At 37.3% G+C, this 121896-nt stretch overlaps 2 protein-coding genes and 1 long non-coding RNA gene across 14 annotated transcripts; 2 read left to right on the top strand and 1 right to left on the bottom strand.

The window, feature by feature from the left end:
• Positions 1 to 5224: 5224 nt before the first annotated feature.
• Positions 5225 to 12139, bottom strand: LOC104140905 (uncharacterized). The gene is made up of 2 exons (XR_011141574.1): positions 11852 to 12139; positions 5225 to 7579 (listed from the first exon to the last, which is right to left on the bottom strand). It is a non-coding gene; the product is annotated as an uncharacterized lncRNA (long non-coding RNA).
• Positions 12140 to 12180: 41 nt separating this feature from the next.
• Positions 12181 to 20622, top strand: DTD2 (D-aminoacyl-tRNA deacylase 2). 2 transcript variants are annotated; one of them, XM_068946417.1, is made up of 3 exons: positions 12181 to 12337; positions 18211 to 18280; positions 20269 to 20622. In XM_068946417.1, the coding sequence occupies exons 1-3, from the start codon at positions 12224 to 12226 to the stop codon at positions 20592 to 20594; spliced, it is 510 nt and encodes a 169-aa protein (XP_068802518.1). In that variant the 5' UTR covers positions 12181 to 12223; the 3' UTR covers positions 20595 to 20622. The 2 variants fall into 2 exon arrangements, with proteins under 2 accessions (XP_068802518.1, XP_068802520.1); XM_068946419.1 differs by lacking the exon at positions 12181 to 12337 and adding an exon at positions 14876 to 14920.
• A 10183-nt stretch (positions 20623 to 30805) lies between these two features.
• Positions 30806 to 103805, top strand: HEATR5A (HEAT repeat containing 5A). Of its 11 annotated transcripts, XM_068946409.1 has the most exons (40): positions 30931 to 31098; positions 41234 to 41302; positions 41506 to 41588; positions 42569 to 42660; positions 43117 to 43361; positions 44469 to 44680; positions 47914 to 48022; positions 48580 to 48729; positions 49013 to 49184; positions 49850 to 50010; positions 53507 to 53762; positions 54798 to 54953; positions 55504 to 55754; positions 60313 to 60424; positions 61238 to 61390; positions 62759 to 62858; positions 63673 to 63782; positions 68011 to 68174; positions 68292 to 68467; positions 69987 to 70092; positions 72446 to 72636; positions 73106 to 73265; positions 74362 to 74551; positions 75110 to 75279; positions 78223 to 78249; positions 80101 to 80239; positions 81426 to 81605; positions 82409 to 82648; positions 83413 to 83594; positions 86023 to 86091; positions 86518 to 86697; positions 89065 to 89299; positions 89733 to 89981; positions 91449 to 91576; positions 94602 to 94749; positions 95461 to 95733; positions 98090 to 98314; positions 100065 to 100219; positions 101668 to 101881; positions 102167 to 103805. In XM_068946409.1, exons 5-40 carry the CDS (start codon positions 43236 to 43238, stop codon positions 102466 to 102468), a joined length of 6171 nt encoding a protein of 2056 aa, XP_068802510.1. In that variant the 5' UTR covers positions 30931 to 31098; positions 41234 to 41302; positions 41506 to 41588; positions 42569 to 42660; positions 43117 to 43235; the 3' UTR covers positions 102469 to 103805. The 11 variants fall into 11 exon arrangements, with proteins under 11 accessions (XP_068802511.1, XP_068802507.1, XP_068802514.1 ...); XM_068946410.1 differs by lacking the exon at positions 42569 to 42660 and having other exon boundaries at positions 30806 to 31098; positions 100068 to 100219; XM_068946406.1 differs by lacking the exon at positions 42569 to 42660 and having other exon boundaries at positions 30806 to 31098.
• The last annotated feature ends 18091 nt before the right edge of the window (positions 103806 to 121896 follow it).

Here is a 121896-nt window from a genome sequence, read left to right as displayed (position 1 = left end):
CCAGATCAGTTTGGCTCTGTGGCCATTAATACTTACCTTGTAATTCCTAATACACTAGGAATAGCAGTGTGAGCTATTTCAAAAGGGCACTGATGTACTCTGGGGGTATATGGACCACTTACGTAATTATGCCAGCAACAACCTGTTCCAGATTGTTTCCAGTGTGCATCAATTCGGTACCAATCTCAGCTGAAAATAAATGTGGTCCAAGAATACTTTTTGTGTGCATGCACCCTATTTGAAGCACTATTATGTAAAAATATGAGGCACTGTGCGATTGCGGAGGCAGAGCAGCTGGTTCCTGGAATGCTATCTTGCTCTAATTAATCCACAACTGTGAAGGAAAGTAACTCTTTTGCAAGGTTTTGAATTAGGCCAGAGGCAGATCAAGGAATATAATCTAGAATTCCTGATTACCAATCTCCTGCGCTAAGGTGCTATTATACTTATTTACAAAACATAAAGGCACACTGCTGAGGACACTTCTGATTTTTAATTATGCTAACATCTTTTAATGTAAAATGTCAGGTTTCTTTAGGCAGTATAGAGCCAGCCAACATTCCTAGCATAGAGAGTAAAGACAGGCATGTTTATCACTTGCCTATTTTCTCCTTTATAGGAACCTTAGACCACGGAAAGTACAGCATAAACTAGAGCACCTTTGGAGTTCCTTTAACTTATATAAGAAGTTGAGCAAGTTCCTGTTGGTTCACAAAATACATCTTTGCGCTCTTTTCCATTCCAGTTCCCTGTATATAAAGAGAAGAGAGACATAGACTTCATGCCTTCCTATAACAAAGAGAAGTTAGGTTTCTCATTGTGATTGACTCAGTCATAGCTACTTTTCTAGTGAATTCTTCATGAAAGGAACTATGGATCTTGAAACTAAGGTCTAAAAAAACATTCCATCACAGAAATAAATGCAATTTACGTTCTTCTGCCACTAAAGGGTTGCACTGTACCTTTTAAAATAGCAATTCAATCAAACTTTGAAACAAGGAAATATAACAGTGTTACAGGAAATAGAGGGACTATTGACAGAAAATACAAAATTGTTCTGACCCTAAGTGATTGCTGAATTCAGAACTTGGCCTATTAGCTCACACTTAGGACTTATGAAAGCCATCAGAGAAAGGAGGTTTTCACTGGCTTCAGTCTTTCTAGCTAGTCTCCGTCGTGCTCTATCACTTACTCAATTTAAATAAAATATAATCACGGATAACTAGTATTTAAAAGATAGCAGTGTCAGTTATATAACTGTATTTCCTTCATTTAGGCATATTAATTAGACACATATTCATATTCACTCTACCGGATAGTTTCCTAGTGCTAATCATCAGAAACTGTACTAGATATTAAATCAAGTTTTTTACTTTGTAATGTCCTCCTTCTAGTACCTACATATAGATTCAATGCTAAAACATGCAGACTACTAAAATAGCCATCTATTATTACAGAAGATATCACTGTCCCTTTTACACACTTAACATTCTGTTTATTACAGTAATTAGACCTCATTTCTCTGAGTTGCCTTCCAGATGTAGCAAGCAATATCCTCTGATACCATCTTTTGAATTATGTAACGCAAGCTGACCTTTTAGAAGGGAGCATCTTTCCTCCTTTCTTTTCTAATAGTGTTGCAGAAATAGTGTTTCCCCTAGAGACTGGATGCCGTTAATTCAGTTGAACTGTACATAGTGAGACCCTATCTGAAGTACTACATACATACTTCAGATCTCCCACAATCAAGATAGGTGAATTTAAACTAATACTGGACTAGTGAAAAGAAAGACTACTATGACAATCAGGGGAATTAAAAACCTGTCACATAAAGGTTAAAGAGGAACATTTTTTTAGTCCGGCAAACAAAGTCTGAAGGTGAATGTAGATGCTAACAATACACATACACATATATATGTATGTAAATATATGTATATAAGAGGGCTCAGAGTATACTCTGGAGAGAGAGAATGAAGGAGGGAGTTAGAGAACTGCGTATTAAAACACGTAGTCTGGACATTAGATGACATTTTTTAACCACTCAGAGCAATGATATCTGGAACATCCTCTTAATGGTAGTGAGGAAAGCAATCTAACTAATTTCATTTCTGATGAACAGAACTAAACGAACTGATTGCCGGTAACAGCAGGGAACAGATGGTTTTGAAATAGCTACTACGCCTCTCAGCTCACCTTGCAGTAAACTGACTTGAGACATTTTCATCATGAGGATGGCTCCACCCGTCCCTATGCAGTCCCGTACCGTGCTTGAACTTCCGGCCGCTTTAAAAACTTTTTTATCCCATACAAAACTTTCCGGACTTCTTCCCACTTTTAAAGCCTTTAAGACTTTTCATTGTGCTCCCCCTAGTGGAAGAGAAGATCACCCTCGTCCCAAACGGTGAGGAACTGAGAGAAAAGGCAAGAGGGAGATGAAGCAAAGCAACATCTTTCAACTGCGCTCCAGGAGCAGCCCTTTTTACTTGTAAAATGATGAAAGAAAATTATGATAGCTCAGTGTTGTCTAATTTCCACAATGCTTTGCATCACATAGTTTCATGTTGCACCTGAGAGAGAAATTGAAGGTCTTGACCATTTGTGATAACTAAGATCCTACAGTACATTTCGCATAAGCAAGAGTATTTATCCTGGAGCCCTAACCAAATACAATCGTTTTGGCTAGAGTAACAAATTCTGTCTGCCTCATTTCTACCTGTGGTCTCTTTTTCATTTTTTTTATTTTACTTTTCAACTCAAATAATGTTGCTATGTGCTGGTAAGCAATTGTATTACACTCCTCAGGCAGCTGAAGGGAGCAATGCATTTTCTAACAGTCTGCTCTATGTTACCCAAACTTTGCTGTTACTGCCAAAATGCACAACATTTTCTTACGACAACAGTGGTGTAAGGCCTTTCCAGAAAAAGAGAAGACTTGGTTGTAATATATATAATGTGGATTATATGGATATCTTCATGTCATTGTAAAAAATAATGTCAAATATCCCTCACAGTCTTTTTTGACATTCAGTCACTGCTTCCTCCCAACATGACAAACATCAGTGCCTCAAAATTGCCTCCTTTGCACCAGCAACACTGCATAGAAAAGGAAAATTGTGTGGGCACGTATTGCCCAGTGTGGGCGTGTATTGCCCAGTGTTCCAGGGTGACACAACTGTTTAAAAGCCGATATGGACAGTTCCCGGCTCAGCAACTTCTACCAGCTCTGTGCCCTTTCACATTCCCGCTTAGGAGTAAGAATGGTTCCAGCTCTGGGCTCCTATAATTAGCCTGTGCTGCCTAGTCTCACCAAACTACTGCAGCCACAGAGGGTTAGATTTAGTTTAAGACCTGTAAACACAGGTGTTTACATTTGAGCTAAGCATGGAGATCTACTTACCTAGTTGTTGGAGTTTAGAGAACTCGTCAGCTGATCAATGACTAGAAAGCTGCATCTTATGTTACATTACATCTAGCATTACATTAAATGTGCCTGCGATTGCTTCCTGGCACTGGCACCAGCTGGCACAGGAGCGCCCATGTGTATATTTTTAAAACTATCACATTGTCCAAAGCAGGGTGGCATCACGCAACCTGCCTCTTGAGAACAGACTCTGGCCCATTAACTGGTTAACTCCTGAACCAGGACCAGAAATTTTTGGTAGAGTGAGAGTTAGCCCTGGCCAAAAGTATGCCAGCAACTGTTAAAAGCAAAGATGAGTGAGTTACAGTGCCCAAAAATATTTCCTGCCATTGTTTAGCTTCCTGGTACAGATGCAACCTAGAGGTCAACTTGAAGGTGAGCTGAGTCATTCTCCAGGCACCAGCATATATCAGTTACTTCTCTGTTTTCTATAATGGGAGCTTAGACATCTCTCAGATGTGTTGGAGTTTACTTGTGGACAGCAAAATATAATTGTACTAGTCTGGATATGAATCCCACTCAGACTGTCACAGTGGAGACACAACTGTATTTTGCCATATGTGCAACAGGGTAGCAGGGAAAGATCAAGTATCTTTACTTGATATTAAAATATCCCAAGCTGCAGCGTAATTGCTTTACACAGCTGTTCTCAAATATGTAAGCCTCCAGCAGTTCCAAAAAATTATCTGTGAAATAAAAAGTCTTTTTAAGAAAGTGTGATACCAAATAACCTCTTTCCATTTGTAAGAACATAAAATATTGAAGATAAAGTATTTTCCTTCTACTGTGTAGCAGCTACTTAGCATCTATTATAAAAGAAAGAAAGTGCGACCCTTTGGCACCTTTAAACATCAAAGATTATGTGAAAATTGTCCTTTTCATCATTGCAGTGCTTCTAAGGTATCAAATGGTAAAGAAATCATCTCATTCCAAGTGAACTCAGAAACATGCACTGAAAAACCTATGCTTTAAGAAAGTGTGAAAATTAAATATTAAAAAACAATTATTGACACTGAAGGCTCTTTGAAATATGTTCAGCCACACTGGAAGTCTTAGCAGGAAGCGACATTATCTGTTGACATGTGGTCTATTATCTCATTTGACTCAATGAATATTCATTAGAATATTAGTTTTCTATTATTTAGTTCACTGCATTAAATATCTGCTTTTTTCACGAGTCCTAAGGGGAAACAAGATCACTGCTGCTTTTGTTGGTTAAAATCATGAAAGGATTATACGTAGTAGTGTATTAACCGAGACAAACTATCAAAAACTAAAGGCTGACTGTCAATAAAATGCCTACAGTTCCTACAGCAACTGATTTGCTCTTTTTAAATGAGTTCCCAAAATATAATTGTAAGACAAGACTACAGACCAACATTATTGTACCTTTATATGATGCTGTGTTATGGCAAAATGAGATATTTGTTTGTATGGTAATGCAATGATTTTACATCAAAATGTCGTGAGGGAATTAAATTCCAAAAGTTGTCAACCCTGTTTGGCTCACTGAAATTTGGCAAGCTTGTTGAACTATGCAGCAAAAGAGGTTGCTGTATTCTGGGAGTAACATCTCCAGCAGCTGATAAACGACAGACTAAGCACATAATTAGTGTCTCTTCAGACTTTACCTTCAGTCTCTTCAGTTTTATCACGATGCATGGTAAAGAGCACTTGGGATGACTTCAGAGGTTTGCTGTTCAGAGAATTTCCTAATGATCTATCATTTGTGTGCATCCTTTCCTGACCACCTAAATATGAGTATGCCTAAGGGGAAAAAATGATAGGAACTACGGCTCAAGGTGAAAGTTTTGGCTTTAAGCTGTGGTAACAGTTTTATTTTGAAAGTCATCCATATAGAAGCAAAAAAGTGACATGCAGCCTGATTATGCCTGCACACTCAACAGTGACTGGAGGCAGAGAGTCCTTCAGATACATAGAGAATAATAAATGACCCTTCACAGTGTTCATCAAACCAGTAGGAAGAGCCACATCTCAATTCATGTACATTTTTTAATAATAATGTGAGGCTTTATGCCAATACTCTGAAAATTTTAAATACGTCATCTATTGAAAATATGGAGAACTCAGCTTCTACAAGATATTCACACATTCTTGTCTAAAGGACTGTCCTCACATTATCACCAAAATTTCCCATCAGAAATGAAAGAAATTGGATTAATTTATAAAAGCACACCTGTCTAGTACCAATCACTATTGCAAGGATGTTTATGAGGTGAAGAGAGATGGGATGTAGCAGCCCCCAAGCAGAGAATAGATTTTAATTCCTTTACATGGCAGGGAGAGAGGACAGTGCCTTTGATTATCCATCATAACAAGCTCCAAAGATAGAGAGGCTGTGGAGCACAACATAGACACGTGGTGGAATTACTTTGGGTCTGCACTGAAACAGCTTTGAACCAGCTTACGTAAAAAAAGTAGGATCTGTATTCCCACAGTGCCTGCTGCACGGCTTCTCTAAAAACCTCCCCAGCTGGGAGAAATCCAGTTTGCAACATTCGTCTAGGTCAGTCAAGCATGGTTTTAGCTCAGTGGCTTGCAGCAAAGCAGAACCACTCACTATCTACCGCACTGCCACGACAGTGCCAAGTTCTGTGCAGATGCGTGGTCAGCAGCTCCACAGGGGGACACAGGAAGCTGAGGCTGAGCTTTCCTGATCAAAATCGGCCTGAGTGGGTACACCGAGCTTGGTCAGTCATAACACACTGGCCCACGCAGCTGCAAACTCCAGCACTCTTATTCCTCCCCATTTGCTCATTTGTGTTCGGCAAAGCTAGCCTTTTGTGTCTAGGTAGATGCTTATTCCTTCAGCGCTACTGGGGAGTCTTTGCCATCACACTCTTCACTACCGCAAGTTATGGAAAGGCTCACTGCTTTGGTGCTGTCCTACATCCAAGTTGTTTCCATGCCCTGTAAAACCCAATCCCAGGCTCTATGAAATGGGAAACCAACTGCAAAGATGCTTGGATGTGCCTGCAGGGATCAGCCTGGATCTGGCAGTACCATTCCTAAAACCAGAGCAGAAAACTCTGTTGACCTTTGAGTGACTCCATTAGGAGTCACGCGGGTGGCTCTGTACAACATACATATTCCAGAATTCCAGAACTGAGTGTTTTGTTGAAACTGTGCTGGCTCTGCACAGGACAGGTTCAGGTCTGTAACTTATTTGATCAGCTCAGTTGTGTGGAAAAAAAATATTGTACTGCTTCTGACTAGAGCCAGTGTTATGATTAGACCCCATGGTACATACTTTAAGTAGGCTACTCCCACTGGTCTATATCCTGCTCCAATGAAATCAACAGAAGTCCTTTTAAAATGAATGTCAATCATGCACACAAATGTTTAGTACAGTAGACACCCAAGCAGGGAAAAGCACAGTAGTTTTATGTCACAGTCAAATGAACATGCTTGACCCCTGTAGAGAAAGAAACTGTGATTAATGGTGTTCTTATTTCCTTTCAGCAATTGCGGTAAACAAGCAGATCAGGTGTCTTTATCCAGCTACCTTTTTTCCAATAGAGGCAAATTTCTGCTTCTCACTTATAAAAGCTGTAATTGTACTTGACACAGCCTTCACACTGAATATGTTATTTTGCTCAGAAATTTAATTAAATTTTGATTACTCTAATTTAACCCCTATCAGTATCTATTTTGTAATTGTATGAAAGACTAAACAACGCACTCATCTATTTTTAATGGAGTAATGTATTTAGTTTTTGCTACGTATTATAAGCATACATAAAAATCAACTGCTCAAATCATAGGATTGCTCTTCTACAACAGGTGTACCAGCCTTCACTGGAAACACAGTTCTGACATTTATGGAGACAGTAAGTTGGTACTGCTGGGAGAGCTGAAGAGGTGTATCAACTCTGGGACTACAAAAGCAGGCCTAAAGAAGTCATGACCTTCCTTAGAGATATGCAGCCAACAAGAAAGATAACATCATGTACCATCTATTCCTCCCAACCACCTTCCCCCAGTTTGCAGTGCATGCTTCTTTGGTAGCTTTACACTGGCATAGTGCAAAACTTGGGGTCTTCAGGTGAAAGGACTGCTATTCCATCTGGCTTCTGCTGAATGACTTGTGGTAGGGAAACTCTTCATGCCTTCTCCCCACTCTCCTTTTCTAAACACCTGTGGAGGAAGAAAGACGATGGTTGGGAGGCAGACACATTCCCGACTATAATGTTTGGATAGTCCTTTGAATAAGAGAGAAATCAGTACTAAATACAGTCATTAGAATATGTCTATTATTTAGACAATACAACTATTCTAATAACAACACCTCATCCCTTCTACACACACATCTCTGGTCAGCAATTTCTTTTCTCATTCACCTAATCGGCATTAATTCCGTATCAAGCTAGTGATTCTGAGGCTGTAAAAAGAAGAAAAAAGTTTAATCATGTCTTGAGCTAAACTGACAAACAGGCTGCAATAAATCATGAAATGTAAGGAGCTAGATACCTCATCACAGATATCTGAGAGGGGCAAAAACAGAAGCAAAATAAGTAAGCTGTGAGCAAAGGGAGAATGAAAAACATTCAACAGAAAGCAAAGGGCTTAACTCAACTCAGCATATAAGATTTTAAACATCACTTTAAAAACAAAAAATCTTTTCATTCTGAGCTGTCTGATGGCAGCTTTACCATCTCAGACGAAAGATAGTCAATATCTTTTCTTTTTCAGGGGACTGACTTGTTGCTTCACCATGGTCAAGTAAATATTTACTTTAAAACAATAATCCCAGTTTACAAAGTGATTTTTTCTTTAACTCTTGTGATGGTGACTTGCAATTTCATTGCTGCACCTTCCATTTTCCAGGTCATGTGTGACGATGAAAGAGTCTCATAACAGCAACCTCTACTGACTAGCACAGCAGAGCCCCTCATTTCTGTCTCACCATTCACAGCAGTACTGGTGTCCACCTGTGATTCTTTACGACACGTTTCCAAGTGATTCCCTATGTGTGCCCTGCTACCTGTCTTCTTTCCTTATTTTCTCTGTATTAAAAGTATGGGAAGACAGAGTTCCATACAATGGAGTATGGACAATGGAGAAAATAAAACATTTAAATCTAATTCTTGCCTTGACACTCTGTACCCTTTCAGCTTCATCTGTACCACAAGAGGTAATTCTACTAAGATATAACCTTACCCGCTACCTGTTTTGTATCTTTGTTATCTAAGTGCTAGGCTGAAAGCTTTGTACATTGCTCCTTTTCAGCATCCATGACGCTACCTAGAGGCACTCCCTTGATGCGATCGCTGCTTGAAAATCCTTTGATCAGGGTTTCAGACACCAAAGACAAAGGAATAACTTCTAAGATGAACCTTGTCTCTTCAGAGTTCCAGTCAACTCCTGTCCCTGCCAAATGGCATGCAACACCAAACTTCAGTACTGACAAAAAATACACCCTGGGGAAAGATTCAAGACCATTTGAGATTATTTTGGTACTGAAAGACCCCTAGCATTTCATCCTTTGATAAGCAGGAGAAACCTGAGTACCAGCAGAGGCAGAGCTCCCAGCACCCACCCCCCTCTTTCCTTAAGGAGACATTCCATTAAATGTACATGAAATATGCATGACCGTTCACACAAAGGATCAGCAAAAACATGTCCACTGAAATTTGTAAGAAATGGTTCATACTGCCATCTGCCCCTTTTCAAGAGAACTGATTTGCAAATAACCAGAACTATCTTCTGGACATCAGTAACAAAATACCCTGTCTCTGCCATAGCGACAAGTAGAGAGGATACAAGAAATATTCTGGGACTGCTGTTAAATCCAAAATAAGCATTAAAAGACCTTTAATATAATAACTAGGAAAAAATATATATATTTTACACGTGGATATATTATTCAGCTGTCAGAAAGTTCTTTTCTATATAAAGACCCAAAACCAAACCAAAACACTAAGCTAAGATTTAAACGACAAATTTACCGCTATTCTTCGCTTACCAAAGAGATCCTTCTCCTAACTATGTCCCAATAAGGTTCAAGAAATGTAAGATGTAGAACTAGTTACCACCCAAATACCTAGTACATTCAAGAACAAAGATACTTTCACAGGATTATATTCTCTGCAACTTATGAAAGGAATAAATTGTTACAAACCTTTACAACTAAGCTAAATTATGACAACAAAATAAATTTGGCTTTCCAAGGATAGTACGACATAATTACACCAAGAATCCATAAATGAACAATGATGTCATACTAAATTCACTGCACGCTGGTTCACAGGCCTATCTATTGACACTTGCTTATGACTGAACATACTGCATCAAATCCTAGAAGAAATACTGGCAGCGACCCAAAAGAATTAATAAACTCATATTTTATATTCGGCTTATACAGGCTGCTCATAGACACTAGAATAACCCATTTTCATTAACAATAAATTTATAATTACAAATATATATGGAAATAAGTAATTTTAAATGGATTTCTGCCTCATTAAGCTCTTCTTAATGAGTCTAGGGATACAGCTTCAGAGTAAATGAACAGAAGGTATTTTATTTAAACGCAGCTAATTGTATTTAAAAACAGCTCATACTTAACAATACCCTACCCTAGCAAAAATGAGCACTTTGCACTCTCAGCTTACACACTAACCACCCAGTATGATTTCCTCTTCTTTCATAAAGGTTTGCTTTGGAGAGAGCAACATCAGAAAAGACTCATGCAAAAGAGAATGATGTTTTAAAACAACAGACTGCAGCTGGATGTACACCTTTCTGTAACAATGGCTAGTAATGAATGCATATTGTCCCTTGTTCTTCCACAGATAACTTCTACAACCTTATTCTACAACTGAAGACAGGTAATAACATTTGGCTTTTTTCTAGTGCTGTATAATTAATTAAGTGAGGCTGAACTCTGCATCCATCTATCCTTACTTTGCTGAAGCCAATGTTATTTAAAACTTGTATCCGTCAAAAATTCACAGACAGGAAGAAGACACAACTCTTCTAATTTAGGAACTGTTCAGTCAATATCAGCATATGTAGCCAGAAACCTGAAAATGACAGAAGAAGCAGTTGCAATGTTTTTACTTTTCTCATTGCTATGGAAGGTCATTTCAGAACTATGAACACTTTTTCCAGATCATAATTATGATCCCTGGCTATACAGATCTCTTATGTCTAACTGCATTCTTTGTTGTTCACTCTGCCTGCTCAGAAGCAGTAGCATCGTTAAAATAAAACGTTCCAGTTTGATTCAACTGAGATGAACTGACCAAACACAAACATTAGACATATTTTTTAAAAAGCGTATGTGTAACAAGTAATATTTAGATCAATAACTGCTTGTCTTTTGTTTTCATGCAGAAACTAAACAGCATGCTGTAATTATCTCAAGCATGTAACATTTTCCTACTAGAAGACACGCAGATTTTTAATCTCATCAAAAACCCAACTTCCTGCTAGCTGTGGGGCATTGTTAACCTTTGAAATAAATTAGCTGAGCTTAAAAAAATACCTTCTGTTTGTTTACTCTAAAGCTTTAATCCCTTATATCCTTGCCTACCTGCCCCTCCTTAGAGGGCATCAGTGACAGATCGCAAGCCCCATTTTTCTTCTGCAAAGGGTATAGTATTTGCTGATCTCCTCTTAAGGACCCTGCTGCTTTCTTTATCCCTTATGCATCATACAAGCTGCTTTAAGGATTTGCAAGGCCAACTCCTCATCTTCCTGTAGATCCCATCTTCAAATTCTTCTCTGAAGTAAAAAAAGCAATGGTTAAAAATCTGGTTTGTTGTGATCATATTTTTCATGCTGACTTGTAAATCAGGTGTTCCAGTCCTCTACCAGTGTCCCTCCATTTTAGTCACCTGTATTCTGTAGCCTGTGAACCGCAAGCTCCTTGGGATAGATGCTGTGTCTGTGCCATGGGTCTACCAGGTATCTAGCATCTTATAAACCCCATTGGGCACTGTTGTTATTTAAATGCATAATAAACAACAATAATATGGACTCATGAGATCATTTACGAAATAAGCAGATGGTATTCATGCTTGTGGGCTTTGATGATGTATTTACTGAAGTGAAAACAGATCCACACTGAAATCCATTCAGCTCAGTGGAAACACTACCTTACCCTGCTCCGCTCTGACTGCTTATGAACAGGTCACCGTATACTACGCTTTGCAATGCCATCAAATGAAACCCACTGTAAACAGCCTATAGTTACAGAAACAAGTGATCTGAAGTCATGCCGGCACTGACCTAAAGCGCAGCTGCCACAACTCCGGAGCACCCAGCCCTTCACCGCCCGCCCGCCCGCCCGGCTACCAAGGCAGCAGCGCCGCTGCCGGCCCCGGGAGGCCCAGCCCGGCCGGCCCGGGGAGCGCCGCCTGCGAGAGGGTGACACACGTTTTGCTCCCTGAAGGGAAACCTCACCCGCAGCAGGTTCAGAGCCAGAGGATATGACTTGTTACGCCACAGGTGAGATTTTGCGGGGGAAACGAAGCGGCTCTCCCCAGCGTTACACAGAAGGAAACTGGCCTCGGTAACCCGGAAAGGATACGGAGCCGCTCGCGAAACGCCCCCAGTCGAGGCAGCGCGCGGGCGGGTGACCGCCCCGAGGCTGAGGCTGGGGCTGGCTCTGGCTCTGCCCCTGCCCCAAGGACCTGCCTCCCCCACCGCGGTGCAGGCGCCGGCAGCATCGCCGCGGCCCCGCCGGAGCCCAGCCGCAACACCGCGGCCGCCCGCGCTGCGCCGGCGCCGCCGAGGCGGGCCCCGCGCCAGGCCGGCGGGGAGCCTCTGCGGGCCATGGCGGCGCCGCCGCCGCGGCCCGTGCTGGCTCGAGCTCTGCTGCAGCAGTGCGTGTCCGCTCGGCTGCAGGTGAAGCCGCCCGAGCCCGGCTCCGAGGCCGAGTGGGTGGAGGTAACGTACGGAGAAGGCGGCGCCGCTTCGCTTCCGGCGGCGGGGGCAGCTCGTCTGCCCGGGGCTCGCCCCTTCCCCCGGCGGCGGGGCGGGCGCGGCGGCGGAGGCCGTTACGGGGCGGGGGGCGGGCGCGGAGCCCGGAGCTGCCCGGGGCGGGGGGCTGGCAGGCAGGCTGCTGTCCCGGTTTTTCTCTGTACTTGCTCCCCTGCTTTCTCGTGTGCACGGACACCCAAATGCGCGCCTGCACAGGCTTGAAGCAGCGAAGGGGACGGTGAATGAACCCCAGGAAAGTACAGGAAAAACACGGGCATCCCTTGCGCGCCAGCGTTAGGGCACCGCGAGGAGCTGCACTCGCTGAAGGCGCCCTCCATTTCCCTGCACAACGGGTGCTCCAGATAAATAAGAACAGGAGCAACTTCTTTCCTTTTCATACAATATACTGGCAGTCAAAGCAGTAATCCTTGCCCTAACTGCTGTGGAACATCACAGGATGCGACTTGGCTTTTTGTCTGTAGTTGTCTTTAAAAACGCTCCTCTGTTTCTGCTTAAATTCGTTTTCAGAGAGTTTTCTGGGTTGTAATCAACACCCTCAAACCTGGTTTGCAATGCTAAATACTCCATCAGTCACCTTAGCAGTGTATGGGAGGTGCCCAGGGTATCTGCAGTAGCACTATCCTGTCTCTTAACAGTAGTCTTTTTTCAGAAGAAAAATAAAATGTTTTAGGCAAAGAAAAAGTCGTAATTTTAACAGGAGCATAGTGGAAGATTTCTTGAGGTGTGTAGGTATTTTCTGACACTTGGTTTTATTTTGATCTGATTTATGTTGGGCAAAAACACAGTGTTTTTTAATTTCATAATATGAATAGTTTTATGGAATAACTGTTAATTGTATGTCAGCATAATGTTGATAGCAAAGAGCTGCTTTTGAAACAAAAATTCTAAAACTGCCTCTAGGTTTGTGCTTCATTAATTGTGTGATACTGCACGCTTAAAGAAGAAAGGCTGGGTAGAGCAATGCAACTGCAGTAGCAGTAGATCTGAATTTTTTTTTCAGACCACCTGTGGTCTGAAAAATGGAATTTGGGACCTTCACAGAGCTTAAGGGGAAGATCATAATTTCTCCTTTTTTCTCCCATAGCCATATGGCGGGGGAGGTAGTTAAGTCTCCAGACTGCTAGAACGACACACCATACATACTGCCCAGGGCTATTTACCAAAGCATGAAGGCTGTCCTTTGGGATCCACTATCCTGCTATGAATTGGTACTGCTCATGAATTACCTGCCGGAGAATAATTCATCTATGTAGGCCTAAAATATTTAGCCTTTGTGGTTTTTCTTTTTGTCTTCTGTCTTTCTTAAAGACTTTTACATCAGACAGGGCTACATCTAGTAATTTACATAACTATTTAAAGGTAAAAATTCTGGTAAGTTTCAAGGACTTGCGAGTTTGTTCAACAAATACGAAGAAAGTTTAAACAAAAATATGTACTTGTCCATGTCTTTCCATTGTTTGACTTTCACACTGTTCTTAAAATGTTTCCTCCTTGATCAGAAGAGGCAGATGGATGCACCAGATCTAGTTTCTACAGTGTGGTCTGGGAAACCAGAACTTTTGCTCACAGAAAGTGTGCGCCATATCGCTGATACTGTGTTTGGTTGCAGTGCATCTGTGTGTATTGCATTACAATAATGGCTTCTCAATGTAAGGAACATGGTGAAAGTTGCTCAACACAGCATAAATTACTTTTCAGAAAAATATCCTCTTTCTAGCTTGTTAATCTTGGAAGAAACTATAGCTCTAGTAGGTAAAAGCAGAAATGTCATTGGGCCAGCTCTCCTTTAAACTATCAGAAAAGAGGCATAGGTTTTTGTTCATACATATGATCACTTAACCTGTTACAAGGAGGTTATGCTGTTCACATCTCTTATTTGAAGTTTTAAATGTCTTAACCAAAATCATTGAAAAGTAATAGCAGTAAAGGAATCTGTAGGAGATTTGGGCAATATAAGCAGCAGATATTTCCCAGACACAAAACTTACAAACAGTTGTCTTTGTCTTATGAATCTTTTCAGGACACCTTGACCTTCTAAGAGAAGCCTAGTGTAGCAAGAGCTAGTCACCCTGCAGCAAAAAACTGGGGAAAGTTCATAGTCTCTTCAGCATGACTACTTTAGAGGCAACTGAAACGCATCTTTGCTTCTGACGTTTTCTGCTAGGATAATGTTACTCTCTATATATGCTTACAAATATAAAAATAAAAAATATAGATCTCATAAACCACTATTAACATGAGCCATTGTGTGCCTGGTATTTTAGAACAACTTAAAAGTAGGTCCTCACCTTCAGGATTTCTAATGTACTATACATAGCACATAATGTAGGTGGCCTGGAATAGCTTCTGGGCTTTAAAAGACTTCTGTAGGTACTTCAGGAACTTTGGAGTGGATGTCCTTTATCTGGAAAAAAAGTGTACATTATAGCTATATATGAATAACTCTTCTTCATTATGCTTTTATGAGAGCATTTCTCTGACCTGTAGAGGATTCCAATGATGGGATGTCTCGTTTTTGGAGAAACACAGGTTAGATGGCATCCATCCAATATTTACATATACAACAAAATACTGGGTGGGGGGGGGGGGGAAGGAATTGTCCTTTGAAATATTAGGGGTGAAGTAAGAGATTTGGTGTATTTCACAGCTATGGAAGAAAAGAAATGTAAGATGAATATTCAGCTAAAAATATAGGTACCTAGACTAAATGCAATGAAAACTCTCTCTACCTTACCTTATTTCCTTGGGTTCCTCTTCTGCTTAAGATACCAAAAAGAGATGCAAAATATCAGGTTCAGACCTGTTCTGTGACCTGTGGTAGATTATGTCATCTCTTTGCTGCAACTGCCCCGATGAAATATGAATAAAACTTCTCACAGGGGTAGTGAATCTGAACTTGAAATGGAAGTGTCAAAGAACAGTTTATGTAAGTTAGTGTCACAAACTGGCTTTGTAAGCCTGTGGTGCAGTGTCTCCATTTTCATTATCAATTGCATTACCGGTTTCTGAAAAAATGTAGGGTTCATTTTGCAGAATATCTTTTGTGTTTTGCCAATTAAATCCTGCAAAACTCAGAGGAATGCTGTTGGGGGGGGTGGTTTTGTTTTTTCTTGTTAAAGAGCTAAAATGAGTATTTGGAAGCAGCATTGCTAAGGCTGACTGTATGGCCTTAGGGGCTGGGTACTTGGATGGCTGATGTTGCAGGTTGCCTAATCTCATGATTACTTAGGACAGTTGTGTAGTAAAATGTCTGTGGTGCAAAGCAACATGCTTCGCTGGTTTATTTATGCAGGCTTTTTACTGAAAACAGAACAATTTCCTAGCTCAACTACCTGCCTGTCGTTATCTAAGTTCTTTGCAGTGGTTGTCGATATGTCATCTTGTTGAATTTGAAACCTTATTTTGTGTTATCTTGTAGACTTTGGTTGGTTGCAGAAGACCTTCACAAATGGCAATGTTTTTGGTTTGGTTTGAAGGGTTTAAACATTCCAGTTCTTTACACTGGAAACAAGCATATGTCTTACGATGCCTGAAACTATTGAAACTACCTGAGGACTGAGATGCATTATTATTAGCTTAGCTCTTGAAGTTGTTTCCAGTTTTGCATTGTCTATTCAATTAAGAAATTACAGAACAAAAAATGTAATATATAACAGGAGGAGTGTATCGTTGAAAATAAATAGTGTTTCACAAGATCATAAACCTGCAATATTGAGGCATCATCTAGCAGCTTTTACTTGTGATTCTGAATTCAGTTTTTTTTTCCTTTAATCTAATTCTCTCTAATTGCTTTGAGACCCTGAACCCAATGTATATGTCTCATTTTGGGATAAAAATGTATTGGAAAAACAGGCATCAAATAACGAGAGGGGCTGAAAAATAATACATCTTTTTATTTGGTCTCTACCTGCCTGTCTTTAGAACTTTTAGATGACATTTCGTTTACTTTTTTTTTTTTCCTGAGCTTCTGGCAGAGTATTGTTTCTTCTTTATATCACAAGTCTCAGAATTAGAATGAGCATCTATGTCGTGTGCTATATAGTGTAGTCACTTCTAATGCAGTGGTCAGATGTTTACGTCATAGATTTGTTTGGCCTATTTTGTCACAAACTATTTTATAAATAGGTATATATGCTTTTGATATTCTTTACTAATATCCTAATGCTGGCCTGTTTCTGGGACTAATATTTAGTCCAACATGTATGGGTAACTAGCTTTTGGCAGCTTATATCTCTCTCCCTCATTTGAACAGACAGTTTGAAATGTGATTTGAGCTTCAGGCCATGTAATTTCTTGAATTGTTTATAAAATCCGGGAACTAGTCATTTGGGAACCTGTACAATATTCTGTAGCGGTCAAAATAAGCTTTTGAAAGGAGCCATTTACAGCCGTCAGAAGAATCTCAACATGTGATGTTTTGCTACATCTCTCATTCATTTTGAATGCTCAGAAAAGCATTCTCCTTTCAGAAGTTAGTAACTAGAAAAATAGTTGAGAAGGCATGGTTGCTTTCAGTCTTTGCCTTGAGCTTTCTGTTGAATCTCTACAATAAAGGGAGACTCATGTGTACAGTTAAGCACACTGCATCAGAAACCTTTATCTTTTTAAGAAAAGGGGGAGAGTAAGAAAAAAAACATGAAAAGGGTATTTTAAAGAAACCATTCACATTTCTTATCCTTTTGCTTTGACAACATCAATATTAATGAATCCTTCCTGCCCCAATATAGGTAGCATTTCCTAAGTATTTTATAGTTACTGTAAGCTGACATTTATTTTTCTTCTCATGAAAATATAAACGTGCTTCCTCCTGACAAAGCAGTTAGGTTTTTGTGTATGTTGTATGCCTGTGGGCACACAAATATCTTTAGTGGCTGTTGTTTGCTTCAATCATGCTTTTAAATTCTGGCAAATCTCTTATTTTGACAATTGAAGAAGTCAAACCATTCAGTTATACTGTGGATGACACATCATCACTGTTGGCTGCAGATCCTATCAGTTTCTCTTAATAAATTACTGATTGTTGCATGTGTATTCTTTGTGAACCAAACGAGAGTAGAAGAGCTACAAGAATTGCCTTATGCTCTCTTCTCTATACAGACCTAATTCCTTACTCAAACAGACAGTTCGTACAAATAGTTTCTTTGAATGAAGGCTAAAGAAGTAGCATATCCTTTAGTCCATAGAAGTCAGGGGAAAGGTCCTATTTTACCGTAAACATTTCACCCAAACTGATAATATTCTTAACACATTTATAATATTGTGAACACTTTCATAGTGTTATTGATCATCGTATTTAAATCTGTAATTAACAAACTGTTTTTTCAAATGGTCCTGTACGAGTATATTTTATACCTCAAAATATAATGCAGTTCACTGACAAGTCCTATGCTATTTTTCGTATTTCATAATTGTAAGTAAATTTGTAATTAACACTGAAAATTATTTTACCTATAAGTTTGATAGGAAAAAGCTTAAATTATTTGCTGTTCTGGATTTAAGTAATCTAACTCATCTTGTTTCTGCTTTTAATTGTCTATGTTAATACTGTGCATTGTCAATTCCAACTAAATTTGCCTTCACATATAGCTAATGAATTGGTTTAATTGTATGTAGAAGCACTGTGCAGATAAATCAGTATATACCTCATTAGTGTCCACTGTGGGTTCTGTAGACTTGATGTCTGAAGCTATAGTAAATAACTACAAGTGCTCTGGGGAACTTTATTCTCTTGTTGTTTTGTCATTTTTGATACAAGTTTAATGCTAAGAGTGTGTGGTGGACTTAGAAATGTTGATATACTTCTGTGAAATCTTTTGTAGATCCAGAGAGGGCTTGTTATCTACGTATGCTTCTTCAAAGGTGCTGATGAGGATCTTGTTCCAAAAATTGGTATGATATACTCCTCCTTACAACTTCTTGCATTGTTTAAAGAATTAGAATAGTGGTTGAAGCAGAGAAGGCAGCAACCACTTAGAATAAAAGAAGTCAAAACCCTTCAGACAGCATCATTCCAAATCAAACAGCTGACTGAAAGAAAAGTTTGGTTGCTCGTTTCATTTGGTGGTTTTCCATCTCTCTCCCTCTGTCCATTTGCTAATGACTGACTTGCTACAAAATCAGTTCACACTGAATGTTCATGGTAACGTTGCAGGAAAGAGAGAAAATATTGCACCTACTCTTGGCATATTACATATATTAGGCAATAGCTTCAGTCCAGGACTAAGCTCAACTTTAGGAAAACTATTTTCCAGTAATTTATGTCTTGATTTAAGGAATACTTTAATTCTGATCTCGCTATATGTGTAGCATATTGAAAACTATAGCCGGCAGAGAGAGTTGGGTGGATAATTAGCGTCCTTCCCATTTCTTTCAGAAGTACTATATACAGTGCTAGTCGTTCAAGTGCAGTTTTCCAGATCAAAAGTAGTAACAGCAGCATCTGCAGTTCTTTCCTTCTTTCCAGCACCCTTTTTAACATTTACATCAAAGTGGAGAAGATGCTGTGAAAAAGGCCAAATGGTAGTGATTTCTCTCAACCTTCATCCAGTGTGGTTTCGTTTTTGTTTTTTATTTTTATTTTATTTCTTCCCCCTCCTTACCTCCATCAGCAGTGCTGGATCACCTGGGAAATTCAGTGATCTCATGTATTTTGCATAACAGTGCTCCTTTTCTTTTTTTGTGGCTTGTTGATAGTTTTGCAAAAGATCATGCAGCAGTAGTCTTATTTCAAGCTACTTGCTGGGACCAGCAGGAAAAGACCTGGCAACGCACAAGCACAGGTGCTACTGTAAACGCTGAGAGCAGCTCCTGTGGGATTCCGTCTCAGTCTTGGAGGGCACAGTCGTTGTGACACTAAACTAAGTTGAAATCTTTGGGTATATTTAAAACAGCATGACAGGAAAGATACAGTTGTGCTTGTGAGAGTTTCATGAGACTGTTACTTGAGAATAATGACCTTTCAGCTGTGTGGCAGCTGAAATAGGGCAGAAAATGGAAGCTCTGTTTCCTATTAGGAGATCCACCACCATCATCGTTCACCGTCTGTCCTTCTTAAGGGATATTTTTCCTAAATATATTTTGAAACTGATTAAATGAGTTTTTTCTGTTGTTGTTTCTGAATCATAATGCAACTCTTTTTGCTTCAAACAATATTCCTCCATGAAACTTCCATGGATTTAGAGAGATCTCTGACCTTCATCGCTCTCTCTTCTCTCAAAAGAAAAGCTGAGATCTGCACATTGCTAAGTGGAATCCCGAAGGGCACTCTAGTTCAGACTGAGCTGCTGAGCCTGTGACACTCTCCATACCATCCACTTTGCTTCAGCAGAATCATTTGGGTTTTTGATTCCCAACAATCTATTATAACTAGAATTAAAGGAAATTCAGGACAGAAACTTCCCCGAAGTGTATTAAAGATTTTATCTCCTACAATGTGTAGCGTGGTCCAAATGTCACTTGTTTGAGCCTCGGACTCGAGTTAGAGTCACTGCTTGGCTCTTAGGTTTTCTGTGGGAAGCTTCTGGCTTCAGATAGCCAACCACTTCCCCCAAAATCAACTCTTTAGACATAATACATTAATACAGTCTTTCACATTCTTCACAATATTCAGAAATCTTAGTCTGTTAATAATATTGACCACCCATGTTTTGTCTCATTAATAATCAGCTTCTTTCCTCTTTTTAAATATTTCTATACAGCTGTACTAAGTAATTTGATTATCGGAGTTCAGATACAGAACTGACAAAGTACTTTAAATGTTTTACTGAAATGGTTTGTAACACATCTCAGTATTTGTTAAATCTTGTTTTATGACGTTATATTAGGCCTCGTTTAATTTACTTTAGTTACACTAATTCTTGTTTTATTTTTATTTGCAGTCAATATGCTGTTGAATGTTCAATTAAGTGAAAGTGAAAGTGGCAAGTACGTTTCTGTTCTTGATTTACCAGGAAACGTGCTAATCATACCTCAAGCTACACTAGGTGGTAAACTGAAGGGAAAAAAGATGCAGTACCATGCCAACATTGAAAAAGAAAAAGGGCTGGAACTTTATTCTCAATTTGTGACTCTGTGTGAAAAGGAACTGGCTGCCAATGCCAAATGCACAGAAGCAGGTGTTTTTGTTAAGCATGGCACATATGGAAACAGACAGGTGTTAAAACTGGATACAGATGGACCTTTCACTCATCTGATTGAATTTTGAAAAAATAAATGATATCCTGGATACAGTATTGGCTCGCAATTGTATTTTTTTTTCATTTCTAAGTATTGATGCAGTTAAGTGAATTGGTCGGTACAGTATAAGGAAGACTGTTTCACTCATTTATACTGGTGTGGCAAATCACATTAAATACAAGGATATCTGAGACTGCTGAGCCTGTGACACTCTCCACACCATCCACTTTGCTTCAGCAGAATCATTTGGGTTTTTGATTCCCAACAATCTATTATAACTGGAATTAAAGGAAATTCTTTATGTGTTTTAATTCTAATATGTGTTTTACATCCCTCTTCATGTGAAGTATTCTCAAGATAATTGTTAAGATTTATCCAATGAAAACATCTAACAGAAGGGTTTTTTACATAAATTCTAGTAGTGGAGGTAATACCTATGTTTGCTACTTTAACATAATGACTGAGGTATTGCATGTAAAGTACATTAGGGAAGTGAAGTTTATAGGTTAAAAAAGTGTGCTGTAGGTATGATTCTTTGTTCCCTGAATTCATGATTCAGCCACTTTTTTTTTTTTTAAATCCTTCTGTTTCTCATCTATAAAATAGAAATACCTTCTACCTCACAAAGATACTAGAAGCATAAATTCACTGAATCGTTAGCCTCTCAGATAGTAGGTACCATGTAATACAGGCTGCCCCCCTCATCCATTGTGTGTGGAGGTGGGATGCTTTTAGGCAGTACTAGGATTGAACACAGCGTGTACCTCCAGTCATAGGGCCTTGAGGAAGAAATAGTGAGGCACGCTAGAGGCCGAAGTCAAAGAAGTACCATTGAATTGCTTTCTCAGAGTTTGCACTGAGTCTCCTGTGATGCGTGCTGCTGGCTGTTTGCTGTAACTTACTCCATGTCCTGGTTTCTTTGGTCTTGTTATGTATTCACATATTCCCATTCACGTATTTCTTTCATAACATAGCTTCAGGAAAAAGGACTAAAATATTAAAGTGAAAACAAAGATAAAAATGATAGGATATATGCTGCCATCTCATTGTTCTCTCTGCCTGAATTCTTTCCTTCCACCTTTCTATTGAGTCTGTGAAACAGAGACTGGCTTATATTCCTTATATATACAGTGCCTGGCACGTTGAGGCCCTAATCCCTGCTGGTCCCCTATGCAGTACTGTAATAAACATTATTAACAAAAAGGCATACTGGGACATTCTGTGCTGCAAGGCAGTAAGAACAAAACAGTTGCATTAAAATGTACCAAATTCAAAGTAGATTCAACCTGAGTCCTGTTTCCCCTTTATTGCCACATAGTTTCTGAAGTCAGTAACTTAGAAGGGTTCAAAATGAATTTAGAACAGTTATATCATTTGCCATAAATATCCAGAATTCTAACTTAGAAATAAGTTCTTCTGGAAAAGGTGTAAAACCTCATGCTTAGCGTGTATACCAGCTTCTGTATGTTGGAGACTATCATGACAAGACCAGAGCAGCGACAAATTCTTTCACATATGTTTATATCTTCCTCTGATAGAAGATGCTGCTGGAAACAAAACAGCTGGATCGTAGGTCCTGCAGATTCTGGTAAGTCCTAAGTTTTTAAGTTAGGTAATGGACCGTTTTCTGTTCCCTTGTGTAGTCTTAAACTGTGAATCAGTATTTACAAATTTTCTGTCCCTATCTTTAAAACATAATTGAATGTGTAATCTTGCAGGCTCAAAGTACATCATGAGAATCACATTTTTGAACACGTAAAAAGCTCTTAGTTTTGATACAAGAGAGTAATAGGATTTTTCATATTACTGTAATGTACAGTTAGTAATTATAAAATACTTTAGGATGCTGAATTCCTGGCAATTGGTATTCTTACAGCTGAAAAAAAAACTAATCACATAAATGGTGATGGAAATGGAAATATTAGCTAGGTTCCAAATTACATATTTATTCATTAATAATTAACAGTTATGATGGATACAATATGAATCATGTGCCAAGTTCTTACTAGAGACATTTAAATAAGATTGTCCTGGTGTTAATAACTGATACAAGTTCATCCTGATTTTTGTCTGCTTGGAAACAAAATTTATTCTTCTTTCTGTTGTAGGCCAAATCCTGAAATATCCTGAGTAATACCACTTTTCACTGACCTTACAGGAGTTGCAGGTATTCAGTAGATCTCAATAACTGATCCTTTGAGGCCTAACAGAAAGTCTGTAGGTTTGTTTTTTTTTCCCTCTGGCTCTAGAAAAATCTTTGAAAGCCTGACAAATCATTCTCTTTATTTCAAGTACTCTGCAAATTCAAAGAGGAGATGAGATTGAAAATATTTAGTATAAAACAGACTTCAGACTGACCTCTACCTTGAACTGATATCACTGGTATAAAAGATATATGAAGTTATCTTATATAAAAGATATATTTCAGTAGTTCTTAGGACAAGACAAAACTCTTGAGTTTCTGTAAACATAGGGTGGCATCTTTGTGTATTTACTTATCCGCCAGCTTTAGATTTATTTGTTTATCTGTCTTGGGATACCAATTTCTGCAATCTTGCTGCAGCAAAGATTGACACCTTGTTGAATGATAAGCCATTTGTACTGCTTTATTTACATTTATTATTGATTTGTGTTCCATTTACTGAAAATAGCCATTTCTGAATAACGTGGTGGACTATACTGATGAAAAAATTGATTAAATTTATTTTTCAAAGCCGAATGCTCATATCTTTCTGACATGAATATATGCCTTAAACAGATGACTTGACACTGCTTTAAATAGCTTTTATTCTATGACTAGACAAAAGCTCAAATGATTTTCCTGTTCTATATTTAGAGAATATCTGTTGGATGATATTTATTATTCTGACTTCCTTGAAATAAACTAAAAGATCAGAAGGAGTCTTTATGCTAACTTAGTCTGGCCTCCTCTACAGAGGAGGGCTCAACTATCGCACAGAAATCCTTAGATCAGGTTTTTACAAACTCATTTGCAGTGTACACACCCAGTGAGTATGCATGGACTATGGACTGTGCTCATAAAACTAATGAGTTCAGGTGCAGTAGCTTATCATCTAGTTAGCAGTACTGCTGCTTCCTTCCCATGCCCTTTGTGGGCATCTTTACCTCTGCTGTAACATATGTTATGCAAAATCAAGCAAACTTTTATTTTTCTTTGTGTAATCTGGGATTTGGTTTGCTGTTTGCAGTAAAGCTCTCAAAATACAGAGCATTTTACCTGAATGCCCTACATAGGTGCCAACAAAATTGTTCTGCTTGTATAATTGACTTGCTTTGCTCTTTAAAATGGAATGGGTATGCAGATGTCCATCCAAATTTGAAAACTTTTAGTTTTTGAAATCTCTGAATTTGGCACATTGGCCATCTTGATTTCATATTTTCGCAACTTGTACTGGGGCCTCTATGACACCATGTAGCCCTGTAGTAATACAGTATTGCTAGTAACAAGCTACAGATTTATCCTGAGTTTGCAAGGCCTCAGAACTGAGGCTCATATCAGACTTGCTTTGTCTGAACTTTTCTTGACCTTCCTGGATCCTTGGTTTTTCTAATGACAGGTAGCTATGGTTTGTTTCAGCTTTGCTTTCTATGGTATAACCACAGTTTTTATAATAGTAACGAGCAGTTGTGTAAAATGAGATACTAATACTATAGTATTAGAACTAGATACCTAATACTATAGTGTAGAGAAATAACAGGCCTGTTACGATAGCAGAAGCCTTGAGAAGAGAAGACATAAGATGCAGTGTAGAGGAGGACGCAAGCTGTCACTGGAGACCCAGTTATACACAGCTCACCAATGGTCAGTTAAAGAAATGCAGACCTGGACAAAAACAGTTTTGGGGTAAAAAAGGGAAGAATGAACAACTAATAGGCATATAATGCACCATATATAGTAAATGTGGATGTCATGCGGAGTTGCAGACAAATGAAGAAAAAGTGAGATGTAAAAAGCATGTTAGAAAACATATAAAATAGCCCCAGATCAATCCAAATAAATAAAAAAGAGAGGAAGAAGAAGAACCATAAACAGCAGTATCATATTCCTCCCAGCAGAGAACTCAGCATGCTGATGATCCACCATACCTCCTTCCGCTACGTGGAAGCCATCTGTCTTAGGAGCCAGAGGGACAGTGGAAGGGCAAGCACAACAGCAGAAGAAGTAGATACTAGAAGTGCATGCATAACAATTTTAACTGTATTATTATTGAGACTTTCTGTACAGTGGTATTCATTTCTTTATTTTCCTTTCCTTTTTTTCCTCCAATAATTAGATCTGGATTACTAATAATTCTTTGATTAAACTGCTAAGATTGCAATTATAAGAAGTTCTTGGCTTTGCACATGGAGTATGTTTCTTTTTGCCTGTGACAAGGTTTTGCACGTAACAGCCATTGCAGACTGTTACTTCCTCATCTTGAAATGGCATCTACTTGATAGACTATTGGATATTTGCCAGCTTCTGTGCTGGTTTTCACAGGGCCTTTCAGTGTAACTGTGATGCCTGATCTTGTTTACCACAAAAGCTACATGAGAGTTTCTTTCTTTGCTCTGACTGTGCAAGCTGTTCAGTCACTTCTTGAGAACAAGTGAGTTCCATCCAGTCTGAGGCGCTTACTTGGTTTTAAAAGTGGTGCATGATCAGGTGAACCTCACCCATCACGTAAAAATAGCGTCTATCTAGAGATAGGGCTACAAATCTTTTAAAGTTAATCTGCCTTTATTTTCTGGTTTTAGTCTCTAACATTCTCTACTTTTCTATGTGGTCTTCTGTAAACGCATTATGTATCTACTCCAAAGCTACAGTGGAAGTATGTTACTGAGTGCTAGAGCAGTCTCAGGAAATCCACCGCTTGGTTACCTGAGGTCTGCCACCAACCCTTTGTGCAACTGGCTTAATTTCTTCATTTCTTCGTGTCTCAGTTGTCTTCTAATAAATGGGTCCTCAGCAGGTTGCTACTTAAGACTGCATATTCAGGAAAACAAAGGCTCACTGTGTTAGTGCATTGCATAGCACAATGAGACCTGACTCTAGATCCACAAGCTGCTTTGTCTTAGAAGCAAGGATCACAGTAGCTGGACAAGAACAGAAAACTCTGTCTTGGGAAAAGATCAGCCAAAATCTGAGAATCTCTCTTATGAATTCAGTGAATTTGATATGTCTTATTCCTTCATACTCTACTGAAGTTCCTAGAAGGCAACTCAGAATTTGGAAATCACTACAATGAGATATGTGCCAAGAACTGTGCTACCAGAAGTGCTGTGCAACTGCAGCTGAGGAGTATATGGCTAAAATGGTGTAAGTGGGGAACGGGAAGAAACAGCAGTTAGAATAGCCTGAATACTATGAAAGTATTGCAAATTTTCTATTTTAACCAGCACTCTCCACTAGTCCAATTATTGCCAGTGTGTGGCTTTAGGCAAAGCAATTTTCTGCTCCACTTTTTCCAACTATAAGATGAAACTAGAATGAAAAGGGAGAAAAAGGGGTTTAAAATCACTACTTTTTTTCTTTTTTTCTTTTTTTTTTCTAACGGCAGAAAATCACCTCTATTCCTCTTTTTGCTTTGGAATGCAGGTGCTGGAGCTTTATGAGTTTGCCTTTCAACTCCCTTCTACCTTAGCTTCTGCTTCACAAATATATTTTGAGCTAATGTCCATAGACGACTTTGAGTACCTCAAATGAACAATGTTATATCACTGCAAACAACACTATATTATTTCTAAAATAGGAATGACATACACAGTATGGAAAAACAAATAAATAGTATTCCTGTCACGCTCTTTTAGTTCATATATATTTGTGCATCTTGTTACCGTAAATTTAAGATTGCGTTCTATTCACTTTAATTGTATTTGCCTGTGTAAGTGTCACAATATGCACCCTGTTAGGTTAGTATGTACTAAAAATGTGCACGTACAGAGCTTAGGCTATTTAGATGTGCTGCATTACAAAAGAGATTGCAACATCGTTTTTGGATTACCAGTGAAAGTAAAAGGTTCTTGGGGGGCCTCAACAGTCAGTTGGATATCCATATCTGGATCTCACTCATGTGCAGTTTATTCTTGTCAGAATACTTTATCCAGGATTCTTCAGATATTAAAAACTGCCAGAAATATATTATTTATTTTTAACAGTAAATAATGATTTTTTTAATTCATACATTGAACTGTTTGAGGCTTGTGTCATGTTTTTGATAGCACTTACTTCCCTTACTGATTTCACACTTCCATTTTGATAACTGCATCTAACATTTTTCTAGGCCTGCATAATACTTTTGTTTATCTTTTAGGATTAAAAATAATAATAGGACTGTGCACACTTGCAAAAACAGCAACTGCTTAGCAGGACTTCAGGCCTTGTATTTTGAAAAAGAACCGGGGTTCGGGATAAACAGAAATCTAGCAGTATTTAAGCATAAAATTACATGGTATACAATTTTATATACTAAATCCATAAAAACAAACAAAAAAAAACCCATAGCTAAGGCTTTGCAAAAGCTAGGACAGACCAAACTACACTGGATTCTACATACCTTCAGAAGGCCTCTACTACAGAAAAGCAAATTTCACTTTTGGGATTAGAAACCCTCACATAGTTAGTGTCTCAAATGAGAGAGCAGTAATAAACAGCCATGTGTAGTAACGAGCTACACTGCCTCAGCAGTTCTAGAAATGAACATTTTACACTCTTCTAGACAAATTAATAACTTGATTCATACTAAAACCAAATGTGGCTTGCCTGTTGCTAATGGTGTAGCTGTTTGCAGGATCAGACCTTAATGGTCTGATTCTGTACTTAAATGGCTACATTGACTGGATAATTTTAATATAATTGCAGAAAGTAAAAATAAATGTTTAATATAATAATTAATCTAAGACATTACTTTTTACAGGTTTTAAAATACAATGGAATTTAATTTTATTTGCTATATTATTTGGGGATTTTTCACCTGCTTTAAATCAAGCCCCTGGTCCTGAGATTCTTTCTTATGCGTACACAGTTAGTCCTGCTGAATTCAGAGGAATATATTCTTTCTGTTGCAGTAGTCACCGAGGATCATACAGCTATAAATAAGAAAATATTTAGCTCGGAGGCACAGAAGACTGTTTAGATATTCTACTACGCCTGAAATTTGCATGGCAGAACTGCTTCATGCTCTAAATCAGTCAACCCACTTTTATCAAAACAGGCTAACTAATGAGAAGACTAATCAGTAGTTCTGTGCATTGCAATTATTTGCCAGTTGCTTATTTTATTAACTAATTTGCTATTGAAGCTCAGTTAGGACTAATGGGGAATAGGGGAAGTGAATTAATGGTGAATATGTTTAATTATCCTATTTTTGTGTTAGAACTGAACAGCATAACTTGCATACAAGAATATTTTTTATTTCAGAGTAATGAGGATAAGGATAAAAAATGACGTGTTACTGCTGAAATAGATGCTAATTTGAATCAGTGCATGGTTAACACTCTGTTGAGCAATTTAGGGAAAAAAATCATATTAAATAATCCTGGTTAAATAAATCCAATAACTCCATGGATTCTTGCCCTCATCAAGTACTGCTAGCACAAAGCAAACCTAAAGCTGATGTACCCAGAGATGGAAGAAGCACTCAGCATTAGTATTCCTCATTATTCCAAGCCGATTAGTATTAGTTTGGCATTAAAACAGCATTACTTAGAGCTGATTTCATTTATACTGGAGGCTGGGAAAGATCATTATTGGAAAGAAATGGGCAAGACTATCTTTGTTACTGAGTGATGTTCTGTCTTCCCTTATGCTTATGTAACATTTAGCAGTATGTGGTATTAATCCTGAGTGGGGTCTGTTACCATAATAGACTGAATAATAGTAATAGCAACAATAACAACAATAACAACAACAACCTTAAAAAAAACTTCTAGATCTAGTTTTGTTTGTTTGTTTTTTTCTGAGCTAACTACTATCAACCCCTCACACATATAAATATTACTGAGTATTTCTGTTACCTCAGGAATGTCAGAAAGAGTCCTTCTTGTTTTTCTGGCGTTTATTATTGAAAACGTCATAGCATTGCATATAAATTGTTTACTTGACCTTTCTCACAAGATGAATGGCAGACCACTTCGCTTTAAGCAGTAGCAACTCATCTTCTGATCAAAATGAGGTTAACTGAGCAAATAACACTTTTCCAGAAGATGTACATTATTTTCAATATCGAGAGTTAATACTTTTATACTAGTAGGGGTTTGCAGAGCTGATTTTTGTGAAATATGGTATGAAAATAATTTTTTAGTTCATATACAAGGCATTTATGTATTCTTCATTAGCACATACATTTCCAGAATCTTTTTGTAAAGGATCATTGCAGCAATGTTCATGTTCCCTTATCACAGGCAATTTAGTAAAATTGAAGCAAATGCCCATATACGGTAATGCAGACTGGTGCTGTTACATCTGTAGCAAAAGATAATCAAGAGGTTCTGCGTGAACAATTTTTGAAATATATCTTAGTAGTATGAACTACATGACTGAATACAGATGTTCTTTTAGGACTACACTGTATGTAAACTTTACATGGTGAGTTTATTTGAAGTTGAATTTACAAGCTTATATAAGGGCTAGACACAATTTCAGCTTCTACCCTTATGTATCCCAGGCACTATTCCTGCCTTACAAAGGCTTGCACCTCTTCAGAGAAGATGGCCCCCAGAGAACCTAGTTTGTGGAGAGAAATGCTAGTTTTCCGGTCTACGGTTTAACCACTGTTGCACTCTCTGAATGATAAGAAAAAAGATCATCTTTAAGATTTGTTATCTAGTCAAACCTAGTCTGTGTTCCAGAAGGCATTATTTCTTCATCAGCTTTGTAGCAGCAGCTGAGATAGCAGAAATAAGTAATAAAATTTCAGTACCCCCCAACTGAATGTTGCCAGTAGAAATCAGACCTGATGTCTGTCTTCAGTTTGCCTTACTAGGTAGTCTGGCAGAAGGAAAAAAAAAAATCTAGATATGACTGGACATCAGCTACAACACTACAAGATTAGTGTTTGCTTGTTTATTTTTAGACAAAAGCTGGTTAGAGATTTTTTTTTCCTGTATTAAGATGGAACTTCAACTTTGAAGATAGAATTCAGAAAAGAAAATCCCCTCAACAGAATATTTTTCATAACCAATGAATTCACTAATGATAATTTCCAAGGATGAAAGTCATTCCCTGTGATGTAGCAAAATCCTTCAATTGGAATACCTATTCGGAACAACAAAATACATGAGAAATGTAGAAGAGTCTATGTCTTACCTCGAGGGTAAGAGAAAGAATGATTCAGTGACTTGGGATACGATCTTGATTTGGGATCAAAATTTACATTGGTGAAACCAAAGTGTAACTGTAACTTCTGCTAAGGTGGGATTTGACAAACTATTAAGACTATAAACTACTGGATGTGACTGTGTGACCTGAACAAGCCATCTAGAGGGGTGTAGTGCTTTGGAGCCCCAATCCTCTCCAAAAAGTAGTATGAGTATCTGCAGAAGGGAGTAAAAATCAGGAGTCGTGACAGATTCTGATGAGAGCCAGTTAGGAATCTCAGTGATATCAACTAAGCTCCTCAGCTTTTTGAAATAGCTACCTTAAAAAAAAAAAAAACTTTCTTTTTTCCAGTGAGACCAGTTCCTAGTTGCTCCTCTGTGATGCTGCATGCCAGTTTTCCACCTCAGGACCTGGTGGTCCTGCGAGGCAAGTCTGCCACACCAGGGGAGCACACACCACCCCCATCCCAGCGCCCACCCGCACCAGCCACCTCTCTTAATTCCAGCTTGGCACCCTGGTGGTTTACCGCTTTTGGTGCAACGTTACGATGCTAAATGAACAGGGTGATCATTTCCCCCCAAGAAAGCAGTAAGGTCAGCCTCTCTGAAGCCATACAGCTACCACCGCCCCCCGCGGCACCCTGGCGCTGCAGGGCCAGGAAGCCCCCCCCCCCCCCTCCGGGGGAAGGCGGGAGACCGCTCTACCTCAGGGGCTCCGTCTCCTGCAGCACGGCTGGGAGCCCTCCGGCCACCTCGACACCTTTCCGCGAGGCTGCGGCTCCGGCCGGCCGCAGCCCGGGGGCTCAGCGCGGACCGTCGGCCGTTGGCGCTGCGGAGGGGCGCGGACCGTCGGCCGTTGGCGCCGAGGAGCGGCGCGAGCTCCCGCCGCTCTCGGCTGCCCCCGGCTGCCCCCGCCCCTTCGCGGCGCCGGGCTCTGGAGGAGCGAGGCGCGCGCCTGCCGCCGCGGGCGCTCGATGGCTCCGGAGCCGATTGCACAGCCCTGAGCCGCGGCACCTCCCTCCCCCTCGCTGCCTCCCGCCCTCCCTGAGTCGGCGGGCGGGAGCGGCGGCAGCTCGGCCGCAGGCCCCCGTCGCCTCGCCCTGCCCTGCCCTGCCCCCGTCCCGTCCCGGAGGAAGGCGAACGGAGCCGTGCCCCGGCGCCGCAGCCTCGCCGCGCCCTGCCGAGCGGCTCGCGGCGGGCGCCGTGCCGGCCAGGTACCGCGGGCCGGCGGGAGGGGGCGGAGAGCGCCGGTCCTGCCCCGCCAGCAGCCGGGGCAGGCGGGCGCGGGGCGGGTGTCGGAGCTCTCCCCGCTGGGGCGAGAGGAGGGGCAGCGGCCTTTCTTCTCTCTCTTCCACCACCAACCATGTCCGTCGCTGGGGGAGCGTCGCCCGGGGGGAAATGGGAAGCTCCCTGCCGACACCCCCAGGCCGGGGACGAGGCGTGAGGGCTCCGCACTGGCGCCTTCCTGCTGCCGGGCGAACGGGAGCCCTCGGCACCCCCCTGCCGGCCGGGGCGTGAGGGCCCCGAGCGGGGCACGGAGCTGCCGAGGGGCGGCGGTGACCCTACGAAAGCGGGGTGCCGGGCTGCCGCCGCGGGGCGGGAGAGCACGCCCGGGTTTGGCGAGGGGTTGTCGCCAAGGCTGAGGGAGGCGACGGAGGGACGAGGGGCCTCCCCGGTGCACCGGCCGCCCCGTCACGGCCTCCGGCGGGAGGGCGGGGGACGGGCGAGCCGGGGACCTGGCGGAGGGGCTGGGGCTGTCCGAGGCCTGCGTATGAAAAGTGCTCTATCACGGCTAGCGGAGTAGGTGTGTGTAAAAGTGAAGGGGGGGGGGGGCTTCCCCGCCGCTCGGCTGGCCGAGCCGCCCGAGGGGAGGCTGCCGGGGGGCCGGGCCGGGCCGCGTCCCCGCCGCTCCTCTCCTGGTTCTTCGGGGGCAGTTTTTATTCAGTGAAGGAGAAAGAGAAAGGTCCTTGCACTGAAAGGACGCGGAAAGCACATTATACGCGTTAACCTCGTAGTTCTGTCTGAATGTCGTCGCCCGGGGGGGGGAGGGGGACGGGAGCAGCCGTTTCATTTGAATTTCGGGCGAAATTGAAATGGGATGCGGAGTAGGTGAGGCGGGCTGTTTGCTTGGGATAGGTTGATAGAGATACTGAGACTGCAGGGAGGAGTTTGGCATTCGTTTGCAGTGAGTATGCAAAGTTACAGGGGCTGCTTTTATCTTATTTATAAATCTTTTTATTTCAGAATATTGGGGGGGGAGTTATCAGTATTCTGAATTCTGGTGTATAAAATGTTTTTTTGAAGGCATTACATTTTGATTTTCTAGCCATCCAGATAGGACAGCTAGCAAATCTAAACAGTACAACTGGTAGGAGCTTTGCACAAGGATTGAAAACCTGACTCTGTGAAGCTGCATTAGTGCCAGCTTTTTGGAATGAGGGGAAGAGAAACAAACACTTTAAGTTTATTCAGAACAAGAGTAAAACGTGTAGAGATATGGAGGAGGAAGGCAGGTACAGTTATAAAGTAAGTGCAGCTTTGTGCTGCTATACGTGAACTCTAATATTTTTGGAAGTTTGGATTAGTTATTATTTCTTTAAGTCTGGATTTTGTTTTAATAGAGCTAAATGTTTATAGCTGTGACTATGAATTGTACTAAGCTTTTATTTTATGCCAGAAATATTTTTCCTGTCTTCACAACCAGTCATGCTGTATTGTCTGTTTTGATATTTTCCTGAATGGTATATTTCCTCATGATATGTAATATTCTCAACTCATTTACGAAATAACAATCAAGACACTAAAGAGAGATTACTTCTGGTTATATATTGAAAGAAATTTGTTTCTTTCCATTTCCTGACAGTTTGACATGATGAAAAGGGCGGGGGAGGGGGGGTGGATATGGAAGCCAGTTTAGTGTGCTACACTACTTTCAATATGTTGAAAACTTGTATTTGATTCCTAAACAGAAGATTGTTTTTCTTGTCAGTTAACTGAGTTATCGACTGGTTCATTAAGTTGTACCCCAACGTGTGAAGAGCTTTGTTAGTCAATGCAGGATGATCTCGTATGCAAAAATTCAGAACCTCTTAACTGAGCGGAGGTTAGAAATACCTTCTAACAAAAGTATTTTCAGACTTTGTCCTATTCAGTTTTTACTATTATAGTTTTAATATTGTTAAGTAACTGGAAGTTTAAGAAAAGAAAACATGAAGTATGTGTATATTTACATCACAAACCAAAAAAGCATGGAATCTCTATGTACTTATATTTGCTTTGAGCTGTTTGGGAGTTTTCTGTGGGGAACAGACATCTAAAATATCCAGGGAAATGATCATCATGGCAATGTACTTCAGTGGTTTATGCCCTGATAGTGCTCTGTGATCTGCCAGACAGGACTCCTGCAGAGTCTGCACCTGTGAGGGGTTCTGCTGCTAATTTTCTGTGTTGGTGTATTTCAGTGCAGTTGAAGTTTGTGACACTGTGAGGTTAACCTTCTACTACAGTAGTTTTAATGATTTTCAGGAAAAATAAGTGTACTATTCCAGAATTTTAGGATGTGCTCTGCAAAAATGTACATGTGGTTTAATCTAATGATAAGCTAGACTGGATTCAGAATTTATTTTAACAGAAAGTTGATAACTAAAATCAACTTACACTTTGGATTATTCATACATGTATACATTACCTATTACAAGTCAATTTAATGTTTTGTTAAGAGTTGAATTTCACAAAACTTATATCATTGTGATTAAAAAAGTCAGTATATTCTGTATGATATATTGTCTATGTTAGACAAACTATATTGTCTACATCATCATCAAGAATGAAGCTATGTTCAGACATCATATTGAAATTATTTTTACGATTTGGGTGGATTTTTTTGCTTTCATGTCATGATTTTAATGTGATTGCCTTGTTGTAGCACCATTTTCAAACCAACAAAGAAATGCAAACAAAACTTTCTGTGCGTTTTTGTGCTGACTGAAATTAGATGTTGAGGTTTAGTTAACTACATTTTTGCAAAAAAGTCTTTAACTCACTTTGTCAGCATCAGGCTTGCCAGATATGCTACTATTTTTCTAACTACTAGAAGCATTTGTTAATTTTCAGTTTGCCAAGTTGCCTGTAAATAAATAATGATCCAAGATCGCTTTAACGGAACCAGATACATTATTTCACTTAAAATTTCAGAAAGGAATCGAACTAATATTCAAGAGCTGTGGGTGCTAAGGGCACAGAGAGTGCCAGTACCGCCTGCTGTGGAGTTCAGGAAATGGCTGTTTTTCATTTCTCAATAACTGAACGTTGCTACTTTTTTGTTTTCTGGAATAGTTCTTGTCAGGTAGAGATAAAGATTGAAGGGATGGTAAGAAACTTTTAAAAAGTGAATCAACACTGTGAATGGCTGTCTTTCAATATCTGAGTTTTCAAAAAAAGTTTTCAAATACTTTGCATGGCTAAAACAGAGATTGTATTTCCAGGCACGTTTTTCAGGACTTTTTTTCTCTAGCTGTGTCAAGCTCTCTTCTCAGAACTTTACAGAAATTGTTCAGTATTCCTAGAGGACGTTGTCTTTTCATTTCTTTCATACTTCAGCAAATGTATATTGTGTTGTAATTCCTATCAGTGTCATCTGCTTTATATTTGAGGGTTGTGGGTGGTAAAATTCTTTGTATCACTGTTTTTTAAAAACGGCAAGCACAAAACAAGGATTCCTATAGATTTCATTTTGATTTTTATTGTCATTAAGCTTTGTTGCTTTTTCAGATACTAGGTGGTTCTTCTGAAATTCGGAACTCAATAACATTTGATATGCATTTTTCTGAGTCTGGCTAGGAAAACCAGTAGATTGGAACTGTTCCTAGGAGAACAAGCAAGTATTTTGTATGAGCGTTATTGTTCAAAAAACATCAAAATACAGCCTTTTTGTTTTGCAACAGAGATGAAAGTAGCTGAAAAATTAACAAGAATTCTGTCTGGGTGACCTGATCTTTTTCTTCAGCACGGTGTCAAGCGCTGTGAACACAACCAGAGCTACGTGGAACGTGCTCTGTACATGGATGTGAGGATCCAGTTGAATTACATCTTTTAACACATACCTGCATATATACTGCCAAATATTCTTTGATAGATGCATAATTTTGCTGGAGCAACTTGCATTCTTCCGGAACACTGTTAAGTAATCAGCCTGAAATAGAGACATACTGTTTCAATGCCTCTGGTTTCAGAAGCGTGTTTCTGTGCTGGTATAACGTATAAAGTAAGTGCAGGCTCTCCTGGTCTGAAACCCTCATCAATAATGAGGGAAAATAAATGGTGTTGTAATGATCTGTTATTTTTTGTTGCTATTAGGCAAACACATTGCTAAGATTCTTGATTGGTTTTAGCTGTTTGGGATAAGCATGTGATTCAAGTGCATATGTATCTTTATTTAAACTGGAAGAGAGCTTAAGTTTTAGTGGAATTGGATCCCTTCTTAATACAGAATATGCATTAAAATGTATGAGTACTCAACTGCGAGATTTACTTTCTCCTGCGTGTTTTTCACATGTTAGTGCACTTAAAATCTGCTATTAAGATTTAAAGTTCTTTTTTGATTGAAGTCTTATAATCTCAGGCCTTTCCAACTCCCAGACATTATTTTTTCTGTATGTTCTGTTTAGTGTTCTTGTAGGGGCTTTCTCTTGTAGCCTGCTTTCGCAGATGGCTGTTGAACATCACAGTTGCATCCTTTCTGTACTTGACTTCAGGTTCCCCACTGCTGACTGTAACGTAACACTGTAAATTATCCAACATTCTCATGACAGGATATTAATTTCAGATGAACAGCTATCAAGTCAACTTAATGCTAGGGAGTAACTTCATTCATATTGTTGAGATTGATTATTCATAAATTGAAACGTGTGTATGCATTTAAAGACTGGGCTCTTCATAACCACTTTGTAGTCGTCCTTATTAAAGAGTTAACCAATGAAGTATACTAGTCCTTCTGTTAAAGAAATGGTCAGTGTTCACAGGATTTAATCCCCCCTCCCCCACCTTGAGGCCGAAACGCTCATATATTTTCTTTGAAATAACATTCAAGAAAGCAGTGAAAGGGCACATGAAATTCTCAGCTCTTTTCTGTTTAATGAGAGGACAAGAATGATTAACTCTGTTGAACATATACTGATCCCTTTTTACACAGTATATTGGGATGCAGCAGTTATCTTACATTTCTCTGCTCCATAGAGTCATGTGAAGCAGTTATGGCTTCAGTATGTAGAGAAAAGGCGCAGGCTGGCCTACTGCTGAAGATCCTGCCGCACAAAGGATATTGGAATGCTGAAATATTCATGTTTTACACTTTGATTTAGCTTCGTTTTCTCCTACTGAAGATTTTATTACAGACTTTTTACGTATGTGTTAATTGAAAATAAGAAGTCAATATGGAAACAAAGACTGCTAGGTCTCTTGAACAACAATAAATAGCTTTATATAGCACTTGGATATGCCCACTTCAGTAGTGTTGCCAGTGTTCAAACTTCAAGCTGATCTGAACTGGAATTTTAGTTCTTGGCATTGAAATAATCAGAGTTTATTTCTTATCAAGTTAGTAAGATTCTTTCACTGGAATTTATTTAAGTTAGCTACTTTCTACGTATATTATAAGTCCTGGCTGAGATACAGCTAAAGAGAACTTAATCCTCCATTCTGTGGGCAATCAGGTCTCCCTTCTGAAGTTACTGGGAGTTTGTTCCTACGCTTTTTGTCTTCTCCACACCTCGTTACCTCCTTATGTTTGCCTACAGGCATAAAAAATATACTGTAATTATTGGGCTTTGACTTTGGGATATGTTCCATTCATTAATAACTGAATTTGGCTGGTGTTTTAAGTTGGTTTTTGGCCCAGATGGCAATATGAAACATCATACTTGGTTTTCCTTGTCAGAATTAAGCCCGAGGGAGTTGGATAGAAATACCGTTTGTTTTGAAGACGTTCTCAATAGGTGTGTGTAAGTACTTAAAATAGGCTTGAAAGTACTTAAAATAGGCTTGAGCATTGATTATCTTGTCATATAGTTAGCTCAGATGCATGGGTAACGATCACCCCATTAAACTTTTAAAGCAGTGCCGCAAGAGTAAAATTGATTAGAACTGTTAATGATCATAACTAAACATGTCAGACTGGAAGCCCCTTGTCTTAAATATATTGGTTCATTTCTAGATAAGTGATAATGAAACTCACTTTTTAAAGAAAAAAAACTTGAAGTATTTTAAAATGTTGCTGCTTTGTAGCAAAGGACAACTTGAAGCTATTGAATGGGTGGTGGTCTGTTCTTTAGAAATGTGAGGAATGTGATGCTGATGGTACTGTCAGTACAGAGAAAGCTGTTGTGACAATACTGGTAATGAGTAGCAGTGATCATTTGCTAGAAGGATAGCGTCCTTTTTACTTCTCTGCTAGATTAGTCTTTGGGACAAAAAAAGATCCACGGGTTTGTTATCTTTACACATTAAATCAAGTTTAGTAAAGAATGATTTTAATATATGTGAAATTAGAAAAATATAAATAAATATTATTAAGATAAGTTATTACAGCACTTTCTTTCCTTCATCATGTAGTAGACATGCAGGACCACTGTATACTAGATCTCCAGGGCAGAGTTGTGCTCAAATAGGTCAGGTTAGTCAGATTTCTGTTGAGACAGCGCTTGTTCTTGTCAGAAAGAAACAAACTGCTGGAAGAGAAAGATCCAACCTGGGGGAAAAAAGAAGTTTGTAAATACCTACTTGATCTGTGTGGTAGGCTCTAGAGACAATCTTCCTTGAAATGATGAGTCATAATTAAAAACTTTTTTTTTGTAGTGAAAGATTGGTTAGGAGTCGGCCTTAGCGCAGATAATCTTGTTTTAACACAGAAGCAAAATATGCTGTAGAGTGGGAGGAAGAGGAGAAAAGTAAAGCTTTAAAAAAGTAAAGCATTATGTTGCCACTGCTGCTATAATATTTAATTATATATATTATGTTACATATTACACATATTATTATATATGATATGTATTGTATATTGTATTTTACATATACATAAATATATTTTTATATTATATATAAGATTATAATAAGCTATAATTTTTAGTTTATTACTTTCAGACTTGTCTTTCACTTTCATGTGAAAGACAGACAGGGGTCAATGGAGTACTTCCCTCAGCTTTTAAAGCACTAGGAGGTTAGAGCCCTCAGAACAAGCCTGATGCGCCTAATGGATCTGTTTCGAATTTCAGCTTGTTTTTTGGCTCTGTTATAACCTTGGAATGGGTGATCTGTTGATTCTTGTGTTTTAAAGCCAGTTGCTACAGGCAGCTATTCAAAAAAGAAAAAGAAAAGGACTATAAGAAAGTCCCTTTCTTTCTTTTTGGTGTGGTTTAGCAGATTTTTGAAACCAAATTGCTGCTGCCTTTTTAGTGTTTGATTCACCCCACGTCCTTTTCAATGTCTAGAGTTCACAGCATTCCTTCTAGCACTTGTTCTAAGAGCTTTTCTGAGCTCTTTCCTAAATCAGTCTTAAAATTCTGTTTGCCAAATTGGCATTCAGGAAATGAAAGATATTTCATCAGTAGTGAGTAGGAACAGCTTCTGCCTTGGCCAATAAATCTTTGTGACAGTTTTGCAGCATAATATAAATGTAAAATAAACTTATGGGAAAAAGAGATTTTTCATTGAAGTGCTCGTGTAGCACTGATGGGAAAATAAATCCTGTAATTACTTAGGTTATCTAAAGACAAAACCAAAAGGATGTCACATCAAGCTAGCTAGAAAATTCATACCTTACATTACTGAATTTTTATAAATATATACATATATATTTGTATCAGCCAAGTATACCATGCCATCAATAAAAAGGCATGTGTTTCATTCAATAAAACTTCACGTTTATTCTCCAGATTTCTCTTCTAGATTGAGAGGGATCAAAATAACAACACAAAGGGGAAAGAAGAATGTCAGGGGACTAGCAGATAATTCTACAAGTTTAAACCTAGGTTTCACAGGAATATGAATGCATCTTTCCTTTTTAGATTGCATTTGCATCAGTTTACTTGTGGATGAGCGTGGGCAAGAAACTGCTATACCAGCAATGGCTGGGGGTAAGACATTGTCTTGCATCATGCTTGCCTAGCCGGGCGTGTGGCTGTGTCGTGCCTCTAATTAGAGCAGAGTTGCATCCATAGCTGGACTGCACATGATTAGGTTTGCTATTTCCTTCTGCACTTAGAAATTGCCTAGAACATTTTATATGCATAACAGGGATATAGTTAATATTAATGAAACCCAGCTCCTCGCCACATTCTGTTCTTATGTTCTGTTACGTGTGTCGTTTAAGTACCGTGCACTGGTCTCCAATCTGAGTGCAAAACCAGCTTGCTGTAGGAGAAATTTGTTTCCCTACATTCTCCCCTTTCTTCTTAGAAGGTTGCACACCTGTGCCCCTTTTTAAAATTATTTTTAAAGTACTCATAAGTACTCATGGTATACAGGCTTACAACTCAGTAAAATGAAGGTCAGTAGGTGTTTGGGACAAGTTTTGAATAGCGGGGAGTGTATTCTGTTTTGTACATAGCTTCATAGAACCAGTGTTGGCCTTGTTGGCTGACATTGGAAAGATCATGTTTGTGATTGTTTGCCACGTTGGCGTTTCCAGTTTCTCAGAACTAAATCTTGAATTATGAGCGATCAGCCTGTGTAATTCAGAACTGATACAGCCTTTCCTTTGAGAAATGTTAGCATTCTAGTTATGTTAGCAAGTATTCATTCTGAAGATCACAAATGTTTTTTGCAAATGCGCACTTGCACGGTAGCAGTATCACACTCAAAACATGTTGCAATAATAACTTCAGTGGAACAATGTAAACTTACATCTTTGCGGATTAACAGGAAGCTTCCTGTTCAGTGTTAACAGTGTGATTAATAAGTGGGATAGTTCATAAAACGTAGAATCATCCAGGTTGGAAGGGCCCTTAGGAGGTCATCTGGGTCAACCTTTTGCTCAAAAAAGGGTCAACTCTGAGTTTGGACCAGGTTGCTTAGGGCTTTGTCCAGTCCGGTCTTGGAAAAACCCCAGGGATGAAGGTTCCACACCCTCTCTGAGCACCTGTCCAAGTGGTTAATAATACTCATAGTGAAAAACATTTTTCTGCTAATCAGTTGGAACCTTCCCCAATTTATGATACTTATTTCTTGTTCTCCTGCCGTGCACCTCAGTGAAGAACCTGGTTGCATCTTCCTGGCAACCTCCTTTAATGAAGGCTGCTATTAAGGCCCCCCTAAGCCTTCTTTTCACCAGGCTAAACAAGTCCAGCTCATGGACTCTTCTCACGTGCTGGTGCACAGGCTGTGTGCTGCAGCCCACTGACTATCTCTTGTTTTGGGAAGCCCAAAGCTGGACACAATATTCCAGAAGTTCTCTAATGAGTGCTGAGTAAAGGGGAATAATTGCTTCCTTTGATCTATTGGCTGTCCTCTTGTTGGTACTGCCTAGGGTGCTGTTGCCTGGACACACTGAGCAGTCACTTAGGACAGCTCTGAACAATCCTGTATACTTGCCACTATTTTCTTTAATGTTCTTGTTCAATTGCACTATGCAAGATTTAATGAGATTAAGTTGTTGTATAGCAAAAAGATTAAAAAGAAATTGAAAATGTTAGCAATCATTTCAGTTTCTGCTTTGTAACAGACCACAGAGAAATAAGTGCAGCACCAGCTATTTCCTAACTACTGCTGTCAATGGGAATAATGGATGGGAAATAGTTGAGGCTTATAAATACTGCATATAAAGATTTTAGGAAAGAAGTGTAGATTACTTTGAAATCTACATGCACTTTTCATCTGTTTTCAACTTTGTTCTTTTAAAGCGTGACTGAAATGTGGTTATTTGAAAAATAGAATATGTCCTGCGTTTGGTGTCCTGCTAGACTAAATTCAAGTTGAATGAGGTTTAAAAGGAAATATTTTTACCCATTCATTCTAGTATTAAAATTATTTCTGGAAGCTAGGAGAATAGATTGATAATCCTGATGTCCTGTTGTATCCTTAGTATTCTACGTGGATTTTTTCAGAACGGTCAAGTCCGCTTTGCCAGCTCTGCTGGATGTTGATTCAGATATGAATGCTATGACGTTTAAAATAGTTTATGAATTAATGATAAGGACATGGTCATTCATGATAGCATTCCGCATTCATGTACTAAATATTTTGCATCTATCCTTTTGTAGATACGTTGAAGTAACATAGGTCTTATTAAGGCATTGGCGATATCTGCTAAGAAAACAACTAGGGTATACTATCTGAGCTTTTACTTTTTCATTTCAGAATTAACCTGAGTTAAAAGAATAGAAACAAGAAGGGTGGTTTCAGTAGTGCAATGAATGAAATTGTATGGTGAGTATACTGGGTCTGCCTGATTGAAATGCAGCATATATAAAGATCTAATAATATTTATGGAGCTCCAGTTCCATACCTTTTGGGAAGTTATTACCTGATAAAATGTCATTATACAAGATTTTGATATTCTTATTTTCTGTAGAACAGATACTTGTATCTCTCTTTTATTTTTTAATTATTTTTTGTGTTAACTCTTCCAGGAAATTGTGTTCTTGACATCCTTTATCCGAGAGGACCTGACGGGCAGAGAGTATTTTTACAATGGGGAGAAATTATCCATTAAGTAAGTCAAACGTCAATGTCTGACATCCATCTGGATTCTTTTCAGTTTCGAAGAAGACTATGAGATGTAATCTCAACCCTGTGCAAGTTGAATCAGTTGCTGTTGGCAGTTGATTTAAAGATCCTTGAACGTGGAGATTGGGACATGCCTTGGATGAGAGGAAAGAACATTGTGTGACCTGTACATGTGACTTCTATGCTCTGTAGTGATGAAACTCTGTTCAAATATGCAATGAAATACATAATCCTACAGTTTCTGTAATATGCAGAAAAATGCGAGCAGGATGAAGTTAACTACGGTGTGTGTGTTCTTGCAGTGAGATAGCTAGTAAATTGTGAACAACTATGTACCTAGGCAAATTAAATATATCTAGGTATAATAACCTATGTATATTTATCTCTACTTGTCATTTTATAGAGTGGTGCATTTCAGGTAGATTTAAAATGACAGTTCATTATAGTAAATCAGATGTGACTAATTTGCTTTGTGAGTAAATTTTATGTAAAAACATTAAAAATGCGTAGAGAGCAATGAAGGTAACCTTCTGCTGTGCATTTGATGACAACCAGAGCACTGAATTATTTAGCATTGCTTTGTATTGCCCATTTACTGTTTGATAGATCATTTTACACTATAATATTGGTACTGCATAGGAAAAACGTGTGTTCAGCAGTCTCGATGACCTTTGGAGAGGATAATTTGTTTGGGAGTTTAAAATATGATTGGCATTTTACCAGAATCTCCTTGACTATTGCCGTTTGAGAAACCTACTGAATATCTGTCAAAAGCATATTTTGTAGCTTGAAGCACTGTGACATTTAAGCAGGGGGAAAAAAAAAGTAATCTTTAGAAATATTTTTCATCTTGATTTCCTTTTAATTATGTCCGTCTCCAATATGGGAATCCCTGAAATAATTCAAGATAAAATATAAGAACTTTTACTGAATTTTTAGTTTTTGAAGCTTTTTTTTTCCTTTTAGAGACATCGTTAGAGGTTTGTTCATCCATGAAGTTATCCTGTTTTATGATATACCTTGCTTACTATTGAGAATAGATAAAGCAATTGAATAAGGTATTAGAATTTATACTTGTGGAAGGAGATTGATCTACATTTAGAATATAATTAACGGGGGTTCTCAGGTTTAAGTGACTGCCATTGTTGCACTTAGTTCAAGATCATGAAATTCATTATGTTTGGGGCTGGTTGCTCATTACTTTTGGACAGATGTTTAAGCAGGTACTAGAACACCTCCTCTTACGAAAACGAGATGCAGAAAAAATGATAGTTCACTGAAAACTTTGTCTGATGCGTTTTGAACTCTATCTGACTTTAACTGGTATATTAAATCAATACCATTGTTATCTCATTTCGAAGACCCTTAAGTATTGCTAAAGCCACCTGAATAAAACTTCTGTATTTTGGGGAAAACTTTTTAAATTTTCTTTTGAAAATTTAATTTAAAAAGCCAAGCATGAATATGGTATGATTGCTGACTTTCTAGCCTCTTTTTTTTCTTTTTCTGTCTAGGTGTTCAAACTTGCGATCCAGTCACCATATATTAATGAGGAAGAAAACCTGACTGATTAACACAGTTCTGTGTTTTTTATCCTCTGGTGCTTGAGGAGTGATAGGGAAATTCCCAAGGAATGGAGTTAGCTCACAGTTTACTACTTAATGAAGAAGCATATAACCAGCTTGGTGAATTTCAAAAAGCAGAGTTCATTTTTGAATGGTTACAGTTTTTGGAAAAACTTTTACCAGTGACTAACAGAGTAAGTGTAATGCAACTTGAGACGAAAAAGCATATTATAGAGATATTTTTCTCTGTCTTATTTGTTAATTTGTTTAAAAACGAGGAACAGTATAGCTTTTCTTTTGCTTTGTCTTCTACAGACACGTGGTGAAAGTATGTTCAGTGTTAGCAGTAATTGTCTAAATGTTGCAAGTTTTTGGTCGCTCGATTTCAAGCGAGAGAGCCACTTGTCTGATAAAAGGAATTTGAGAAAGTGATTCTTTCTTTCTTTGAGAAAGAAAATCACTTACCATTAAGTGATTTTTCTGAAACTCTGATCATTACTGCGAGACTTTGCAACCCTATGATGAAGAAAGGTGGTCGTGCTATCATGGCATAATTATTTGATAGCTTTCTAGCCAAAAAGAGGATGCAACATCTTTATCTCTGGGTTTTTTTTTTTTTTAGTTTTCCTATTCAACTCTCCAGTTCTTTGGTTCACTGTTGTTTTGTGTCTATTAAGTAGGTTATATAGTTATTTAATGCTAAACCGATCTAGATGGTATTATTTAAGATATATTTATGTTAGTTGTGTTAAACTAAATAAAATGCAGTGCCAAGCTCTTTCTTTTTTCTTTGTCTTTTTTCTTTTTTTTTTTTTGAGACCAAAAAAAAAGAGATAATACGGAAATAGAAAATTATTTTACTAAGGGAAATATTTTCCTCTTTAAATCTCAAGCTTCTTGAAACTCTGCAAAAGTTCTGCTTTGCATTTCCATGAATATTTACTCTCTGTATTTTCCCTTAAAAAGAAAGACGTAAAACAAGAAAGAAATGGCAATTTTATTTTAGCAAGGTATAACTATTCCAATGCCATAGGGAAAATATTTTTGAAATAATTCTGGAAAGAATTGTGCTCTGAAAAATGATTTTCGTATGTGTGTGTAATAATAAAATAGTCACTTTTTCAGATTACCTTTCTTTCAGTAGAAAGGTAGAACGCAACTTTTATTTTTAGTAAGACTGTCACAGTATCAGAATAGTAATAATTAAATTAGGTGAAGAGGTTAAAGAGAATTGTCATAATTATCTTTACCTAACTTTGAAATTTAACTGAAAGCTAACTGTTTACTGATTTTATTTCCAGGCTGATATAAGGGAAAATCAAAAGAAACTGGTGGAACAATTGACTTCTTTATTAAACAATGCGCCAGGGCCTCCTACCAGACGACTTGTTGCCAAGAATTTAGCGGTACTTTATAGCACTGGAGACGCTTTTTCTGTTTACCAAACAATCGACAAATGCAATGAGCTCATTCGGAGTAAAGATGATTCACCAAGTTATCTGCCTACAAAACTGTAAGTTTTTTTTGTTTTGTTTTGTTTTTTGTAATCCTAGACTTCAAATCCAGTCATAACAGCAGAGATAGATATACCTGAAAACAGGTGAAGGTAGGGGAGGGTATGCTCCCCTTCTTTCTGCTGGTTGTGCAGTGCATGTTTTGTATCATGTGACACAGGATTTGGAAGGCTCCCTGATTAGCGTTATTATTGTGACTGCATCCAATTGTAAAGAGTAATTTTTTCTTCATTATTGCATCTCTAAAATTTTCAAAGACTGAGTAGTGCAAAGAGAAACTAAGCTAATCTGAAAACTGAAAGCAAATTCAAACGGCCTCTTTCCCCCTAGGCAGCGTAACAATTTTATCTTAGCTATATAATGTATGCTGCCTTTGGGGCAGAATTAGGAGTGGTTTAGTACTTGTGTAGCGTGTCATATGTCACCTTGAGTGTCTCTACTGGCAGTTTTTGGTTAAGAAGTTCTGCTGAATGTTGTGAATAAAGTAACACTTCACTATATAAATGGGCCTTGAAAACTTAAGAAGTTTAAATGTATTTTTTACCCTTATTTAGAAGTTTCTTGTTGTGATTTACATAAACATAACTGAAGAATCAATCAAAATAGAAGGTGACTGATGACTTTTGAAGTTGTTAACACAGTTAAATTGGTCAACTTGGTGGCTGACGGGATTCAGCCTAGATTGCGTATGTTAGACCAAATTTGACTTAGCAAGATGTTTAGCATTTGCTGTGTCCACTGGAAAGAAATGGCCTGGGAGTGGTCTGAAAGCTAAGCTAAATTAACTTGGTTAGGAGCGTGAGTATGTTAAACTTGTACTTATACACTGTAGTTCAGAACTATGAATGACCATAGTATGCTTTAAGGTAATAAGGTGAACTGAGGCCAATTTACTCCTTATGTTTTTTGTTCGGGAAGGGGACAAAAAGAGCTGACAATACGTGTTGTCATATAGAAGAACCCATGCCACAGAGCCAGTTAAACAAGCACTGCTATTTCTTGTTACAAAAAAGATATGGAACACAACTTGTTAACGCTAGTAAGGGGAGAAATTTCTACCTGCATGATAAATCCGAGTTCATAGGGTAGATGTTGAAACAAAGAATGTGGCAATTCTATGTGCAGCAGGAACCAAAATGATAGGAGACAGTTGGTGAGCTCCACTCAGACGATTGAAAATCAGGCCAGAGAGAATACCAGCAATGAGTAACAGAGTAGCATGGGCAGCTGTTTGAAAAACAAGAAGGAAGTGGTAAAATTGCTGCTGAGAAGAGCAGTAAAACAGACTAGTGCAACTCCAACTACAGTTACTGAGTATACTTCATAATCCAGCTGAGGAACTAGATACAGTTGGTTAGAAACATCTGAAATGTCTGTAAACAAATGCCAGAAGCTTAGCCAACAAAGTGAAGCAACTTGAACGGCTATTGCAGGATGTGAAACCAATTCTTAACAGGATACAACAGTATTAGAATAACGTTCATGCCTATGACAGTGTATACCTTTCACCATATTCAAGAAAATAAAATATAAGGGTGTAGATAGTAAAGCATGACTGCATATTAATGATGCAGTACACAGAGGGAGTAAGAAATAAGGGGTAAAAATATAAGCAAAACATTGTTTGGCTTGGAGAAGAATGATAAAGTGAGATATTGCTATATATCTGCAATTGACTTCAAAGTCAGATTTGGATGTGTGGTAATATCTGTATAATGTAGAATAAGAGACATGCTAGGCAAATAGCTTTGAGTAATGTATCTTACTAGCAGAGTTAGGATCCAGGCACTCCTGGATGTGATATTGCTGATTTTTTGGTAGAAACTTCTGTTCGATACTGATGGAAACTTTCGTACAACACTCAAGCAAACAGCAGTACAGTCAACCATGTGGGAGAGTTTGCAAGTTACACCATAATAAAATAAAGTAGTTCTAGGAATTTTTTTTGTTAAATATTCCTTCCTCGGGTTAGAATCTGAAAGGGGTGTGTGTGTATATAAATACACACACATATACATATATGTATATGTGTATATAGGCTTAAATCTAATTAGGGAGAGTACCTGTAGCTATCAAAGTAGTTGGACATTGCAATTGTGATTTTATGCCCAGCCACACACAGCAAAGCAAAATTTAAATCCAAACTGTTAGTGTGCGCTAAGTTGGACAAAAGCAATAATGAATAATATGTCTTTGAGGAAAACACGATTGTGGTATGATAAGAAATGAGATTATGGGATGACTATTAATATTAAATGAGTTTTTCTAGTTGAGAATATCTTCAATGTGGGATTTTAAAACTACTTATGTAACATTTGAGTTAAACTGGAGAATAAGTTAAATGTTTTCTTGAAGAGGTGCTGAACAGTGTCGCTGCATATTTGGCAGGTCTGACCGAAGAGCAGAAAGCTGATTAAAGATGGTTGTTTTTTTTTTTTCCCTTATATTCATCAAAGAAATATGATTAGTTTAGATCTGTCTATAAAAAACCAAAATATTTGCCTTAAGTAGTTATTCAAAGGAAAAACATTCTTTAATTAAACAATTATTTTTCTGTTTCTTTATTTTCTTTTCTCAGTGCTCAATACTTAACAATTTTTGTTTTTTGCTGAAGGAAATGCTTGTGGGCATACAGGGCACACAGACTCCAGTTATCAGTTGTTCTACCCAGAAACTAACTTCAGAATCTGTTTGCAGCAAGAAGGCATGGATTTATACATTTATTTTCTTAAAGGTTTTTTTTTTTTGGTCATTATTTATTATTATACTTAGATGCCAGAGCCTTAAGTCCTGGAGCATTTACAGTGAACAACTGTAACAAAAAACCAAACTGTGAACAAACCTGTCCCTGGCCGCTTCTAGCAGCGTTTGCCCCAGCATAGTGTCATAGACTGCGTGATGCACAGCGTGCTTATTTAGAAATTTATTTATAAGGTTTAAAAGTGGATATGAAAAAAGCATTCCTATAGTAAAATTTACTGGCGGGTTGTATTATCTGAATTTTTGTATTATCCAAGTTACTTTCTCAACTCCAATATCTTTCGTTCTCCTACAGTGTGAGTGTGCACCACAGACGAACCATTTTTTTTTCCTTTTAATATTCCACTTACATTTCTGGGACATTCTGTTTACTTATTTCATTGTTTGCCCATTGCTTATGTCAGTCTTTTTGATCCTTTTCATCTGTTGTTGCATTCGTTTTCACACATTTTTGGATTTGCTTTTGTTTTAGTGCTGCAGTGGTATGCTTGGGCTATTTATACAAAAAATTGGGAAGAATTTTGGGAAACAGTTTTACTGACACCGTTGGGAATGTGCTTAAAGCAATGAAGAATGCAGAGGTATTGAAACAGCATGTTTAAAAAGATTGGAAAGATAATATGACGTTTACTGTTAGTAGCTGGACCATGGGTAGGAAAAATTGCATGACAACAATATATGGAAAAATTGTGGGAAGTCATAGGATACAAATCATCAATGTAATCAGTAAATAAAATAAAATCATCAAATAAGTTCCAAAAAGGACTAGAGAATGTAATGAATTATGACTATAAAAGGATGGATCATAGCTCTTCTCAAGCTGCTTTCGTGAAAGAACTTGATAAACTGGAATATTTAATTGCTTTTATTAATGAGAACATTTGTGCTCTGGGTTTTACTTAATATTTTCGACATTAAACTGCCAGTGAGTACCTTCGGGTGGAATGCAGAATTATTGTTTTCACTTCATTATAGTGCTATAGAACAAGTTACCTGCTGTAACTCACTTCAGCATGAATAGATCTCTAAACAGTAAAAAAACAAAAACAAAAAAAGAACCTGTTTCAGTAGTCAGCATTTTATATTTCTGAGGAGCTTAGGGTTATAACTTTAACATTTCTCCTTTTTCATTTTTTAGTCTCAAGGGCGTTACGAAATCATGCTTAGTTTACAAAATATATTAAATGGTTTAGGAGCTGCTGCTATCCCATGTCACCGAGATATTTACAAAGCTGCCCGGTCATGTTTGACAGATCGATCCATGGCAGTCCGCTGTGCTGCTGCAAAGGTGAAGTGCTCTATTAATTGTTTTTATTAAGTAAGCTCCCTAAATAAAATTCTATTTTAATGGATGATAAACACAGCAGTAAGTATATTATTTGCTTATCTATATTACTTTCTTAAACGTTGCCTTGGCAGCAAAAATTCAAGTCATTTTGGTGTGAAGCAGTGTAATTGTTTATTAGGGAGAACTCTGTGTATTATGTTGCAAGCTAAAATCTGTATTGAGTGCTTTTTCATATTGCATCAAAACATTTACCTTAAACATTTTTCTTTCCCTTTTTGTCTAGTGTCTTCTTGAACTTCAGAATGAAGCAGTTTTTATGTGGAGCACAGACCTAGATAGTGTTGTCACCCTGTGTTTTAAATCCTTTGAAGGTTCCAATTACGATGTACGGTTAGCAGTTTCAAAACTTTTAGGCACAGTATTGGCTAGAGCTGTAACATCTAAACAGACAACAGGTAAAGTATATATTTTGGTTGCTGACTCCTCATAGTCAGTCCAATAGTTTGTAAACAAACAAACAAAAAACCTGTCACATAACCAAAACTCTCAAGTTCCTTTCAAGCTGTGAGTAAACATTAGATCAGAATGTAAACTTCATCTGGCTGTTCATGTCTCTCGTCTGCGCTTTTTTTATAACGATTTTCTTGTATACTGCTGTGCCAGCACTCTCTAGAGCTGGCTAAGTGTAAAGGAAAGGTAATCATCCCTGGATGCGATTTGGAATTGATTTTCTTTGGTGATAAGATGGAATGGGGTTTCATAAACTTAGGGTGCAAGCAAAGCTTTATTAGAGTGGGGAAGAATAGGCCTTACAGACTGTCTTGCGGAGGCAAAGATGGTGGTAAATGCTGAGGGAGGATGCCTATGCACACGTATTGGGTGATGGTTAGGTGATTGTTTATAGGTGAAGCAGAAAAACTTGAATATGTTGTTCTGGTTCACAGGAGCACTGGATCCTAAAATCTCTTCATTTCACTTAGGAAATTATGCTTTAACAATATTTTGATTTGGTTATGCTACTGAATTTGTGCAATTTTTTTTTATTAGATTTGAAACTTTACTTTTAAAATGTAAAAAATTTTTCAGACATAGTCTTCTAAACATATATACCTATTCTTAGCCTCCACTAGGCAAAACTTTCGCAGAATCTCTCTAGAAGAAGCCATGGAGCTATTAGGAACTGGATTTTTACGTGGAAGTTGTGGATTTCTAAGAGCCAGTGGTGATATGCTGAAAGGGACTAGTTCAGTCACCAGAGATGTTAGAGTTGGAGTCGCTCAGGTTTGGATTGCATTATTTGTGACTTTCTAAGAATGCCAAACGTTCCTGTAACATCTGTTTTGCTTTCCATATTTCTCTTATTTCATCCTTTTTCTTATCTGTGATAACATGATTGATAATAAGGATTTTCATCTCAAGGAATGCTAAAAAGAAAAAAAAACTTCCGATGTTGCTTGTTGTTTTTCTAATTGTTTGAAATTGTTCAGATGAAATATGTATTGCTTGTGAAAGCTTCTAGTAATATAAATTGCAAATAACTCGTATAAATTAGTTCCTCAAAATATTTTTTAATTTAAACTTAACTAACACCTTATGTCTAAAAACTGGGGGAAATTAAGAAGAAGAATTCTTTGAACTTGGAATCTGTTTCCTTATATTATGTATATAGGGACTGAAAGAATGGTTCTATTTTGAATAGCTGCTTGAAAAATAAGGGAAAGAGAATTTAGTAAAAAAAATCAAATGTCTGCTAACTGTTTTTGCTGTGTTCCAGGATGATCAGTAAAGACAGAATCTTGTTAAGTGAGAAATTGAAGTCAGACCACATAGTGCATGCTGGTAAAAGCAATAAAAATTTTTCAGATAAAGTCAAATTGACTTCTTGCTGTAAATGTCATCTTAACATGTTAAAGTCTAGTTATTAAAATATTAAAAACATGAATCAATACTAAAGGTGATGGTGAACATTTATGTATCAAACAGTTGTGATAACTTTAATATGTTACCATCCCCACAGCTATTTGATACCTCCCCTTTGCCAATAAGGGAATATTTGAGTGTGTTTCAACCTCTGCAGCGCAAAAATTCTGTAAATTAGCTTGAATTGCTGATATAAGTTGCTATACCTTGCACTGAAACAGCTAAAAGGTGCTTACACATTGTCTTCTGTCTTCAGCTGATGTGGCAGTTAACTTCTGGCAGAGAGGCAGAACAGCTGGGGGGACAATAATATCTTGGCAGCTCTTTGCCAAGAAATGCATACCAGTCTTGTATGTACACAGAGCAGTTATATTGTTTTTTCAAGAACAGGTATTTCAGTTAAACCTTTTGATTATTTGTTACTGGTTTGGGGTTGTCGTCTTTTTGATGTATGGAATAAAAATGATGGTATAGTTGGTATAATAGCCCCTGTGCTAGAGGATTTGTACACTCTAACTGTACCATCGTATTTAAAGCAGTTTGATGTGTTTATAAGCAAAGACTTGAGGAATTCTGCATATTTCAGTGATTGTAAGTAAAAAAGCACCTGCATTTATAAAATGTATTCATTATTATGTGAATTACAGATTGTTATAAATTAAAAAATCAGAAGAGTATTGAAGATGGCTTCTTAAATATGGAAAAAGAATTTATATTTGATCAACATTCAGCCATGTTCAAGATGTAGTTCAAGATGCAGCCAGAATGTCGAGGGAAAGTGATTATTCCTCTTTATTCAGCTCTTGTGAAACCATCTGGAGCTCTGTGTCCAAGTTTAGGCTTCTCAAGGACATTCATATATTGGAATAAGCACAGTGGAGGGCCTCCAAGATAGCTAGGGGAGCAGAGTACCTGATGCACAGGGAGAGGGTGAAAGAACCCCTAAAAGCTTGTTCAGCCTTAAGCAGCAAAGGTTAGAGTTATTAACTGCTGACTTCAACTACCTAATGGGAGTGTGTAGAGAAGATGGAGGTACGCTTCTCTTTCATATCTCAAAAAATATGTTTCAGTGGCATCAAATAAGCTTAAATTTAAATCTTGAAATTGAGTCAGCAACCGCAAGAGTGCAGCTTTTTACAGCTCTCAGACTTCTCTCTTTGTACATATCGGTATTTAGAATCTCTTCCCAGGTGCACGTTTTTAGTCGTGGCCCCTACTTCCTTTTATTTGTATCTATTTATTTAATTTTAACCCGTAAGATTTGTCTATGTAAATGGGGATTTTAACAGTTGAGTCTTGAGCCTTAGGTAGAAAATACGTTCTTGTTTAGTTTCCTGGAGAGCTGTAAGCACGCAGATTCCACACCTTGAACCTGCAGAAAAATTTTCCTGACTCTGTTGCTGAAGGATACGTTCAGAAATTAGAAAGTATTATGTTTTAATGATGGGATTATGGGATTAGAAATTGAAAGGTCCTAGCTAAACTTGACTGTATTGTTAAAGAACTAAACTGTTGATGGCATTGTACTTTAAACACAAGAAATATCTGACAAATTCAGGAGGAAATGCAGCAGAACTGAGATAGACTTATCTTATAAAATCATTTTTACATATGCCCTCTAATTATGGTCAAAAACAGGCAATTCTTTGTGCTATTTCTCTTTATTCTGATTGTCTACATTTCTAAATTAGTTTAAAAAAATTAGAGTAATTAAATTACCTTAACTAACCATAAGAGTATGACTCTTTGTAAGTCTGTCCTGTTAAATTCCTCCATTTTCAAATCTGTAAAATGTACTGGTACATTATGAAGCCTAAATAATATTTATCAAGAGCTATTAAGTTATTGAAGAAAAAATTGTTTTATTCAACTGCTAGCTTTTTTGTATATCCAGAAGTTGAGTTCTTTTTTTCTCCATCCAGAAGTATTTTGCTGGGTCCTCTGAGAGGAAAAAAAGGAACTACAGTGCCTTACCTCTTTTTACATGAATAATTTAGTTGTTGATATTAGACGTGGAAAAAGTATGCATTAGGTAAATCTTGACGTTTGATGGTGGTAATAAATGTGAACTTTCTTATGAGGAATTTTGTTCGTTTGCATAGTCTCACTTTATTGCATTCGCTTTTCTTCGTGATAGCAATCTATTCGTTAAAAGCAGAATCCAACACATGCACATGGAAGACATTTGTAAGGGAGTGGAAAAATAAATGGTCTTGTGGTGATTAGGTTTGTAGAATGGTTCTGCGTTCTTTCTCTTTGTTGTGACATCCGTAATCTTTTTATGGTACCTTTATTGCGAGGCAAACAATTAAAATTCACTGAAATGAAGAGCAGTGCATGGGGCCTGCAAATATTCTCTAATTCAAAGCCTATAATAACAGAATTCTCTCAGGGTTATGTGTTATACTTTTGTAACATAATAGTTCTTAAAATGCATTCATACATTACATTTGGGTTACATGTGCAGAATGTTAAATAGCTGGAAGCTGTTGTTCAGTGAGACCAAACATAATGTTTTACATAACAAGTGCCTGTGCAGGGTGAACTGCCGTTTCTCACACTCTGAAATGAAGTAAAACAGGCAAGCAGCTTGAATTAACCTGCAGTCAAACCAAGCTGCAATATTGCTAGTACAAGTTTCATTTGTAGTAACTTAAATGATTTAAATAGGCAAAAAAATTTCAGCTACCAGAAACTGAGAATGTACCTGATTTATGGGTGTATAAATGATCTCAGTTCAGTGACGTTCTGGTAGTGCCAAAGCGCAGGGATCAAAAAATATGTACGTAGGACAGCTAGCAGTGGTTTTCCAGATGGTACTGCTCTAAAATATGGCTTCTTTTCAAATCTCTTTCAGGCATATGTGGTATTTGTCTCCACGTTAGGAGGACAATGGCTTGAAAGGAACTTCTCTGCCTTCCTTTCCCATATTCTAGATCTCGTGTCTCAGTTTCACCCTAAGGCTATTCAGACTCAGATGGATGCTATCTGCTGTCGCCGCTGTATTTCGTTTATCCTTCGAGCTACAGTAGGAGGCCTTCTTGGGGAAAAAGCTCAAATTGCAGCTGCCAAGGAGATTTGTCAGGCCATCTGGAAATTGAAGAAAGTTGTGGGTATGGGTCTAACAAGATTATCCATTCAGGCCTCTGTTTTTCTTTATTTAAGTGATTGTTTGTCCAACTTCCTAATCCAGAGACTGCAGGGATAGAAAATCTAGTGCTGGTTTATTAGCATAATAATGTAGACTGCTTCTGCTGGGTGCTTTTGTTTTTAACGCAGGCTGGTTATTGGCTTGTGTGTGTCTGTGCATGCCCATACAGACATGTATGTAAAATTAAAAAAAACCCCACTTCTTCCCCAGCAACATCATTTTCATAAATGATAAATATAATGAAATAGTACAATAAAACAAATACAGGCAATAGTAAAACATACACAGTGTTATAAAGTAAGTTAAATTGGTAGTTGATATATGACTAGCCAGATTCTGCCTTCCTGTTTGGTGCAGCTGACACTACTGATTGTTCAGAAAAGGATTTGTTTCTAATTGACAAAGCAAGCATTTCTCCTGGAGACAAAAACATCCTTTATAGCATAAAAGATCCGTACACGGCTTCTACGCAGATGCTGCTGTCCTAGCATCAGCCATGTGGGGGAAAAGAGAATGCTAGGCATGGCCAGTTCCTGCCTGGTATAAACTGCATGTTGCATCTTAGTTAAATACCTAGGGATCTAAGCTGACATAATGTCTATTTCAAAAGGTAAACTGGCACAGAAATGGATTTTGTCTTCCCCTCTCTCCCCCTCTCTCCTCTCTAACACGAAGTAGTAAATTCTGTTAAAATACAACCTCTTGCAAGTCATGGTGGAGCTTGAAAATAACTTCATTCTTTTTAGCCACCATATCTTGTCATCTGTCAGATGAGCAGTATGGCAGTTTGTATTTTTCTACCCACCTGGCCTCACAGAAGTTGTTACAATGTCCATTTCAGTGATAGAAATGTACTTGTCTCAGTGAAAGTAAACCTTTATCGAAACTGTTTAATCAGTGATAAAAAAGCCAATGATAAAAGCTCGGAGCTTTATCCAATCTGTTTGTTTTATTTTGGCAACGATTTCATAGGAATTCTCCTATATTGCATTATCAGATGCTGCAATGAGTGACAGTAACTTGGAAACACGAATTAATACAACAGATGTAACAGCAAGTCAGCATGTACTTGTGTGTACGCTGCAAGAACTTGGAAGTCTTGTCCATGGCTTAGGAACCACAGCAGCACCGTTACTACAAGATTCCAGTACAGGTACATACCCTATTTGTGTGTGTGTGTGTGTGATGAATATCAAATTTACCTGATTAAGGGCCATATTTAAACTGAGTCCAACACTCTCTGTATTGTTTACAATAAATCAGTTTGGTCAAGCTGAGTGTCTTCGTTGGCCTTTACTGTTTTCATTTAAGTGCAGGGAGAATTTTTTTTCTTTTTTTCTTTAATCCGAATGCATGCATATGTACCATGCCTCCAGCCTTGAAAGCTGATTGGTTCAAGTGGACATCTGCGTGGATTTCTGCGTCCTTGGATATACTTACAGATGTTTCCCGTGCATGTTATTTTATGTTTGCTTCATACTATTACTTTTCACTTGCAGTAACTTTTTTCAAAAGTGCTGAAATATTTAAAATTGAGAAATCTTTTACAATAAAAAATAGTAGCACTTTTTAAAGAGAAGTACAGGAACTAGATAGTGGTATGTTTACCATTCCTCCATGTACACTTTTGCTTGTTTTGTCTTCTTTGTAAGAATCACCTACTTTGCCTCTTTCTTAAGTGTGTTTATGCCTTTATTTTTCAGGAATTCTGGAAGCAGTAATTTCTGTCATTCTTCATCCCAGCATTTCAGTTAGACTAACAGCAGCTTGGTGTTTGCGCTGCATTGCAGTAGCACTGCCATCCTATGTGTCCCTACTTTTGGATCGCTGCATTGAACGTCTTAGTGTATTGAAATCCTCCCCAGAAGCAGTGACTGGTTATAGTTTTGCTGTTGCTGCTTTGCTGGGTGCAGTAAAACACTGTCCTTTAGGAATTCCACATGGAAAAGGGAAGGTATGGTTCTAATACTTTACTTAGAGACAGTTCTTTGACTTTTGCAGTAGTATTTGTAGGTATTCTTTATCACATGATTATAAAACTAGTATTCCTCATTATACCCATGTGTTATTTTCTTTTCTTGAGAAGGGGGTTTCCAAGCATACCGTAACTCAAGTAAGCAAATGTTTTTCTCAGATGTGTCATAATGTAACTGGACAGGAATTTCTTAAAATAAGTTGTGCACCATTAATGGCTCTGTTAACCACTCAGTCTGCTACCTTTTTCTAATGGAGAAGTTTGTTAGGTATTACTACCCTGTTTTGGGATAGAAGTCAATTCTAAGGAACTATGAGGCCTTAAATTGAACCATCTGAGAAAAGATTTATTTGCAGAATAAATTTCTTGATGAGTTACATGTTTCAGAATTACAAATTCTTTCCAGCAGGAGTAAAGCTTCTGTAATTCTGACCTTGTTTGCCATTGGCTTAAATTGGCAACCTGACATTTCTTTCTCTTTCCTGTGAGTTTCACAGCAGTGTTAATGGTAAGAAAAGGCTAGACTGTAATACACTGGAAATGTATCAGGCTTGGCAAAGAATATCTTTCTTTTATAAAAACTAATTGGAGGTATATATACAGATCTGTTGCATGCTGGGACATTAGAAATGTTAAGTTTCCTGGCAGGAAGCTGGTTTAACCGCAGTTTCTCTGAATGAACACTCCCCGTTCCCATCAATGACTCTCCAGTGTACATTTTTGTCAATACTTAAACCAAGAGCAATAATATCTTGAAAATCTTCAAGCAAGTAAGATCCAACAAATAAACATTTTCATATTGTTTAATAGAATTTAATGGAAATCAATTGCTTGCATCAATATAGTATAAGACAGTCATGCCAGTCTTTCCACTAGCACAGATAGGATATACCATACCCTGAAGTTTTAGAGTTAGGGATATCCAAATATAAAGGCTAGGAGTAAAAGCCTTTTCCATCTGAACAAGAACTTTATCCATTTCATACTTGGAAAACCATGGTGCCACACAAATATCAGCAGTGCATGCTAATTTGCTGCATGCTATAGAGACTTCTCCTTTCTGAAAATGTCTGTTTCAGAGCGAAGGGATATTAGGGAAGTGAAGTGGTGTGTCTTTTGTTGACAGAAGAATTCAGTTTTTCTTCTTATTACACTACTGTAAGATGAAAGGAATGCTTTAACATATTAGCAAATATCGTCCTTGTAGTAATTGCAGCCCACCCTTTCAATATTATTGAGTATTAACGGTTACACAGCACTTGTGAACATACTTTGCTATTTACAGTTCTCAACGTTCAAAATCCCAACTACTGATTGAACAATTTTTAGCAAAAAGGAAGAAGCAATTTTTGTTAGGTTTTAAAAACTTTATCTAGTATTTACTCACCAGACCATGGGAAGAGAAAGAAATGTATAGTTGTATAGATAAAAAGTGCCATACGAATATTTTATATCTAAGCATCAAGTAGGCTGTTTAACAAGAAAACATAATTCTCAACAAAGAATTCTTTTAGAGGAACAGAACAGGATGACACAGGGCCTGGGGAAGATATGGGAGGGCAGAGACAAGTGTGTGAGAAACGTTACGTTCTGCACTAAGTTGTCGTGGGGGAGAACAGAAGAGTTTACCAAAGCTCTTCTCCGTTCTCTCCTAGGAACAATGCCAGATGCCAAACTATCTCCTCTTCTGAGGAACTGAAAGAGACTAGTGTCAAATAAAGCAGTTTTGAAAAAGAAGTATCAAATCCGGACAGTGGCGATCTGGGCAGAAGTCATATTATATTAATACATTTTCCTTTATGAGAGAGCAGTTAGAGTTGCAGGTTCAAGTGGAACCTATTCAAAGAAACAAAATAGTGTTTTTATATATATTCATCATTCCGTGCTAGTGCTTATATTTCAGGTTGAAAAAAAATCCTTCAAAAACAAGTCATAAGTACTAGTGTATAGAAGAACTACCAGAAATCATTCAATGAAACCCTTTCTAGGATGCTTGTTTATCAAGTAATTTGAAAATACCAAGCTGTTAGTAACTTTTAATAGTATAATTGAACAAGGATGCTGTTTTAATTTTAGAATCAAATATTTTATCATCATAATTTTCGTTTTATCTATCAAAAATCCATCAAAATAAATTTCTTAATTTGTAGGCACCTGATAGCGTTATGGAATTGGGGAAAACAGTATTTTCAGTCTATTAACAATTTATGCAGTTTTATAAGTGTGCAAATGAGTTATAGAAAGATATCATCTATAGTGAGGCTTTTTAATAAGTTAATGACACTTCTCATTTGTAATATTCATGTATAAGCAGTTTGTTTTATCAGTCAGACATAATGCAAGATACAAGGAAATATATTTTGGCATATGTGAAGTATAACTGAAGCAAACCGTTTGCAGAATATTTGTACAAGTTGTAGACATCCTGTGGTTAATTTCCGTGGACACATGGTTCTTCCGTGTAAATACTAGATAGTCTGTGCTTTGATAACAAGCACAAGTTGTTACCTTGCTTTTAGTAGGCACATATGCAATTATTGTGGAGAAGCTAAGCTAGTGTTAATCCGTGCCTTAGCATATCCTTCTGACTTGTTTGTTTAATCATACCATTTGTTGCATAAAAACTGTCAGGAAGGATGACAGAACTGACCTTAAAATGAGGACAAAAAAGATCTTTTAACTCTCTCACCCTTTTTGCTTAACTCTCGTAGGTCTCAAGGTATCTTTTTTTTTCCTAGAGGCATAAATATGAAATCAGAACACTTTTAACCTTGCCACATATGTTCCTGAGAAAATTATCGGCTCTCATTTTATGTTGACAAAACAGGAGCCAAAGAAGCTAAGTTACTTTACCTAGTATCCCACAGGAATTATCGGGCCACCCTAGACTAGTGCTGAAATTAGTCATTCCTACCTCATGAGTCTGAGTTTCTTGCTATAGTGTGAGTGGAAGATAGTGTTCGACTTGACAGTGCAATAGGAGCAAATATTTTGGCAATGCTGTTGAAAAACTATTTTGTAATGGTAGTATCTCTTCCCCAGTACTTTCCCTATGTAAACTGGAGCCACGGTTAGGAGTTAAGATTACTATAACCAGTAACAAGATACTGCGGTGCAGGGTCCTGGCAATGGATGAACATGCTATTGTGCATTGAGATTGTTCTCCCGTGAGCTGAAGCTGGGAAGGCAGTTGCAGCAGGCTTGTTATCTAGAGAAGTAGAAAATCTTGCCTGCTTCGGAAAGAGAGGAAAAATTTCAGGGGAAGTAAATAGGGTAGGTAAAACTCTGCTCTCTGCTTAAGGCAGAATGTTTATAAGTAGCCTTTTACTGGCCTGTAGTAGCTACGGTGGCACTTTTAGAAACATTTTTGTTTCTTGCTTTGACTGAAAAACATTTTAAGTTCCTACCTGTGATGCCACAGTCCGGGAAACAGCTGCTTTTATCTCTTTGCACTCAGCAGCAACCAAATTTCTACCTGCCTACTCTTCCAAAATGCAGGGATTTTTTTCTTTTCCAGTTTTACCAATGCTGTCTAATTGTCAGTAGCTTTCAGGGAAAACAAGTTTCATTTGCTGACCTTGTTAGGTTTCTGGTGGGTGTTCTCTGTGCTACACCTGACTTTGTCTTTACTGAGAGTGAGAGTCATTCTGTCCTAGTGATAAGAAGGTGTAGTGTTGGAAGAAGTTAAAACACATCCTTTGTGCCTTATCAAATTCTTGATCACGTCTTTCTGTTTGTCAGAATTTTGTACTTTTTTTCTTGTGCATGGTATGATTTCACGAAGTTCATTTTGCAGGACTATATAATTTTAACACCTTCTGAAGGCCTTGGTCTGTGTTTGCTGACTTCTGTATAGTAGGGTTTTTTTTATTTCTGTTCACTTGCTCACTGTCCATTTGATTGTCTTTGAATTGTGAGCTCCTCAGAGGAACAGCTGACCTCTAGGTTTTGGAAACTGCTCAGCATGCAAGAGGGAAGACGTTAAAGAACACAACTGTCTTTACCAGAGAATTAAAGGGATTATTAGCCTTTACACAAAACTTATCGTGTGGGCTAGCAGTCTTTATGCTTTGTTATTATTTTTTCCACGGTGTTGCTTAAGTGTAGTTGTATTATTTTGGAAAAAAAAAAAAATTCAAGGACCTTTGCATCCTCAACTGCAGTCCCTTATTCTATATTAACATCACAACTTCTGACTGAGAAGTGATTTGCTGAAAATAAGGCATGGTTTAGAGATGGTATTTAGGTTTCTTCCTTCTAAATCAAGCCAAGCTGCTTCAGAACGGGTGTTCAGCCTGCCCAAGAAGGCATTTGTGTCTTATCAGAAGATTTGTTAGTTGTGTGGTGGTTAAGGTGCTGAAGGAATGACATTTTTCATTGAAACAAGGGAATTGGGGACATTTGTAAATAACTGAGTCTGGAAACTGCCAAGGATTGTATCATTTTGCTTTTAAGCTGTATTTGATTTCCATATGTAGTTACTAAGATGCTGATGCTCTTTGGGGTTTTTTTTGTTTGTTTGTTTTTACCTTTGAAGGTAGTCATGACAGTAGCAGAGGATTTGCTGTGTTCTGCTTCTCAGAACAGTCGAATTTCACTGCAGCGAACACAGGCTGGATGGCTGTTGATAGCTGCCCTCATGACATTAGGTAATAGGTTCCTACAATTTTTACTTAAACTAAATTAAGCTGTTTTTTGTTCTGTCTCTGACTTTAGTACTTACGATGTTTTATTTAACGTAATACTGCAAAATAATTCTAAAATAATAATGTAAATTGGAATCTTTAAAATAAACTTTCTGAAATAAAGACGTCATTGCTTTCAAATTTGCTATTAATTCACTGGGAGTAATGTCGGAAAAAGCAGTATTTGGGTGGGACTAAAGTTAATTCAATATGAAATAAGAGTGAGAGTGTATTTCCCTCTCTTGCCAGACACTTGAAATGTTACTGAACTTTCTGATAGTTATTAGTGGTCACATTACTGACTCTGATCTCTAAATTACTGATGACGAATGAATTTTATCTATTTTGATCATATTTTAAGCCATCTTTCACATTTTCAACAATCACTTCTGCCCATCAGTTTTTCCTGGATTAGGGAGAATATGCCCTGTATGTGAACCTATATCAAATGTTTGCTTTTCTGAACACCACTGCTGCTTACTAGATGGCTTTTATGCTGGTGATCTAGTAAGACAGAGATTATAGTTGGCTGGGTGACCTACTATTAAAAAACATATCGGTGGGCATGTAGTTATGTATGAAAATGTAATACCAAAGCAGCAAAAAACTGAGAAATTATATATGAGCAGACTGTGAAAGCAGCATAAAGATTTGTTGAGATGCTTATCTGTAGTTTTGATGGTCACAGCGATAATGGTTTTGTGAACATAGGAATTAAAGAGAACGTTTTAATTTTGTGAATTCTCACATTGGCATAACAACTGTCAATAATTAAAGGTCCTGCAGTTGTCCAACACCATCTGCCAAGAATGTTGCTACTGTGGAAGTGCATCTTTCCATCATCTCCTAAAGACCTAGAAACAGAGAAGACTCGAGGAGATTCATTTACATGGCAAGTAACACTGGAAGGCCGTGCTGGTGCTCTCTGTGGTAAGAGGGATTTAACGTGTCTTTCTCTGAATGCTTACAATTTTGGGGGTTTTTATTCCCCTTCTGAAAGAACAAAGATATTTCATATTGATGTATATCGTGGCGGGTGGTGATAGAAGAGGTACTACCTCCCCAACATGCATGCTTGAGCATATATATATTTACCTATGTATGTGTGTGTATATATGTATAAGTATATATGTGTGTGTGTGTGTATATATATGGATATATGGAAGCACATTTTTGCAAAAATAAAGAAATAATCTATCATTTGAGAGGGTTTTTCTCTTATTCTTTTAATCAGTTGATTTCCAAGCCATAAGTGATATCAGGAAGGATGCTTCCCTTTTTCTTCTCTAACATACATGTCACAGTAACATCTGAGGGTCTAAGCTAGGGTATGTTCTGTTGTTTATACAGAGTGTACTCTATTTGGTAAATAACGGTCTATTTCCTAATAGTTTTATAAGCATAATAGAATTAATGGATGGATCAAGCACTTTTGCCAGGCTGAGAACAGACAGACAGAAAATACAACAAGGAAGCTGCAATTCTCAGCCAGTAAACAGTGCCGTCGTCTTGGCTACTGTCTAGTAGGTCTATCTTGCAGTTTTTATTGTGAAATATAAGGAATTTGGGTTTCCAGGAGACTATTCCAGGGATCTTCAAATACTTAATGTGTTCCACTCAAGTACTCTGGAGTACTAAAACTGTCCTTTGCATAGCAGAAATATGAGCCCTAGGGTAGTAATCGTCCTTCTCTCAGAGTTAAAATCTGTTTGAAAGTATGGAAATCAAAGAGTAGTTTCTTCTTAAAATTAGCCTAAATAGTTAACCTTTAAATATTATTCATTTTTGAAAATAGGACTATGTATTCTCTATGTACGTTTTGAAATACTAAGTCGAGTTTAATTTTCTGTAAATAATGAAAAATACTTGCGTACAAATGAGTTGTTTCTTGCAGTACAGTAATTAAGCTAAACTTAAAGGGAAAACTAGCAAGTTAAGTGGCAGGTGGTCTAGTCATCACAAGTCGTCTGGTCATCATCGCTCTTCCTCCCTCCCCGCCCTTAATACCGTGAAGTTATCTACCATAACTCAGTTGGTAACACAGCAAGAAATGTTTGCGTTGGTGTATGCATTTTGAAGTCAAGATACTAACATTCAAGCTGAGACACAAAACAATGCATTTGAGAATAAGATTTTTCATTCAAGATTTTATCAGCTTCTTAAATTATTGATCAAAATACTTTTTATTTTTTTTTTTGGTATTCTTTCTTATGCTTAAATGAGTGAGGTAATGGTGTAATTTTCTGTCCCTTCCAGTCATCTAATTCTAACTGAGTTAAAATCCAATTCCTTTTTTAGCTATCAAAAGCTTTGTTTCCCACTGTGCTGGTCTTCTTACGGATGAGGTTGTTCAGAGACTTCTTCCTCCTCTCCCAAGTGCTGTTGATTTATTGACACAGTAAGTATATCAAAAAAGTTAAATGAGGTTCTGGTTCTGAAAAGCTACAGAACAGTCTTCTTGTATTTTTGATTTAGGGAATTGTCTAAAGAACTATCTTTCCAAAGTACTGTAATTATAGAATTCAACTGTGTAACTGAACTCTCTGTAGGCTTTAGCTAGTATAATACTATGTCTTGCAGATTTTAGTGTCGTGTAAAGACACTAGAGAAGAAATAATGTTATGCTTTTGATATGTTAATGTCTTTATTTTGCTTCTTTAATCAAATATTCTGTTGATATTATGTATAATATTAATCAAAATAATGTGTGTGTGGTTAGTTTCTATAAAATTTAAAAAAACACTATTCAAGAATGTGCTGCAGCAAAAACTTGTATAGATTATCTTTTTTGCATTTAGACTGACAGCTAACCTGGAAAGGAAAGCGGGGGGGTGTTATACTCCAAAGTGAGGAAAAGTTTAACTAGTATGTAATGCTTTACTGTATTGGGGCTATAAACTCTTAACTCAGAGATATATCCACAAAAAAGTTACTTTTAATAAACATTGGTATGGTCAAATGCAATAGAAAAGCTTATTTATTTCTCTAGTATCAAAGAAAAATAAGAACTGGGAAGAGACAGTGGAGAAGTTCTGTCAGAGGATATGAATATAAATTTTGTTTCTGCTGTTGGTAATGCAAATCAGAACTGTAGTTATAATAGGCATAGATTTAAAATATTCAGCAGAGTTTGGTACTAGTGAAACCAGAGTGTTCCATAATGCTTGATCTCTTTGAACCTCTGTGATGTGGGGTTTTTTTTATATTTTAAGGCTTTCTTCAATATATAAATTATATGGAAATTCTTTAAAAACACCATCAACAGTTTACAGACATAAACTTTATGAATTACTGGCAGTATTACCTCCAAAGACTTATGAAGGTATGTATTTTCTTACAAAGAAATATCTATTAAAAATACCATGAGCTCGTTTGTAAGTTTTCGTTCAACATGTTTTAAGCCAGCAGGATTTAGTTTTGCCTTTTATAATACACAAGTTTTATTCCCTCTGTTTAGATTTGATGAAATTTTAGTGAAGTTAGTGTGATTTTGAAAAGCCTGGTGCTTTTGGTCACCCCCCTCCCTTCTTTTTTTCCTCTCCTCTGTTAGAAATCCAGACTTTTGTCCTGTTTTTAGTTGAAACTCAAAAGCAGACAACCTTGCAATTATAAGTTATTTGAAGAATTGACTGACTTTGATACCAGTTTTACTTCCAACTGAATCCTGAATTTGAAAGGTATAATCTCAGCAGCTTTTCAGTAAAATCTTAAGACACAAGACACGCTCACTTTTTTGTAGCAGAACATATTTGGCAGTATTTGAAATCCATCTAATGCAGTCAACTATGCACTGTAGTTAGACTAACATATGAACTGAAATATCAAATACTTCTGTCTTCTTTAAGTTGTCATGTGAATTTAGTTTGCCGTAGAACATTATATGGACTGAAAGAAGGAACCGGTGTTTTATAATTGTAAAGAGAAGTACAGGGTATTTCATCAGGATAGAGAGAATATGGGCTATCCAGCCAGTGAATTGGCTGTCCTCCTTATCTTGGAGGAAATCCTTACTCAGTCTGCTCCATCTAGTGGTAACAGCTAAATGAATCTTCATAGGAACAGATCCCTAAGTTCTCTGACTTAAAGCTATTGTCATATTGGAAGTCTGAATGTAACACTTGAAGCACGGTGTATAATATTCAATTGTGAGATGAATTCAAAAGACAGAAAATGACGCCTCCATCCCTCAGAGCAAGTTATTACTTCTTTTATTCTTTTATTACAGAGACAAAGTTTTATAGAATATAAATACCTGGGTCTGGGTGTGTGTTTGGGATTTTTGCATCTACTATAACTATAATGAAAAATAGACAGTATTTTACAGTACTGTTTTGTCTTGAGTCTTGCGAGAGCAGTGTCCTAACCGAGGGTATTGCAATCTAAAACCAATAAATAGAGAAAAAGCATTCAAAGACTTGTTGTAAATAGGCAGTCACATTGCTGAAAGCTTTGTAAATGTGCTTGAAAGCTCATATCTTGAGTACGTGTAGAATGAAAACTTAGAAGTCGTTCTCTTTGACCAGCGTAGTCTCAGAGTTGTTCACTCATTTACAATACAGTGATATGAAACAAGAAAGAATACAGAGAATATATATGTATACAAAGTTTATTTTTAAGGTCCTTTATATATTTAATAATGTAACTATGCATTAGTCATAAATGCTAAGCAAGTATTTAAGGTAAAGCTGAGAAGGCATACTTTCTTTCCCTTGTATTTCCAATATGACAATTTCACGGAGAAATTGAATTTATTTGTAAACATTAGAAATTTTTAAAATAAGTTATTTGAGAAAACAATATGATTCTGGAACCCATGATGCTTTTTTCTTTGTCTAGTTTTAGTCATTATCACTAGAAGAATAGTAGGTGTATTCTTGTGTCGCACAGCTGAGCACATTTTTCACCATTCCGAAGAACACAGTGCATGAGAAGCTTTCATGAATTCATGGATTCTTTTTTCCCTTTTCTTCAATCCAGGTAGTTAGCCAGAGGCTAGCAACCTGCAAGTTGTTCCTTTTTGAGAATGTTGACGGCAAGGTCAAATACTAGGACGGCGTTAAGTATTTGCAAAGAATGTGCAAAGGCAGCACAAGGTGAACAAAACAAAATACCCAACAAAGCAAAGAGTAGGAAGCAGATTCTTTATTCGTAGCTCCAAGCCTCTTTATTAACCTTTATATTTCTAAGGTCCGCGATCCTAGGACTTGCTTATATTCTGCTTGGTCCTTTCCTGCTCTTTCTACCTCTGTGATGTTTCTCTAGCTGTCTATCATCAACGAAATCAAGATCTGCTCAAACAGCAGAATTATGATGAGTGTGCATCAGTGAGCAGTAGCTAATTCTCCACATGACTTTAGCAATGTCAAATATGAGAAAAATTTACTACTTTAACTTGAGTATCAGTGAAAAACATTTAACATGTTTTAGCTGCTATTTTCTGTCGTATGCAAATGGTCAGCCTTTGAAACTTAGCAGATGAAAAGTATGAACTTCTTAAGTTGGAATAAGCTGGTACTGTTTCTAAGATGATGGTTCATACGCTTGATCATTTTTTTTCATGTGTCATTAGTTTTGAATGGTGATGTGCTCGTCTGTGAGGCCAAAACATTTATTTCCTGAGTTAATATAAAAATATTAATTATTATAATAACCCATTAGAGAAGTTTCACACAAAGCATTTCAGTAGTTTGAATTTTATTCATTAGATTTGTTGCCATTTTCTGTGATCTGAAATTAATGTTTTTTGTCAGACAACTCATTAGGGTACTTTTCATTCTTTTAGCCTTTTGTGCTTGCTATGTTGCACTGTTTAAACCATAAAATTGAAGCATTGAGTTCTCTTTCTTAGCAGGACAAAGATGAGTAGTTAGAATGCTGGAGCAGCATTCTGGCTCAGAATTTTGAACTACTTTGCACTGGGATAATACTATTTGAAGTATTGAGGATGGCCAAGTGACTGGGGAACTAAAATAAACCTTTATTTGCTTAAAATAAATCTGGTTAAAATTGCTGAGTATCTCTCTTGGATTTGATTTGAAAAGCTCTTTTCATAGAAGAGGGATTTTTCAAATTTTGTTTTTGCTTTGTGATCTATAACAAGTCATCAAAAAGCAGAGTTTAGTTGTTGTTTAATTATTGTGTTTTTTAAAATGCTGAATATCCATCCACTTGCTGCAGTGTCTGTGCATCTTGGAATATATTTGATAGCGTTAATCTTTAAATTTGAGTTAAGCCTTTTTGTAAAAAGTGGCATACTTGCTAATTAGTCATGGAGGTTAAAAAGAAGAGGAGATAGAGACTTAGGAACAGAGGCAGGAAATGCAACAGAAGCCTGCAGGGGGGAGAGGCTGAAGAGGGCAGAAATGGGAAAAGGAAAAAAGAAAAAGAAAAAAAAAAGTCAACTTTCTCATGACGGATTCAATAATACAAGCAGGGTAAAATAGTTTACTGCTGCTACCACTTAACTCACTCACACCTATACAAATGGCTGTACTTGTGCTCGTGACCTGCAGTGGCAACTGTGTCGTCCCACTTTTTGGAACCTCTGAGAGTTGAAAGTGTATAGGAAACTTTAGTGCTAATGGATAATGGTGTGATGATGTAACAAGAAACTGAATGCAAAGAACCAGATACATGGATCTAAGACCCACTTAATATTGGCATTTCCTAAGTCTTCAGGATTTGACTTTGCAATTTTAATGCCCTAGAGGAAAATGTATATGTAATTTTTGTGTAAAGGGTATGTATGTTATGATATCTTTAAGGTCAGTTCTGCAGTGTTTTTCCGCAGAATGACTTACTGAATAAAGCCAGGTCTTTCTCAGCACTTACAGTTCAGCACTAGAAAATGGTCTCCACTTTAAAGATCACTGCCAGGATTGTTTTAATAACCTAAAACAAAACAGTCTGACTCTGAATGCCTAGTGGTATTGTTTATGCATAATGATGTTTAACTTTGTCTGAAATTTTATGTAGAAAAATACATGAAAGTTGGAAGAACCAGTGCTAATTATTATCGTGTAACCTACAGTAAATTCCTCATATTTATTTGCTGAGTGCAAACTTCTGAGACTGGAGAGTATATTGTACAGCTTTTGGATAGTTATCAAACCTGGGAATGTTTTAGATTACATCTACTTGCCAAAAGCAAGTATTCCTGTGTGGTAATGTCATACATTCTGCAGCATTAATTTTCAGAAAATTTGTAGTTGAAATATGTTTCGTCTTGTACTTGTCCTTCTTCCTCCGTTTAAATTTTAACTATCACTAAGTAACTGCATTAACAGTTGTATGGCATTATGCCTTCTGTAAAGGTAAAGGCCACGGATTTTAAGCTTCTTGATTGCTGTATATCCTTAGTTTGCTTTTCTTACGTGGTGTTTCATTGTCTCCCTGCAAGAAGAGAGTATTCTCCAGTTAACTGTTTGAGGACCTTAGAAAAATGTTAGACGGATGTTGCAATTTTAGTATAAATGTCTTGTTCAAGCAATGAAGCTGCACATGGCAAGTAATTAACTGAAAATTGAATATTTTTTCCCTTTAATTTAAAGGAAGCTTCTCTGCTGTTCTAAAAGAGCTAGTAGCTGACTTAACTGTTCCAGATAGCCAGATCGATGCCTCTACGTTCTTGCTTCCACCTCTTTGTCATGAGAATGACCTCCTTTTACTTGGTCCCTTACTGCAGGAGACTGACCACCGATTTATTGAAGAGCAGGTACTTCCTGATCTAGTAGGATGGTGATACTATATTTTCATATAATTCTTGTTATTTGGGTCAGTGTTGGTTTAGACTTGGTCAAAAATGTGACTATCGTTTTTATCCCTCTTACAGCTCCTCTTAGGTAATGGTATAGCTGGAGGCAGCCTGGAGTATGACCCTTACTCACTTTATGAGAAAGTTGCAAAAGGTGATTCGGTGCCTAAACCTCTACCTCCCATGTTGTCTGTTATCAGTGCAGCAACACGTCTCTTTGGAGTTATGTTTTCCCATGTAGCAGAATCTCAAAGGTAAAGTAGTAACTTTAACTGTTGGGGAATTTGGAGATGTTAAAAGACAATCAATATATTTGAAATTGCTGAAAGAGGATCGGTGTGTTTGAAACTGAGCAAAGAATAAAACAATTCTGGAAAAAAAATCTTGACTTGCAAAGGTCGATTCTATAAACAATATGAATAATATAATTCAGACGACCAAATTATCAAGCTTTCTATTTAAAGCCAGTGACAGTGAAAAGGCACATTCCGTAAAAAGTTACAGTCATTATAGTACGTTTTATTGACCAAGAAAAATGTTTGTTTTTTTCCCCCTATCTAGATCAATCTAAACGTTACTTTAAGAGATATTACATAATTATTAAAGCACTTAATACCTAATTACTAAATGCCTTAGAACCAAAGGTGACAAAAGGTAGGAAGTTGCAGTAAAATTACACCTTTGTCTTGCCTCATTCTGCCAAAAAAATTGATGGAAAGAAACAAGATTGTGGGTCTTAACACAATTTTATCAATGTACAGAGTGCTTAAAGGCATCACAGAATTCTGTTGCTTTTTTTCGTGTGTCTGTCTTTCCTGCCATACATGTAGCATTTTGATTTGTGTCATGTTTATAAGCATACTGTTGAGGCAAGAAATCCATCAAGATTTTTTGCATACTATTAGTAATTCTGCATTTTCTCAAATGTAGAATTATGGCAAATCAATTATTTTGAAATTATATACAGCTTTATATTTTCAAAGCCGCTTACAGTTAATCCTCAGATCGTCACCATTATAGGTGGTGATGCTTTTGTAATTTCCTGCGGTGGATGGCTGCTGAGTGTGTGAGTCCTGAATCTTGGTATCTTGAGTACTTAGAATGTTACAGTGTCATTGTATTGAGTTTTGTTTAGTGTAATGGCAAGGCAGCTGCTTGTATGCATGTATTACAGGCATGCCTGCCGATATAATTGCTGCATGCTTTATGTTTTCTTCTGGCTTCCATTTCCTTTCTTATTCTCTCGTCACTGACTATTCATTTTTGCTTTTTTTCTGTCTGGTCTTTCTGCCTCTACTGTCATCAAGTTGCTGGATTTTTTTTTTCTTCACTGCTTTCTCAAGACCTCAACCAATTGCTGCAGATAACTGCTTATCCTTTTTTTTTTCCCCTCCCTCCGTTTCCCTCCTCCTTTCTCGCCCATAAGCCAAAATGCATCATTCCCGTTATTCCTAGATACAATTCCTTTAATAACATGTTTGATGTTACTTAAAAAGGAGCAAATATCTGTGAATGCATATGTTCTAAGGAAATAAAGGCAAAAAATCCAAGTTCATATAGTAATTACCTATTTTAATGTGGAATACATAAAAGACACAGGGTTAGACAGAGAGACCAAATGAAGGAAGATGCTTGAAAAACTTAGGGTAATATATTGATTCCACCTCTGTTTCTGTAATATACAGACTTTGTTATGTGTTTTAAAATACGATAAAGAAGCTTGATTAGTTTTCCTCCCTTTTTCATTTTGTTTTGTTCTGTTTTTTATTTAAGGCTTCAGGTATTAGAACAGTTGTTGGATTCCATAAAACAAACAAAAGGATCACGGCAACAAATAGTACAACTAAATGTTGTGTCAGCCTTTTCTACTTCCTTAAAGGTAAGTCTCCTGCCCCTCTCTCTGCCCCTCTCTCTGCCCCTCTCTCTGCCCCTCTCTCTGCCCCTCTCTCTGCCCCAAAATGTTGATTCTGTTATTAAAACATGGCATTTGTTCATTCAATTATACGTCTACGTGCAGAAGTTCTTCTTATGGTTGACCAGTCAAGGTGAGGATCAGTCCTATTGTCCTCTGTGCTAATATTTATTTGTGATGTTACACTTTTCTTAAGTGCTCAAGAGTTAAATTTTTCGATTGTTTTAAATGGTAAAGAGTGAGGAAAACACTTTCTAGTACACTATAATATACTAGAATCCACACTATTGTAATCCAAAGAGCAGAGATGGAAAATTTCTGTTTGTGTAATTTCTGTCTGTATTACTATCTTTCATATTTCTTACTGCAGAAATAAAAGCAATGAGTGATTTTAAAAAAAAGTAGTCTCATAATTATGTGCCATTTTATGCTTTTTCCTGAAGCTCTATTCCCTTTTTTCCTCTGTTCATGTGTAGTTTTCATTCTTCCCTTCTTTGACTTTCTTCAAACTAAGATAAAATGTTTTCATATTAGCAAAGACCTTTTTCCTTTTCTTTTTTTTTTTTTTTCCTCCTCCCCTAATCCAGTTTTGGCTTTATTTTGCAGGAGGAAAATATTCTTTTCAGTGCCTCACTATGATTGATCTTCAAGAGGCTCTTGGAGACACTTGAAAATTGAGATTCTAGTTACTATTTTGTTCTTGATGCATACACTTGATTTGTCAATGGCACTCAAGGCCAGATGATCTGCATTTCACTTAAGTCTCTATACATAGCGTTTCCTATTGTCTGGCTCTGAAATGGGGGGCCCTTGTGATCAAACAAAGGTTGAAATGCAATTAAGCAGAACAAAATATTCCATATAGTTGCCTTAATGCCCAGGCTTTGATGGAACCGGTAATGCCCAGCTGCTAGAGTATAACACATTTTCCATTACCAAAAAAAAATTTAAAGGAGAGAGAGGGGAGAACCAAGTGAAATTTAATTGCTCTTTATCACGTTATAATATTTTGTAGTTAATGCACTGCATTGGAGTGACTTTTTTATGTTGTAAGGCACTGCTTTTAGGTTCTACATACTGAGGTGTTTTTTACTTTTCATCTTCCTTTATCTGTCTGTAAGTATCATTTAGTATTTTCTGCTGGAAGATTGCTGATAAAATTGACTATTGTAGCCCTGAAGTGGCTATCATTAGCATAGTGGTAATAAGCTTATGAGTGGCAAATAAAATTATGGGATTTGGACAAACTGTAGAGTACAGAGATGTACGCTCAGCTCTCCGTGATCTGGAAAAGCAAAAGCCTGTGATATTTAGGAGAGTGGAAGATCTCAGATCTTAGTAAATACTACTAAGTATATTGGGAAGTATGTGCAATATCTTACTGGCTTCATTTAGAGTCAGGCTGTATCAGTAGGCTCATGCCCGGTGACTAGCTTGGATGCTTAGGCTGGTTTTGCCCATGGAACTCCTCACACGCCACCCCGCACTGCTCCCCCAAGTGCACTGGGTTCCATAAAGAGTCACTAGCTTGATAGCAGTGCTGAATCCAGATGTAAGCAATGTATGCATGCAGTGTGCCTGAACTGATAGAGCAGTGAGAACTGCAGTGCCAGACATGCCTGACTACCTCTGCAGGGACCTAGAGACATTCCAGACCTGAGGCTAATAAACCCTACTGTTCCAGCACTACTGTGTCTGAGTATAGTTTTAGGATGCCTGAACAGGGATGGCTTTATCTCTGAAGCTAATTAGCTCTGTTCCTTGTAATAATGCCTACAGTGTGCCTAGACTTGAGATAGGCTTGAAGGGATTGCAGGCATATTTGCATGGCATCACACCTGAGTAATAATCATAAGAGGCCCTAGGTGCTTCTATACAGAACCAGCTGTATGTATATCTGTGGCATATTTAATCTGCAATCCGGATAACTGCTATAGGTTTTGCTCATGCTCTTTTTTTTGACTAGAATTTTTGTTTGTGGTGGTGTTCTGTTTTCATTTGTTGTCTCCTTGGTATTATTTCCTGAATGTCCTGCTAGCATGTTGGTTTATTGTGTACTACTGCAATCTATCTTTTTTTTTTTTTTTTTTTTTTTTAAACCATAATGCTGGTATTACAATGTTGTGATATAATGTATACTCATCTGGAGTTATACTTCCAAATCTCAATACAGTGAATAAAAACAGAGGAATCCCTCAGGTAAGAGGGGAAGAAAATCAAATTCTTTCTGTAGGTCTCATAAATTTGTATGGCTGAAAGAAAAAAATGTTCTGACTACTGTACTGTCTTGCTGTTTAATATATTTAATATCTGTTTTTAGCACTTGGCTAGCTGCAAGGGAACTTTAGGTCCAGAAGAAGTTAGGAGGTCTGCTCTGACATTAGTAATGGGTGCCCTGGAAAGCAATAATCCGCTCCTAAGATGTGCTGCTGCAGAGTGTTTGGCCAGGTTGGCACAGGTGGTTTCTGACAGTGCCTTCACTGCTGGATTAGCACAAGTTAGTTTTGACAAGTAAGTTCAAAAAAGGTATAGTAAGTTACTGGTTGAGTTTATAAAAATGCTTGGGTTATCTACCTGGTCACCAGGATGATAACAGTTTAAAGAGAAGTCATAAAAGATGATTTCCTTGATGAATTTGATGTCACTTAAAAATGAGTATGAAAAGCACTGCCAGACTTCTGCATGTAGTTCTTGGTTTTGCTTCTCTTTTTAAGAAGACTATTTAAGTAAGCACGTAGACATTTGAGTAAATTACATTGGCTGCTGTTCTAGCTATTTCATTTAAAGATACATAAAATATTTTTGGTGCTTCTTTCAGATAAGAGGTGATGAATGAACGTAGGTTTTTGGCAATTTAACAATGTCTAATAAAATATTTTGCTGATTATATATCAGAAATTCCATTAGTAAATATGCTTATTACATAGTGTCAGCACTGTTGATTACACTAACAGCTTTTTTTTCCCCTTATAATTAATAGGCTAAAATCTGCTAGGGATGTGGTATCAAGAACAGGTCATTCTTTGGCTCTGGGATGTCTGTACAGGTACCTAGGAGGAATAGGTTCTACTCAGCACCTGAATGCATGTATTGGAATCCTATATACCTTATCTCAGGACAGTACTTCTCCTGATGTGCAGGTACTTGTTACTTATCTCAAAGTGTCATATTGCAAATTAACTGTAAACTCTATATTCTGGAGTAAAAGTTTGTCTTTCCTCTAAAAATTACGCTTCACAGCCTGTTAGCCATACCTCCCAGCTGATGGCTGGAACAGCAAGAGAGATGGAAACTGTAGCATCAGCTCAAGATCTGCCTTCCAAGCATGAGCTATGATGAGCTATGAAAGACTGTTAATTAATGATAAATGAGGCTGAAGAGGCTGAGATATGCTGGCTTGAAAAATGAAGTTTCTGATGTTTTAGGAATTGTTTAATTTCACGTTCACCTATCTTTTGAGCTTGACTAGATGTTCATTTCTCTTTTCTTGTTAGTATTTGTCTCTGCTAGGATGTCTGCTTCACAGCATTTTTCCTTGATGGGGTATACAATAAATAACAGGGGGTTGTAGTCTGAATGCTTTGGAACTTGGTCAGTATACTACTTTGAATAAGGCAAGCTGTTTTGAAGGTTAATTCAAATGAATTTTTCCATGGCTACAACTGTTACCTATAAGAATAGCTTTAACAGACATTGAGTATATTTCATGTAATTGTCTAAATCGTAATTAAAGAATTTTTTTTTAAGCTTCACTTACTATATCTTTGCACAGAGAAGTACTGTATGTTTACATGAAAAAAATATGGATAATGGTGCAAAATAAAATACAAAAACTAAACTAAAATAAAAGGTTGTTTCAGCCACTCTGATTATATTTTTGCTATTCTATTGTGTTTGCACATGGAACTATAAGAAATTTTAGAAAAGCATTTGAGGAATAATACTACACTATTAAATTAGTTTATTCGTTTTCCTAGAAATTAACAGTAGCAAATTTAGAATAGTTCTTTCATTGCTGAACATCGAGTTCCTCTTAAAATATTTATCAAAATGGCTCATCAAGCATCGTGTTCTTTAAGGTTCTGTTTATAGCCTCTCCATATGTCCCTTTGGAAACTCCGGCTCTTAGTTACACTTTTGTACTGAGTTTCATCTGAGCTATCAAATTAAAAAAATTGATTTTATGTATATTCTATTTCTTGCAGACACTACATGACTGCATCTCTTATTTTACAGGCGTGGGCACTACACTCTCTGTCACTGATAGTAGATTTAGCAGGTCCCTTGTTTCACGTGCATGTGGAACCTACCTTATCCCTTGTTCTCATGTTGTTGTTGACTGTACCTCCTGCTTATGTTGAAGTTCACCAAAGCCTTGGTCGCTGTTTAAATGCACTTATTACCACCCTGGGTCCTGAGTTGCAAGGTACGCAATATACAGTAAAGTCACTTTTGTTTGATTTAGAAACAGAATTGCTAAACATTGTTTGAATGTATAATTGAAATTTTATAAATAAATGTGTGTTAGGTTTTTTCCTCATCATAAGTCAATATTTCATAGGTTATGATTTCACGTAGTCAAGATGACATGACTGCTAGTTTTCCAAAAAAGTATTTCTTTTTGACATCTTTTCCTTTATTTAAACTGGTTCTTCAAGCCTTGACTTGGGCTGACAGTTCTGATGTTTAGCCTGAAAACAAAAGGTACTTATTTTTCAAGAGTGAGGAATCGCTATATGTTTTACTAATGAAGCAGCCATTAAAATGCAGCCACCTAAAATTTTGCATCTAAATTAAACTTGAATAGATACCTGAATACTGAAATTTCCACAGGGCAGTGTGACACTTATTTATTGGTATCAGAGTATAATGCAGACATTGGCAGTGGGTGAGATGCGGCTGACTTGGAGAAAAAGACAGGTTATCCTCTTTTGAAAGAAAAGTTATGTTTAAAAAAAAAATTTTTTTTTTCTTCTGAATATAGGCAGCAGTACAACAGTTTCAGCCTTAAGAACTTCTTGTCTCCTGGGCTGCGCAGTGATGCAAGATAATCCTGACTGCCTTGTTCAGGCTCAAGCCATCTCTTGCCTTCAGCAGCTTCACATGTTTGCTCCTCGACACGTCAACTTGTCTAGCCTTGTAAGCTGTTTATGTGTGAGTATATGTTTACTGATCTATACCTTTGTATTTTAAAATATTTTGTGTAGAAACGTTTAAAAAAATGCAGACATTTCTTAAACCAGTGTAACTGATCGTAATGTAGGGGTGACATGTTTCACATCCTTTTATAGGCTTTTATATTCTCTACTTTTCCAGTGTTTTCCTTTTTTTTTTTTCCCCTCTGTTTCTGATTCTCCGTTACAAGAACATATTCTGTAAAGCTCTTGGCCTTCTGAACTGCTTGAAGATGCATTCTGCTGTTCTTATTCAGGCCAAGTGTCTGGCGGAATGTACTGTCTATCACAACTTCGTGCTGGATTTCTACCAGCTATTTCATGCTGGCGTTTTTTTCCTCTGCTGCTTTTATGTCTTAGGTGAAGGACTGATTAAAAAAAAAAAATTATACTAATAACTAAGAGTGGTGTGGTTGTGGGTGTGGTTTTTTTTTTTAATGATGGAAAAAGCTCTGAATTCCTAATTTTGTAATTTCTGTATCACTAATGCTTCAATGTACTGACTTCTTGGTAGTCAGTATAAAAATTTCTGACACAGCCATAAATAATAGCCTGAAGGTAGGCCCTTGAAAAATAGGATTTGTTTTCAAAGTATCTATCTTGGACTAGCTTCTGTTCTTCAACACCTAGTTCTATCAAGAAAACAAAAATAAATATCCGATAGTTATTAGACTTTGTGTCTTTTCAGTGGCTAGTTTTTGTTTTTGATTTTTTTAAAATATGACTGTCCATTTTCCCCATGGGAAAGACAGACAATAAAGCTTAGGGCTTTTATGTCTCTGTCGTCTGTCCTAAGGCAATTCTTATGCACATATTTCCCTGGGTAGCGTTTGGATGTCAATAGTAGCCACATATTGATTTTTATAGAGTTCAGATTCCTTCCATTTATCTTAATTCAGTTTTACTATAAAAATGATTGAGAGAGCCAGGAAAAATCAACAGAGAAGCTCGTTGAGCCCCACGTTATGTTAGGCATGCCTGTATTAGTTGCAGAAGAATTGGAACTCATCTGAAGCGTTTTTTCTTTTGCTGTGTTCCAGCCATGATTTTCTCCTCTCTGGGTAAAAAAAAGCTTTTCATACATTGATGCAATCATCGTAGATCATATGAATCACCCTCTTACTCAGTCAGTGGATTAGCATTTGGATCACTATAAGTCCATGGAGTTTACATTCCGCTTCTATGTACAGTATGATCTGTTAATAATAAATAGCATGTTGTGACAAGATCTTTTTTCTATATGATATTAGTGATTTTTATTACTTTTACCAGTTGTGTCAAAGTGTTTCATAAAGTACTTTATGTACTTTATTATTATAATAATGATTAAATTACTAAATTAAAAAGAAACATTGTTCATGGTTTGGGTGTTTGTGTGTTTACTTCTACCCCAAAACTACAATGAGCTTTACAGGGGAAGACTCTGTCAAAGTCAGCAGCCTTACGTGGATGAACTCTTCTAATTCTGAAGAGCTTGTTACAGAACTAAGGACAATGTTGTAGATGCTTACAGTTCAGTAAACATCAACATGTCACTCGGGAGTGTCACAAATGAAAGAGTTTTCAGTGTATGCTTTGCAGGTCTGTAAGAAGATCATGGCACAAGCAGACTTCTGTATTTGAAAAACTCTGTGTCCATCTGTACAGTTTTTACCTGCTAAATCATCATATTGTTGGAGAAGCAGAATTTATCATTGAGCTGGACCAAGGATCTGAAATCTGCCCTTGACTCTGCCGTTGGCCTGCTGGGTGACCCTCAGCAAGTCATTCTCCATGGAGAAGGGGGGTTTAAATTTCATGAGTTTCTCCATGGGTTTGAATTTCTGCATGTGGAATACAAAGTGTGACTTTCCTCCTTTGCACAAGACTATCTTGAAGTCTTAGGAGGAAGTACACTATGAAAGCTAGGTACTAAATACTGTTAATATTCACCACTACATTCTTTGTTTAAGGCAGGAAAACAGGAAAAGCAAAGAATCTTTGGCCAGAAAAATGGTCTTTTCTTCTCTATAGAAACACGAGTGAGAGAAAATCTTCAATATAAATGTACAGAGGTTTTTTTTTTGTTTTTTTTTTGAGTAAGAATGAAGCAACTCCTCTCTCCACCATTTCTCCCAAAGGTTTCTGGAAAATTTCCACAGCTTCAGACTTACTTTTAAAATGCTAAAATAGACTTTCTCTCTTTTCATAAATCTGAATGAGGTGTGCCAACACAATTGCTGCAGGCAGCTGTGTGTCACCTCCACCTGTCTCCTGTCTTCCAACTACCTGGAGTGTGATTTGGCTCAGGTCCCCAAAATGTTTAGACTGTTCACTTTGTGACTTTTTTTTTTTTTAAATGTGTACATGTGCCTGTCATTATCTAGCTTCCCTTCTTCAGCTTCTTACAGTATTCCTTTTTTGTCAGTTGGGTCTTTTTTCACAGGGTTTTGCATCTAACAGAGTAATATTTAACCTATCTATCAATTAAATTCTTGGCTCCAGAGGAATAGAAATCGTATGCTTTCAGTTATGTCTAACATTAACTCTAAAGCTAACTTTCGTGAATGCAGACTTCTAAAGAGTTTATCTGCGTAAGCTTAAGACGTAGCGAATACTCCAGTTTTCAGCTGCAAGACATTGAAGACATTTTTGAAACACAGTACTCTATACATTGTCAATAGCTATACTAAGCTGTTGTCTTGTTGGTACTGTTTATTTTAAGTACTAATTTTAGGGACAGCTGGCCTGCAATTTAAGGATGTTTGACATTAAATGAAAAATAATTGAACTAAGCAAATTAGGTTTTTGATTTGTTTGAGATAAGATTCTGAATTTTATAGACTCTGAATTTACATGTAATGGTCTCCTTGTGTGGTTGGTATCACTGTGGTATTTATATTTTGGTTTTGTCATGACTGGTTTGTCATTTGTTTTTGTGCAGGAGATCTTGTTGGATAATTCTGTGTTGGTAGGTCCCCGTGCCTTGTTAATCCTAAAAACTTTAGCAGTTTGCAGTGTTGTTTTTTATTTCATCTTTTTATCTTCCTTTTCACCATTTTAAATGTAAATTCTTTTAAGCATGTCAAGTGACATTTGTTTGATTCTCATTCTAACCAGACCCTTCCTAACTTTCTGCAGATGGCATGCATACACTTCATTTATGTGCTTAATTAGCCATCATTTTGATTTTAACATGTTCAGTGTAGAAAGGGAACTATTTTTTCGTTTCGGTTTGTATGTGATGCTTGTATTTTGCGTTTGTTACTTGGTCCTGTCCCCTACTTAAAATGTGGGAGAATGAGAGAGGTGCAAAATGTATGTCTTGCATTGTCCAGTAGCCTGATTTAGGTCCTCTGGTTTTCCCCTATTAAAAATGAGCATGCAATTTATGCACGTCCAACTTGCAGTAAAATGTGTAGCCTGCTTGAATAGATGTTACATTAAAAGCCACATTTGCTGTTTTGAAAGTTTCAATTAAAGTACCTTGCAGACATATGAATTGAGTCGGTTTTTTTTTTTTTTAACTATTTTGCAGAGAGTATATTTTTGTGTATATGAAATGTATAATTCTAAGTCTTGCAGATTAAAAATTCAGAAGACACAACTTAGTTCTGTTAATGTAACAAAGCTGAAATTCTATATCACTTATTCTTTACGCCCTTAACATGTTGACTAACACATGTTGACCTATCACTGACAAATGAGAAGCATGACCTCACTGCAAGTTCTTCCTGCAGCAGACAGTCAGCTCTATCTTAGTTTGTGATGGTGACAGCTAAGGGTACACAATTAGTTGTAAGGATAACTTTTTTCAGTTAGATACATCTTTATTTTGGTTATTTACTCCAATACTGATGATAACCTAACTTTAAATTAAACTCCATAAATATGGGTGCAGTTATTCTTCTTGGCTGCACAGCTGATTCATTGTATCTGTGGATCCCCTTCAGAAGGTACTTAAAATTAAAAGCAAGCCAAAAACAAGAACAACAAAAATCAAAAACCTCCACCGTAATGAAAAGCCTTGAGGCTATGATATTTTTAAGTATTTTTCTTCCTGTAATAAGTAAGCATTATCATGTATTTTTCAATATAAAAAACAGATTTAATGTGACATGATGTTAAAATTGATGATGCTATAAACTTTTGCTAGAAGCTGCTCAGGAGAGCTGACTTGTCTTAGTGTAACATATTATCAGTAACTCTCTCTTACATTCTCTAAAACGTAATGTAGTGTAATCTGTCTGTATAGTACTTTTTGGAAGTAATTACAGAAGTGTTCTCTTTGCCTTTTCTTATAAGCTTCCTTTCATGCATGGAGTTCAGAATTATTAAAGCCTGATTGTGTGTCTCACCCTTGGTTACATCAGCATTTCCCTACTTGCATATGATGATTTTATATATATATATATGTATATTGTCATGCACTGAGCTTTGAAAACCTTTATATATATATCCTATAGTCAAAGAATAGATTTAATGGTTGTTCACTGAGACCATGATTCAGCTGTCGTTGGAGGTAATGGGGGTCTTTCTACTGACATCAGTGGCAGTTGGATCTGGCCTTGGACCAGTCCTGTAATTTACCTTTGAGAAAATGTTAGAAGTACTCATACCATAAAATTGATGATGCAAAACCTTTCATGTGGGGCTTAAAAGAATTAAAAAAAAAAAAAAAAAGAGCAAAAAGAATATCAGTTACGTGCTTGCTGACTTCACAGGTTGTTTAATAACTAATTGGTCAGAAAAAGCCAGCTGTACCAAGTTACTCCTAGAAAGGTTTGTCAGACATCTTATTCTTTATGTTTGAATGTTTCAGGTGAATCTCTGTAGCTCTTACTTGTTACTGAGACGTGCAGTGGTAGCTTGTTTGCGTCAACTTGTGCAAAGAGAAGCTGCTGAGGTATCGGAATATGCTATTGCTTTAGTTAAGGAGAGCCGAGAAGATTTTACTCCAGGTAACATATGGAAATCTTGAGATCCAGAAGTTTGGCGCACTAATAGTGATTTTTAAACATGCTCTGCTATGGGTATAAAAATAACTTTGCCTTGTTCTTTTTGGAGTCCTTAGCTCAAAAAGATATTTTCTATTTCAGTTTTCTATATGATGCTAAATTTGGAAGCATCCAAATTTTATTTAGCAATAAAATGAAGATGCTATTGTTTCACTGTACTGAAGATGCTAAGAGTCACTAAATCAAAAAAGGTAGATGCAGTTCTAGAGTAACCTAAGTCTATTTAGCCACTAGCTGTTACAGTAACTGCTTCATAGACCTGGGTTTTACATTACATATTCGTAATTAATTTTGTTTTCCCACATAAATCTCATCTTAATTTAAAAATGTGTCATTTGAGGGAAGGCATACAAAACTTGCTAAAGAAAGTTTCTGTTGACCTCTTTGCAGACTCAGTTAAAGGAAGAGGTCCTGAGGTGGGCTCCCTAGCATTTTTAACTTCCTGAAGTTGTGGGTTTTTTTTGTTTGCTTGTTTTTGGCTATGAGGCATGAGAATAATTACTAAGTTCATCCTTATGTGCCCTCTTGTGAGGGGGTGGTGGTAACAAATGATTTCACTTCAAATTTCAGTTCAAGCTCATTCAGAAAATTTCAGAAAAGATGGATTATAGCCATTCTGTAAAAATAGTATTTTTTTAAAATTGGTAATATTTGGCAAATAAAAACTGGTCATCTTCATTTAACAGATTATTTCTGCATCTCTATTTCTGAGCTATGTTGGAGAATCATTTTGACTTCGCTCTCAAGTTAAAACATTGTTTTAGAATTAGCTTATGAGTCAGTGTGAGGAGTCAGATGGACGAAGATAGCCTTCTTTCAGGGGCTCAGATGCTTTGGCAATGGTAGTGCTGTGAAATTCAGAGTAGGATTCTTTTTTTCCCCGCGAAACTTCCTTCCTGTTGGTAATGTGTCTCTTTAAAAGTGCAAAGCTTATTTTGTACCCAGATGCTTTAGACATGTCATTAAAGCAATTAATTTTATTGGTTCAAAAGTATTTCAGGGCTAGATACTTGTGGCTAGATACTTGTTGTTTACAAGATATTACGTATGCAATCCTTAGTGGGGCTTCTGTAGTCGTTACTGCAGGTTTGTTGCGTACAGCTCGGCTCACAGGCTTTGTTCTTGGCAGATGTTAACATAAGAGAAATAGGCCTGGAGGGGGCATTGCTGGGCTTGCTGGACAAAGAATTGGATCAAAGATTGTGCCAAGATATCAGAGAGACTCTGAGTCATATGCTTACTTCAATGGCAGTTGAAAAGCTCTCTTTTTGGCTGAAGCTGTGTAAAGATGTTCTTGCTGCATCAGCCGGTAAGTGCCAATAAGCTCTAGTTCAGAACACAGTGAAAATAAGGCCTGCAACAGTATAGTATGTCAGTGAAGTAATCTTGTGTCTTGAATGTTAGACATTTATAAGTATATCACACTCCTTCATATGGAAACATTGAACCCTTTAACTTACTTCTGTCAAAAGGAATATGACATTTTCCCTTTTGATTGCCTTTTCCTTATTGAGAAGTTTTTTGTAAACATCTTAATATGTCTTAACTGTTCATATTCTAGTTGATTAATAGACCTGATGTTAACTTATTTCCATATTAGAAATGGAAATACAGAATACGTTCTGTATTGTCCTGTGCGAGTACCAACAAGAAAATTACCCAGACCCTCTCTGCTATTAGTGATAGGAATGACGCAGACCTGTTCTATCATAATGAATCTCCTGAGCAGGTGAAATTAGTTACTGTCGTGAATATTGTGAAGACTTTTAATTTGTCATACAAGAGGAAAGTGATTTGAAAAGCTGATTGCTTCTGTTGTGTCACACATATACACAGGTTGTCTTTTCTTGCATTGCTTTCTTTCTTCTCCATTTATGTTCATGATATTGATGTTGTTTTCCAGCAAGTAGTATCTAAGAAATACAGAGACTTTTGCTACATTTTTATTTGTAATTCTAGCAATGATTTTAAGACGCCAAAGCTGAAGGGAGTTATAGTGAGTTGGAGGCTAGAGAGCACTTCAAAGACTCTTTCTTACAAGTCCTTCTGTAGTTTTCAGTCACAGTATATAAAAGAATATTATGTTTTCTCATATTTCCCCATGTCCTATAGAGTTCAATACAGTAGCTTCAGTAGACACTACTCAAGAAGAGGAGACTGCTAAAGCAGATGATGCATCTGTATTAACCTCTGCAAGTGATGAAAGGTCCCACCCTTTCAGTAATCCACGTTGGTCTACAAGGGTTTTTGCTGCAGAGTGTGTTTGTAAAATTATCAGCCAGTGTGAAAATGCAGACAGTGCACATTTTGACATAACTTTGGCTCAGGAAAGAAAACAACGTGATTCAAGAGGTATGTGTTAGGCACTGAAAGAATTTCACAGAATGCAAAGTATGCTTAAAATAAATGTTGGCAGTTTGCATCCTAATGAAATTTCATCATAAATTCATTTATTTGCAGCCAGTGAAACAATCTGATTAGAAGCTTGTATTGAATGAGGTGTAGAGGAATTTTAATTAGGCAAAATACTGGCTTGTCACTACAGCATTTGCATTCATTTTTCTGGTCGTAATACCATGGCATATGCACAGGGAGCCATTGTTTTTGCATAAGCATTGGCAATCAGAAGTGATTGCTGGCACCTGCCTACAACAACACAGTTTAGTATCTGGAAGTATGACAAAAAACTTTGTTCTTTTTCCTCTCCATAATTTGCATAATTACCACTAGAAACACAATGCCACTTTTCAGTACCTCTCTATGTTTATCTGGAGGTTTTTTTTTTCCTCAAAGTTCTTTTTTTTGGTTTTTTGGTTTTTTGTTTTTGATTTTTGTTTTTTGGGGTTTTTTTGTTAAGGAGATCTACCTCAACGTAATGGTATTTATGGTTTTTTTTCTGAATAAGTGTTTACATTCAAAGGGAAAGATGCCTATATCAGCTGATATAGAATGTGCATGTAAGGTCATTTTATGCGTAAACTGCCTTCAGGAAATTTTTGATATGTGGTAAAATGTAAAATACACGTTTTGAAAGTATTGGGAGCAACAGTATAAAATATATTATCATGTCTATTTCCAAATTTAACAAAATTTTTTTATTTCTGTTTTCTCTTCAGATGACTTTTTGGTATTGCATTTAGCTGACTTGATACGTATGGCTTTTATGGCTGCCACAGATCACAGTGATCAGCTCCGTCTTTCTGGGCTTCAAACATTGCTAATTGTTGTTCGGAAGTTTGCAGCTGTTCCAGAACCTGAGTTTCCAGGTCATGTAATTCTAGAGCAATATCAAGCCAATGTAAGCACTACTGCTAATAAGTTAAAAAAAATTTAGAGTGACAGTTAATCACTAAAAGAAATTTGCTTTTTGCAGTAGGTAGTGCTGTTGTTGCGTTTCAGCTAGTTTGTTACTGAAACTGTTACTGATTACTTTCAGACTTAACTTACTTAGAAGGCATCTTTTGGGTCAGTGAGTTTTAGCCACAGTTTTTCAAGGCTGAGCATTTTTTTCCCTCTTCCTTATTTGAATACAGCAAAGAGAAAACTGAACATCATTATTCTTTTTAGAAAGCATTGATTTCAAAGTATGGGAGTATGAGAAGAGCAGTTAGGAACAACAAACGCTTCAAACTCTGCTTGGTAATAAGGAGCTTTTACACGCCACGTTATCATACTAGGATATCTTGACTGATAAGTAAGCTAGAGAATGTAAAAGCATGGATTCTAGTCACAAGGTTTACTTCAGGGCAAAAAAAGGAATTGAGACTTACAGAAAAGTTGTCTTGATCATTTTGCATTCCAGACTGAAACGTGACAGGCAGCTGTGTTAAGGCTCATCTCGCTCCCATTCCTCAGTTTCTAGCATAAGTCACATCAGTGTCTCTCATAGAAATGGAGAGAGATATTGACACCAAAGACAACCAAGGCAATGGGCACAAACTGAAATGCAGGAAATCCACTTGAGCATAAGAAACGACTTTCCTGTGAGGGCATTTGAACACTGGAACAGGCTGGCCAGAGATATTGTGGAGTTTCCATCCTTGAAGATTTCAGAACCTGGCTGGACATGGCTCCGAGCAACCTGCTTTAGGTGACCCTGCTTGAGCAGGTGGATTGGACCAGATGATCTCCAGAGGTCTCTCCCAACCCCAAGTATTCTGTAGTTTTGATCTTGCTTTAACATTTTTGGCATTAGAATTCTATTCTCCTGGCATGTCTTTGTGGGAGAAGAGTTGTCTTGAGCTAGTTCGGAGCTTCCAAGCAAAAAAATACACTATATCTCCTTGCTGTACCATACCTTCAAACAGCTCACAAATGGATCTGATAATTAACTAATGCCCCCTTCTCCTTCTAACCTTCATTACCCTTAAAGGGTTTTGTCTAATGCGATATTCATATCTTCCTATCAACTATTTCGTAGAAGTTGAAGAGATGTGACACAATTGTATATCCAGTCCTTTTCTTGTGAAAATTCTTTCTGTAACAGTAAATAGAAATAGGTGAATATAGGAGAATGCCTTTTCCAGATATAAATAGGGGTTTCTTCCATAAATCTTGTTCAGGAGTTCCTTAAATGAAGTCTGAGCCTTGAGGCGATCTTAACAAACTGCACCTGTCAGTAAAAACAAGTCCTTTTCACTGATCTACATGAACTCAAGATGGTTATTTTGGCTTCCCTTACTTCTATTATGCGGAGGCTCAATATAAGTATAAAAACGTATTTATCTCCAGCGTGCCTGTAGCAAAAATTTCATTTCATTGGTCGTTCAGCATATGAAAAAGCACGTCGTGACATTAGATCTTCAGCTCTCCCAAAACAGAGCTCTTTTAGAATGTCCATAAAATGATGTAAAGCATTATCAAGGTAATTTTTCAGTAGGAACTTGGTTTCCCCCAGTAAGAGACTCTGAAAAAGACATGGCTGATATAAGCCTGCGCTTACTCAGGAATCAATAGTAGGGGGCCTAGCTGGAAGAGAGGCTAAGATTTAGATTGGTCCTTAACTATTGAATAATTTATTATTGTAGACGCTGACCGTCTGAGAGAGAAAGGTGCCATTGCAGTAGACATTCTATACATAGTCCAATTAAACTTTATATTTTCATCCCAAAGAGCATCAGGCTTAAGGCTGAATTTTCAGATACGATCTAAAGCGGCAAGGGAAATTTTCATCCGCCTTTAGTGAAAATAGCCTCCAGCCATGAGAGTGGTTGAAGTCTTTGAGACCTGATCAGTAGGGGTTTATGCGTTCTTTACTGGATGAATGGGATTTTTCTTCTCCCCTTCTCTCGCTTTGCAAAGCTGACCAGCTTCAGTTATTTGTTTCGTTAAAGCTGTATTCTCTCTGAGTGAGGAAATGTCACTCATTTTAGGCATCCTGTAAGTCCTTCATGGTTTGGAGCAATGTTTTTGTTTTGAGGGCTACTTATCAAATCAAGACTTCAGGAAGGAAGAGGTTTCTGTTTCGATTTTCGCATGTGGAAAGAGTAGAAGTGACTTTGAAGACGGCTCTCAAAGAAAACAATGTCTTTTGTTTAAGCAAAAGAGAACCAAAAAAGTATGACTACAACTGTCTCCTTTTCTTTAATCTCCTCAAAACAGCCTGACAAAAATGAAACTTGAGGTTTATGCTTTATAAAGGAAAACTGCAACACAGCCTTCTTATGAAAAGTAAATATTTAGTTAATTGCTCATTATATATTAAATGTTGTATAACTTCTCTTTAGGTTGGAGCAGCACTTAGGCCTGCCTTTGCTCCAGAAACCCCTCCTGATGTCACAGCAAAAGCATGTCAGGCAAGTGTTGAAAGTCAGTATTCCTGAGTAATAGATCCTCTGAAATTTTATTTTTCCTTGATATCTCACTTAAGAAAAAGGAAATAATAAATCATCAAGTCTTACGTTTTTAATGCACACAAAATAATGTCACCAGTATTACCTGTATTTGGTAACATCTAAGATTTTATGCACTTTAAAATCTTTTGAGAAACTTTGTAGCAGTTGATACTTCAATTGTTAAATATTTATGACATCATTGTAATGATTTTGGCTTTCATCACTTATGCATACTGAACTGTTATGCATTTTAACATTGGTTATAATCTGAGACAAACTATATTTTAGTAGAAATGAAATGTGTTTTACATCATTTTATAATTGGAAAAAGGAGTATCCAGTGGTCTTTGGCTGTTGTTTCTAACTAATGCTGTTTTACAACACTAGGTGTGTAGTGCCTGGATAGCAAGTGGTGTAGTAAGTGACCTTAATGACCTCCGAAGGGTTCACCAGTTGCTAGTATCCTCTTTGGTCAAAGCACAGGCTGGGAAAGAAGCACAAAGTCAACAATATAATGAAAGCACATCAACTATGGAGATACTGGCTGTGCTTAAGGCTTGGGCAGAGGTTAGTGTAATGCTTTCTAACAGTAGTCCTGATATCTGTTAGGTGAGTGAGAACCTTTCAGACAGAATGCTTTCAGGAAATATGCTCCGTTAAATAGTTGTTGGTTCTTTGCTTTGCTTTGATTACTCCAAACACTGCATCAACTCCAGCTGTACTCAGATTAAAAAATAAATGTGATTAATGAGATGCTTTGTAAACTTAACAATGGCACTGCTAGTTAAACTGTTTGCATTATACTCTTCACATTTTTTAACATGTTCTAATGATTCAATGTCCATTTTAAATTGGGAAGGTATAGATAGTTATGGTATATAGTATATACTGTCTTTAAGTGTTCATCATGTATTGTCTTATCGGTGTTTAATTTCTTACAAGTGAGTTCTTGTAAGTTAACGATGTCAGTTAAGTACTGCGTTGACTAACTGGCTTAGTAGAGTCAGCTCACATGAATGCCTGTTTTAATATGTGTAAATGCAAGGTTAGCTATTTAAGAATCAACAGCATCAGTAATGTCTAGAAGATATGTCTTACAAAGCACTGATAATGAACTTGGTGCTGACAGTAGATAACCAGCTAAATATGAGTTAAATATGAGGACATTAGGTGGTTAATATATTTCTATATATATGCACGGAGGTGTTACGAAGAAGAAAGCAGGTGATGTCAGTAGATGGCATTAATGGGAACATTTGCTGAAAAACATAACTTCTGGCTTATATATTTGAAAAAGAGTATTGGCAAAATAGGAAAGCCAACAGAAAAAAGCTAGCAAGTAGGAATAAAAATTCTATAAACGTGCTGACATTGAGACATTTAAGTAGATTGATCTATTTCATCTATTTAAGAAAAGATAAATGCTTAAAATGCTGATATGGATAAAATATTTTTGATGATACATGGCTATTAATCCTATCGTTGAGGAAGTGAGGCAAAAATTCAGACTAGATAGGAGGCACTAGATATGAGACGCAGAAACTGAGGCAAAATTCAGATTAGATATGTGGCACAATTTTAAGAAATGAAGGTCTGTGGTATGCTCTAATCTATAATAAGGATCACTAGATATCTTAAAAGCAAAACCGTATAATTTTCTACTGGACTTCAGATATGAGAAGCTATGATAAAGGAAATAGGAGACAAGCTTTTGTGACCAGTAATTTAAACGTATTTCACTTAAGCCCTAGGTGATTCCTCCTGACTTAAGATCTTACACGTTTCTCGTTTCCAGAATTTGAAGGATTGTACACTTTTTTTTTTTTTTTAAAAGCAACATTTGTTTGGTAGAGTGAGCCTCAGTCAGATTTCATGCAAATGGAATAGCAATCAAGACAGAAACGCTGAGTTAAAATTACTGAGATCGCAAAAATTAGTATGTGTAAAGAATACTTTGTTAAAAGAACCCAGTTTGTGTCCATGGTATCCACATTTATGTCATTTTCACTTGTTAGGTAAAGGCTTGTCTTTGGACACACTTCTTTTGTAATATTTGAACCCGATTCTAAGAATTGGCTCTCTTGAATGCAGACTGAGGAATACTGTCAGACTTCTGACTGTAGTCCTGAATGTGCATATTAAACTGAACTCAAGTTTTATACTTCCTGAGGATATTGATATTCAAGCAAACGCAAGTAAACCTGAATGTCTATTGTCTCCATCTCTTCCCAGTATCGCAGTCTGAAGGAACTGATTGTGAAGCTGTCTGGTCTATTCTTTTTTTTTTTTTTTTTTTTTTCCCTCCCGCCCGCCGCTCCTCTCTTCTTCTATTAACTAAAGTGGCATCTAGGGAAATTAGCCTTCTCAGACTGAAGTTAACCTTTTGATGATAACACTCAAAGTCTGCAAACGATGCAAGATTGTCCTCTTCATTATTTACTGCTAACAGAGAGTGATACAGACATTTGAGAAGTTGGTTACAATTGTGATATGTGATTTCATTGAAAAGAGATTAAGGAATGATTTGACAATGGTTTCGTGATTACGGGTATATTGGAATCATCAGGATTATAGGTATATTATTTGATAATAGGTTCTTCAGTCCAGTGATTAAAATTAAAGAGGCGTGTGGTGGGTGGGAGCTGAAGCTGGACAAGCAATTCATACATTTTTTGAGAGCAAGGAAATTAACTGGAGCTACGTTTAAGAGTTTTAGTAGATTTTCCTTTCTTCAGATTTTTGCATGAAGATTAGATGGGGGAGGGAATTCCAGAGGTTTAGAAAATAAGTGTTTGTTTAGCCATGCCTACTTGAAGTAGGAATAAATTCTAGGAAACTGTAGGCCTGCTCAACAGGCAGTCCTACTAGTGATCACAGTAGCTTTCCAAGTGTCAATGTTTGTAAATCTCTGTCCTTCTCCAAATATTTAAACAGGTTTACATCGTTGCAGTTGAAAAGCAAAAAAATCGAAGTGATGCACACAATCACTCGTTGAAAACTGCAAACTCTACAGAAGAAAGCTACGGAGATATAGCGTCTTCAGGCAGTGGACTCCTAGACTTAGTTCAAGCAGATCTTGGAACTCTGAGCAAGCTGTGGCTTGCTGCACTTCAGGATTTTGCTCTCTTAACTTTGCCTTCAGAATATGCATCTCAATTACCTGCTGAAGGTAGGAAGGCAAATCAATTGTATTTTCACAGGTCACTTGTAAGCACCTGTCATAAATATCCTAGCTAACTTAAGCTAGATCACAGTAAGGTGTAAATTATACAGTGAATAGGGCACATACTTGTGTACTTATCAAAAAATAATGACTGCTTTTGAGAACAGATTTCACCGATAGGAAGGTAGCGTTTGTTTGGTATTTCTATTTGTTTTAGATTTTTATGATTGAATAAAGGAAAAGAAAATAGTATTGGATTCTATCAAAGTAAAGTGCCCTCATCAGCCTGAATTTTAATATTGCGCGCTTTTTCTAAAAAGTCATAAAATACGGTAAACATCGTTCCAAAAAGAAGATGAATCTCAGTTCTCTAACAGTGAAAAATTATTGTCGTTGAAAATAAATCACATCTTTGAAACTGTAAATTCTCTTCTTGTAGGTGGTACGTTTTATACAGCAGAGACAATCGAAAATGCCAGACCTCATTACTACAACTCCTGGGCACTAATACTTTATGCTGCAGCATTATGGCTTACTAGCACAGGTTTCGTCGTTGTTGATCCGGATGAAGGAGTTACTAATCTCTCTAGACCTGTCACCCCAACGACAATGTGTCAAGATTCTTCTTCCAGGCCCTTGGTGAAATCTCCTGAGGATGTGAATACTGACAGATTTCATCTTATCTTGGGTTAGTGAGTGCATAATCTATCTAGATGCTGTAAGCCAAAAAGGTCATTTTAATAGCTGTAAATTTGTTGGCAAAGAAATACTTGATTGTCCATGCCTGGCTGCATTGTTGAATCTCTTTGGAAAACATATATTCAGAAGAATTTAAGTCCTAATGACAAAATTGTGTGTTTTCCCAACTGTGATTAAAAAAAAAAAACACTCAGCGTGAGCTAAGTGTTTCAATTTACTGCTCTGCTCATGAACATTCAAGTTTAAGCATGGATTTGATCTTGGTTGTAGCACTACAATTACAGAGTGCTTCACTGAAGTACACTGTTTCACATAAAGCTCTGTTCAAGCTTCCTTTACTCCATACTAATCAGACAGTTGAATTTGGACCTAATTCTCTAAATTTACACACCCTAGGCATTCCTGGTTATACTTTTTCCCTTTGGTCTCTCTTTTGTATCCTTGTTTTGTTCTTCCTTTCTGAGATGAATTTATATGATCTAGATGCTTCTCTTTTGAATCTCAGAATCTCCTTCTCGCTATATAGAGCCAGCTTCCCTTTGAACTTCATTGCTCTCAGTGAAAAGGGGACCTCTGAGACATAAGGCACTTATTTTCCCTGCTCCTTTCGCTGCCGTGTTAGTGCTTCAAATTTTATATACTTTACCATGGACGCGTGCCTTCTTTATTCTGCTTTTGAACTCGTTCCACTTGTTCATTTTTCACTTTGTACAGAGAAACCTGAAGGCCTTTAAACACAGACTCTTTCTGTAGAACAGCAGTTTTTTAACGTACGTTAATTAGTACACCAAATCATAACACATTGTGGAATTACATCTGTGTAACTGGGATGAGAATATGGCTCACAGTTTACCTGAAGTTTCCCTTCAACATCATAGAATATCATTTGAAGAGTCCTGAAACTGCAGAAAGAAGCAATTGTTTTTATCTGATCTAGGATTTGCAAGTGTAGGGTTCATGTAAAATATGTAGATGATGGTCCAGGTGTGGTAAGCATATGGTTAGCTGCAATCTTTTGGGTTTTTGTGAAACAAAGACTCAGCCTTTGAGTTTGTGAGCTATTATTACTTTCCCTGTCATTTCATTCTGTGACATAAATCAATTTGGTTAGGCAAGTATTCTGCTGTGTACTTTTTATGACTGTTATTTTGAACCTTTTTGTTGGAGCTAGGGCTCGGTGTTTTACTCAGAAATTGCTTGTATGTGTTTGTTTGTTTGGTAATAGCTGGTTATAATCATGTCTCATACCACCTAGAAGCAGAAGCCCCTTCATTGTTTTGGGGGAAAAATGACTCTTGCTCCAAATATTAGCAACAGGAGATCAATTCCCTGGTGCAAATGCTATTTCCGTGTTTGTTCAATGTAGTTAGATTACTTAGCTCAATTTACAAAATTTCATTTTAAAATTTCAAGAGAGGTTTTTCCTTTTTGTTTTGTTTTTCCCTGGTGTTTACAGGAATTAGCGTGGAATTTCTTTGCTCTCCTCGATCAGATGCAGCAATGGAGAACATTATCGCCTGCTTACATGCTCTACAAGCACTCTTTGATGTTCCATGGCCGAGGTCTAAAATAGGCGCTGATCAGGTAACAGCGATCAAAAGCCCCAAACTGAATTGCAGGGATTTGGGAAGAGCTTAGACCACTCAAGGCCATAAGGATTTTCACTTGTTGTCCTATGGCACTGGCCTAGAATGGGCCAGTCTTCCCCATTCAGAGACTAAACAGCATGCTGCTGTGATAATTTGTTTAGAGAAAGTGAATGTGATTTACTCTTTGGTAACAAGTGTCATATCTCATTATCAGTTCTCTCCATGAAAAACAGTTCTGTTTTTTAAAGAGGAACATTACGTGGTCTGCTCACAGCATGGAAAGGCTGTCTTAAGTATATTCCATTCTGTCATCAATCTGTCTTAAGTGTAATCTTTGCTTATTTGTAGCATGTGTGCTTTATGCCTGTTACCTATCAAATGAAGATATTTTTGTTTTGTGTATATTTGGTGATATTTGTGAATTTTTTAGACAGAACTGAGGTAAGAAACAATAACAATTTGTTTGAAAAAGGGGCGTAAGTGGATATAAACAGAACTAAGACTTTTCTGGTGTAACTGAAGTCTTCTGCTTTACAATTCCCTATTTAAAACAATTACTTGAATTTTAGGTTCAGAATTGCATTTCATATGAAAAGCTGTCTTGCTCTTATTTTCATTAGTTCTAGTCATTCAGAATTTATATAGAATAACAAACAATTTCTGTGTTGAAATAATGTCAGTTTCAGTAAAGATTTGCTTTCACTGTTTCACTAATTCATTAGTTTCAATAATGTTTCGGTTGCATTAATAAAACTATGTTTAATGGAATGTTTACATTCCGGTTTTTTTTTTTTTTCTATTCTTACAGTTAGGCTTCAACAGTTCAAAAATTAAATATTATGAGGGAAAGAAAGTTGTTGATGCGACTTCTCCTCTTGAAAAACTTTTAAGGACTATTCAGAAAATTCAGAAACCGATAATTTGGTGTTCAAATTACATCTTCATGTGAAAGCTCATTGCCTTTGTGTAGCAATAAAAAGGATTTTTTAGCTTTCAGAATTAGATGAAGGCGAGGAGAGTTTCCAACAGAGTGACAACAAATGTACAATTTTTTTAAATTACTATTCCACCAAATACAATCAGTACAGAAGTCATTTCGTAGCATTGAGCACTTGCCTATCTGAACATGAGAAATGCAGTAAATATGTAAAAAGTGAGGGAATCCTTGTAATTTTCAGTTATGCCTGGGCAAGTATCTGCAATGAGATAATTTGTTCCAGCATGATAAAGTACACGTTTCTGACAGTTCTCTCTGTTTTGTATTTAGAGATTTGTTGTCTGAATATTTCTGAGGATGACTTATGAACATTGATCGGGTCATGAGGCAGGCTATGCAGTTATTTTGAGGATAGTAGTAAAGAAGTTTAGCTGTGACTCTTGAAAGAAAAAGCAGGAGTGGTCACTTTGAAGCTTCAGTCTACATACCTACAGCCTCAAAATGAGGGAGGCAGAATTCATCACGTATTGTGCTCTCTCTATGTTTACTCAGTTAATAGAATATTGAGAAAGTATTAAATCTCTTACGCTTGTTAAAGGGCTATCAAGGGAAGTATTCATAAGTGCAACAAGCAGCATATGGAAGAAAGCAGAAAGGGGCTCATTTAAAACTTTAAAAGTGAGCAGTTAAATTCAGCGTGCAGTATCAGTTGGAGGTAGGAGTTTACGGGTTGAGAATATTGAAGAAGAGAAGTATGGTGTAAGTAAAGCCATCAGGGACTTCAAAAGAGAGGTCGAGCAACTTATGTTTAAAGCATTGTAGAATATGAAGGAAAAACAGCAGGAATGCTCAATGAAAAAAGTGATACAGTGATCATGGGAGTGGGTATATAAGCTAGGCATGACTGCAAGGCCAAAGGAAAAAAGCTTCTGGAGCAATAATGATGTGAGATGTCAGATACATAGATCAAAGTTTTAGTTTTGAAGATCGCGGGAGTAGCATCTTGTAGATTATTTCTTCATAACATCTATGAGACAAAGCCCTGCATATAAAGACCTAAATAAAAGTCTGAGTCAAAGATTATATCCAGATTATAAGCTTGACTGACAGGCCAGGTGCTATACACAAATTCAGGGAAAGAGTTTTTGAGAAGAATTAGGTAGCAAGAGCTCTCTTTCTCATTTTGAGCTTGACATCCTTATGGAGAAGTCAGAATTAAGGGATGGTTTTAGTTTAGACACTATCCCTACTGTCTATTGTATAGCCAGGAATCTTCAACACAGAAGCAGTAGGTGAATTTTACGCTTTACCAAGATTCAGAGTTGTAGAGGGAGAAGAGAAGAGCATAACACAGAACTTGTGTTGATGGTGAGGAGTAGAGAAGCCAAGGAGATTATTTAGGAAGGACTAAATTACCTTAGAGCCAAGTAAAGACAGAATTCCAGAAAATAAAGACAACAATTTCAAGAAATGTAGCGTTAGTTGTGGTGGAATGGCTAACAATTCAGAGACGGTGTTGTGGCTCCAGATTCGGTGAAAACAAGGTCACTAGGGATTTCAGCAAGAACAATTTTGTTGGCGTGCAAGGGAAGCTGGTTTAGGGAGAGTCTAGGATAGAAGTGGAGTTTAAGACAAGGACTGTAAACAATAAGAGGGTCACAGTGCCACGTTGTTAACGTTTCTGAACTTATGAGAAAGGATGACAGTCATTAGCAAAAGCTCTTTTAAGGGACTTCTCAGCAGCGAGGAAGAGGAAAATGCATATTCCTGGTATTTTTTCCTCTCTCTCTTTTTTTTTTTTTTTTTTTTTAAAGAGAGAAGATTCTACTTTTTTGATTTTGTAAATTACTGTGATTACTACTTTGCAGAAGAGATTTGAGCAGGATCTCCTCTTTCTGGGATCTAGGAGATAGGTATCTAAGGAAAATACTAACTCTTGTGATTGTATCAACAGTACCATGTTCCTTAGTGAGATTGAGCCATAGTGTTGGTTTTAACAAATATTAATAATTTGGCTGAGAGTGCCTGTTTCTAAAATTTCTGCATCCAAAAGGGGATATATTAAGCATTTTTCTTACTGTAGGAGCTGGGCGTAGAGCTGTTGAATGTTTTGCATCGACTGATACTGACCAGAGAATCACCTGATATTCAGCTCGCTGCCCTTGAAGTGGTTCGGCTAATTCTTTTTGCAGCTCAGGAACATGTGAAAGAAAAACGCAGAAGTGCAGAAGGTACAATAATGTACAAGATGCTGAATATATCTTATTAGGGTTAACGCAATTCTTTGTTGGAAAACTGTGTTTTTTGAAGGTGATATTCCAAATACTTCTTAACTGAAGCATTTCACAGCTGGTCACTAATTGTGGTTTACTTATTTTCCAGGCGCCTGACTTAAGAAATGGGGGTGATATCATAGATAGGTGGCTTTGGAGGTGATTGGAGGGTGTGAACTGAGGAGAAAGTGAATACAGGAAAAATGGAGAAACTGCAGTGGGGAGAGCCTTGTGCAGTGTCAGGAAGGGAGGAATCCTAGGGGAAAAAAGGGGGATCAATAGAGCAACAAAGAGAGTTAGCACACACTGCAAGCCAGACTCCATTAATTCCTCTGATTGTAACTTCCTAAGGTTCTCTTTTTAAAAGAAGAAAAAAATCCGAAAACACTACTTACATCAAGTGAACTCTTATTGGCATGGTACCTCAGCACGTTTTAAGTCTAGATCTATTGCACACGCTTTTGCCGCATGATGGTCAGTGCATAGGTTACTTATTCAGAAGGATGAATGTCAGCCAGCAGAACTGGGAGCACGCTGTGCGGGTGTGTGTACACACGCTTATACGTGTCTAGATTATCATTTGACGGTGAAACAGTTCTAAGTAGTAAACTTTTTGGAAGCAAAGTACAATTTGCAGATTTCTATCATATTTCCTCTTTTCTGTTTTAGTTGATGATGGTGCTGCAGAAAAAGAAACATTACCAGAATTTGGAGAAGGCAAAGATACAGGAGGACTGGTGCCTGGGAAATCATTAGTCTTCGCAACGCTAGAGTTGTGTGTGTGTATTCTTGTCAGACAGCTTCCCCAGCTCAACCCTAAATTAACTTATAGCCCAGCAGTTCAATCTGGAAAACGTCTATTATTGTCAGAGGATGGAAGTAGACTGGTATCAGCAGCATTAGTTATTCTCTCTGATGTTCCTGCAATCTGTTCTCCTGAAGGTATGCTATTTCATCATAAGGAAAGACTAAATGAAAAAAAACAGGGCTGTTCTGAGCCCTTTGTTACTACCTAATTTTCTCAGCTGGAGAAATCTGGCAGCAAGTTTTACTGACTTGCTTGTGACAATTTTCTGTTCTAATTACTTTTGTTACTGTCTGATTATAAAACAAATCACTAAAGCAATTGAAAGAATTGTTTTTCTTTTCCTTCCGCATGCAGCAGTGCAATTAACAGATTAATTCTGTACAGAAAAGTATACAATAGCTACATGCTTCTATTCTACTTGAATCTTCTATTTGGGAATTTATAATGCAGCCATAAATTGAAATCAGAAGGCAAAGGTGTCGTGTTCCCTTTCAATAAAAGCCATCATTCGAACATTTGATCATTTGAACCTGTTGTAGGGAGTTCCAGTTAATTTCTCAATTATTTGACTTTCACCCCTTTGACATGTTTCATTCTGGATGCACTCCAAATTCTGTTAAGGGTTTTGTTGCTGCTGGTTTTTTTTTTTTTTAATATGTAATATTCATACGTATGATCTTTCAGTATTCATACAGCCATACCCTATAGACTATTTCTGCCGTAGGTACCTGTGCTATGCCCTAGGCAAATCTTTGCACTTACTAGCTATGGCAATTTTTTCTTTTTTCTTGCATTTGTTGTCCGTCACAGTATTCTTCTATCATGGTTGTCAAGCTTTCAGCTTTAGGAGACAGTGTACTCCAAGTGGAGTAGTTGATGGTTCTTGCTATCATTGCAGGGCGACGATATGATTTCTTTTTTCCATCTGCAGCCCATTATTTATCAGGTCAAAGCAAAAGGAAACAGACATAGCATCACTTGATTCTGAGGGCAGCTATCTTGTAAGAAAAATTATCTGTGATTTTCTTTTCTCCCTGTAGTACTTGTCGTCTTCAGCAGTTCAGCTTATTCCACAAACTTCCAAACCTTGCAGGATCAGACCAGATGCCTTGTTTACATTAGAGAACTTAAGCATTTAAATCAGGTGACTAAAATGAGTGTAAGCTTGCTATATAGTCAGTTGGATAAAGAGACATCTCCAGAGAGTGACTCAGGTCATCAAAGAAGAAACTGCCTATGTGGAATTGCATCAGTTTTTTCCTTGAATAGGAAACTGAAGTTATAGTCCTGTGAATACCTTTTCTCTTACTTCAGGTACCTGGGATGTTATGCTTATGCATAACAAAATTTACTAGTAAACGATGTTCGTGAACTGTATTTCCTACTGAATTCAAACATTCAATTTTCAGACACTTGACTTCTTAAAAATGGAAGATAAAGATCCTGAGGTGCAAGAGATATTTACATATATGTCAGAGACCCTCATTATTCAACAGATCTCTTAAGAACACAGTACAAATATATTAAATCTCAGACATAAGCATTCTGCTGAGTAAGGAGGGACTTAAGCATATTAAACCACATGCTAAACTGTGCTTTGCTGAATCAGAATTTAAGTTAGGAGGAACATATATGTATGCAGGATTTCAGACTTTCTCCAGCATGTGCAGGACTCTGTATTACTACTATATTCAAAGACATAAGACTATGCAAAACTGCTCTACTGAGTTATTCCTGGGATTTTTATAAACAATATCTTGTTCTGGCATGTCAACTACCAGATGCTCAGAGAGAGATAAGGAATTGTTAAGGAGACTGTGGGATAATCTGCTTCTCTTAAGTCTCCTCTTTTCCAAAATATCTGTTAACTTTTGCTGTTATTCTGAGAACCTCTTGTTAATCTTGCTAAATTTTTTACTTTAATGTCTTCCTGGAGCAATGAGAGATCCTTGCCTAATTACACATCACGTGGGAGTAGTATTTCTTCTTACTGGTTTTGAAATTCCTACCTGTTAATTTCCTTCACAATATTGTCTTCATTGCAAAACATACTCTCACATAATAGTCATACCTACCTAATTTGTTTTCCACCATTCAAGAATATGTACACTTTAATAATTTCTCATCTCCTAATGCTCCTCAATGCTTTTGGTCTTTCTGTTGTTGCCTTTTGCTGAATCTCAAGTAATTACACACTTCATGTAATAAAACCGTCAGGGTAAAAAAAATGGTTTTTTTTTAATTTATTTAAAAGAGGGAAAAAAAAGCTTAATGTCACTTAGGCAGTCTGGCTGCGTGTTTACTTTTGCAAGACACGTGGTATTTGAAACTTTTCTTCAAATTACTAGTGTTTCCATTCACACAGGTAATTAAAAATGATAAATTACAAATAAAGAAGAAAACCCAAGAGAGGTGCCTCAATGTTTTTTTAATGTCAAAGGTGCCTGGATTTTTTTCATTTCTGTGATACTCGTTCGCTTTGTTTTACAGGAAGCGTTTCAGTTCTTCCTACTATCTTGTACCTAATTATTGGAGTACTCAAAGAAACTGCTGTGAAATTGCGAGATGGCCAGGTACCTTTGACAGTTGCTGCATCTCTACAAGCTCTTAAAGGGCTCTTGTCTTCTCCGATGGCTAGAGCAGAGAAGAGTCGAGCTGCTTGGACTGATCTTCTGCGTAGTGCTTTGGTCACAGTGCTTGACTGTTGGGATCAAGGTAAGCCCAAATTTGGTTGTGTGTGTGTTTAAAAAACAAAAAACATTTGGGTGAAAGGTTGTTTGCTTATATCAAGTTCATGCAAGTCTGAAAGACTAGTATCTCAGTCACAGAAAAATCAGATGAATGCCCATGGGTTATGATTCCTTGTAAATCCTTTGATAGCAGCTGGTTTGAGGATCTGGTTCTACGCCAACTGAACTATTTGTGAGACTGTATTCTAAAGTTTATCAGTGCAGTGATATGGCTTTAAAAATGCACTTGCAAAAAAAAATTGAGATGGATCTGCTGCCAAACTCAGTAAAATACACAATTACAGTATCATCCCCAACATAAATCATACAGTTGTTTTCTGTCCTTGGCTATTTTAAATGGCTACTAAAATTCTCTTCAGCTCTCTGTTCAGCTCACAGACTGTTGTTAGCGTTTCTTTTCTCGATGACTCTCCCTTTTCAGTCTCCAAAATGGTATCTCTTCCCTGTAGCAGACATATCTAACGGTATTAAATATTCTAAACAGCCTTCTTTCATGTGTACAGGAAATATTAGTTTAAGAAGCACTGTGCCAGATTAATGACATTTAGCTCAAGCTGAACGTAATTATGCAGAAATGCACAAGTGTGCATGTATATATATACTGATATGCTATATTAAATAATAATTGATGTTTGAAACTAACTCTGATATATCACATCACTAAGCGATGCTGAAACACCTTTTAAAAAGTGTTACTCCTTTAATCCATGTAAATTTCAAAGTGTCAAATCTGTAAAAAAAATAAAAAATAAATAAAAAATTCTTTAAAGCATTCTTTATGCATAAAAACATAGACTTTCCTGTAATTACTTTTTTATATCTTGATCTACTTGGGACATATTGTGATGTATATTTGTTCTGAGAGAAGCAATTACCTTTGGCAATCTCACATTTTATTTTGCTTTGTTATAATAGCTCTATCCCAACCCCAGTTAACTGTTATTCATGTCAGCATAGCTCTAATAACACTCTCTTTCAACCGCTGTCTCGCTGGAGTGGTAAACATCTTTTAAAAACAAAATCTAAATTCCATATACGGAAAGAAAAATGAAATGAAATATATTTTAAGTGAATTGGAAAAGTTAACCTGTTCTAAGTCCTCAATTTCTTAAATTGCTTAAGATTTAAAAGATTCTATTGATGAAAAGGAAGCTTAAAATTAAACTGCTGCAAAAAGGAACACCCTGGCCAAACACCTTGACTTTGTTCAAGCAGTAAAGCCCTCTTTTGACATCAGTAGCTTCAAGTTGAGAGGATTTTTTTTTTCCATCATGATATATTTATTCAGTTCTTTCAAAACTAAAATTTTTAAAAGCTTGGTTTCCTCTTCTGAACGTACATAAATGAGATGTGGAGTGGTGAGATCTACAAGTTTTAAAATGTGGATGCTTATGGTGATCTCAAACAATGAGGAACCGTTGTGGCTTGTGAATTCAAGTTTGGTTATTTGAATCAGTGTTAAGAGCACTGTGAATTATTGACCCCGTTAAAGTAGTTTTAATTAACTAATAAAAAAAATTGTTTCATTGCTGTTACTAGCTGAATTCCAGTTTTCTTCTAAATAGTCCTTGTCAGTGCATGGACATGCATGTATTTGGAAAAGGGGATTCGTGGAGACCCGGACATTGATGTTTCTTTTCCACCTTTTTGTAACACTTGGATTTATAGATCTGCCTTTTAATGAGAATCTAACAGACTGCTTGCTTTACTGATAGCAGATGGGCTTCTCCAAGAACTTGATGAAGTTAGCCTGCTTACTGCTGTTACAGTATTTATTATGTCTACCAGTCCAGAAGTTACAACTATACAGTGCCTTCAAAAGCGTTGTATTGAGAAGTTTAAATTAACGCTTGACTCAAAAGATCCTGTTGTAAGTACTGGTCCAGTTATAAAAATATTTCTATTAACGGCATATTAAATGCAGTTTAGCTCATTTTCTGCTTTTTTCAGTTGTTTCATTGGTCCTATGTGTCGAGCCCAGTTAATTCCACTGTGTATAGATCTGCTCTATTTAAAGTACAGTTTAAACAATTTAGCAAAAACATATCCAGCAGTGCATTTCATCTTTTTTTCCCTGTATGGAATTCCATATTCCTATGATATTTTTTGATTGCTTCAAACTGACAGCTTTATCCTTTGATAAATACGTGATATAGTTGGGTAGTGTTGCAGTCACCTGCTTCATTTTATCTCTTCATTTTATCTTCAAAACACAGATGCCACTTTTTGTTGAGGAAGTCCCTAAGCTGCAGATCTTTGGGAGCTGGGGGAATATACTGAGGAAGTACCACTACATAACTTGCAGTCTTTCTTAAGCATCCACTGCTGAACACTGCTGGAGGCAGTATACTGAACTAGATTAATGTTTGTTCTGACCTAATACAAAAATTTTTACGTAGTTACTTTAGCTTGTAGTACTACAGGTCATCTGTTACCATTCTTCGTCTAAAAAAAGCAACAAATCAGAAAAACCCATTTGCTTTGTTTATTATTATTATTATAAATACAAATGGCTTTTACAAAGGTTGGGACTTGTTCAGTCGAAGTCCAGCTCCGGAAATAACATGCATTAGGTTTTGTGTTTTAGTAATGTGAGAATTCACTGTAAACTGGTTTTCTTGCATCTTCTCTGTATATATTCATGTAGTGACAAAAAATGAAATAAAGTTACCTTTAACTTGATAAATACTCAGCTGTAAAAATATTTTTTAGTATATTAATACGTCTGGTATTATAAATGTTGGTTTCCACTGACAGGAAACACAGAATGCCAGATATGACCGCAGAAAAATGGTAGTAGTATATAATCACACATTTGCAAATGTTATCTAAATGCTTTAGGCATCTGCCTTTCAGAAATCCTGTGGGTACTTAACAGTTAACTTCCACTGACACATCAGCTACTTAAATCATTTGAGGCATTTTAAAATTTTGCCTCTAGTTTGGCAGAGGTAATAATTGCATTCTAAGCACCTATTTTTCAGTCAACTATATTTTTTCAAAAATAAATATATTTTCAAATAGTATGAAGATATAATCTTTACAAAAAATAATTTTATTTTTCCTTAACTGGAACTTCTAGGAAGATGTAGGACTCAGTGGAAAGAAATAGGAAGTATGATCTAGTTTCTGTTAATAATTTGATTACAAGTTACAATGCATTAGTAGCCTGTGACCTGATGAACTTTCAAGTCGAGGCACATTTTTTTTTTCCCCCCTCTAAAATTTTATCTGACAAGCTGTAAGTTTTAAAACACTCTGACTTGTATTTCCAAGTATAACTCTTTGTAACTGCAAATTTGATTTTTTTCCCTTTAGGTACAGCATAAATGCTACCAGCTGCTGCACTCCATCTTTCAGCACCCAAACAAGACTGTGTCATATCCTTATATTCATTCTTTAGCATCATCCATTGTGGGAAAACTGCAGGAAACAGAAAAAGTAAAACCTGAGAATGCTGCCGAACTTCAAGTCATTCAGGAAGGAATAAAGGTGGTAATAGCTCTTACAGCTACAGCTGAGGAAGAGCACCGTAAGTACTTCTGTTACTAGTATCCAGAGCATTAGATATGCTGAAATTTGCCACACATAATAAATGAGGAAAAAAAAAATACCGCTAGGAAATCCAGTCCTGAACAATAATTGCTAACTAAATTGCCAACAAGAATATTGTTTTTTACTGTATAGTTCAAATAACAGTTGCTGCTTTATAGTTTGTGTTAAATGTTAGCTTGGCTCATGAGAGAGAAATACTTCTAGCTAGTATTAGAAGCCGTTCTTAAAAAGCATATCTAAGTATTGTTTTGAATGTTTATAGGTGCCCATTTGGTCGCCTGCCTTCTTCCCATCCTTATTTCCTTTCTTTTGGATGAAAATGCCCTGGTTTCTGCTACAAACTCGGCAAAAAACCTACATGAGTTTGCTTTGCAAAATCTGATGCAGATTGGTCCACAGTACTCATCAGTTTTTAAAAAACTAATAGCTTCCTCTCCAACTATGAAAGCCAGGCTTGAATCAGCTGTAAAAGGCAATCAAGAAAGTATCAAAGTGAAGACTGCTAAACATACCAAGAATCCTGGGAAAAGTTCAAGCATTCAGCTAAAGACCAACTTCCTTTAACGTCTCTTACTATGATTGTATGCACTTTGACAGCAAAAAATGTCCCTGTTAATTTCTAATCAGAGTAGAAAGAGTGGATCTCATATATAATAAAGTTTGCATTGAATCATCATAGGAAGTTTTTAAGAGAAAGCAAATCTCTAGATAACTTTGTTAGTGTAATATACTTAAAACATTTTTGAACACTATGAATAAAATCTGTCAGAGGTCATCTAATCTGTATTTTTGGATAATTTTGTATTAAAATACCGGAAATGCACATGTGTGTATTAAAAAACTATAATAATGATAGATAAATTTAGGAGCAGCCCACACTTGGTCACTAAGTACATTTATTTTGTTTTAAATCAGCGTTTATCAAAAATAAGTTACTCTGGATTTTGGATCTCCCTGGGATATAAATTTACTTGCAGATTGTGATCTATCCTAATTAATAAGTTGACGTACTGCATCGTTAAGTAAATAGATTAAATAAGCCTTACTATGAATTATGGTTGATCTCAAAACAATTCAACTCAATAGAGATAATATTGATAGCTTTAATTGCAATAACTTTTTGAGCTGGCCAAGATTTAACAAATGCTGTTAAATATAACTTTGTAGTGCTTCTTCAGTGAGGCCCCAGTAGTGCTTTATACAGTGGGACTATTATGCTTATGTAAGTATTTGCAGGCTTGGTGCCTTGCTGCTTGACATAGTCTCACTTTTCAGGATGTATACTTGCGTTAACTTTGTATTATGTTATCCAGGCAATTGAAGCTTACGTATCTTGTCCAAGATAGGACAGCAGTTTTAATACACTGTGCCTCTGATTCAGACGTCTATTCTATCTGGATGTATGTTTCCCGATCTTTAGATGATCACTTATCTATACACGTAACTCTCCTTAATATACATATCTCTACAATGAGAGATGGAAATATTTGAAGTCTGCTTGTCTTATGTTAAATAAAGTACAACAAACTCGTATTAAGGAGTATTAATTTACCATTTTTATCAAGGAGCGTTTTAATATAGAAAAATAACTAGTAAAATTGCAATGGCTATAAAGTATTTTCTACATAGAGCGTACTGACTTCTTTCTTAATACCAGTATTACCTAAACCAAACACTATCAAACTGAAGATAGTATTTCCTTGTTGAAACTGAGTAGGTGGAAAAAAAGCATTTGCAGAACTGAGAAACACACTGTGACTCAGGAAGTGTGATGTACTGTATTTTATTATAAGCTTTGTATATAAATATAATTGTAAATTGTACAGAATTAACCCTCTGACCAAAGTTCTAACAATTCCTTTTTCTAATTTACATAAATAAAGATAATTTTCTTCATTTAAGATTTGTCTTAGTCTTTTTACCTAATAACAGAGGAGTCCTTAGGACTTCTATAACAGAAAAAGTTTGTAGGCTGCCACAGGGCAACTAATAAGGAATAGTCTGAGCAGGATGCAACAAGGTCTATGACTTGACAGTGGAAGTTTTCTCTATTCTATAAAGCACAACGGGGGAAGTAAGCGGAATCAAGGCAATGTACTTCGTATATGTAAATACCTGTTTTGTGTCATATGCTGCAGTGTGTGAACTGTGGGAAGGTGGCTTAGATGCCTTCCATCTTTCTCTGGAGAATCAGAAGTTGCTTATTCCACCCTTTTAAAGCAAACGGTCAAAGTTGTAGTTATTGTTGGCTGTGTCAAAAGAGAATTCTCTTAACTTTGGCAGTTAGTGATCTCGATCTCATTAGTCCTTTCTTGATGTCGTTACTTTCCCCCTCAAAGTTGACAAAAATTTTTTGATGTTGATTTCATCGGCTCATGTTCCCTTACTTTGTTCAGAAGCTTTTTAGAAACATGCTCATCTTGCATGAGCAGCAAGGAAGACTGTTAAAAGCCAACAGTTGAAGTTTAAAAGTCCTAGATTTCTCAGGGAATTTCACTACAGTAGGTAGTATTTAATTGAACTAGATTCAGAAGTACCATACTTATGTGATTTGGTCGTCTTCATCAAGTCTTGCAGCCACATGAGAAAAAGCCCCATTTTCAACATATCTGTATATTCTAAATGCAGAAACAAAAACAAGTTTCTATAAAGAGAGAACCATTGATAGTTCATAATGCTTGTAAGTTAGGTCATATGCATGAGCTTAATTCATTACGATAATTAATTTATCCACATACCTAGTAAAATTACCTGTGTCCTGAGTTTGTACTTTGTTATTTACACTTAAAGCAACAAACTCGATCATGTGAGTAAATCCACTTGTTGAAGATTGTGTAAATGAATCTATTAGAGAAACGATCTTGTTTCAGTTGTAAGAAGAATTTGGTTATGCAATATCAGATATCTTTGATGTAGTCTTCTTTATTTACAAAAAGCCTGCATACATTTCTTTTTTTCTTGAAGAAATAAGTAGGAGCATAAAGTGATCTTGGTTTTAATCTACTCTTCCATTAGCCAGCACTTGGCATTTAATCTTGAATGTTTAGCTTCCCCCACACCGTACACCAAAGTCTCACAGTTATCACTGCTGCTTCGTGTGTCCTATGCCTCCTTGCTGATTGTTCTTTCTAGTGTTTTTTCAAAAGTACATAAATACCTTTTTCACCAAATTCTTCTTTGCAATGAAGCGTGTGGCCTGCATGCATTTCTATTTTGTATGATGCTACTACTGTTTCTTTTAAAAGTTTGATGCTAAAAGGTCCTGATTATGCCTAACCAAAACTAGAGAGAGACGGGTACATCACAGAATGTAACGTTTAATGGTTTTGCAGAAACAATTTGCAGGCAGCTTTTTTACTGCAACAAAATAGGATTAGCCAAAATGATGCAAAAGCATCACACAGTTGGGGTGTAGTTGTTTTTAACCAGATACAATGTCCGTAGCGCTCCAGCTGAATAAGCAGCATTTAGAATAGTCTTGTTTAGACTAGAAAACTCAGGTTCTGCTCTGGTATGTTCTAAGGTGTAGCTGGCACCTTCAGGCTGAGAGGAGCACCAGTCAAGTGACGCAGATAACACCAGAAAATAGGATTAAGAAATGCGCAGGAAGCATAGCAGTTGTTTATTAGTATAAGTCAGTTAATTGGAATTTCTAAAAGGATTTTTTTCCCGAAACTGCCACAGCCACAGTAATGATGTCAGTCACTGCAGTTGCAGGAGGGATGTGTCTAGGATGGGCAGTCAGCTTGGTAATGCATCAGAAGTAATAGTAATACGGCTTAGTAGGGATCAGGCAGCTAATTCAATGGAATTTCAATCCAGTTTTAAATTGAGTGAAGCTGAACATACTTGTAATAACCATGTATGAGGAGTCACTGTGAATAGCGAACTTAAGTTGGCCACGATCTCCTCTAAAACTTCATCCCTAATCTCAGTGCTAGTTACAAACCTGTTTGGCAAGAATGTTTTCAGCTTCCTGAAATGTAACTCTATTTTATTAGTAGATAGCAAGTTAGAAGCTTTCTCCTGTGAGAACATACTGTTTCTTAACTGTGGTCTAAATCTGTCAATGCCTCTTTTCTTCCTGTGGAAAATTTGGCCAGTGATACTTCAAGTGAAGCAAGAAAGTAAGGAGAAAAATCCTTAGAAAGTCGAAACTGTTTGTTAAGTTTTTTTAACAAAAGAACATACAGCAAGGTAGGTGGCGTGTGTTTGTTTTCCCTGCTTCTCTGCACAGCAGTGTCTTAAACTACAGGAAGTTACTCCTGCCTACTGCTCAGAGGCCTTGATTCTGTGGGCTTTCCTAGACACTGCTTTTTACATGAGTAAACCATGTGGCCTGATTACTCATTTTGCCAAGTAAACTTTCTCTTAAAATATAGAAATGATGAGAATAGTTGTTGAATTGCAAACTCTGACCCTTAAAAAGAGCCAATAGAATAAAATTAAACCATACGTTCATGTAGTATGCAGCCAAGTCTTAAAAGATAGATGAAGATATGTCCGCACCCCTCTCTCCTTAGTCATGTTCTGAACTGTTGCTGTAGATGATATTTCACACAAGACTGCAATTCAGTTAGCTAAACTCTATAACAAACAGTTCTTTTTGCACATACTGGCTAAACTATTTAATGACAGTGGGATGTAGCTTCAAGGATAAAAAGAAACCAAGAAAGCATGTTTCACCGGGTATTTACACATTTTACCCGCCCCTTACATATTTTAGATTTTTAATATTTCAAGTTACTAAGGTAGAGTAGAAAAATTAAAGATACATTTAACGCATTGTTGTCTGTGCAAGAAAACACTGAAGATGCCAGTACTGTGTCTGCAGCCTCTCCGAAAGGTTAGGTAGTTCTCCTTTTGTTTCTGATGTGCAGTTGTAGATTTTTTTTTTCTTGAAGTGTTCTCTGGAGAATAAATGGTTTTATTACATACAACAACGAAAGGGGAAGTGACATCTAAATATAGCAAAAGTAGGGCTGAATATTTTCTCTGAGAAACAGGTCAAAGCACCAGCAGGCTTCCAAAAATTACCTAAATAATCTATGATAGATTAACCTAAATTCACTTACTTTGCAGCTGAATATAAATATTGCTCAGTGGTCCTGCTCCCACTTACATAGTCCCAGTCATGTGAAATGCACTTTCAGAATCTCGTGTTGCGTGTGGAAGCAGATCTCCTTCATCTGTGCTTGTACTCTGGCTGCTTAATGGCAGCACTCACAAGAGAAAATAAATTGAGATGATGAGTACCAGACACAGCAGGACACCTTTTCAGTATGCATATTACTTATATATGCAAATTTGTCCAGACAATGCATACAAATGCCTATTATTTATATATGAAAAGAAGTTTGCAAATGAGAAGAGTCTGCTTCTATAAGTTGCTGGTAAGAAGCTGAATCTAGTGATGGAAAAGACTGATGATATCACGTTCTCCTATTCTAAGCTACCGTATCTGATGTCTATCCTAAAATGTTTAAAAATATTTTAAAGTTCATATATGAAGTTCATATATGAAAACTCTTGTAAACCATCTCTCTGCTAATGAAATGCAATGTGGAATTGCTAAGACTCCTAACTGCTACCAATGTGAAATATTCTAACTTTTTATTTTAACCCTCTCTGAATAAGATCTTGTTTATGGGATTCTTATAACCATTTTCTCTACCTAGCATCTCCATTCTTTGTATCCTTTTCTGCAAAAAAGAAGGTTTTGTATGAGCCATTTGTTTTCAGTGAAAGTACATGCCTCAGAGGTTGTGGAAACAATTCTTATTTATACCTAAAATATAAATACTCTATAATTTGAAAATACAACCTGTCTTTATGAGGGCAAATGCTGCTCTTAACCTCAGCCCTTCTCATATAAGGTACATGGCAAACACCAGAAAAAAAAATGCCACAGATAGATGTATGCATGTTTTACGGGAAACACAGATACAAGAATAACTGGTTCAAGTTGTTGCTACCAAATTTATCTGAAATCCAGTTAGAGGAATAAAAGAGTCTGCCTATAGGAAAAATCAGGTTTTCCTTTATGATTGTGCATCAAATGAGCAAGGGCAGGGAGAGGGGGATGGAGAGGGAAGAGGGATAATAGAGGTAAAAAATGCAAGGAAGAGCTTTTTCACTTCCAATCTGGAAGATAGATACAATCTAACTAGATCTCACTACCTACTTCCAGCAACAAACAAATGTGCTCATCCTATTTTCATTTACTACTGGAGCTGTGATTTTAAAATGGTCAGATTGTCCACACCGTATCCAAAGATTTTTTGGTCCTGTTCTTATTATGAACTGTTCTACCTGATGCCTAACAGTCTGAACAATAATACTCTTGTTTAGTGTGTGTATGTTTTTCTTGAATGCAGGTAGAGGAACGTAGAACAAACTCGCTAAGTTGGCTTGGTAAGGGTCTGTGCTGGTCTGCAGAAAATCCAGATATGACTTATCAAAGCAGTGAAGTGTTTAATTGTCAGGGAGTCAAATGACACAATAATGTGATCAGTAGGAAGGCGGAAGGGTAAACTGACCTTTTGCTTCCATGTTCCTCCCAGTCCCATTTTGAGGCCAACAAATCTGGGAATAATTTGCTTCGGTAGAGCGAGAACTCTCAAGCTGGTTGGAGAGGAATAATCAAGAATGTCAACAAGTGAACCTCAGTTCTAGCCACCTTCTAAAACACATAGGAAATACAGATATATATGAAGCTAAGGGCTGCAAAGGCTTGCAGCCTTCTATCTTGATTTTCCCACATAGATATAGAGATATGGAAAGAAGGCCATACCTACTCTGCAGGTACAAAGAAGAAAGACAATCAGTGGGCATGGTGTGAACTACCAAATTAGTTTTTTCTGTCTGAAGGCAGCCAAATGGGGGGGGGGGGGGGAAGCTATCAGAGAATAGCCTAGATAACTTTTTTCCAAGTAGGCAATTACCTAGCTTTCCAGTAGGTATCTTTAAGTACCTCTTCACACAAGATGCCTGTTCGGGGAACATAAAGCTACGACAGCTCAGGAACACTGAGTTGTATGTATGCGTGTTGTTCAGTAAACGCTCGTGGCCTGGATCCATGCTGAGACGGCTGGTAGTGAAATGCAGCCAGAATTTGTGGGGTAAGTCACATATAGCAATGTTCTTCTGCAAACTGGTCTGTGCTACGTGGCAAACATGTCTCTCCTTTATGTCTTTCAGAGCAAGAGCTGTTTCAGCCTGTGAGTGCGTGTGTATTATCCACTCGGTGTCCTGCTTGGCTTTGTGCTCTTGCAGCAGCAGTCAGAACCATGAACTCAAATGATTTAGGATAAGCAGCAGTTATTCATAAAGATTTCTGAACCATTTCTGGCCATGATAGGAGTGGAAGTGATGCTGGACTTACCGGTCATAGAGCAGAGAGACCACTGACACAGGTTTGAAATAAGAGATGACTACCGCAAAGCTTTTGTGAGCAGGAAAGCAAACAGGGGGCAGAGATTTACCTTGTTTGTCAAGCTGCAGATGACTAGCATGGTTGCAACGTCTCTGCACATGACAGGCTACCTTTGTGGAGTTGCATGAGAATTTTTTCCGTTATGTGAAATTTGCCAGAATCTTCCAGTGCTTTTCTCCTCACAGTAGTGAGAGGAGACATACGGACTCATAAAGTGCCTGCCACTGCCTTTGGAAACTGGCTGTTCCAGGCTGCAGTGCATCCTGCCTGAATGAGCGGTACTGCTGGCAGTCAGGACTCCAAACAGTGGCCTTCACTCCCTTGTTCTGGACAGTAACTTAAGGAATGGCTTTCAGTGCCATGATTTTCTCCTGCAGGAGGGAGTAATGAATAACTGTAAGGGAGGCTCTCCCCTGACTCTCTAGGATTACAAAGCTGTACCTAGACTACACAGGACCGCAAATCAAGAGAATATATTTCTAGTGAGTGCAGTGCCTGAGGAAGGCAAGCAAGAACTTACAATCCAGTTCTTTCAAGCAAATATGCCAGAATATGTAAAAGCCACTGTTAGAGATCCTTTCTGGCTGTCTTCCTTACCCTTCAGGTGGCCAACACTCAGCCATGACTTGCTGTGTGGCTTCTGCTCAGAATAAATGCTAAAGGGCAATATGCTCCAGACAAGCAAAGCAAGAGAGATTTCTGAGAAGATGAGGCAGGCCATAGGGAAAAAACAGTAGCAAAGGTGCAACTAAAAAGGTTGCAGAGGAAGCAACAATATTTTTGAGGGATCATTTTTCAAATCAAACAAATGCTGAAGGACTAGAACCGGGCAGAGAGGGAAGAAGTGGGGATCAGAGCAAGAGAAAATAATGCTACTAGGGCATGGGTAGTAAGGGGAGGAAGATAAAATAATAATTAGATCAGTTATGTGATCGACTCATTGCCTCATAATGGCCTATGTCAGATATGTCTCCCACTTACTGATGTAAGAGTATGTCAGAGACTCTGCTACCAACTAATTCTCACAAGAAAACGACAGTGATGTAAATTCACGGTAAGGACTGAGAAGCAGAAGGCCATTAACTTAGATTCTGATAATCAGTTCAATGTCACCAAAAGTACCAATTGTCACCCATCAGTATAATATCACCCATAGTACCAAAACTGGAAGGTGTTATGGTAGGATTAGATGAATTCTTTATGGCAAAAGCTAGTTTACCCAAGGGATTTGTTTAAGCTGATGTGGAGCTTTAGTGTGATCTCTCACTAAAATTATCAAATAATTTCACTTGATTTTTTTGTTTTAATGACTCACAGACAGAAGTTCTATATACTTCTGCTGATAGCATTTAACCTAGGATACGGGAGGGAGCAGCTTTAAATCCCAGAATCCAAATGTTTTCTAGTCTAGTCTCTTTCATGGCTCAACGGTTGACTAGAATCCTATAAAATATTTTACAAATGAAGCTACCCTGAATTGTAAAGTTCCTGCAATTTTATGATACATTAGCTTTGCTTGTTCTATTTTGAACTGCCCATCATTCACCATTGGGACATAGAGAGACTGCCCACTCTCCATGTAAATCAAAGCAAAACACTTTGTACTATGCAGCACGTGACAAGACAAGTTAATGACATTATTATAAAAAAGTAATATAAAGTTACTAGTATGTAATACTAGGAATCAATACCTGTTGACAGTATATGTAATAAAGCAGCCATAAATTGATCATAAGCTATATGGTCTCTAAGGAAGCCATGAAAACTGTCACTGCAATAATGGAAACTTCATCAGAATGCAGTGTCTGTCATTGCTCCACAAAAAAGAAAATTAATAAATGGTATGCGAGGTAGGAAGACAAGTATGAAATTATGTAACCAATCATCAACTGCAATAGCAGGCACCCACTTTAGTTTTTATTGTATTTTATTTATTTTGAGTGTTACTTACAGCATTTGTGCATGCACACTGTGTATATTTTCATTAAAAGATTTTGAAATTAGTTATAAGGAGTTGCGTGAGTTGCAAAATTCTGCCACTGTTCTGTTATTAGATTAGGATTTCAACCTGAAGCAGGAGGTATTCTTTGAAGATGAAGGTTATTCCTTGGAGTATCTAAAGAGGATTGTGAAGTGTTTTTTATCATTCAGTGGCAGATGAGTTTTTCTAGGGAAGGTGGATGAGAACAGAGTGCACTTACTGGTTCCTGGTGATTGTAATCCCAGGCAACTTCCAACAACCTTTAACTGCTGGCAGCAGCTCAGTTCCTTCAGGGCAGGGAAGAGAGTGTAAATACCCATAGCCTTTAATTATACCTTGTTCCCCTATTCTGAAGAAATTTAAACTGATGATAACACAAACAGTCTGCACCAAATAAGGCCTAAGAGGGGGAATGATTTTCAAAAGCACAAATAAATGTGCATGTCTCTCTTTTCGGGATGGAAGGGAAATGGAAAGAAATCATGGAAGTCCAAGAGGAAACACTCTATGAAGACCAAAGTTTGCTCTGCCCCCTATCCTTTCATTTTCCCCTCTATTTGAGAGGGTGTGAATTACTGGCAAGGTGACTACTTTATCAGCCTATTTAGAAATATATTGAAGCCACAATGTGGATTGTTGTCATGCAAATAGATGCTTCTTGTGCAGGTTATCTGGTTAAGAAGTTGTAGTAGTAGTAAACCAGCAAATAACCTCTAGAAATCAGAGCCTTTGAATTAGTTCATACTTGCACCAATGTCAGTGATCTGACCTCAGTAACAGAATCATCCCACTGTAGAATGATGATTATGATTTTGATCTTTTAAATTTCTTACTGTTTATAAATTCAAGACTATTCCGTTCCCTAACCTCTGGAGTGGTCTACAATTCAGTTACTGTTGACTCCTATTCTACTAACCAGATCACGAGAATGGGCAAATAAACTCTTTCTCGGCAAGTAATTAACAACATAACAAGGAAGACAATATTTTGAGAACAAAAACATCACCAAAAACCTCCAAAATGTAATAATAATATAACATTAATTGTAGATTAGAGAAATCATAGAAGCAGGCAAATAAGGAATGATGCTGCAAAATTATCCCAAATACAAGGTACAAGAGCACAAAATAAGAAATTAAAGGGAAACGTGCTGAGGGTAAAGAATACAGAACACGCGTTTGTCAGACAGATAGGCAGCCAGTTAGATGCTTTGTGACTCCAAATGGCTCTCTTTCTAAGTACTGTCACAACTGGATGCATTCTTGCCAGTTACTCAGCTAGTGAGTGAGAGCATCTGCTTCATGTGGGTGTCTCTCATAAAAGGAGACGCTAGAAAAACAAACTTGAATTCAGATGCTACATGTGAGGCTGAGTTGCCACATCTCTGAAACATTCTTAGACTATGTACAAAGGTGATAAAGTGTTCGTGTAAAGTGAGCATAAAAAAGGTCTAAAATCACACCAATCCATTCCGTGTTTAAAATACTTTAGAGTCAAAAAGATAGATAAACAGAAGATGGAATGTGTTAGTGAAAGAATAAATATGAGCATAATTTAATCTTTTTAATTTTTTTCAAGTATTTGTCATAACTGATCAGTCACTGATGGTGTTTGGTTTGGTTGGTGCTGGTTTAAGCACTGAAAAATGTATTACTAATTATTTTTTCATATTTTTATGAAAATTGCAGCATTCTTCAGACATCTTCTGGGCTGCTCTGAACATTACTGTGAGGCTAGGCTTATCCTAAAAAAAACACTCTGATCTCATGTCTTTGAAAGCTGAAAACTGTGACCCGAGCAATAGTCAAATATAATTGAAATAAATCTCAAACATTAGGTAGCAAAATTTTAATCTAAAATACAGGAATTTCCTGGATGAACATGCTTTTTCTTTCAAGTAAAGTGTGAAGTAACATGTAAACCCTTGCCTGGGAGGAAGAAGGGAAACAGGCGGGGAGGAGAGGACTGGATAGACTGCAAAGGCAAATACTGAACATGTATAGCAAACTCGAGTCAGGCATGGCATCATTTCTGAGAAAAAATTACTGAGGGGTCTATTTTTCAGAAATCTAAGTGGTTTAGTTTTTTTTTGGAAAAACATTTGCAATGGCTTATCAGGTAAGGCTTATCAGCCTGCACTGCTGCTCCCAGGGCTGAAGCGCCTGGACAGGGCAATGGAGTGATTATCCCACTGGTAGAGCAGAGGAAGCAGCAGCAGAAGCTTGTGGTTTGTGTGGCAGATGAAGACTTGTATTTAGGAGTGCCTGAGAGATAGGAGGGTAACGTTGGTTGTTATGAGAAGTCCATGAGATTCAGGAGGCCCTAGCGAAATACTCCTGTCTCAGTTACCTGATAAAGAAATAGAGGTCCTATCTGAGAAGTGAGTGCAGCTTTTAAAACCACATTATTGGTTTATTGCTGTCAGTTCTGCTTGATCTTGATAAAGAAGTTTATGTGAAGGATGAGTTTCTCATTTGAAGGATTACGTGAGAGAGGGATAGAAAATCCAAAGAATTATTTTCTCCATAGAAGTCATAATTTTGGAGGAGAACTCTTTAAAGCATTCAAGAAACCAAGATATATTTCCTTTAAAATCTTTCAAATTCCTGTCAAAACTCTGCTCCTAAGAAACAGTTGAAGTCTTGGTGCAGGGTGTTTCCAAAGAGAGTAGGGGAAGCTCTTTCAAGCAGCTCTTTCAAGGTTGTGCCACAACCCCAGAAATGCTCCATACTTGACATGGTAGAGCGCCAGAGAAAATGTATTTTATCAGGCAACATTGGTCTTAAGAGTGACTGGGCCAAACAGTTCTAGCAATTGAGGTTCAGCCTGAAAGAAAATACCATACAATACCAAAAGGTTTGTGAAATGTTATTCAAAGTGTCATTTTGACTTGCATCATTTCTACTAACATAATTCATCTGAAGTTTTTATTCCATTCTTATCTATAATTATCTTTAAGGCCATCAGTTAAGAGAATCCTCAGTGCCCTTCTCTAATGCAGCTACATATTTCAAGCTCATTAATCCAAGATATATTAATGTTCAGTCCAAAATTTTGCAAAATTTTACAGTCTGCTATTCTATGCTTGTATAAATGACAGCTCATACTGACAGGATTGATTTTAATATAAATTGTTAGGTTTGTTTTTTAGCCCCCATCTGTGATTTGAGCTTACTGTAATAGAGTAAAGCATTAAGCATCACTGAGCTAAAACAGGAAGTATTAGTATGCACAACCGCTGTGCTGGCTGCTGCTAGTGGCAGAAAGCTGCTTAAATCTGCTATAGAAGTGGGGCGGGGGGGGTGAAACAAACCTAGAATTAGCACAGAGTCAGCACCACCTTATGTAGACTTCAGCCATTTCATGACTATACTGACAATACATCAGCCTAGGATATCTGATTTTTATGAAGATAAATGTGTAATGTGCCTCATTGTACAATTGTAATCAGCTGCAAGAATCATTAAAAACATTAAAGGCAGGGTTTGTGGTAATGGTGCTGGTGTTCTCAAATTCTTGTCTGCAACATCCCTACAAATCATCAGCCATGATTGGAGTGGATAACTATATTCACTGTCTTTGTGTTCCAATTTCTGTTGCATAAGTGAAGCAGCTATGTAGGATGTTTAAAACTGCTGTGTTGGAGCAAATAATCCTGCAATAGCTATGGGTTAATACTGGAATTCTGGCATTCTGCTGATAGGACAGACAAAGTTGTCTATCGCTTTACAGTTAAGAACGTTTTGATTTTAGGAGACATCAGGGTATCAGTCCCAGGATCCTGTTTCTTACCATAACAGTTAATCAAGTTAGAGAGGAAAAGCAGGTGCAGCTACAATCTTGAAGTCTTTCATTATCTTTATTATTTAAAACAGGATATCCTGTTGCTACAGCATAGTTCTTGCTAAAGTATACGTGGGGTGCCTTGCCCCTGAACACAGAAGTCTCATCTTTCTTGTTTAACACCATAGGAGGAAGTCTTTGGCTTTCATGCATGCTTATGGGCTAACTTCTGCCCACGGTTACGTGTGCCAACACCCATTGATTTCATCCTGAATCTCATGCATCGGTGGGGTACAATACAGTGACGGAAGGCACGATTTACCTTCTGTCTTAAGACTGCTTTCTAAGAATATCTACCTGAGAAAGCCTTTGTATATATGACATCTGTGGATAGTTTTTTTTTTTTCCAAAACACACTGCTTATCACTTTCCCATAGAATTACTAATAACGCTAAATGTTGGGCAATCTTACTAGGCAGAGCTACTAGCCCTGCCTGTGAGACTAGACTGGATTCTGGCTTTGATTTGTTATCTGAGGCTTTCCCAATCTGGAAGGAAGCTCTGACTTGGTGTAAAGCTGGAAAGGCTAGCTCCTTTCCTGCTGTGCTCCCCTTCTTTCAAGTACAGGGCCAGAATCTCTCCCTCTGGGTATACCCTCATATCTTGTCTTTGTGAGTCACCTCTGGGCCTGGAGGTGCAGGCTGGCTTGCATCAGCGCTGTATATGGAGTGTAGATGCGGATTAGCTTCTGGTTTCCTCCTGGGTTTTTCTGCACAAGCAAAGAGTTGGTTTAGTATAGTTGGGAGACCACTAACACACGTAAGCGAGGTTTGCAGAGTTAAACTACTAAACAGCTTATTGGCAGGTACTATGTTACTCTCTGATCTGCTTTGTACCCTTTGTTCTGATTTTCTGTTTGTACTACAAACTCTGGGGCGGAGATGTCTTTTACTACACATGTACAGCGAGGCCTGAATCTCAGCCGGGGCCTTCTGGTTATTCAATAGCTAAAAACTCCTACTAATGACACTGATTCTCCACTCGCAAATACTTACAGACCAGCGGCATAAGGTTCAGCAGCCCCAGGCTATTCCTTTTCACATCAGAGTCAAAGCAGGGAATGGGACACAGACTAATTGTCGTAGTCAAGGAGCTGTCATTACATACAAGTATAATTGTGCATGAAATGTTACTGCAAAAATTAGGTGGACAAATATTTCTAGCAACAGCAATTGCTGGCGTCATAAATGCAGCACAGTACTTGGAAAACACACGGGAAGCAGGTACCACTTCTCTAGCAAAAGAACTCTGGTCCGTGCTCCCCAAACGTTACAGACTACAAGGGAATACTGGTTTTTCTCCTTGAAATACAAGCGGAAAATCTATGAACGCACTATCACCTCTTTGTACTCTGAATTTGCAACTTGCAGCTCCTTAAATGAACGAATGAGAACTGCCGCACAATTGTTGAACTTAATCATACGGAAAGGAAGCGTATTCTTGATTAAAGAGCGATCATATGAGAGAGCCTCTAGCGGACCACTCTTCTGCTGGAAATAGACTGGGAACAAACCGTTCAGTCCAAGTGCTTCAGTGGCTGCGTCTCATCTTAAAACGTCAAGCCAGCTAAGAATTTTTTATAAAATTTTGGTATTTCTGGGGACTCAGTTTAGCTCAACTTTTTTAACAGGTACTAGAGCCAATTGCTGGCCCACGCCGGTGAGACCTTACTGACTTCAGTAGAATAGCATTTCTTTATAGAGAGAACTTGGCTGCTGATTTTAAGACTAGCAATGTAGGAGAAAACTGAGCTGAGCACATTCTCAGTTTGATGCAGGCTCAGACACACAATGCTTAGTCATTTTAATAAGTTACCTGTGTCCACTGAGATCAGTGTTTACACAGAAATTTATATGAATAACAAACCCTCAAATGAGCTAATGTTTTACAGCATAACAATATAACTAACTCTGTAACTCAGAGCCAATAATAAAATGCATGCATAACAAAATAATGCTGATGTCTTAGCATAAATAATACAACATTAATGCGACATTGACATTAAAAGCTTAGCCACAGGAACTTGAACTGGACATTAGATAGTAACTACTTTACAGCCAGCCTCATTTTTCCACATATTGATCCCAAGTGCACATGAACTGAAAACCCACATCCTGCACAGTAGGAAATAACACGTTGTGGCCCGTTCACTGAAACCCCATCTTACTGGCATAAGTCAATTGATTACCAAAAGGTATAATGTAGGGCGAAACAAAAAAAAAAAAAGGGGGTATGAATCATTTATCCTATGCCATTCACTCATCATGTGGATCTTTGAACTCCTAAGGAGCTGGAACACAGATGATGAAACTTTCCAAAAATAGGTCAATAACCATGCCTTACACATCTTAGCAAGTAAGCATGCTAATCACCTTCATTATGTTTACACTGTGTTACAAGGTAACTAAGATCTGATATTGATACTGATAACACATGTAAGCGGTCAATGAGAGAAAAAGGAATTCTCCCATAGACTTGTACCTCTGTCACAAAGCTCTCTACTGTCAGCTCAAAAATTTTTCTTTAGTTGGCCTTGGTCACAGTTTGAAATGTAGTGAGCACGGTAACTTTTCAGGCCTTTATCACAGTACATCCACTTTTTCCTTCTGCCAGATGCGCTGTTTAATTCAGTACAGGCTTAGAATAAATACGTTTGGGGCAGATAAGTTTCTCACTCAAAATCTGCTTTTTAAGAAAAACGTTCTAAACTGGAATGTATTCATTTATTTTCTTGGAATGTCTTGGTGATGGGGGGGAAGGGGGTTGTGTTTTTCATCATTTTCTTTACATTCTATTTTGTCACTCCACAGAATGAATTTCAGGGCTCTGTTCTGTTTGGGGATTTTTAACTTTTTGAAATATCTTTCTGTTAAGGCAGTTCAGAAAAATTAGAGAGTAGCAAAGGAAAACCAAGGTGAAAAAAATAGCTAGGAGGACTCCCTCCCTTGCATTATTTGCTGTATTGAGCAATAATGGACAAAGAATAAAACTGAACCCTGTGGAAATTAAAAGTGCTTTGCAAAATTGTTTTCTCATTTGTAGCCAGTTCTATTTAATACAATTGGTAACCGGTGAATAAGTCCAAAGTTACAATGAAGGACAGATCGAAGAACATACGCAGTTTGATCCCTATTTATTAATAAAGATTAATTAAGAGAAAATCAGGTAGACAGTTTACTACTTGTAATAATAATCCTTAGGGAACATGTGTGCTTTCCTTGCAGGAATATAAACTCTAGTATCTGTAGAAACTTTCTACTGTGATTACAAATAAAGTCCTTTCCTCACTTCTGACAAGGATTTCAGTTGTATGAATGGCCCCTTTGCTATAAACCAAATAATACAAGGTTTATTTGAACTTGCAGCGTGCACAGATTATCTTTCCAAAAGAATAAACTATTACTGACCTACTGTACTTTCTCATTTTTCCTAAACAGCAATCAGTAGAGCAAGCAAATTTTCCTGTTTCATCAGTAAATGGATATAATACAAACAAGATTTTTTTGAAATTTTTCTCAAGTGCTATAGGACAGTGTCAGCAGTGAACTTTGTCAGGCTGCACCATGATATTCTGTTGATTTTTCCAGTCTGAATGGAGAATGTAGCTCTTAACCAGTTAGCAACTGATCCAGTAATTCAGGTTTTAGGAGTCTGAGACTGTTTCCTCCTTTTGCACGTCAAGATATTCGGCACAGTGGTGAATAGGGCATAATTTCATTTCAAGAACAGCAAAAGGCATTTAACAAGCTTTTAAGTCTGTAAAAATTATTCTCTTTCCAATAAAACTCTAAGTAGCTGAGATATTTAACTCCAGAATATAAAAGAATCATTTGATGATTAAGATACTTTTTATTCTAAGTCTTCTCATTAGCACAGATCTTTGACATTCATTTATAATACTTAATCTGAATTTTGAGAGCCACACACCAAATGCTTGGTAGGATTACATGTATAAGTTCTCCTCCCATAATAAGGGAATAAAACTAGGAGGAACCAATCCCAACTCTTAACTTTTTGATTCAGAAAGTTTTAACCCAGTCTGTGCCATTGTTAGAAATACTGTGATCTGAAGTGATGATCTTTCTGCACGTGTCTTGGATTTAGATTTATTGACGTTGCCTACGTTACCGGTGGATAAAGTACAGTTAACAGCCTGAACTAGATAACTGGTGTCTCTGTGGGGTGGGGGCGACGCGACTGTCGAGGTATCAAGGGAAATGAGTGAGGGCAGGCTGCAGCTGGAAGAAGATGAGGGGTTACTTTCTATTGTCTGCCCAAATAAATGATATAAACTGAAGGTAAAATGAGATTTAAAAAGAGTTAAGTGATATAAAGTTTACCCACTTCTTAGTGCCCAGTCTGGAACACCAAACAAGTAAATTTATACTTAAAAAAAGAGAAGTCCCTGTAGGTGAGTTTTCTTAGGAAAAAGCACTATAATTTTTATGATTTGTCCTATTTCTTTACAATCACTTCAGAAAAGAGGGAAAAAAGGTAGTATTGGAATACCTGCAGTTTTCTGAAAACTATGTTCATTGTACATACTCATACAAGCCTCACTCGTTTTTGAGGACAAGAACCTTCCAGGAAGTTGAAACTTTACACGGCAAGACTGTAACTAATCTAATGACTCAGCTGTGTACTTTCATAAAGACCGTGTCACTCGTACATTTATCACGTCAGCATCAGCAATGCGCTCACCACATCAACGTGTGTAATTGCAACACTTGAACTACCAAAGAGGTAACCTCTCACATACTGCTTGTCACAGCAGATTGTGTGAGACGGCACATAGTACACACATCCTGCTTTGCACCTCTCATAGAATTGTGCTCTGATTGCCGTGGCTGCAACAATTGGCACTTACTTTTGGAAAGGCAAGGCACTGACTGACAGCGTGTTTGCGCTCCCCGGTCTTGTGCAACAGCAAAGCGGCTAAGAAAAGAATATGATAACATAGCATGACTGAAATAAAAAGCTTTCACCGGCAGAACTTTATTTATGAAAAACAAGTTTTCTAGAGGAAAATCTTTTAAGGCATATTTTTAAGAAGTAAAGAAGATTAAATAACCAAATTCTCTAAAACGGAACAAACAGATACAATAAGCACGTTTCTGTCCTTGGTAATATCTAAGCTCCTGGCTTTGAAACGAAGCCTAGTCAACATGGGGAAAGAAACAATTCCCATTTACTAACTTTCTCTTAAGATTTATCAAGAAAAAGAAATGTGTAAGGAATTACTCAGATTTTGTTTCTGAAGGAGTAGGAACTTTCAGTGTCTTCTACCATATTATTGTGTAGGTGTGAGAGAAAAAAGTGCTAAAGCAAAAGGATAAATAATCTGCAAATATCCTTACTGTTTTATTTGGCTGGGAGCAGCACTGGCCTTTAGCATAAACTACTCGATTAAATCTGTGGAGGTGTTCAGGCTATGTTTATGTCACACTCTGGTCTATTTATCACAGTTTGGTATTTTTAGAAACATCAACTTGGCATGTGTACAGAGTTGGGCAGTAAGGCTAATGAAAACATAAATTTTACAGGTTTCTAGCTTCCAGATAAATTTAAATATACAGAGGAATCTGAGACTTCTTGTTTTATTTAAATAATAGGGATGTTTTAGTTTGATATTTAGCCAGAGATTTGTTTTATTCTGTAACAAACAACCAATTATTTCTCTGTAAAGTTTCCAGTCCTTACTATCATACTGTAACAGCATCATTACCTATGATAAACTTTTCCTTCTGCCACCAGCCAAAACTGTATAGAGAATGCCAGCCTGAATATGACGTAAAAGAATAATAAAAGTTACTTTTCTTCCAGCCATAACTGAAAAAATATGCCCTGAGATGATTTTTTCTAAAGTCTAGTCAACAATGACTTTCAAATAGAATCAAAACCTTTTGGGAAGACCTGCAATGTCTTCTAATGGTGTAGCTGTCTCATGTGCGGTCTCAGCGGTCCGTAACAGCTCTCAGAAACTCTCCACATCTGCAACTCTCTAATCCCTGATCCTAGCTACCCTCCATGACATAACTTCTCTATGGCAATAGTCTGCATGACCATGGTATGATATATGCTGGTAATTGTGCTGAAGACTTCTTTAAATTCAAGTCTTAATTTTCAGGTAAATTCACAGTAAAAATGCTAGTCATTGGTACACCATGCTCTATAAGGTCCATATATATTGACCTTCTGTGACCTGATTTCCACTTCACAAAAGCATCCTCAGTCATTCCTATGTCATTTGTCGTTCACATCTCAAGTGTAGTCATAAGAGGAACTGTTGTTTTATAGTATTACTTAGGACTCAATATAGTAACATGCCTAAGCAATTCAGTATTTCATAAATGCTAAGACATTTCTAAGTGCAATATTACCTTTTTTTTTCAATAATAAATGAGGAAACAGAGGCATGTAGTGATTAAGAGACTTGGCCAAAGTCATACATGAAGTGTGTGTCAGCTAGTATTAGAATTTAGGTCATTTTCTAACTGAACAAATAATTTGTACATTATGCAAGTACAGTGAACTGTTGTTGTTCTTACAATTTTCATACAACGTTCAGGGCAAGTGTTCCTCAAAGCTGTTTTGACAGTCGAGTTTCACCAGTTGCCACTTCAGTAAATGGCATTACTTCCCATCCTGGTCTGGCTAAACTAGTCCGCATAAAATCCTTCTTCTTCCATATGCTAAGGCCTAGTGTTAACAACATTCTGGGTTTCGAATAGAA

Source organism: Struthio camelus, chromosome 5, assembly GCF_040807025.1.
Source record: "Struthio camelus isolate bStrCam1 chromosome 5, bStrCam1.hap1, whole genome shotgun sequence".
NCBI classification, from domain to species: domain Eukaryota; kingdom Metazoa; phylum Chordata; class Aves; order Struthioniformes; family Struthionidae; genus Struthio; species Struthio camelus.
The sequence above is the reverse complement of the archived record's forward strand: the minus strand, read 5'-3'. Positions and strand labels throughout refer to the sequence as shown.

What these genes read in the sequence shown, in the direction of transcription:
- HEATR5A (XM_068946406.1), top strand. Translation starts at nt 43,236, where the DNA reads ATGGAGTTAGCTCACAGTTTACTACTTAATGAAGAAGCATATAACCAG. An exon ending in GTACTTCTCCTGATGTGCAG is followed by an intron (nt 73,266 to 74,361) that starts GTACTTGTTACT and finishes CTTATTTTACAG; the next exon opens with GCGTGGGCACTACACTCTCT. An exon ending in AAAACAACGTGATTCAAGAG is followed by an intron (nt 82,649 to 83,412) that starts GTATGTGTTAGG and finishes TTTTCTCTTCAG; the next exon opens with ATGACTTTTTGGTATTGCAT.
- DTD2 (XM_068946417.1), top strand. Translation starts at nt 12,224, where the DNA reads ATGGCGGCGCCGCCGCCGCGGCCCGTGCTGGCTCGAGCTCTGCTGCAG. An exon ending in CCGAGGCCGAGTGGGTGGAG is followed by an intron (nt 12,338 to 18,210) that starts GTAACGTACGGA and finishes AATCTTTTGTAG; the next exon opens with ATCCAGAGAGGGCTTGTTAT. An exon ending in GGATCTTGTTCCAAAAATTG is followed by an intron (nt 18,281 to 20,268) that starts GTATGATATACT and finishes TTTTATTTGCAG; the next exon opens with TCAATATGCTGTTGAATGTT.